This window comes from Callorhinchus milii, unplaced genomic scaffold (genome assembly GCF_018977255.1).
Source record: "Callorhinchus milii isolate IMCB2004 unplaced genomic scaffold, IMCB_Cmil_1.0 Scaffold96, whole genome shotgun sequence".
Taxonomy (NCBI): domain Eukaryota; kingdom Metazoa; phylum Chordata; class Chondrichthyes; order Chimaeriformes; family Callorhinchidae; genus Callorhinchus; species Callorhinchus milii.
Window position 1 is genome coordinate 33,937 of NW_024704837.1, and position 144,179 is coordinate 178,115.

At 40.2% G+C, this 144,179-nt stretch overlaps 4 protein-coding genes across 4 annotated transcripts; 1 reads left to right on the plus strand and 3 right to left on the minus strand.

The window, feature by feature from the left end:
- Positions 1–44,645: 44,645 nt before the first annotated feature.
- mcm9 (minichromosome maintenance 9 homologous recombination repair factor) lies at positions 44,646–69,703 on the minus strand. The gene is given in 15 exon segments (XM_007899657.2): positions 44,646–46,547; positions 46,549–47,706; positions 48,558–48,703; positions 49,911–49,993; positions 52,463–52,666; positions 52,865–53,067; positions 54,208–54,382; positions 58,079–58,198; positions 59,746–59,764; positions 59,766–59,872; positions 62,016–62,216; positions 64,053–64,134; positions 65,746–66,062; positions 68,155–68,469; positions 69,673–69,703. Coding segments are annotated over 14 exon segments (3,456 nt in total). The 5' UTR covers positions 68,465–68,469; positions 69,673–69,703; the 3' UTR covers positions 44,646–46,216.
- A 7,532-nt stretch (positions 69,704–77,235) lies between these two features.
- LOC103182616 (transmembrane protein 200A-like) lies at positions 77,236–82,816 on the minus strand. The gene is made up of 3 exons (XM_007899685.2): positions 82,776–82,816; positions 77,893–79,183; positions 77,236–77,243 (listed from the first exon to the last, which is right to left on the minus strand). The coding sequence occupies exons 2-3, from the start codon at positions 79,157–79,159 to the stop codon at positions 77,236–77,238; spliced, it is 1,275 nt and encodes a 424-aa protein (XP_007897876.2). The 5' UTR covers positions 79,160–79,183; positions 82,776–82,816.
- Positions 82,817–88,825: 6,009 nt separating this feature from the next.
- Positions 88,826–102,613, plus strand: LOC103182618 (G-protein coupled receptor family C group 6 member A-like). The gene is made up of 6 exons (XM_007899687.1): positions 88,826–89,365; positions 92,830–93,124; positions 93,967–94,698; positions 96,845–97,045; positions 99,520–99,637; positions 101,442–102,613. Exons 1-6 carry the CDS (start codon positions 89,175–89,177, stop codon positions 102,551–102,553), a joined length of 2,649 nt encoding a protein of 882 aa, XP_007897878.2. The 5' UTR covers positions 88,826–89,174; the 3' UTR covers positions 102,554–102,613.
- A 24,963-nt stretch (positions 102,614–127,576) lies between these two features.
- LOC121848080 (protein FAM184A-like) lies at positions 127,577–142,425 on the minus strand (the record flags this gene model as incomplete). Its single annotated transcript, XM_042345787.1, is given in 9 exon segments — positions 127,577–128,384; positions 135,425–135,630; positions 135,807–135,911; positions 136,203–136,320; positions 137,454–137,600; positions 138,234–138,418; positions 138,997–139,124; positions 140,599–140,752; positions 142,213–142,425. Coding segments are annotated over 9 exon segments (1,344 nt in total), but the record flags the coding sequence as incomplete, so codon positions are not given.
- Between the last annotated feature and the right edge of the window lie 1,754 nt (positions 142,426–144,179).

A 144,179-nucleotide genomic window follows, 5' to 3' on the forward strand; every position in this document is an offset into this window, starting at 1 on the left:
CTAAGAATCAAGGGCGTAACATCATTGATGATTGTATTGTGAACATCCTGTTTTTGTTTGGTGGCCTCCGTAGTTCAGTGACTGAATCAGGCATTTCCACAGTACTCCAGGATACTGTTGTTGACAAGACTAGCAACCTATTTTATTAACATGGACTTGAAGAGGGCAGGGATTCTTCCCACTCAGCCCCTGTTAACCCTCAAGCCAAATCCCTAGAGGGTTGGTGGTCCTAACTAGACAAGCAGTGGGAAATTTATCAATATTCATCTTGGTAAACTGCAGTTTTAGCTGAATAATCTCCATCAGTACACCAATGCACGCACTGGGTTCTCCAAACTTTGGCTCTTGCATAAACTCTTCAGGATTAGAGAAACAGGACGTGTCCCTCCAGAGAGTGCACACTCCAAACCAGACTAATGAAAAACATTCACATGTGGAACAATCAGTAACTTGGCTTGAAGAACCCAAACGTGGTGATGAGTTTCTGTCTGTGTTAGATACTTGATACCAAAAAAATGGTCAACCATGTTCTGAAACACGAAAACCCATCATCATGCTTAAGAGTGAATTCCACATCTGTAAGCCACCTACACATGGACATTCTCTGCATCTGGAATAGAGCATTTTCTTCCTGGAGGGAAGCACCCTGCTTAACTAATTCTGGAGAATATTAGGTGCTTATTGGTAAGAGCTAAAGCTTGGGAACCTCAGACTGTGCACGTGGTATTGCTGGAGTTTAAGCATATAGCTTCATCTACATAGCCTGCCATCGAGAGTATTGTCTGCAAAACTTCTTGCTGCTTGTCCAGCTACCCAGCTACAACCCACTACCTACTAATTCTTTGGCTTGCAGAGTTAACAGAAGTCAACTGGAAAGAATCCTTCCCCCCGATTGAGTCTGCCCCTCCAAGTCCTACTGATGAGCCAGGCTGGCTGGGTTGTCAGCATCAGTGTCCTGGAGTTCAGCAAACCTACTCAAGAACAAGACTACTGAGACCATCACAGAGGGTTGACTCGATTCAGACATTCTGCTGCCAAGCTTGTCACCTTGGAGTCAGCTCAGCTTCAAGGAGTTCCCGCTTACCTCCTTCCTTTCACACACACACCCTCCCCACCCCGAGGTTAAGAGGTTAATTTTCCTCTCTACAATAACTCAAGGAACAAGAAACTGTTGTGGTATCACAGAGAGTAACTCATCTCTTCATTTATTTACTGAGGTTGATGTCTATTCCTGATGCAGTAGCTGCTTGCCATACAAGAGCAATACCATTCCGTTCAGTAGTCAGGTTGTTATGTTCCACCACACAGTGAAGTGATTCACTTGCGATCACAACCCCGGCTTTCTGCCTCTTATTGAGTGTATGGAATCAAGCTTTCTGGCTATATAAATGAGGGAGAAGAGAATAGATGGGTATAATAATCCTTGCATTTTATATGGCGCCTTATCACGTCTTCTAAACGTCTCAAAGCGCTTCACAGAATATACTGTAAAGTGAATTGACTGTATATTTTTGTGGGTGAAACACAGCAGCCAATTGTGGAAGGCAGTGTCCTGCGAAAAGTCATGGATTGCGTGACTAAATTATTATTGTTTTTTTAAAAGGGATTATTACCCCCCCGGAAAAACGATCCACCAATCAACGAACAACCGGGTTCCTGCTTACTGCTAAGTAAACAGAGGCGTGTGGAGTAAGGAAACTTGCCCAACATTTCGCCCTGCTGGAAATCGAACCCAGGTCCTTTTGCTTGCGAAGCAAGTGCTCTAATCAATGAGCTACAGGACTCCACATTGGGTGAGAGGATTAGGAAGATTGGTGGTTCAAGTGGAACATAAACTTCGGCACGGACTAGTTGGTCTGAATGTTTCTGTGCTGTAACAGTCTATGCAATGTAATTCTATGACTCCGATCAGAAAGCAATCAGACATTCACAATCAAACCAGGCCTGAAACTGCAAGTGCACAAAGGTTGTGTCAAGAGACGCAGCAACTTTAAGGCTTAGCTCTACCATTGGGCCAAGCAGTTACACGTACCACAAAATAGAAAGAAAAAGTATTAAGAGTCAAAACAATAGCTTGCCTACCCTTGATAGGAAAAACCCTGACACATGCTTAAGATACACTTTAAGAAAAGCGAGTGGTCTGTCGTTTGTTAAGACGGCTTATTTTATATTGTAGGTTTCGTAGATTTATAAAGATTAGAGAATTAACATTTTCAATGAGAATAAATGTGCATAATTTTCTTAAGAACACATCTTTTGTGAATCACCACTGTCCGTGTTTGCACAGTAAAGTATATTAAAAGTTCAAAGACTGTCACAGACGACTGTCAAATCACTGTTTGAAACAAGAGACATGCAACTGAGTTACCGCAAACACACTGCGAAAATCATTGCCCTAAAAAAAGCGCAGTCCTGAAAAAAGATGCCTAATTTCCATTGAGATGAGGCACATCTGCACCTTCTGAAACAGAAGCATTATTCACTAATCCACATTTGCAACCAGTGCCCCAATGCCATCCCCCAATTGTGCACTGAGTGTAAATCTTCGCAATCCCTGCTATGAGGATTCAGATTAAGCACAGGGGTTTAGTTGTCTTGCCCTTGTTATAAACCCATTCCCCCCTCTCTGAAGGCTTTAGCACTCACTGTCCTACTGGCACACTTCACTGAATGCTGCAGCTTCCCTTGAACAATACTCTGCTCAGCCACGTTGGGAGAAACATCCTACTCCAGCTGTTCCTTTCTTACTTTAGAGAGAGAGAGAGAGAGAGAAAGGGGAAAAAAAATAAATCTGCTTTACTGAGAGAGGATCCCTATCAGTTTGCTGTTACCTGCTCGTCTGCTGCAGCTCATAAATCCACTCTTGTAGTCGGAAACCACTCTGCCCCACATTCTCAGCAAAATCCTGTGTGCAGTGAAACGCTCACAGAGACCAAAAAAGTAGCTCGAAAACGAGCGCAGGAGTGAGTTGATTGAATCCAAGGCTTTTAAACCTCCATTGAGAGAGTCCTACGTGAATCCCATCTTATTGGATTGTCTGTGGACCTGACTCCCCGGGGGGAGTGCAGTCAAAAGATTTTAGTGGAGACTGCAATTGCTGAGCTGGTCTGGTCTGGGCTGCCTGCTGCAGGGCTGGGCTGTGCTGCTGGGGGTCTGGGCTGCCTGCTGCAGGGCTGGGCTGTGCTGCTGGGGGTCTGGGCTGCCTGCTGCAGGGCTGGGCTGTGCTGCTGGGGGTCTGGACTGCCTGCTGCAGGGCTGGGCTGTGCTGCTGGGGGTCTGGGCTGCCTGCTGCAGGGCTGGCTGGGCTGCTGGGGGTCTGAGCTGCCTGCTGCAGGGCTGGCTGGGCTGCTGGGCTGCTGGGGGTCTGGGCTGCCTGCTGCAGGGCTGGGCTGTGCTGCTGGGGGTCTGGACTGCCTGCTGCAGGGCTGGCTGGGCTGCTGGGCTGCTGGGGGTCTGGGCTGCCTGCTGCAGGGCTGGGCTGTGCTGCTGGGGTGTGATCTCACTCAGAGCTGCCTCTGCTCACTGGCAAATCCAACAGAGGAGAATCTCCTCCCACTACCCTCCAAGCCTCCACTTAGCAGCTTACCGTGCAAACTGACTCTGGCTGCCAAGAGCAGAGAAAGCCTATCACTCTCCTGGCACGTTTCAGAAGTTTCTTTTCGCCCAGTTTTACAGATCGGGCCTCATTATTACCACCCCCAGCACTTACTGCAGTCAGTCGAATGCAGTGCAGTGCTGTGCTTCCTGCAGGGGTAGTTGCTTTGGCTTGCTGTGCTGTAAGGTCCACCTCCAGGCAGTTCGTTCATGTTGTCATGCATCTGCTGCATAATGCATCATGTTAATTTCCCCTCAGCCTCAGCCTCAGCCTGCTGATATCACCCCGAGGTCCAGTGGAAAATGCACACATTAACTGGAGGCTTCCTTTTAACTATTATGAGTTGCCATATGGCTTCTGCTGATGTGGATTACTCAGATGAGTGCCCCCTCCCCGCTCCTCTGCTGCAGTACCGACCAAACGGTTCGGAAGAGACAGCACATTGTAGAGTGAATTAGCATTACATAACAGTGCAGTGAGGCTTATTTTTTAACGTCTACATTTTGAAACTTAATACACAAAATATTTGTGTTAATGCCGACCCTATGCATAGAATGTTTTTTTTATTAAATACACAGTTCATAATAATAATAATAATAATAATAATCCTTGCATTTGATACAGGGTCTTATCACGTCATTGAACGTCTCAAAGCGCTTCACAGGATATATTGTAAAGTGGATTGACTATATTTTGTGGGCAAAACTCGGCAGCCAATTGGCACAGAAATGTCCCACAAACAGCCATGGAGTCACCCTGACCATTTCCCCCCTCCTCGCTCCCTCCCTTCCCTCCCCTCACCCTGACCATTTCCCCCTGCTCGGGTCCTGACCCAACTGTGCAGCGCCTTGGGACGTCCTCCTGACGTGAAAGGCGCTTTATAAATGGAATCTTGTTGTTGTTGAGTCAGTGACCAATTTTATTTGGAGCATTGTTGGCCAGTACACCTGGAGAAGCTGCCTTCTCTTTTGGAATAGTGTATGGGATCTTTAACGCCAGGCTGACACACAGTTGGGCTGAAATTTCAATTAACATTTCCATGTAGCACTTTTACCCATGTGCGAATACAATGGGGAAATCCCATTAGGGGTTGACAGCACCAAAGGTGTTATGCATAAGGCTGCCTGGAATTTCAATCCAAGTGGGTTCACATTAAGCAAGGTTTAGATTAATAATAATAATCCTCGCATTTGATATAGTGCCTTATCACATCTACTAGACATCTCAAAGCGCTTCACAGAATATACTGTAAAATGAATTGACTGTATATTTTGTGGGCGAAACGCGGCAGCCAATTGCGCACAGCAGTGTCCCACAAACAGTCGTGGATGAGTGACCAATTTAGGATTATTACAACAACAACAACAACTTGCATTTATATAGCGTCCTCCACGCAAGGCGGTGTCTCAGAGCGCTTAACAATGGTGGAGCCCAAGGCCGAGCCAATGGGAGAGGGAAGGTGACAGTAGGCGCGGTCGAAAAGGAAGATCTTCAGGCGCGACCTGAAGATGGGGAAGGAGGGGGCGAGGAGACGGGGTTGAGGGAGAGAATTTCAAAGTTTTGGGGTATAGTGGCTGAAGGTACGGCTGCCGACGGTGAAGGTGAGGATTCGAGGGACATGGAGGAGGCCGGACCCAGTAGAGGGGAGGCAGAGTGTATTGCTGTGGGGAGAGAGGTTAGAGAGCTAGAGGGGTGCCAAGAAATGAAGAGATTTAAACACCAGAGTAAGGATCTTGAAGTTGATCAGCTCTGTGACAGGGAGCCAGTGGAGTTTGGCAAAGACTGGAGCAATCGGGATACAAAGTTTGGTGCGGGTGAGAATGCGGGCGGCGGAGTTTTGAATGAGCTGGATTTTGTGGGTAATGGAGGAGGGGAGACCGGCGAGGAGGGCATTAGAATAGTCCAGCCAAAAGGTGACAAAGGCATGCACAATGGTTTCTGAAGCTTTTGTGGTGAGGTATTGTCAGAGACGGGCAATATGGCGGCGGTGGAAGAGAGTGAGGATTTTGAATAATAATTATTATTTTTTGAAGGAATTATTACCCCCGGAAAGATGATCCACCTATCAACTAAAAAGCGAGGTCCTACTTACTGCTGATAAACAGAGGCGTGTGTATGATCATACTCCTGATCCCAATCAACCGACCTGTCCCCACTTCCCCCATGGCTATACACATAGAAAACATCCCTTGAGTGAGTTGCTGGAGGGCACTAGTGAAGCCATGTCTCATGCCAAGAAAAAAAGTGGTCAAACATCTTCAGGAATGAAGGGGAGAAAATGAGAAAGAAAAGCAAACAATAAACTCACCAGTCACACAGTTCAAACAGCCCTGCCTTCCTACGTATCTATCTACGTAAGGGATATGGAGAAAAGGTGAGCAAATAGAGTTGAGGTACAGATCACCCTTGATCTAGTAGAATGGTGGAACAACAACAACAACAAATTACATTTGTAAAGATTGAATGTAACACAGTGCTCCATCAATATTGCCCATCAATGTGCTTGAATAGTATCCTCCGCTGCCATGGCATGACAATTCTTATAGTACTGCACTGGTACCTGGTATTCCTGAATCATTAAATACATTAGTGTTCAGTTCAGCTGTGTCAGTTCCTTTCTGTTGTCACAATTGCAAGGTGTCTAATGGATGGGAGCATCCAACTCCCTCGTCCTTGATGCCTGCTGTGTAATCTGCCACTGCACACTTTCATTGAACATTCTGTTCTCTACTCTATACTTATAATTGACACTCAAGTATCAGTGACCACCATTCATGGCACTAACATAACCTGTCATCAACTCTCCACAGCTCAGGCTGATACTCCAGTATCTTGCAACACCAATCCCTAAGACGTCTAAAAATATACGACCATGCAGAATTATGGAAAATTCTTAAATTTAGTCATAATTTGGAAGTCAGGCTTTATCAAAAATTGACTTCCAAATTAAAATTAAGTTTTTAAGCCAAATGGTTTAGAGGTAGAATTTCAGGTCTCTTGCATTTGCCTGTTTGTAGTGAGGGAGAGGATTAGTCGGAGGATCTCTGGGATGAAATTCCAGAGTAGCAGACAGGCTGAAAGCCCAACCACCAGTGTTGTGGTGGGTGTGAAGCAGGTTGATGCCTGGTAAGTGGAGGGAGAATGCAGGTACGGTTTGGGAAGATCGCAGAGGTAGGGTGGGGTAAGACCATGGAAGGATTTGAAGGAAAGGATACAATATATTCGGTGAAGCTTTCTGAGATGTCTCAATGATGTGGTAAGGCGCTATATCAAATGTAAGGATTATTATTATTACTTCTGTGATGTGGAGGTATTGGCTATCAATGGTTTTAAAGTTATTACTGAATTGCTCCCCAACTCCTCCCTCCACAGGCTGTAGATCATCTAGAACTCTGCAGCCCTTGTCATCTCCCACATTAGGCTCCGCAACCCTATTACCCCCATCCTTGCCCAACTCCACTGGCTTCCCATCACACAGAGAATACAGTTCAAGATCCTGGTCCTCACCTTCAAAGTCCTCCATGGTCTTGCTCCCCCCTACCTCTGCGACCTCCTAACCCCCTACCATTTTGTTCACTCCCTCCGCTCAGCGGGCTCCGGCCTGCTTCATGTCCCCTGCCTTGCTCGCTCCACTATTGGCGGGGGGGCCTTCCGCCACTCCGCTCCCACTCTTTGGAACTCCATTTCGCAGTCCCTCCCCCTACACCCTCCCTCACCACCTTCAAGATACATCTCAAGACCCTCCTCTTCAACCGTGCTTTCGATTTCCCTGCTTCACCCTCCTGCCCTCCACTCTCCCCCACCCCGACCCCCAGCTCGGGTCCGTAACTCTGTCTGTCCAGTGCCTTGGGACGTCCTCCTGATGTGAAAGGCGCTGTACAAATGTAATTTTGTTGTTGTTGCTGCTAGTAATCACTGTCCTACAAACCTTGCTGCAAGATGTGCAGGTATGGACTTGGGTGAGGAGAGCATTTGGTTTGCCTGGGTTGACTCGTTTGTTGACCTAGCTTATCAACGCTCACTGCTAACACTAATATGTAAATAATGGCCATTTAGATGAGGTGCCAAAGGTGACGGACGGGTGTCTGTGTCTGGGATAAAGGGAGAAATAAGTCAAAATGCCTTCACAAGAGGAAAGAGGAAAACAAGGGGAGCAGGAGAGGCAAGGAAATTTGAGAAGATATACAGTAAATGACAAAAATACTTACACATTTTTAAATAAAAATTCTGTAACTATTATTATAATAATAATCCTTACATTTGATATAGTGTCATTTATGTTGGGAATACATCCCAAAGAGCTTCACAGGATATACTGAAAGTGCAGTGACTGTATTTGTGGAGGAACACAACAGCTAACTTGTGCACCACAATGTCCCACAAACAGCCATGGAGTAAATGATCACTTTTATTCGGGGATTGTTGGCCAGGACACCAGGAGAAACTCTCTTCTCTTTACATTGAATCAATGCAATCTCTTTCAATCCTTTCCTCCTGCCATACCCTCTATCCATCTGCTTCTGATCTGTTGCTCCCTCCTCAGTCCTTTCATCTCATCATCAATGGCTGAGCCTTCAGACAATGTTCTCCTGGCCTCTCTTCCAAAGTCTGTTTGCTCTATTTCCTCTCTCCCTGCCTTCAAATCCACCATAGATATACATGTTTTGACCATACTTTTGGTGAACATCTTTAATTCATTTTTCTCAGCTGCATGCTCCCTACGGTATCTGTTCTTTGGGACACGTATAGCCTCTGTGAAACATACTACTGTATATAAGATGTTGTTGTGTTGAATCTTTGGGCAGAATAGTTTTAAAGGTATGGCCTAATACAAAGTCATACTTATTATCTCTCAGGATTTATTGTTTTTAATTATTTGTATCCCATGTCAATCCATGTGGGGTAAGACTAAATTATCAGTACATATCCTGAGTGTTCATTGGCTGAACAGAAATTGTAGGATGCCCACATTTGTTGTGCTTTCTCCAATGTACAATAAACCTCACATAAGTCTGATCTGTATTAAATCATATCATCTCCTAAATCGCGTTCAAGAGGTTATATCCTATGCAAGTTTGACATAACTCATACTTTGCATAAGTCATATTAAATGTTAGTCAATTGGTGGATCGCTTTTCCGGAATAATGCCTCAAATAAATAATAATAATTTGGTCACTCACTCCATGACTGTTTGTGGGACACTGCTGTGTGCAATTGGCTGCCATGTTTCCCCCCCTCAAAATTTACAGTCAATTCACTTTACAGTATGCTGTGAAGGGCTTTGATACGTCTCAATGATGTGATAAGGCGCTATATCAAATGCAAGAATTATTATTATTATTACTAAGTACCAAAGTAGATGAGAATGAATAATTTCACATTATTTACACTTGAAAATTTACTGTGAAAAATGCTGTAATACTATAAGTGTGAAGTTACATTGGTGTGCAAAGTAGGGTACAGGTTATCTGATAGTTTATAATGCAACAAAACAACATGAATGTTTTTTTTAATTAATTTTAAAAAATTCACTCCTGGGACCAGCCAAATGAAGCCAATTGACCACTGCTGTCCTCACAGACTGTCTATCGGACATCAAGTCCTGAATGAGAGCTAACTTCCTGCAGTTGAATGTCAACAAGACCAAAACTCTCCTGCTTGGCTTCTGTCAGTGAACCCATACAAATGAAGCCCGATTGCATTTTCTGATCTTTTCAATGCTGTGTTCCCACAAGTGTTATGAATGCATTACTGCCTTGTTCATATCGCCGGAATGTGATTTGTTTGCAATTCAAACCATAGATTGTTTCAGAACAGGCAACTAGAATTTATATTCCCTGCTCTAAATTGCTCTCCCAACGGTGGAAGAGAGCTCTGCGCATGCATAAACAAATTTGTGAGTAGCACTGCACTAACCAACAACAAACAACAACAAATTACATTTGTATAGCGCCTTTCACGTCGGGAGGATGTCCCAAGGCGATGGACAGTCAGGGATTTGCACCCGAACTGGGGGATCAGGTGGGGTGGAGGGCAGCGGTAGGAGAGTGACCAAAAGCACGGTCGAAGAGGAAGGTCTTGAGATGTGCCTTGAAGGAGACAAGGGAGGGAGTGAGGTGAAGGGAAGTTGGTATGGAGTTTCAAAGGATGGGGGCAGAGAGGCTGAAGGCCCAACTGCCGATGTTTTAATGCTATTAAAGAACCAGAGTGTGATTATTACTACCACACCCCTTACATTTTTGGTACATCCCAGCGTGCTGACCAACATCTTTTAAAGGTTTATTTCTGAGTGGAGGTGAATCAATTCACATGGCCTGCTTCCTTACACCAGTTGTAAACTGATGGGTGTTTTGCTGGAACCACCCCCGCAGACTGTTTTTCCAGAGCCAGGATCCAAAACAAATTTGTTTCACCTCCAAACTGATTTACACTGTGATTTTTGTGTCATATCGTGAACGCCATAAAACCAGATATACAGGGTCCGATATTCAGAAGCCATGTTGTAATTGAAGTGCAAAAAATGGCCAACTTCTGGGTCGCCAGATTGCTGTTGACATCGCATCCTATGCATTGTGTACATATGAGCAAGAAGTGCTGTTGATGTCATTTCCTGAGTGCTGTCCATGCACAAGAAGTGTTGCTGATGTCACCACCTTCACAGAGTCAGTCAATTATGCTTTCTGTCTATATTGTGCCCAACAACAACAACAAAATTACATTTGCACAGCCCATTTCACGTCGGGAGGATATCCCAAGGCCCTAACTAGACAGTCAGTGTTTCAAACCCGAGCTGGGGGTCAGGATTGGGGAAGGTGGGGGGCAGGGGCTGTGGGGATGGAGCATGACCAAAGGCACGGTTGAAGAGGAGGGTCTTGAGACGCGTCTTGAAAGTGGCAAGGGAGGGGGTGAGGTGGAGGAACTGTGGGATGGAGTTCCAGAGGGTGGGCGATGAGTGGCAGAAGGCCTGCCCGCCAATGGTGGGACGGACGAGGAGGAGGACATGAAGCAGGCCAGAGCCTGTTGAGCGGAGGGAGCAGGTAGGTTGGTAGGAGGTTAGGAGGTCACAGAGGTTGGTGGGAGCAAGCCCATGGAGGGCTTTGAGGGTGAGGACCAGGATCTTGAACTGTATTCTCTGTGTAATGGGAAGCCAGTGGAGCTGGGTGAGGATGGGAGTGATAGGCGTATTTGTAGGACTAGAGTTTGCCTATAAACTATCTCGGAAATCTGAGTAAATCCTCTTCAGAGTAATTAATCTGAAGCACTTTGAGACATCTTCCCAACATGAAAGGTGTCATATCAAATGCGAGAATTGTTATTATCAACCGCTTTTAATACTGAAAATTGAATTGCAGCTAATGTGCTCTTTCCAAACATTTTGGTTTCTCTAACATTTGAACTGATAAACTGATTTGTGCATTGCAAAATAGAGAATGAACAAAATCCACACAAGCAGCAGAAGAGTTCTCAGTTCAGTTGAAGCTGTGTGTTCATTATGATTGGGTAATGACGTTTTATCCCTTAAATCATTGACTCACAAAATACAAACAAACGTATGGAAGCATTCATTCACAAAACTACTGTCCAAATAGCCTCTGACAGACCACTGCTCACTTCTCAGTATCTCACAATATAAAATTACAGCAGCATGTTCTTTAACACCATTGTGCAAATTACAAAAAAAAATTCAGCTGTTCCCTTCCTTCAAAATGAGCTATTGCTCAAATTGTTACACTTTGCTTATGACCTTATATATGGCGACTTCAGTGTAAACAGATGCTTACTAGAACATGCTTAGTACAGAACAGCTGCCTTCTTTTAATATTGGTTGCTTAAAGGTTATTTTGCCAAAAGCACAATCACTCGTTCTTATGAGTGAAAAGCAAAGCAAAATCAAGAGAAGCAGTTCCTGCTTTTTGTTACTGGGTTCATATAAAATAGAAGATACATTATATCTTCAAGGGGGAAAGCAATACTAGGACAGAAATCAATCAGTGTAGAGCTAAAATGAAAGTTTTTGAAGTTGGAAGAATCTCCCTGCAAGGTTCCTAGTTAGCAGCATAGCTCAGCATGAAATCCATGAGAGAATTACCACCATCCTCCTGTTCTCAATCCAGACACACATCTCTACCCATTGAACGGTGGTTCCACAAGTTGGAGGTGCAAAGCTTGAGCAGTAGCTACTTACTTCTCTGCAAACAACGAGGGTGGATTCAAAGTTCTGGATATATGAATATGTGCTCATGAATTTGGACTCCAGGTAATACCTTCCAGGATTTGTCATCATCCCCTCAGAGTTTTTTCATGAGCTATTCGATTGACATCTGTCTTTTTGAGGCAAACGTAAGTCCACCTGGGGTTTGTGGCAGCACCTCTTCAGGATAATTTGTGATGTGTCAGCCTCCATGATGTTCTAGAGGTCTAAGTCTAATGCTCTATACCAGGCTTACTCAGCATCAACTGCTTATTTTAAGTCTTCATGGTAGGAGCTTTGGCGAATAGACATGCCCGTTGTGAAGAGTGCTCAGCATGAGATCAGCATAGGCCAGAGTGCTCCCTCTCTCCCTCATTTTACCACAAAATCCACCTCAATGTATATCTTGCAAGTGAGTCAGAGAAAGCCTTTCCACTAATCCTCAGGAACTCAGAAACAAGAAGGAGAACCATTTGGACCATACATCTTATAAACCACAAACTTAACTATCATTGAAGAAAGTTGAGAATGACCTGAGTGTACTTTGTCCCTTCTCAATGCAACCCGAAGGACAGTGACCAAGCAGACGTAATGGTCGTCACAAACCCCAGGTGGACTTACGTTTGCCTCAAAAAGACACAGTCAGTACACTTTACAATAAATGCTATGAAGAGTTTAGAGGCATTGACTTAACATGAAAGGCACTATATCAAATGTAAGGATTATTATTATGCTGTGCCCAATTGGCTGCTGCGTTTTGTCCACAAAATAAACAGTCACTACACTTTACAGTATATTCTGTGAAGCGCTTTGAGACGTCTCAAAGATGTAATAAGGCGCTATATCAAATCCAAGGATTATTATTATGGCACTACTATGTGTTTTGAACACACTCTGGTATAGCATAACCTTTTGCAAAATGGATTTTAGAATTTTTATTAATTTCTCCCTTCCTCAATTTTTTCTCCACTAAAGATGTTGACTAATCCTGGGAGAATTAAATGAATTCTACTCTCCAATACCTCACCCAAGTGGTCATTTACCTATTTGAGCCTAGACAGTGATTGTTGATAGGTATTCAACCATGGGGTAATTGGGGGAGGAGGGGGTCATCATGGCAAATCTTGATGTTGTCCTCACAAATGCCCTCACGAACACATTTTCCAGGAGGGATCATTGACTGTTATTGTCTCGCTACACCAGTGATGTTCAGGGTTGTAGAACTCCATCCCCATTAGAAGGATAAAGGAGTTTGGAGGAGAGGAGAGAACAACAGCAACAACAACAACAACAAATTACATTTTGTCCCCAGGGGTCGGTATTGGGACCATTGCTGTTTTTGATCTATATAAATGACCTGGACTTGGGTATAGGGGTACAATTTTCAAGTTTGCAGATGATAGTAAGCTAGGAAAAGTAGTAAACAGTGAGGAAGTTAGTAACAGACTGCAAATAGACATAGACAGACTGGTAAAATGGGCAGACAAGTGGCAGATGAAGTTTAATGTGGAGAAATACGAAGTGATGCATTTTGGGAGGAAGAATGAGGAGAGGCCATATAGGCTGATGGTACAATCAATCAAAGGGGATGAAGGAACAGAGGGGTTCATATAAGGAAATCTTTGAAGGTGGCAGGACAGGTAGATAAAGCTGTTAAAAAAGCACACGGGATACCAGGCTTTATAAATAGGGGCATAGAATACAAAAGTCAGGAAGTTATGATGAACCTTTATAAAACACTGGTTAGGGCTCAGCTACAGACTGTGTTCGGTTCTGTGTACCACACTTTAGGAAGGATGTCAAGGCATTGGAGAGGGCGCAAAGGAGATTTACCAGATAGTACCAGGAATGAAGGACTTCAGTTATCAGGAGAGGAGAGAGAAGCTGGGATTGTTCACCTTGGAGCAGAGAAGGTTAAGAGGCGACGTAATAGAAGTTTTCAAAATTATGAGGGGATTCGATAGGGTGAACAAGGAGAAACTATTTCCACTGGCGAGTTGGTCGGTAACTTGAGGACACCGATTTAAAATGGTTGTTAAAAGAAACAGAGGGGAGGTGAGGAAAAATGTTTTCACACAGGGAGTTGTTTGGATCTGGAATGCGTTGCTTGAAAAGGTGGTGGAAGTCGATTTGATAACAACTTTTAAGAGTGAAGTAGATAATTATTTGGGGAGGGCAAGTTTGCAGGGCTATGGGGAGAGCGCGGGGGAGTCGTAACAGTGTAACAGGTAACAGCGATTGTTTTGTACAGGTAACAGTGGCAGTGTGGATTCGCCAAGGTGAGAAACAGAGCAGCTCTATTAACCATGTGAAATATGAGCTTGTCATTCTAGGGCATTGCTAATTGCTGTGAAGTGAAACTAACAAGCTCTTTTTTAGTTCTGTTTTCCAGTTGTATTCAATTGATGCCATCCTTTAAGTGAGGCACACTTGCAGATGGAGCCTGACCTCTTCTGACCTGTAGCATTAGTAACTTCCTTTGCTCAAGCCCTTTTCCTGTGATTGACTGAACGGAGCTTCCTGAGTTCTTGAAGCAACACTTCTGCTTTGTGTGGCTTAAAGAGAAAATATGTTACAATATAACAACAAATTCCATTTTCTTGGCCTGATTTGATCTTGCACTCCCAATAATAATAATATTAATGCTTCTTGCATTTGATAAAGCACCTTATCACTTCAGGAAAGCATCACAAAACTCTTCACAGGATTTACTGTAAAGTGTACGGACTGCGTATTTTGAGGGTGAACCTGGCAGCCAATTTGGACACAGAAATATCCCACAAGCCATGAAACATTTAAAAATTTAACCTGGGGGATTTTTGGCCAGAACATCGGGTGATATTCCCTTCTCTTTGTGAATAGTGCCATGGGATCTTTTCACCTGTACAGGCAGACAGGACTCGGTTTAATATCTCATCCAAAGGGCAGCACCTCCAACAATGTAGCGTACCTCAGAACTGAGTGCAGTGTCAGCCTAGACTATATAAAATTCAAAGTCCCGATGTGGGACTTGAACTCAAATATTTCTGACTTATAGACAAGCGTGCTACCATCTGAGCCAGGCTGAAACAGTGAATGTTTAGACTTGTAACAATATGAGAAATCAGTCACATTCTCCAGCCAGTAACTGTATTGATGATTAGGTGAATCATCCTCAGAGACTGCTGGAAGTACTCACACGTGGAAGGGAGATTGTTTGTGGTATAAAGTTATTGATTAAATCTTTGTATTCTTCTGCAGTGGAATTCGAGCTTTGTTCATATGTCAGTAGAAGTCACACACAGGACTCTTAAGTGATGGGTTTCAGCACCAAACACTGTGCTCATGATAACAATGACAGCTACTAGCAACTTCAGACTTGCTTCAAGGCCAAGTTATTATGCATAATCAGGAGCTCAAGGGTAGTGTGGGGGAGAGAGTCATATGTACTGTCCTTCTGGGGAAATGTTAAACCAAGGTCCTGTCTATTTGTTCAGGTTGACAATTAAAACTATGGTAGCATGTTGTCCAAAATGAAAAATAATTATTTTCCGGTATCCTGGCCAACCATCCCCCAGAAATAAATATCCATTCCATTCATGGCTGTTTGTGGGACATGGTTGTGTACAAATTAACTCCTTGCAAATGCATAGTCACTGTATTTTATAGAAAAGGCTTGTGAAGTGCTCTGAGACAATTCAGTGTGACATAGCGCTATATTATATCCAAGGATTATTCATTTTAAAATATTCTAAAAGTGTACTAACTCATGGTAATCTCAATGCAAAATATATTCAATCGACCTTTTCACCTAGCACAAAATAGAGTCCAGCTCCTACTACCTTCAGTCCAGCTCCTCCAAACTTAATCCCATGGCACTACTCGAAAATTGAACAGAAATTCTCTGGGTGTCCTGGCCAAAAATCCCCCTGATAAAACTGGTCACTCACTTCCTGATGGTGGCTTATGGGACATTGTTATATGCAAATTGGCTGCTCATTTTCAAAAATACAGTCACTACACTGTTTTTAAAAATCTATGGTGCTGTGGTGAAACATTCTCCTTTATCAAAGCTCCTATACAAAGTTATTTATTTACTTATTGTCACAGGACAATTCAACTGTCTGGTTATGTTCGTCCTGTAGGGTGACTGATCAATTATGATTTTTCTATAGGGGTGACTGATAGATTTTACTATTTCTTGGCTCCTATTTCCGTGACCAGCTTAATTTTTGGAGTCTGTGGTTTTCATTGGCTATAAAAACAGCCCGTGGTGCCAGTCAACAGCCTACTAAAAACGGTTTTCCAACCAAATGCACAGTAAAAAAAATAAAGAAAGATTGTAAAAATTTAGCTGAAGAAAATAATAAAACTTGAAATAAAAAAGAGACAGCATCTGAACACTGACAAGGACTACTTGTACTGAATGACTTGTCTGTGCTGTATCATTCTGTGTAATTCTATGGAATTCTATGGAGTGTCAGCCTGGACTGTGAGTTCAAAGACCTTATGTGAGTTTTGAACCCACTCGCTTCTGATTCAGAACCAAAAGTGCTGTCACCTGAGCCAAGCTGACACTTGCAATTTAATAATAATCCTTGCATTGGATATAGCACCTTTGACATCCGGAGAATGTATCAAAGCAGCATTTACCGTAAAGTGCAGTGTGTTTTCTAGGTGGAATTAGAAACATTACTTAGCTTATTTATTTCTAGAAGAGAAGTGGCAAAGTTTATTTACATTGTTTGGTTTTGGCCTCACCAGCCTTTGCAATTTTTTAAAAGTTCCCTTTCTAATCATACATCTGTTATTCATTACATTCCAGTGCCATGGATATTCCTCATTGAATCACATCTCCTTTACATCTCAGGCGTGGAAATCAAACTTTAGGGGTCAGTTCGTAAAAGTATTAGAGCATCCATTAGCTTCCACATTACACCAACGGGATACCACATTTTAAACAATCCCTAATTGAACACTACCTGCTTTAATCAAGCTATTTTATCTTAAACTCAGTAGAATTGCAAGAAACTCCTCGATCCCTTAATGAACCTACCCAACTTTCTAACTTGTCAGCTCCTTTCAAATACCTCAATAATCTGTAAAATCCAGGTAGATTACTCTGACCACTATGTAAATATCTTCAAGAGAAGTGTTCAATCAAGCTTTCAAGTCACTACTTCATTAGGATCAACATTACTTTACACTTACAATTAAGCGCTTCCCTCTGGAATTTACTATAATCTCACACCATCTATATTTTTTATGCTGTTATGTAGTTTAAATTCACCTCATTGCTTTTATACTCTTAGGATCTCATTAACTGCAAGTAATGGCTCATAAGCAAAACAAATCAAGTTATGTCATATTATTCATGGTATTGAGCCTGCTGCTATCACTCAGCATACAGTGAGGGTGATAATCATCTGTGCAAGCTTTCTTAGACTCCTGTGAATTCTTAATACCATAACTAATGATAGAGTTTTGAATCCTGAGCGTTTGCAGTCAATATCCAGTGATTACAACCAATAAATTGTGCTAGGTCCTGAGCTTGCTGTGAGTTCTGGATGCTGAAGCACAGAACTGATTCACTCTGGGGACCATTGCATAGCAATTGCTAAAAATAGTGACCTTCTTCTCATGTAAATATGTAATGAAAATTGCTATTTTTAAGTCTGATAGACTCTTTCATGTAATGTGAGATATATATCCCTACTCTGGGGATCCGCATTGTCTTTGTGAAGCACCTTCAGCTGTTCATTCTATGTGAAAGGTGCTATATAAATGCAAGTTGCTGTACAACTCAGGAAGATCCGTTTAGAAGGTAATTATGACCGAGAATCTGAAATAAATTCGGGGCGCTCCACAAAGTTGAGATGTTATAATTGTTAAACAAACAGTGTGCTTCAGTGAGCACTGCAGAAACAGCAGATATTAGAGTCACAGACAGGAAGTCTGATGCACCACTGTATGTTAAGGGCATTCATTGCTTGATCTAGAAACACGTGGTTATTTCACTTAGAAACACATGGTCTCAGCGATCAGATGAACCAAGTAATTGTCTTAATCCCCTTGCTAGAACCAATGCATTTATTTTGGATCTTTATTGACACAAATAAAGGATATGAAACAGTTATTTTTAAAATGTCAAAGCAGTCTCAGCAATATTAATTCTCAAATATTGTTCCTAAATTCACAATTTTTAAAAAAATAAATGAGTTAAGTTGAGGATTGGAGTTTTCCGAGTAAAAAGACTTGCTTCTAAATTTGGTACATTTCTTAGCGGGTAAATGGGTTAGGAATTATAAGAGGTTCTAATAGGTTAGGAATCCCATTGGAATTTCTGGCAAGTGAGATTTGTGCTCCAGAAATAGATGGAATCTGAGTGGAGATCCCCGGGTCAGTGTGATATACCTTTGGTTACAATAAGGAGCTCCCCCCCACCTCCCCCCCAAATCTCAATTGTATAGTACAACAACTACCTCTGGTCTGTTAAATCCCATGCTGCTGAAAACATATGGCTGAATTGTGGCCTCATGGTGCATTGCCAGATCTGGCTGAACCATATCAAAGACTACTTTTTCCTTTCCCCTTCGCCACTTTCTTCACCTCTCTCCCTCCCTCCCCCCTGGCTCGAGTGCCAACCAACAGTACGCTGAAATATCCCCCTGATGTGGAGTCCTGTAGCTTAGTGGTTAGAGCACTCGCCTTGCAAGCTGGAGGACGTGGATTCGATTTCAAGGCAGGGGAAACATTGGGCAAGTTTCCTCACTCCATATGTCTCAGCTGCAGTGGTGTTGGGAGGGAGGGTGGGGTGGGGTTAGGCAGGCGATGCTGTGACAAAAAATAAACCCGATATAATAAACGAAACATGGAATTGTATGCCATAATATCCATATCAGTGCCAAGTGGAAAAATCCCAAAGAGTAGCTTTGCACTTGGCACTGAGGAAAGGCTAACAAAACTATTTCCAGTGTACTTTGAGTAGATCTGGTCATCTAGAACAATAGATGTCATGATCCTGTACGTTATTATTCATTAATCATTGTGGAACGACTGAGTGCTAACAGGAGCTGCATAGCAACCCAAACATCCCGTGAACATATTTCATAACATCAGGTCAAGCAGCAGAACATATAAGATGTTGCTAGCATTGTCCGGAATTGTATCAGCTGCTTCTTACCTGCTGTTCAAGATAAAGGAACAACGTTTTGATTTACAAATTTCAGTCTGATATCACTTTGATTATAACATTGTTTACACCAATATGAAAATAATAACTGCTGCATGAAGGATAATTTACTGACTAACATAGTCCATTAAGCTCAATTTAAAACAATCATTATAGGTGCAATCGCCTACAGAATACATTCATTACATTTTACAGTATATTCTGTGAAGATTCCTCCCGATGTGGAAAGTACTGTTTAAAAGGTGAGGATACTTATTATTACTTAAAGCTGTTTGTTGATTTCCTCCAGTTAAGTGATATACATCACAACATATTCTGTAACGTCAGAAGATAAAACAAGCAAAATGTCAATTCAACCCATTTGTGTTCCTGTAACTTGATCATTCGCAAAATGGAGTAGTTTAAGGTTTTCATATGTCACTGGGAGGAACTTGCATCGAACAAGCTTTTGTGGTACACTGGTACCACAAAACACTAGAACAGTGTGAAACTAGATCATTATTGTGATCCGACAGAGGGAAAAATAAGTTCAGCTCTTTCAAAAGAAGATAGGTATATCTTATAAGATAGCATGAGGGAAGGTGGTGGCGGAAAATGTATCGATGAGCTAAGTTTAATTTGGTGCTGTTCTGGGCTCTGTGCTCAAAATAACAAGAAAGCCGACAAGATACACAGTCACTACACGTTACAGTAAATCCTGTGAAGCTTTTTGAGACGTCTTCCTGGTGTGAATCAAATACAACGATTATGACTATTTACTTAAATCTCTGGAGATTTCACAGAAATGGTATATACAAAACTAAATTAACTGTTAGAGCAGAGAACAAAATAGAGTCCGTGAAACAAACATCAGGGTTCGTCTGATGTTAATAAATCACCGTTGTGGATTACAATGTTATCTGAACCTGATGGTTATGCTAAAGACTTGTAACTTGCTCAAGATAAATGAAACTTATATAAACGTTTAACCAACACAGCGGTAAATCATTAACAGCAAGAAAAAACAATAGATATCTTTCACAAAGTGGACATGTCCCTGTACCTTCTATTACTTGTCCACCTGCCTGTGAAAAATGTAGAGCATGTGCGGCATAGTTACAGCATAAAAATCAGTTTCCAGCATCTGTTACTTGCTTCGCATCTGAGAGTACAATTATTTTTCACCCCTCCCCCATTTCCTCTTGTTAAAGGAGGCCATGATCTTTACAGAACCATCAAACCGCATGTGGGTCCTTTTTACCATGTAAATTTATAGGATCAGTAAACGTATACTTTGCACACCCTTATTTATTACTGCCTGTATTTCAGATTTGAAATTTAACTTTAGAAAAATCCAGTGAAGTGTTGACTTACTTGCTTTTCTCATTGCCTCCTCACAGTTACACCATCAGTGTATCAGGAAGTTGTGGTGCTTCAGCTTAGTTGCAAAACTCTCAGACAGGAACTTCAAATTTGAACCAACTCAAAACACCCACTGCAACAAGTACGTTATACAGGCACAAACCATGCTATTTCTGTTATCTAGGATGAGTTCCGAGAAAATGCATTGCCTCCTTGTTGCACGCTCTGGTATTTAAGAATCAGATTGTTAACAATGTAAACATGGCAATGTGGCCAGGTGAGACAACACTTTGCTGTGGGGTGCTGCAGTGATCTTCTTTACATGTCTCTCTTTTGTGTAACACAATTACAATGAATATGGCAACAGCATTATAAGCTTTCAGCCACTAGATCCCAAAGCTTTGGAACTCTCTCCCTCAATCCCTCCACCCTGCCCCCTCTTTCCCCTCTTCATAGAATCATAGAATCATAGAATTAAACAGCACAGAAGGAAGCCATTCAACCCATAATGTCTATGCCAGCTCTGTGAAAAGAGCTATCCAATTCAGTCCCACTCCCCCGCTCTCTCCCCATAGCCCTGCAAATTTGTCCTCCCCAAATAATTATCTACTTCTCTTAAAAGTTGTTATCGAATCGGCTTCCACCACCCTTTCAGGCAATATATTCCATATCTGAACATCTCGCTGTCTAATTACAACAGCCTAATAATACTGTGACAAGCTGTCAAGCTCTTTTAGATCATAACTGAAGACCTTCCTCTTTGACTGTGCTTAGGGTCACCTCCTCCCTCCCCATGAGTCAAGATCCACAACGGGAGTTGGAACTCATATAGTCCAGGCTGACACTCCATTGTAGACTGGGGAAGTGCTGTATTGTTGGGGTTTACGTCCTTTAGAATAAAACGTTAACCAAGGTCCTGTCTGCCTGTTTAGGTGACCATGAAAGATCTTTTGCACTACTTGAAACATGAAGGGAATTTTTCCTGGTCTCCAAGCCAATGATTTCAAATTGCATTGGCAATTCACTTCATGCCTGTTTGTGGGACATTGCTGTGTATAAATTAACCATTACATTTATCTATAAAATAAACTATACATTACAGTAAAATTCTGTGAAATACTTTGAGTAGTTCCCCGGACATGAAAGGTGCTATATTAAATATAAGGATTATTTATTTTTATTATTCATCTGTACGTACCTGAAATTCTTCTGCTTGCTAAAACTGTACAATATCCCGTTAATAATGTAATGTGTCGGCCTGGCTTAGTTGGTAATTTTCAGGGTTCACGTATTAGGTATAATTCAGCATCTTTCATTTTCCTCAGTAACTCCATGGTCTGACCTAAATACTTACTTCTTTATTTCCCTTCTCAATTGCAGAATTTTGCCTAAGTTTCTGATTAATAGCCTTCAGCAAGGCCTTGACAAGCTCAAATTGCTTTTTTCTTTTTATTGCAAATGAATGTTACATCAATTCTCAAGTAGGAATTTTAGTCCCTTTAGTGCTGAACAGCCTAATAATATTGGGTCAAACTGTAGTGTCTCAATCTCCTGACACTCCAGCCTCATTCAGACATGGCTCTATTTTTGCTATCATTAACACTCAGAGTAACCTTGGACCTAAATTCTTGATATACAAAGTCCTTATCACATTGACAAACCCAAATATATATTACTTTGAGATTTTTTATTTGGTCTGCCAGTTGTTTGACACATGCAAAAACCCCTCACCACACTGAGAGTTCCACATATGTATGCTATCTACACATGGAAATTTCCCTGTGTCTGGAATGGAATGTGCACTCTCTCCCAGGAGGGATGCAGCCTGCTTACCTAATTCTGGAGAGAATTATGTGCAGATTAGCAAGAGCTGAGGTTTGGGACCCAAGAGCGTGTGTTGAGGTACTGCTGGAGTCTAACCAGCTAAACCTGCATGGCTTGTCATTGAGAGCACTACCTGACAAGATTTCCCGCTACTTGTCCAGCTAGGACCACCGTCCCCTTAGGGCTTTGGGTTGGAGAGTTCTGGTCTGTCGTCACCAGTCACCTGGAGTTCTACGGATCCGACTGGCTCAGAAGCTGGGCTACTGAGACCACCACAGAGAACATAGGAACATAAGAACATAATAAATGCTAGGTGAAAAAAGACCAAGTCCATCTAGTTCGCCTTCCACCTTCCTGCCGGTTGCATGCACATAAGTCCCAAACTACCTATGTACTATATCCCATAGCAGAGGGTTGACTTGATTATAATATTCTGTCACCAAGCACAACACTTTGGAGACAGCTCACCTCCAAGGGTAGCCCACTTACCACCCTCCAAGGAGGATATCCAACAAGTGTAGATTTAAACCCTCACTATGTGGGAGTATTGCCACCAACTTCCCACCACAGCTTGGACACACATCCCTCCCCAATAAGCAAAGGTTCTCCCAGTTGGAGGTGTGGAGTTTGAGCAGCTGCTGCTTACCTCTCTGCAAACCAAAAGAATAGGGTTCCTCAGCGATGGATATATGAACACGTGTTCACAGACTCAGACTCAAGATAATGCCTTTCCTGCAGTTGTAGTGCCAAGACTCAGCATTTTCTTATCAGATGTTCATTGCTTGTTACATGCCAGCCACATAATTATCACATCATAAACTGTATTCCCCCCTTGTTAGAAAAGGTTTCAAACAGCACAGAGTAAGCAATTGGCTGATCTGCAATGGCTCCCAATCTCCAACGGATTGAGTTCAAGATCCTGTTTCTCATTTTTAAATCCCTCCACACGCTCGCACCTCTCGATCTCTGCAATCTCCTTCAACCATCCTGATCTCAGTGAGCAATGCCCTGCTTCATATCCCCCGGAGTATCCACCCATCATCGGAGGACAGGCTTTCAGCCATTCTATTCCCATTCTCTAGAACTCTATCCTGAGTCCTTCTGATTCCCTCCCTCCTTCCCTCCCATCACATATTTCTTTGATCAGGCTTTCAGTCATTTTTCCCTTACCCATCCCCCTTAGCTCTCATCCCAACTCGGGTGCCTAGCCAGCAATGTCAAGCAATTTGGAACGTCCTCCTGACATGAAAGGCTCTATATAAATGTAAATTTCTATCTGCTTAATTACACACTATGTAGTAGCTGGGGTTGACATGAAGCACCTGATAATATGCACCTGTTTTCTACATATGAATTTTCCATATGAAATTCCAACTTAGGAGACCCACAAACAAGGGGAAATTATTTTTTTTTTAAAAACCAAAGACTATATTAAACTCACCAGTCATTCTAGGATAAAGTAAAAAACTAAAAAAGAAATAAATTACAATGGTGGCTATCTGATCCTAAGAGTCCTGTTGCTGGGAGAGGTACTCTGCTATCTAGTGGTAATGTTCTAAACTTGGAAAACTTTATCCTTTAATGTAAATGTAATCTCCACCATCAGTGGCTGTGCCTTTATTTGTTGTGAAAATATAGAATAATAATAATAATTATTATAAATGTGAAATGCTCTGCCCCAGAACACCATGAAAATGCATCTCCAGGAGAAGTGGGGAGAAAGTAGCGAGGCAGGTACTGTGATATGGTGGGGTACGGGGTAATACAGAATCTCAGTTCACTCATCCATTGAACAGACATTTGAAATAATTTAAAACAATTCGGTAAAGTATGAGGCAAAAAAAATACAAACATGTCTAATCCAATTATGCTAATAAATTCAAATCAGGCTTTTCCTCTTGAACTCTTCTGCTCATCTGTAGGAGGCTAAATTGTAAATGCTGGGATAAAATCAAAATCAAAGAGTCTCAGTTTCCAACTGGATTGAACTGAAGTTAGAAAGATGCAGCACAAAGCTGTGTTCCATTTGAATGCAAGCTGGGAATTAACATTTGCGCACTCAGTGTTTCATTATTTTAGCACCTGAACTTCATGGGCAATTCTATCTTTCCTTCAAGTGTTTTGTGCCAAACTGTCATCAACAGGAGAGAAATAAAGTGCATGATGTCAATCGGTTAAATGAGGTTAAGGGTTGGTTGCATAAATGGAAATGTTAGCTGAATTCCCTTTGCTGTCAGTGTTTATTTCAAACAGTAGCACAATCCTGATTTATCCCAACTCCAGCACTCAGATATGGATGGATTGGCCAAGAGATCTAAATATTTACATGCACTGTATTAACTCTCGTCCCCTCTTCCACTTGGAAATTTTAGGAATTTCCATCATTTTTTTCCCACAACGTCATAGCCATTTTAACTGTTTGACAAAAGATTTTTAGGAAGTTAATTCATGAGAAACAGCCCTGATGTCAATAACTGCGATGATTAAAGTCCAATTCTTCTAGAGTCCAACCAGGGCTTTAATGTTATAATATTAATCGAAGCAAGCAGTTCAATGTGATCTTAACTCGTTTAGTAAGGAACCACAATCATTCATGACCAGGAAGCACTTTTCATGAACAAAGATATCTCCAAAGCAGTTTAAAATCCTTATTGATGAAAATATTGAATATCAACCAGTCTCTGTGTGAAATCATTATTTTCATTACATTGCACACTTGTCTCTTTGATTAATTCCTGTGAATGTTTATTGGCTGCTTCATATGCCTCCGATCAGATGTCGCAGTAGACCCTTATTTTGACTGGCATTGCATTATTGTAAGCAATGGTGTCCAAAATAATAATATTTCCAAACCAGAAATTGCTGTGGTATTACCATCTAAGTAGCAGGATTTATGAATTTAGTTACTTTTGACATCAAATCCCAAAGGGTACTTTGCAGCCAGTATTTTGCCTCTTGATCTTTGGTTGGGGTTTTTGAACATTTTCTCAAAAAAATGAATTGAAATCAATAATAATCCTTAGATTTGGTATTGTGCCTTTCACATCAGGAGGCACTTCGTAGGATCCACTGTGAAGCGGACTGACTATATTTGTAAGTTACACAGCTGCCCAGCTGCGCATTGTAATGTCCCACAATTAATAATAATAATAATAATCCTTGCATTTGATATAGCGCTTTTCACGTCGGGAGGATGTCCCAAAGCGCTTTACAGAACACACTGTAAAGTGAATTGACTGTATATTTGTGGGCGAACGCGGCAGCCAATTGCGCACAGCAATGTCCCACAAACAGTCGTAGATTGAAAATGACCAATTTATTATTGTTTTTGGTTTTGGAGGGATTATTATTAGGTGTGTGGAGTAAGGAAACTTGCCCAAGGTTTCGCCCTGCCTGGAATTGAACCCAGGTCTCTCACTTGCAAAGCAAGTGCTCTAACCACTGAGCTACAGGACTCCAATTAGACATGAACAAAATCCAAGTCGATCAGATTGAAAACCAGATTCCCTGGATTGTGATTAGAAACAGGTAAACTGACTGATTTATTTTCCTAAATAGTCATTGGTACATAGGCCAAAAATTTGTAGCGTCTCTATCACCCAACTAAAATCAGCTTCCCTTTTCAGCACAGACTAGGCACTTCAGACCTTGAAACATCTAAGCTTTTATCACTCAGTTTCATATTAGGCAGTAAGTTTTGTAAACTGAATCTTTGGGGAACTCCATGGTAATTAAATGAAGAGAATAAGTTAATGTCACAAAATGAATAAGTTCACTTCTGAGGTTTCACTTTCCTTTAAAGAATAGCACTCTGGAGAAGTAACAGGAAGCAGGAAACCAATCTGGTTATTGTTTCCTTCTGCAATAAGCACATTTCTTCAATATTAAAAAAGCCAAACTGCCAACAAATGTGAGGCCAGTGATACATTCACACCAACAGCTTGGACTAACTAACCTGTAAGCCAACGATTGCACTAATAAATCCTCTAAAGCCACTAAACGAAAATGTTTGATTTCATTATGATAATTCACATCAGTGCGCATTTGACTCAATCTGTCCTTTTTGGATTGAGTTGAATGGTTTGATTTCAACTGTGAATTACGATTTTGAAAAACATTCATGAAATAATTGTAGCAGATGGTCATTACAGTATTTAATATTATGTAAAAAAGATACAGTTCAAGTAAGCGTGTGTCTGTCTGTCTGTTGGTCTATCTGGGCCTGTTCATTAAAGTGCAGGATATCAGAGGAAAGTGTAGAAGTTTTTCTTGAAGTAAAATAAGTTTCCCTTTTTCAGAGTTCGTGGAGTCCTGTAGCTCAGTGGTTAGAGCACTTGCTTTGCCAGTGAGAGACCTGAGTTCAATTCCAGGCAGGGCGAAACCTTGGGCAAGTTTCCTTACTCCACACGCCTAATAATAATCCCTCCAAAACCCAAAACAATAATAAATTGGTCATTTTCAATCTACGACTGTTTGTGGGACATTGCTGTGCGCAATTGGCTGCCGCGTTCGCCCACAAATATACAGTCAATTCACTTTACAGTGTGTTCTGTGAAGCGCTTTGGGACGTCCTCCCGACGTGAAAAGCGCTATATCAAATGCAAGGATTATTATTATTATTATTAAAGATAAAGAAAGCCCTTCAGTCCATTTGATTTCATCTTTCCAGAATACTCAAGTCTACTGTCTTCCCATAGAGCCATAAACATTTACAACACATAAGAAGCCTATTCAGTCCATTGTGCCTGTGCTAGCTCTCTGTCAGAGCCCATTCTGTCTCATTCTCCTGCCTTTTCCTCATACTGTATTATATTTCTCCTCTTCAAATATTCAGCTAATTCTCTCTTAAACAAAAAATATGGATTCTTGCTTAGTCACCTTTGATATTCTGTACCTTAATAAAAGCGCACACACAAACACACTCACTTTAACCACATTTTCTAACCCTTTGTGTAAAAAAAATGTCCTGCCCTCTCCTTTTGTTCTTTTGGTAATTACAGATATAGCAGAAAACTATTTTTTTTAAAGAATCCAGAACCCTGATCTCATCCACTCTAATCGACATAGATCACTTCTGTGTAAAAAATATTTTCTGTTGTTTGTCTCCGTCCGGCATGAAGGACGCAACATAAATGCAAGTTGTTGTTGTTGATGTTTGTCCCAAAATTGCCCTTCAGTAGCCTGAACCTGTGAATTCATGTATTGCTATCTCAGCATATCTGTAAGTATTGCTCTGGTTTTAATTTCCCTCTATTGTTTCACATCTGATCTCTTTACATGTTTTCTGACCCACAAAACTACAGTGAATTCACTTTACAGTATATTTTGTGAAGTGCTTTGATATGTCTCAACGACATGATAAAGCGCTATATCAAATGCAAGGATGAAAAAAACGTGCACATTCTTAGATTGCTGATTTCCACGTTTAACCAACTCCAATTTTTACAGTGCCTGGAGTGAAACTGCTACCTTAATCGTGAATTACAGGCAGTTTATGTTAGAAGTCTTTTATTACACTATAACTAGGAGTATGGCTGAAATCATTTAATTATGGAATGCCTACAGACAACTGAAAGAGAGGCCTTTCATCCCATCAGTTAATGTTGAATGGAGCATGTTCTAACGCAGTGGTTCATATTCTGCCTTTCTGGTATCAGCCATCTGATTATTTTTAGTCACCATTGACTATAAATGGTCTGGAAATATAGTGAATTATCCTTATTTCTAGTGAAACAACACTTTTAATTGTCTTAATACGTTTTTCTTCAGCAAGCCAAGTAAAGGGAATGAGCCCTAAACCACATCCTGGACCAGAACTGTCATTTGGGGTTTATTTGAAATAACAGATTTGTTCACTCCAATTCATTCAAGGCTAAGATCCCCAATCAATGGATAGAACATCCCTTTGTATGTTACATTTGCTAATAAATGCTGTAAAATGTTACTGAGGGATGTTTGGTAACATGCATTTGGCTATTTTCCATATCCTACTGTGAACTGTCGACATTATGTCAGATGGTTTGAACAGCTGTTCTGTGTTTCTGCAACCATGACAACACTACAACAATGAATATCTATTTTTTGTTTAGATTTGTTGAGGATTTTATTACTTAACAATGTTCTCCAGCCAAACGCCAGTGCATGTAATCTGCCTGTGTGCCTCTGCGTAACCATATTCCAGGATTTTTACAAGAAAGATCCTAGGGTGCCTTCCCTGATATGTTCTCATCCTCTATGTGCAGATGAACCTGTGTACCTCCACTCAATGTACTCAAATAAGATGCTACTCCAAGGTCCTGTCTGCCTGTTTAGGTGGATGTTAAAGACGTCATGACACTATTTGAAAACTAAGGGAGTTCTCCTGGTGTCCTGCTGAACAATATTCCAGATAACATTGGTCATTCTTTTCATGACATGGAGTCCTGTAGCTCAGTGGTTAGAGCATTCGCCTCACAAGCGAGAGACCTGCGTTCGATTCCCGGCAGAGCAAAATCTTGGGCATGTTTCCTCTCTCCACATACCTGATAATAATCCCTCAAGAAAAAAAACAATAATAATTTGGTCACTTTAATCCACGACTGTTTGTGGGATACTGCTGCGCGTAATTAGCTGCCGCGTTTCACCCATAACAATGCAGTCCATTCACTTTACAGTATACTCTGTGAAGCCCTTTGAGACGTCTAGAAGACGTGAAAAGCGCTATATCAAATTCAAGGATTATTATTATTATTACGACATGCAGTTTATCTAACAATTTCATTCTTAACAAAGTGCTCTCAATTCTCTGTGTACCTAGATTAAATATTCTATTAAACTGCAAAGCACATACTACCTGTCAGTGGAACAAAGGATACCAGAAACTAACCGATGCCCTGTTTAAATCTACATTTGAGTGCAATATTTTGGCACAACACAAGGCAATACAAGTTTGCATTTATTTAGTGCCTTTCACATTGTGAGGACCTCCCTAGGTGCTTTACAGTTCAGGGTTTGCACATGAGTTTGGGATGGAGAGTAGGGGATAGCGTGAAGGGGGAAAGATGATTGAAAGCACGGTCAAAGAAGAAGGTCTTGAGGTGGATCAGGGAAGCGGTGAGTTAAAAGGACTCCAGGATGGAGTTCCATAGAATAGGGGCATAAATGCTGAAAGCCTGACCACCGATGGTGGGACAGGTAGGGCTGGTTGGCTGATGCAGCCTGATGTCTGCTGAGCAAAAGGGATGGACGGATTGTTAGGGATTGAGGAAGTCACAGAGGTAGGGTTTGATAAGACCATGGATGGATTTAAAGGTGAGGATGAGGATCTTGAACTCAATCTGCTGGGGGATGGGGAGCGAATGGAGCCGGGCGAGAATGGGGAGCATAGGCTTGTGGAGCCTAGTGCAGGAAAGGACATGAGCTGCAGAGTTCTGGATAGTCTGCAGCTTGCGAAGGGCGAGCAGAGTGTTGGCATAACCTAACCTGGACATGATGAATGCGGAGATTAGGGCCTTGATAGCCCAAGTAGAGAGGTAGAGATGGAGGCAGGCAATGTTGTGGAGATTTGCCCGGGTTAGTATGGTGATAAAATGCTTTGTTGCGCTGAAATGTGCCACAAAGTCATGGGATCACAGTTTCTTATGTGACAAGTTGCTGATATTGAATATTTGCATTTGAATCAGCACCTAAACATCAAAACATTTCCAAGCCCTTCACAGAGATTTTATGTAAATTGCCGGGAATCAAACCCAGATCTCTCGCTTGCAGGCCACTGAGCTACAGGACTCATGATTGTAGGATTGTAGGATCCTGTTGTAGGATTCTATTGCTGTATGCCTACTATCCTTGTCATCTCTATTGAATTCCCCACTGTCTCCCATCTACTGTAACTCTTTTACTGTCTCTTAAATGGTTCCCCAATTTGTTGACTGAACCAAATTATGCATCAGAGAATAGTCTAGGTCAGGTAACTCCTGAACTCATTCCCCCTCTTGCCTCACATGTACCACGGTTCTGAGGTTTACCAGACCTCATAAGCTTTTATCTTCATCTTTGCAGTTATCAGAGAGGCCAGTCTGACAAAAGCAGTTCAGATCTGATGGCAAAACAAGCATTACTGACCCAAACTGTTACTTCCATGAATGAGATTTATTTTATTCAAAATTCCAGCTGTCAATTAGTTTTAGCTACTGATGTGAACTACAGTACATGTAGCTATCAATTAGGAAGGAAGCTTGCCATGTAATTTTTGAGGATCATTTTAGATCAGTTTGAATCCAGAATTGAGTGAATAGTTAGATAAATGCCCGAAGAAGAGAAATATTTAAGGGAATGGGGAAAGAGTAGAGAGTGGAATTAGGTTTACGCATGCAGGAAAACACATTGCGAATTTAAGGAGTTGAACAGCCTGCTTCTGTGTTGAAACTATTCTGTGAATTTTAGGAGTTTCACTTTGGTGATCAATTTGAATGGCTGTGAAAACCAGGGTCAGTTCTGTGTATTAACAGGCCCACATTGTGAAAGCAAATTTCTCTGCACCCTGTGTTAATGTTGACAGTCAATGGAAACTTTCAGCTGGGCTGGAACAATTGTGTTTTTGTATTCTGATTTACAATCCATACATTGCTGTGAACTTAAATCAGAGATCTGATCCAAGCTGTGCATTCATGTGGAAGTATGAATGCAGACATGGTTTCTCCAGGGCACTGAGCATGGAAATAAGGTCAAGATCATATGACCAGATCAGAAATCTGAAATTTTGATTAAGAAAGCATAATTTGACTATGCTTTGAGGAAGTTATGAAATACTGGGTACAACCCCACAGGTAAGGACGACTAAGTGATTCCATTTGCAGCTCAGTTTAAATCAGTCCACAAAGATCTGGGGCTGACACAAAGAAACCAGTCATATCCAAACCATCATCAAGGCAGTTTTAAAAAACGGTGAGAGGGGAGAAAGGAGGGGGAAGAAAGAGTGGAGGAGAGGGAAAATTGAAGGATAAGAATTTTCAGACTGTCAGCAATTTTAGTACCTTCTTACCAGCTAGTAGAAAATAATAGCGTAGGTGGTAAGGAGGCATTTTAAGGTGTCTTTTTGATGTGTAACATCCATTTCCTATTTTTCGATATAGATTAAGTACAGCAGTGATCACGTGTGACTCATGAATCAAAAATACCAATTGGTTGAATAGTTAGGAGTGTGTCATGTTAACCTCAGTCTCATATTTTCTGATAATTTAAAACTGGAGTCAAGATTCACATTCTAGTCAGATTTTATTATGATCTAAAGATCAAGAGAGAAAAAAGTATTATGACAACATAAAATGAGTGTTCAGTGTTTTTATAGTTGTGTATTGTGAGTCAGCATGAAGAAACCAAAATATACTGGGATGCAAATTGTTATGTTCATCAGATGCAATGTGATCATATAGTAGTTAACACATCAAATCTGTTCTGAAATGTCCCACGTTTACTCCCAGAATAGCATGTTCTGAGCAGAACAATGGCAAAGTTTGCTGTTATAACAGTATTGAATCCCACTTCCACTTGAATGAATCCCACTTGTCAGTCTGACACCTCCATTCATCATATTTATAGTGAAATGCTCAAGTTTGCTCTCACCTCACAAACCAAAACTCTTATACAATTAATAATGGTGTCGCTTTAACAACATTCAAAAAATCTGGTTGCAGCCATTTCACCACAAGTCTGATTTTAAAAAATCAACATTTGAGCTCTTCAATGGCTAAGTTGAATCACTGTCTAAGAATTATCACAGTCTGTGTAGCCACACAGTGTAACACTGGTGAAATGATGATCTGGCACAGAATTACATAAAATATTTCAGCACTGTACAGGTCATTCAGCCCAATTAGTCCATGCCAGTGTTTATAATCCACATGACCCCCATCCTTCATAATCCTCTCTCCCATTCCTTTCTAGTCCCTTCTCCCTTATGTAGCATCATGGTTCATCTTAAATATGTTGATTTTTATTTAAGCCACAGCTTTCATTCTTGGCAGCCTGTGTATAAATAGGTTCCTCCTAAACTATCTTCTGGATATGCTACCGGCTATCTTATAGTTAAATCTGACAAGTCTTCTGCTCTTCAGCCCCCAAAGAATGTGTCTGACAGATCAATGAACATTACTGCTTCCAGTTATAAAGCACTTAATCTGTCTGTGCAGAATGTCTCACTTGATTAAATTTTTTAAACAATTATTTTGGATTTAACTGGAGGAACAGTCAATCTCTGGATGTCTATCCTTTTTGTAAAATTGACAGACTTTGCGGATCAGGGAACGCAGCAGAGCTGCATAACAATACCGTACAATGAGGCGAGGTCAGGAACATCACTTTGAGATGGAGTTTCATTATCAGCAACTTTTGTTGCTTTCTTCATTTCATTGACCTGTCATTTCATTTAAAACTTTATTTTATTTCTACTGAGTTGTAGTGTTAAAAAAAATCTGTCAGATGCTGTCTTGAGTTTGGAGCCAAGTTTTTCTTGAAACTTGTAATTTTTTTTAATGACCTGGTAGCCTGCAGGGACATCTAATCCTTGTCAGTCTAGTTATGCCTGTGTCGCTTTCTCTACTGATTGAGCACATGGGTATTTAGAGATCTGCTAATACAACACCAGACTCTTTTCCTAAAGATTTTAGTAATTTAATCAATCCTTAAAATATCTGACTCTATTCAGGTTGATCATGGACACACTAAAGGTGAAATTAATCAGTACTGTGTTGTTGCAGAATGATTTACTTTAGGAACAGAGAGAACTGAGCTTTCACTCCACAAATCCCAAAATTTAACTGCACTACAGTTAACAACCAAAACAGCTCCAAATGATTACCACGAGCTGCTGGCAAACAGACTGGATGAAAATGGTTAATACTGTACTTGTTTTTCTTTAAATACATAGATAAAGAGTTTGCTTTATGGTTTCTAGAAACATTTCTTTCACTGCGCATTCTCTCCAAATATTTTTTCTACAATCATATGGATACAGTCAGAATCATTTGGACTTTTTTGTCTCACTTTCCAGGGTCAACTGAAGCTCTCTTAAAAGCTGCACTGTAAGAAAATCCAAATGCAAGCTACAAATTCAGAGCACTTAATTGAAGGATACAATGAATTATTTGCTAAATTTACTCTTGCTATTATTTTAGCAGCTATCAGCTGGTAATGAGGGAGAATACAGTAAACCCTACAGGGATTCACTAGCAACTCAGAGATGCAAATGTAGACATCCTCGGGTTTACTGGATATGTATGACAAGCCAACTGGATATATATATATATATATATATATATATATCACATCAGAGCTACTCTTCAGCTATATTGTATCAGAGCAGAGTTCCTGCAGGTTGGTGTGATGCACTTGTATTTGTTATTTTGCAAATCCAGGTACTGAATAGTCATATTTTCAACTCCAACCTGATAAGGGGTGCTCATTCATTCATTCATTCAGACTGTCCTGTTAATTAAAAACTAGGATAAATCATTTGCCGCATTATATCTTTTACAACCTTATCATGTTACAATCAGATGGCATTACAAAGCAATTCCTAAAATGTGTACACGAGCAGGCAAAGGTTATGATTATAATTAGATTTGAAAATTTGGAATGATTTCTAACATGCACATGACTGCCAATTCACTGTAACAGGCAAACTAGGTCACAGCATTGTAACTTCAATAAGGTCAATGGGCCTGAGGCTAGGCAAAAGACCAATGTCTCTAACTGCAATGGATGTGAAATCTGACGGTTTCACTGGCACATAAAAATTATCTCTTGAATTGCACTCAGATGAAGCAGAATTAATTTGCAAATTGTTAATATAGCACAATAATGTGGGAGGTTTGTGCACAAAGCTTATAGGCATACTATAATTCGATGGAAATCAGTTTAGACAATTATATTACAGCAAGTCTAAGTTATTTTAGACTTTAGGTTCAAACTACAAGTTTTCTTCTAGGAATAAGACTGCAATTGAAGGGGCTAAATGACTTTCCCATAGTTCAAGAAATGAATGTATAAAAAAAGCAGAAAATTGCAAAGGGGAGGAAGAAACAGTTGGAGTTAAAGTGGTTAAAATCAAACATACAATATTTAAGAAACTTACTTAGAAGTAATGAGGGAGAATTGGAAAATATTAGAAATTTTGAAAATAATGAAAGACATTTACTGTACAGAATGCAATGTGTCTGCATTCAGGTTTATGCCAAGGAGAGGGGGATGCAAATTAGAGTAAGCCCAGAGTATATCTGCACCAAATACAAACAGACCGAAGAGCTGAAACTAATGCTCAAAAACACATAAATGAAAAAACAAACGCTTGAACACACATGAGTTAATGAGTGGGGAGGGAGTAAATCCAGTTGTTTTACATGTGATGACAAATTATATCATGGATAGAAGATCTGAAGAGATAAAGCAATTTCATCAGATTGAAATTTTAAATTCAGTCTTAACTTGGAAGCCAGTTCTGTTTAAGAATTGCTTAAAACTGGCCTCCAAATTAAGACAATTCAGTGGTTTCTTAAATTTTAAGACAAAATGACCTTACAGGCTATGAGTCCTGTTGCGTATTGCTTAGAGCACTCACCTCGCAAGTGAAAAGACCTGGGTTTGATTCCCAGGCTGGACGAAATGTTAATCAAGTTTCCTTACTCCACACTCCTCTGTTTACCTGGCAGTAAGTATTTTATTTTTAAAATAAAATAAAAATAATAATAATAATTTGGTCACTCAATCCTCGATTGTTTGTGGGACACTACTGTGCGAAATTGGCTGCTGCATTTCGCCCACAAATATACAATCAATTGACTTTACTTGTATATTCTGTAAACCACTTTAAGACATCTCAAAAACACGATAAGGCTCAATATCAAATCTTAAATCTTGCATATTTTCTCATTTGGGTTTTATATCACTAGCATACATGAACACCCCATTGTACCAGTTGAAAGTTACTTTCTGAATGCAAAGAGGATGTTATGTTTAGAGGATGTGAGATGCACAAAACTTTCTGTCAATAATGAAGATGTGATCATTTATGAATGAAGCCATCAAGAATTTCTTCCATCAATGAGCTGTGGTATTCCACATTACTCTACTGGATATAGTGTTATAATGAGCCACAGATGTGTCATTCATTTATTTCAGTGAAAAACATTGACATTTATTATTACAGCAGTAATACAAACATGGTGAATAATTTTGCACAGTATTCCTAAATATTCTTCTGAGAGTGTTCCATATCTTGGCAGTTCCCATAGGGTAAGAGAATAATTAAAATAAGATGCTGCTGCTAATAAAATACCAGGTTTCAAATAAGTGCAATGTCTAAGCTTCTGGTTTAAAGCTTTTTTGGTGGGGTTTAGATGTAGCCATGCCCTGTAGCCATGAGTTCTGTGACTCAGTTCTGCTACACAGTCTATTTTGGGCTGTGAGGTTAGTGTGAATTTGTTTCTTATCTCCCTTCGGGGAGTCTACAGTGTCAGCTAAAAAGCTACACGTGTAGGGAGCTACATCACATGATATTGCCCACAAAATATACAATCAATTCACTTACAGTATATCCTGTGAAGCGCTTTGAGACATCTTGAAGATGTGATAAGGCGCTATATCAAATGCAAGGATTATCATTATTATTATTATCGCACATACATAATGTGGTAGATACTTTTTAAATCTAACTCAGCAAAACTTGATTCCATTGTCTTTGCACATACTCATAATGCAAATTCATTGAAAAGTATGTGATGTGTCAGGTATCTTGCCACATATGTTTTTTCGAGGTGTCTGTACATCACGTCCTGTTTATATATTTATATACTAGGTTGTTCCTAATGCACAGTAGTGTTAAGCTCTACCTCTGAAAATTATGAGTGGGATGTTAATGATGGGTATGATTAATTGTATTTAAAACAAGTGTTATTTATTATTCCAGATCATCCCTTTGTCTAATGAGTCATTAAATTGAGGTCCCGTCTGTCCTGTGATTCTCATGACATTAACGGACCACTGACTGCCAAGTTTCTCCTAGTTGTCCTATTGCTTCCTGATCCAAATTCACCTCACAAAAATTTTAATTGATCAGCAACTCATCTCATCGGTGTCATTAGGACATTGCAAGTTGCAGAAATCTGCATAAATTTGCTCAATCACATTTTGCTTTGTGATATTTAGCACTGAAGTTTTATATTATTATTCCTAAAAAAGATTTTGGAAAAATATTCCAACATAAAATACATGGGAGTACTCCCAAATTCATATCTAGTAGTACCCCAACCCCTTTAATTTATTTTGAAACAGTTTATTCCAGTTTTAAGAGAAGTTAGAGTGAACAAGAACTTGCAGTTTACCCACACTCATTGCCTAAAATACAGTGGCCAACATACAGTAACACAGTACTCATCAAAATAACTTCCAGGGGAGGTAACCACTTAGAGAGACTGAGTTGTTTTATTCGTTACCGCCTGGATAATTTAATTAGTTCCAACAAAATGTGCCTTGCAAAAGTTTAATCAGCAGAATTATAACAGTAAATGTGTTCCCTCGTGGCTAATTATAGTTTAAGAAGTATGAGCGCTCATTACAGCAAAGGGCTTCAATAATTTTAAACGCAGTTTTTATGTTTTGTCGGTCTATAGCTTACTTGTTGTCTTTTTAAAAGCCGTGATAATTCTGGCATTCTTTCGAATATTCCTGTAGAAAGGTGTAGATTGCATGTCCTTTATTGAATGAATCGTACCACTGTTCAAAATTAATGAGGTGACACTAAATTACTTTGCGATAAGCACAAAGCTTGACATCATTGCTAATTATTGACTATTAAACAAGCTAAACCCATTTAATCTTCATTTAGCATTACCCAGCTGAAGCTTGGGAAACAAAATGTTAAATGAGCCATACTCTTGCATTTGTCCATTAAGCTACGTAAAATGGTTCTGAAATTTTCAGAGCACTGTGATCCCGCTGATGTTGTAAGCCACATCACTTCTTTTGTTCTCAAGCCTCACAGGCCTTTTATAATAAGAATACAATAATAATCCATGCATTTGATATAACACCTTATTATGTCATGGAGACATCTCAACGTGCATCACAGAATATATTGTAAAGTGGATTGACTATGTATTTTGTGGGTGAAATTTCCAGGAGTATCACAATCAGAATTACAAATGGATTTCATCCATAAAAAAAGTCACTACACTTTACAGTATATTCTGTGAAGAGCTTTGAGATATCTCAAAGATGTGATAAGGCACTATATCAAATGCAATGATTATTATTATTATTATCTTGAACATTCGAGGAAAGAAGTAGGCTACATACTCTTAGGTGGGGTATATTGAATTCTTGAAATGACGTTATCCTTTTTGGCCAACCAACTGAGGAAATGACTTGTCCTTTCAGACAGTTGTTTCCCTGGAATAATTTGTTGTCCTCTTCACGGGCTCCATATAACAGTGCAGGTTTTCTCTTCTTTCTTCTTGTCTGGGGCTCAAAATTCAAACTAATCTTAGGCTATAACACATTGTTGTTTTAAAAATTAAGGTTTCGCAGAATTTGGAGAATTCTTAATCATTATTTTTAACTGGTTTCCAGTCAGAGAAGATAGTACGCAAGCTATTGTTTGTCTGCTTTTTGTTAAACCTTATTAACAATATTTCATAATCTGTACAATGTGATATTTAATGCAAAATTTATGATATAATATTTATCTCTTTCAACATTTATCATACGTGTCACATTGAATGTGTTTAGGATATCAGGAAAGGTAGACTAGTCTTGGTAATACAAAATTCAATGTAGGTTATCAAGAAAGGCAGACTGCTCCGCTTCAGAATTTCTCAACCTTTGAAGTTATTCTTCAAATAATGTGGCCTGGGGAGAATTGCGACTACTAATTTCACCCCAATTCTTATATAAGCTAAAATGTTAACAGTCAGATTGATAGGATTCTAAGACAGTAGTATTGCACAGCTGAAATGAGAAAACAAAGGCATAAATTCTTTCCAGACCACAATCCAGAGAGAATCAGGAATGCAAAGGCCAAGATTTGAAGAACAACCTCCAAAGAAATTCAGTCTGCCTTTCTTGATATCCATCATTGAATTTTGATAAGTTTTTCTAGGTAGTACAGTTTAGGACTAAGGTACAAAATAGTGTGGAATATTCATAAATAAGTGGAATGATCAACACTCCCAATTCCACTGAAAACCTTTGGTCCAATCGAGCACGTTTGTCAAAAAAAGTCTTGTTGTTTCTGTGCTGTGCAATATATGTGCTGAGTGAGACCTGAACCAGAATAAATATAAGTTAATTTAAAAATTTCCTGCGTGATGTGTTCCTTTTCTTTTGGGGAGTCATTTCTTTGTGCATTTTGCAAGTTTAACTAATGCTGTTATTTCATGTGGTAATTTGGAGAGAGGGATATGGGAACAGAGATGGTCTGCTTCACTGTAGGGGTTACTTTGGTCATTTTATACATCAGGCATTTTCCCCACAATGTCAGCCTCACTTAACATTTATTTTCATTTATATTGGAGTCCTCTAGCTCAGTGAGTGGAGTCCTACAGCTCAGTAGTTAGAGCTCTCGCCTTGAAAGCGAGAGGGTTCGATTCCCAGCAGGGCAAAATGTCGGGCAAGTTTCCTTACTACACACGCCTCTGTTTACCTAGCAGTAAGTAGGAACCCGGTTGTTAGTCGATCACTTTCCAGCGGTAATATTTTCTTAAAAAGAATTGGTCACTTCAATCCATGACTGTTTGTGGGACAGTGCTGTGCACAATTGGCTGCTGCGTTATGCCCACAAAATATATATTCAATTCACTTTACAGTATATTCTGTGAAGCACTTTGAGACGTCTCGAAAACGTGATAATGCAGTATATCAACGAAAGAAAGCTCCACTGGTTTATTAACATATTTGCAATGTCAGACATAGGGAAAGAGGAATCTAAACAAACAGAAGATACCATCATGATTCATTAGATTGTACTTCTTAAGAAAATCGTGGAAGTATGGGGTCTAATTTGCAATATTTCTCAATGGAATTCTTCAATATTGAGAATTCCCTTCAGGCTGTGGGAACTTTGCATCAGAAGTAGATTGCATTGGAGCAGAGTTTCCATGGGCTGTGTGATTTACTTCTTTTTATGGAAAGTGTCCACATTTGCGCAGCTTAGATATTTTTTATTTAAAAATTCCACTAATAGCGCTTCCCTTCACAAGCTGCTGATCACCCAAAACTCTGCAGCTCGTGTACTCTCAAGCACCAGGCTCCGCGACCCCATCACTCCCACCCTCGCCCGACTCCACTGGCTTCCCATCCCACAGAGAATTGAGTTCAAGATCCTCATCCTCACTTTTAAGGCCAACCATGGCCTTGCCCCCCTCCTACCTCTCTGACCTGCTAACTCCCTACCAACCTGCCCACTGGTCCATGTCTCCTGCTTGACCCGCCCTACCATCGGTGGTCAGGCTTTCAACCTCTCTACCCCCACACTCTGGAACTCCATCCCACGGTCCCTTCGCCTCGCTTCCTCCCTCGCATCCTTCAAGGCTGGTCTCAAGGCCCTTCTCTTCGATCGTGCCTTTGATCTTCCTCCCACCTCTCTGCCTTCCCTCATCCCTACACCACCCCTCCCTCATGCTTGGGCCCCGACAGCTGACTGTTCAGCGCTTTGGGACGCCTTCCCATTATGAAAGACGCTCTATAAATGTAATTTTGTTGTTGTGGTGTGCCACCTAATATCAAAAGTTCCTTAAATAACATAAGCAATGTTCTAAAGCTACCAAAACCTTGTATTGCATATACTGTCATTTGCGCTCTGCCACAGTTTTCCTGCTGTTCTCTTGCATGGATAATTTTCTTTCATGGATTCTTCCCAACTCAATCGCCACAGAAGCCCACAAAGCTCAAGACAAAGATAGGCACAATTGCTTCAACGGTATTAAAGAAATATATGTATATAATGTCTGAACATGTCATAGTAAGAGTTGAATGATTGAAAACAGCCCCCCAAATAAAGGTAAATTGATTACCATCTGGCAGTTCATTCATCCACAAATATCAATACCACTGTGCTATTGAAATGAAAAGTTCAACTAAGTTCAAACTTGACTAATCCCATGCATGAAATTCCAATGTTGAAGTCTATTCAGGAATCTTGGCTGTTTACAATTACTTAAATCACATGATGATTTAACACATGATGGAAAGCAAGAATATGTTAACATGCTATCATCTTTCAAAGGGGCCATTATATGTTATGTTTTACTGCATAGTGCATATATAGTATTTCAACCTAAATAGGCAGATGCAACCTTGGTTTAATGTCTCATTATTCATAGATCCGCATCTCCAGCAAAGGAGATTTCCTCCAGCTCTGTATTTTGAACTTTTGAACAGACAGAGGCGGGCAATGTGATGGAGGCAGAAAAAAAGCAATCCTGGTCAGGGAACGGATGTGGGGTAGAAAGGAAAAGCTGGGGATTGAACCTAATACCTAAGTTGCGCACGGGTTCGGTGAGTCTGAGGGAGAGCCTGGAGAGGTTGAGGAGTTCAGACCTGCAGGAGAGAAGACGGTGAAGGGAGCCAAAGAATATGGCTTCCGTTTTGTCGACATTCAGCTGCAGGAAATTTGCACTCATGCAGGCCTTGATTTTGAGGGCGAGTGGGGTAGAGCCTGAGGAGATAGGCTGGTTGATTGTGTCAGCCAGCAGTTTGGAGAGGAGGGGGAGTTGAGTGACCAGAGGAGGGGCTGCCTCCTGTTCCTGTGTTACTAAATGTAATCATTTATTTATCTTAAATCTTGGCAACAAAATCTTATTTTATCTTGGCAACAGATTGTCGGAATCGAACAGAGAGTTTCTGGTATCTGCCATCAACCCAGTGAGGGCTCAAATCTGTGCTTGTTGGCTATTCTTCTTGGAGAGAGGTAAGCGAGTTGACCTGACTCCAAAGTGACATGCATGGTGATAAAATATTAGAATCAAATCAACTCTCTGTGGTGGTCTCCGTAGTCTGGTTCCAGGAGGGTCCACAGCACTCCAGGGCACTGCTGATGACAGACAAGCCAGTTGGGATCATTGGTCACTGTGAGCAGGGATTCTTCCCACTCAACTCTGCAAGCCACGGCCATAACCAATGGTTCTAGTTAGTTAAAATCTAGCAATACCGCAACCTGTGCCTAATGCTCTGGAATTAGGTAAGTAGGGTGTGTTACTCCAAGGAGAGAGTACTCATTCAATTCTTGACACAAGGACATTTCCATAGGTTGATGGCATACATATGTGGAACTCTCAGACTGGTTTGATGGGTGTCTGCACGTGAGACATCTCTCTGACCCCCCAAAATTCTTAAATTATCAACATTTATTTTCAATCTCTCCTGAAAACTGGCTCCAGGAATAATGTGCAACAAATATGCGGATGTACAGCATATTTGTTAAGCTGCAACACTGTATCAGCTTCCCGGATTGCTTTGGCCTGCCACACTGCAGTATAGTCAGTCTCTTGTGCCAGCTAGCGTGGCTATGAATCTACTTGAGGAAAATCAGTCACCCACCAGTCTATCGATGAATATTTGCTCTGCTGTTATGAGATTGGTTAACTAATAGTTTTAGATTGCCATGTTCAATCCTTACTGGTGTAAACTGCAAGAATCAGCTAAATGCTAAACAGGAGGAATGTAGCAGAGTTCTAATCTGTAGGTATTTAAGTATTGAATCAAATGAAGAAAAATACGGCATAGCAATGATCAAGATTACTATGGTGGTGTATGACTATTTTTGGGTGTCAAGGGATATATGTATTGTACAATGGAATTCAGGAGATGACCTGATAATTGCATTGATTTTTTACAATGGTTCAGGCCTTATTTGTGCAGATATTGAGCAGTCCCAACATAATTGCATGTTTCCTGTGAGTCATAAAGGAGCCCACATAAAATACTGAGGCAATAACGTTGGCAATGAGTAATAATCACGCATTATCAATGTCGCCACAGATAGCAGTCAGAGAAATTTTATTCCACTGTATATAAATCTAGTACACATTGCACTTAACTTCACAGCTATTCCCTCTTTCTAAAAATCTGAAAGTCAAAAGGCTATTGATTGTTTTTATCCAACAAAGCTTCACAGAGCCAAAAGTCAGCCATAAATGTATTAGTGTCTTTGTTCACCACAGGGTGGTTATTAACTCGGTTTTACAGCCAGCCTGAAGTAGGCATGAGAAATTATATGGACTTTTATTAACAAATGCTTGCATTTTATCATGCCTTATAGATCATAATGTCTTGAGGTACTTCAGAGTAATTATTGTCAATTTTAATTGCTTTTGTTGTAGCCAAACACAGACCCAATTTGTGCTAAGCAAGGTCCCACGTTAAATGAATGACTGATTTAGGTGGAGGATTGTCAGCCCAAAACTGCACTAGTCTCAACCTAGACTGTGAGCTCAAGTTTCAACCTATGACTTCAACACAACATTCTGAATCAGAAGTACCCACTGAGCCATTAGAAAACCTAAATATATGTATTTAATAATGCATCAAAAGTTTTTTCCTGGATTCTTTGCCTATAGGTAGTGACGAATTTGAGCTTTCAAGCCTATCCTTCCCATGGTAAAAAAACACTGGTTCTGGATTGATCACAAATTTCATTACATAGCACACAAAATCAAGATCATATTACTTTAGAAGGCATTTTGTGAAATGAAACGAAGATTGGTGTGCACCAACTGCAAGCAGCGACCATGTAATGGACTTCAGTGCCTGATCATGGTCATTAGTACCTTACACATGAAAGACTTATCTGTATTAATGAACTCTCGTGAGATCAGTTGTTCTATGGTCTTGGCAGCAGCTGTTTCCCTCTCTGCTCCGAACTAAAACGACAGAAAGCCTGACAAGAAATGTGTTAACCATAACTGTTCTAACCCCTCATCTATGCTATGCACCAGAACAAGTAAATCAAAAACAGATGACTGTTGAGAAGCAGTCTACTCAGAATTAGCTGGCTACATCAGTTCCTGCAGCAGGCTTGTTCTCATCCTGAAATATACCCAGAGTATGATATTCCTCCACTGAGTTCAATAAAATAAATCTCATTGGGAATACCTTGTTCTGTTTGCTAACTGCAGCAAAGTTTTTGTTATATTCCTATAACAGTTCAATAACCCCTCAGCTTAAGTCATTTGATTCAAGCCTGTTCGCCATGTGTTTGTCATTCTCCATTATGTTTCTTTTCAACAACTGATTGAAAGTTAGCTGCTTTATTTCCTGGCTTTAGTGAATTTGTCTAAGCACGCTGGGCAGTTTAATACTGTGCTGTCAGTTTAACAATTTGTTTCTGTGCAGTTTTTGAATACCTGTAATTAAATTATTTTAAAAAATCATTTATAAATTGCAGACACAAAACTCGCAAATGGAGAACAGGCCAGCTGACAATTAATTCACTATATTTATCAAAGTGGTTATATAATAATAATTTATCCTACAACATATTTTGATTATGAGCTGTTCAATTAAAGTTGATTTCTTTAGGTATTGTTAAATTGGTATATTATGAAATTAATAAAATAATCGCTGATGCTAGTATACCGGGCGATAAAATAACACAAAATTGGCTGTTGTGTTCACCTACAATAGTTAGTGGACTTACAGTACACAATAGTTACAGTATACTTGGACTTTACAGTGAATTCTGTGAAGTATCTTGAGACATCCTCATGGTGTGAATATATTAAATGCAAGGATTATTATAAAACACTCCTATATGTTTGAAAAACACAACAGAATCATTCAACTCATAATTAGCCTTAATAATTCCTTTGAATTAATATCCCCAATTATTTCTTAGCACGCGTTAAACAAATCTATTTTGAAAAACAAACAGAATTGGAAACAATCAGTTACATCTAATATATATATTTTTAAAAGAGATCCTGATATTTGATCTCTCTAAGACTTATCTGAAGTTTACATCAGTAACATCAGCTAATGTGTAAATGAACACATATTGTTTTGTAGCTGGTCGGTACTTAAATGTCTTGGTATTACTTCATTGACAAGTTTTGCCCATGTTCTATACCACTGGAGAAAGATGTCAGCATTGATTTCAACATTTATATTTAAATGTTGCAATAGCTCCTCCAACGGACAAATTGGTGCTGGTTTCGTGCAGCACTTGGCATGTAGCACAGAAGAATGTCAGTTCGAGTGTGCGTGTGTGCTAAATTAGTTAATCACAGCCAGGTTAACAATTATAAATGATGCCCGCAACTCAATTTAGGATGCGAGACATCAGTAAGAATTCCCACTCCTGATAACCATTAAAAGGCCCTACTGGAAACTACATGTTCGGACGTCAGGTGAGGACTAGATCAGGAAAAGGAGTCAAAACACCCAGGACAGGAGAAGAGATCAGAGAGCAAGAAATGGAACAAAATCCCAAACCATTAATTTTACAATAAAACAATTTAATAAGAAATTATTTTATTAAAAGACCATAATTGTGACTGATTGAAAAACAATGGGATCTACAGTAACTTATTGTAATGCCGATTAGCTCTTCCAAGGACAACTACATTCTGCAATAAATTCTTCTTGTAACATAAGATGAAAACTCCTCACATCAATATCATACATTGTGCGGCTAAAAAAAAATGTACTTATCACCCAGTATATTATTATTATATGCAAAACTAAATCCTTGTGGCAAGGTCATTCTTAATACAAGCCTATTTCTCATCAATTATGCTGATCATTTTACAGCAGTTTCTCTACGCACTTTGGATTTGCTTATTCAGCTACATGAATTGGCAATTTAACCCCTGTAAAGAAATCTAGGTAAACAATGTCACTGCAACCTTAGTTCCTTCAGGAAGCCTTTATTGGTTTGTATTGCACCTTTGCGGTGGTCATATGAAGAGGGGGCAGGAGCCCACAGTCTAATCTGCCTGGATTCACAGCAAGATCAAGTCATGCTATCCACTTACCCTTCTATTGCTTGACCCAAATAGTTATTAAGAAAGACACTAGTCAAGCCCAGGACACTGGACTCTACAAGGGAAGGTGCTTGAGGCCAAGACACTGGACTTATTTATATAAAAAAACAGTTTGATGCCATGATGGGATAACAGCAAGATAAATATTCTGGAATGAGACGAGATCTCTTCCTTCCATTCCTTCCTTTTCTGGAGACAAATGTTGGTGGCCTGGATCGAAAAATATCCTGTTATAATTGCATACTGTCAACAAGTGTCCCAAGGACCTTCTTCACTCGAACCGATCTTGTGAATTAAATTCAGTGTCATTGTACTACCCAACAAGAACAATAACGAAATTACATTTGTATAGCGCCTTCAACGTTGGGAGGACGTGAATCAGTAACAGGAGAAAATCATGTTTGGCTATTTAAGTAGATTGAAGAGGAACTTAATCAAAGGAGTTAATTCACTGCGAGATTTAAGTTTCCCTTTAGTGCATTTACCTTGGCTTCTGTGTTTTCACCAAACGTAAAAAAAAATGCTTTCAATTATCATGACTTCAAACACAGTTGAAGCAATAGACGAGTTGAAGTACATCGAATTTGATCGACATGTGAGATCAAGCAAAACCCACCCCCCCCCCAAAAAAACAGAACTTGGTCCCTCTTGACCTCAGCATCAGCCTGCAGTTTCCAGTCTAATTGATGGTGGTTGAAACCCACCTGTTATTCTCCTGGATGTGTGGAGAGTTGTACAGTTCCAACACATGGTCCTTCTTTTCTAAATACAAGTGTTTATGTCCTGGATTGAAAAATATCCTGTTATATTTACAACACGCAGGCAGCATGTTACCTCTTTAGCCTCAACTGTTAGGTACACAGCATTGGCTTCATACACAATAGTCTTTTCACAGGTCAAATATGATGCTTTATGGTTCAGACTATTTTCTTCTTTCCCCTATTCTCTTATTTGTATACTTTGTTTTCATTATTCTGATTCTTCAAAAATGTCATAAGATTGTAGGATCCAATGGATCAGTTACAATTAAATTCAAAACATTTTTTTTGAAGGATAACTATTCAAATGCACTATTCAAAATCTATTATGCTCTGGGTTTTTTCTTCGATTCTTCATTCCAGTCAAAATCCAGCATACCATCATCATCATCCAACTCATCAGTAGAAAAAAGATACTTCCTTGCAATGGTTGCTGCATTGTGAGTTGGGGCAAACCTAAAAGTCTTCCTTTTCTTAGCTGTTGATGCAGAATCTGCATTCACATTTTGCTCCAGTCTATTAAGCTTCCTAGCTATCACGTTCTTACTGTTGCGATTTTCCTCAATTACATTTTCCGTTCCCCTTTCAGGAGGTGGACTAAAGGAGAATTTGGCAAGTTTCGCTAATGTATTGGAGGATACTTCCCCGTGATTTGTATTAGTTGAATTTTGGTCTGTTTTGTTGATCTACATTTGGTTTTGTACAGACAGGATGTTTTGCTACATCCATTGCCACATGCCCCTGTACAATATCAGAACACTTTGGCACAGCAAGCAGAGATTTTAATGGCAACTCAGCTCCACCACAGACTTCAACATGTACACTTTTGCCTGTTGTCTTATGAGGGAACCTAGTTTCAGAGGGACATGCGAGTGTTCTCTGTTGCTTTTCTGAAGCATCACTGCTTTGCACATGTGGCTCCGAAGTCCAGGACAGTTCAGCATTCAGTACCCCAACTTCACCAGCTTTGATATGAGGTGTCAAAGAGCCAGAAACTGAATGACTAAGTTTTGGCTTTTGTTTGAATTCAAATGTTTTTAATTTAGCCAGTAGAGGATTAGAATTTGCATTGGTTTCAGGGACTGGGGGAGTCATGCAAGCCTCGTGCATTGTATTTCTTGGTCTGAACAAGGGTACAGACTGAGTGGCTGCAGCAGGTGTGCTATGCAAAGGACCTTGGTCTGAGCTGCCACTATTTGGTGTGCATGAGGAGTCATTCACATTAATTGCACTGGTTTCCTTACTTTCAGACATGTGACTTGCTTTCAAATTTTGGGTGTTTCCAAACAACTTTATACTTTCTACAACTCTTCTCGAGTGTAGCTTTTTTGATCCGTGGATTTTTATAACAGGCTTAAATGTGTTTGAAGAAGCACACGATTCATCAATTATCTGTCCTTCAGTGCAGACAGTTTGATCAATTCTCGTGATCTTGATGGCTGAACCAGCTGAGCTCATGTTATTTGGACCACAAAAGCTTTCAGGTTCTGAAGTCCTGTTGGAAGGGTCCAGGTTTGTTGCAGCAGCCTCTGTATTTGTTACAGTCTCTGGACAGATACTTGTTTCAGGCAATATGGGTAGATAAGAATCCTTTGGTGTAGGAGATCCAATCTGTGCAATATCACCTATTTTGGGTTCAAATTCACTTTGGGAGCCATCAAACCAGTTCAAACCATTGTCGCTCTGATCGATGTCCTGAAAATCACTGTTCCTCTCATTCTTTGAACAATCAGTGGAATTGTCAGGAAACAGGTAGGTCTGGTCATTCGACTTTTTCCTTCCAGAAGGTGACCCCTGTTCTTTTTCACCATGAATTCTGTAAAGAAAATATTACAATTGGTTTACAATGATAACTAAAACATTCATTTATGGAGTCCTGTAGCTCAGTGGTTAGAGCACTCGCTTTGCAAGTGAGAGACCTGAGTTCAATTCCAGGCAGAAGGCGAAACCTTGGGCAAGTTTCCTTACTCCACACAGAGCCTAATAATAATCCCTCCAAAACCAAAAACAATAATAAATTGGTCATTTTCAATCTACGACTGTTTGTGGGACATTGCTGTGCGCAATTGGCTGCCGCGTTTGCCCACAAATGTACAGTCATTTCACTTTACAGTGTGTTCTGTGAAGTGCTTTGGGACGTCCTTCCGACGTGAAAAGTGCTATATCAAATGCAAGGATTATTATTATTATTATGCATAGAACTAGAATCATTGAAATTTACAGCATTGAAGGAGGCCATTCGATCAATTCTGTTTGTGCTGGCTCTCCCAATTGGTTTGATCAGCTCTCCCAATTGGTCTGACACAAGTGGACCATGCATAAGAGCATCCAAATCAAATTGAGTTCCACATATGTATACTATTTACACTTAGGAATTTCTTGGCTCTCCAAAAGAGCTATCCATTTAGTTCCATTCTCCTACCTTAATGTGCAATTAAAACTAGCGCCTTGGGACGTCCTCCTGACGTGAAAGGCGCTTTATAAATGGAATCTTGTTGTTGTTGTTGTTGTTGTTGTACGAGGTCTACCCCTCTATTCCTCCCCCAACTAAACAATCCAATTTTTTTGTATCTCAGTGAAGGGTTAAAGCAATACAATAAAGGAAATAATATCGTTGACCTTCGTATTGTTTCCTCGGTTTGATCTGGAGCTGAGTATCCATTTTACCTGTCAAGCTTTTCCAGTTCTTTCTGGAGAAGATTGTGGAGCCCCAGTCTCTCCAGCAGAAGCTCACACTGCATTCTGTACTGCTCTGCTGGGTTTTCTGGAAATGATGTATGCAATGCATTCACACCACCAAGAAGAGCCCCTCCCTGGAAACAAAGCACATTGCAATCTGCAACTAGATTTATGGAAATAAGGTGCATTTTGGGGCGTTAAGTTTACAAAGGTTGTTAGGTTTAACCATAAGTAGTGAATAATTATTCTTGCTTTCCGAAGTTAGTAAATTTGCCAACAAGCAGAAAATCAGTAAAGTGGTACGAACATTTGGATAGAGCCTAATAATAATCCCTCCAAAAACCAAAAACAATAATAAATTGGTCATTTTCAATCTACGATTGTTTGTGGGACATTGCTGTGCGCAATTGGCTGCCGCGTTCACAAAAAGTCAATTCACTTTACAGTGTGTTCTGTCAAGCGCTTTGGGATGTCCTCCCGACGTGAAAAGCGCTATATCAAATGCAAGGATTATTATTATTATTATTATTATTATTCATTCTGTAAAGTAACATCTCAGAAGATTGCAGTGCATTCATTGCCTATTGCTACATATACATGCACAGAATCATAGAAAAGTTACACTAAATTGTCAAGTGCTTTGGGATAAACTCCTGACATGAAACATTATATACGTGTTGTATTGTACAGTATTGTACTGGATTGCACAGAAGATTCATCAAGTTTTTATTCTCGTGCCAGATTCTCCATTTTAATCCCAGTTCTTTGCTGCTTCTGAGTACACTTTATATTGTTCCTCTTCAAATTTTATTAAATTCTTGCTTTAAAGTCTTGCTATGGTCGTAGCTTCAATAGCTATTGATTGCAAAACATTCTATGTTCGAGCAACTAGGAGCATGAGAGAGTCCCTCAACCTTTCCATTAACATATGTCTTTAAACAAGCAACTTCTGCCTCCTCCATACTAAAAAAAAACGCTTAATCTGATGTCAGCAATCTTATATCCTAATGTGCGAATGACAAAAAAAGAGAAAAAAAATTGCTACAGACTTTGCTTTACCAAAATGAATAGTAAATTAAATCTGTGATTTTAAATCCTTCTTGTGGAGGAACATTCTTAGTCATAATACTAATAATAATCCTTGCATTTAATAAAATTTCATGCAAGGAGTATGTCTCACAGTGCGTTACAGGATTTTACTGTAAAATGTAGTGACCGTGTTATGTAGGCGAACTCAGGAGCCAATTTGTACTCAGTAATGTCCCAAAACAGGTGTGAAGTTAATGACCAATTTTATCTGGCAGCTTGTTGGCCATCTTAACTATTTATGAAAATGTGCACCTGCATGGAAGACTCCATTACAGAGACCACTGTGATGGCATCTTCAATGGTTACAGTATCTCGAAACATCAGTCTGGCGTGAGCTGCAAAAGAATATAAAGTATTAACATAACATTGATGACAATTTCGACAACAACTTGCATTTAGAGAATTAGAAAGGCACAAACAATATTTAAAAACACATAACTGATTAAGTAAAAGTCCAAGGTTGTAATTACTTTCCTGAATCTAGTTTAGTAACTCAAGACCCTTATTGAAGGGAAACATACATAATCAAATACTTTGCAAAAACATTATTGCCTTTGGCAGGCCTGTACTGCTAGTATTCCTTAAAACACTCTCAGAAATTAGCATACAAATATTGACAGCTCGAGAAAGTTTACCTTAGTAGGTCAAGAAATGCAGTAATGCCCTCAATCAAATTTTCTTTAAAAGTAATCCTCTTTATCCATTTTGTAGAAATAACCTATGCTTCAGTAGGTAACGTTCAAACTATCTTTTCAGAAGTAATGACTTGGAGCAATGGTATATTTCAGTTTCAAAGAAATATTAGGTGACAAGGTGAAAATTAATAGAGGGTATGGGGGCATTCAGAATTTTAATTCATTCCACTAGTGACTGACCATGGTTAACTCATACAAGTTTTCACCAAAAGTCTAATATGGTGGTATTTCTACTATTGTGGAGTCCTGTAGCTTAGTGGTTAGAGCACTCGCCTCGCAAGGGAGAGGACCTGGGTTTGATTCCTGTTAGGGCGAAACCTTAGTTTCCTTATTTCACATACCTCTGTCTACCTAGCAGTAAGTAGGAACCTGGTTGTTAGTCGATTGGCGGATCGCATTTCCGGGGGTTTTAATCCCTTCCATTCAAAAAAAATTTTTAAATCACTTAATCCATGACTGTTTGTGGGACAAAGCTGTGCACAATTGGCTACTGCAATCTGCCCACAAAATATACAGTCAATTCACTTTACAGTATATACTGTGAAGAGCTTTGAGACGTCTAGAAGACGCGATAAGGCACTATATCAAATGGAAAGATTATAATTATTATTATTGTTAACTGCATTGATTTATACAACCCAGGTCTGTACAAGCTACACTTAATAGTGCCAATATATGATGTGATTTGCAAGACTCTGCAGAGCTCAGTTTGAACCTTGCTTTTCTATAGTAAGAGTTGGTGTAGAACAGTATTGCTCAGATGTTACTATCTAAATCTGGTGTTTGCCTTTTATGGCTTGTACTGAGCTGCTGGGACTTGGTACTATCTTTAGCTGTTGTTGGTGCCAGTCCCATGTTGACATCTTCATTCTCCTGACGTCAAAAGAGCAGCAGAACATTGCTGTGGTCAGCCTCTGCATTCAAGTGTGAATCAGTTTTCCTTCACACCAGTCAAAGTAAAATGAGAACCAATGAGAAGCCTCTTCAGTAACCTTTTCTTTAAACCCTTTAACAGTACAGTAAACTCAAGAGTGTCCCCCACTCACCTACCCCAGTCAGTCTGTATTTCATCAACAGTATGGAAAATAAATAGCATTTCATTTGTATGTTTGAGCAACCATTCACGAAGGTCAGGCACTCTATGGAGGGAGGGATCTCATGCCAGAGTAGAGTTCCTGCCTGGCTCAATTGGTAGCACTCTCATCTATGGGTCAGAAAGTTTTGAAAGATTGTTGGCCAGGACACCAGAAGAAACTCCATGTAGTGATCTAGCCTGACACTGGTACAGTCGAGTGCTGGGGGAGCTCTGCATTGTCGAAGCTGCCATCCTTTATATAGACATTAAAACACGATTCTGTTTACCTGATCAAGTGACCATTAAAGACTCCATGGCTCTATACAAAAAGGGGAGTTTCTCCAGTGTCCTGGCCAACAATCTTTCAAAAATAAATTGTCCATTCCCTTCCTGGCTGTTAGTGGGACACTGCTGCCACATTTGCCTACAGATATACAATCACTTCACAGCAATTACCTGCAAAACACTTTTTTATGTTTTGATGTACTAGACACTAAATGAAATATAATTTCATTATTATAATAAGAAAATTTCAAAAAATTCTACAGAGGTTATAATCCCTCCAAAGTATTACCCAAGAAATGTGCTGAAAGGTGGATTCTTTTTACTTAGGAGGAAAGGAATATTCATGAATGTAAATCGGTAATTTTACCTCAAGAGCAGCTCGCAGCAACAACCTGGTCCCTCTATTTAATAATAATCCTTGCATTTGATATACCGACAGTACCTTATCACATCAAAGTGATTGTTTATTTGTAGGGAAACTTGGCAGCCAATTTGGACACAGCAAGAACCCACAAATAGCCATGAAATGAATGACCATTTTTTTGTCTGGGAGATTGTTAGCCAGCGCACCGGGAGAAACTCTCCTCTCTTTTCAAGTAGCACAAGCAGACGAGACCTTAATTTAGCGTCTCATCTGAAGGATGGCACCTGCCACAATGTCTATACTGAAACGGTAGTTTTCAGCCCATCCAGAAAGTGTCTTTAGATGCAGGGAGACTGATCGGATCATTAGACGTGAGGATTCTCACCTTCAGCCAAGCGGACCAGGCTCTCGAGCATGCGTATAGTGGTTCTCGCTGCATTCCTGAACCAGCTCTGACGCTGCAGTTGGTAATATTTTACTAGGATTGTATCTGCTTCACTAGATATTCTAGGTTGCAAAGTCTTGATGAGACAGAAGTAAGTTTTCATTTTCTCCATGCTCCACAATTTTTCACTTGTGGTTGGGCAGGCTGTAAATTTTCAGGGAAACAAATTATTTATAACTATTTAAATAATTTATATTTATAATTATTTATCACCATTCATTTGAAACAAAAACTCTTATACTTCATTTGTGAACAACTTGGAAAAAAATATAAAAATGTTATTTAAAGTACATAAAATGCAAATCCAAGAGAGGAAATAATGTTTTAATTCTTAGTGCAAACCTTTGTTTTCTAGGATAAAGGAAGCTATGACTTTGTCCCACTCTTCGTTTTTGGTATCCAAGAGTACTATCACAAGGTCAAATCTGCTCAGCAATGGACTGGCCAGGGCTGTGTTCACAGCAATAGATTCATGAATGTCATATTGGCCTTTTGGATTTGTAGCTGCTAGTACAGTGGTCCTTGTGTTCAACTTGCATACAAGGCTAAAAATACAGGGCAACATTTAAAGATGTGGGTTAACTGGTGATGCAATTTATATGTTCAATCTGTTATAATAATGACAGGAAAATAATATTCTTATAATATGCAGTTCTAAACAGCAGTTTGTCCAACTCTTATGTTCCTATATTAAAACCAATAATACCAAAATATTAAAATATGGTTCAGCCCCATTATAGCAACATTTCATACAATGTTGCTTTGTTTACAACACAAATGGAGTGTTATAGATGTACTACCATTTACTACACTTTGTGCCCAACCAGATGACACGTGTCTCGCAAACCAGCTGATTGCAGGGCTAAAAGAGGCCAACTTCCAGGTCATTAGATCACTGCTAATGTCACTTCCTGCACACTGTACCTGTACTCGAGCAGCACATAGGAAGTGACATCTGCAGCAACCTGATGACTTGGAAGTTGACCTTCTTGTTTAGTGCGGGAAACGTCCAGGGTGCAGGAAGCAACCGTGACAGCTGTGCACATGTACAGTTACACCAGCTATCAGACCTCATTATTAGGCAGGTTGGGATTTTATGGATTTCAACTGCCACCTTATAATGAGGTTCCATTCTGTCAAATAAGTCAGTGAATTTTAGTAAGTTCATATATAAATTTATCATATATAAATTTATATCCTAATTGCCTGGCGCTGTACTAAAATAGCCAACATGAAATTTTAAGGAATAATTATTTGATGTAATTGTATTCATTGTGTTAATGTAGGAACATGCACAATGTTTTGATCAAAAATTAATCATACAACTGGTATCAGACCAGTAGGAAGTATTTTGGACATCCTACAAGTGTTAACTTATTGTTAATAATTTTATTGGTATCAAAACAATTGTATTATTATCTATCACTATACATGATCACTATACATGATTTGTACCTAGGAACAGAAGAAACCATCAGCCCATCAAGAACTGTTTTACAACTTTATAGATCTTTGCATCTTGGGTTTTATTTAAAATTGTTTGAATGATTTTTCTGCAAGGAAACATTGTGACTGCCTGACAATCATGGAAAACTCATCTGACGCCAAACATAACAGTAGTTTCTCACTATACTTAACAGTCCTCACTATGAAACTAATGTCAAGAGCGTGTGAGAATGTCTTACCCTGCCTTTGCCACACTTATAGTCTGCTGCTCCATTGCCTCGTGGATGCTGGCTCTATCATGTTCTTTAATGCTGTTAAATTCATCAATGCAACATAAGCCTCCATCTGCCAGAACCAAGGCTCCTGCCTCCAGATTCCACTCACCAGAGTCCTTCACAGCAGTCACAGTCAAACCTGTGAGAAAAGTGCAGAAAATATTTCACGTCATTCGAATTCACTGTATTGTTCTAGTACTAGGGTCATTATCGATAGAGTTGAGACACTGGATGGGTTAATTTACTGAAATACATGTGAATGTAATGGATCATATGATATGGAATGGACCGCCTTTCTGCTCCCATTATCTGGAATGCTATCCTGGAGTCCCTCCGACTCACTCTCTCAAGGTCAAGGTCCATGTCAAAACCTACCACTTTGACCACGCTTTACCCAGCCTCCCATTTTGTTGGCAAAATGTACAGTCAATGATCTTAAGGCTAAGAACATGACAAATGTCAGGCCTTCATGAAGACATGAAGTGGAGCATTTAGGGGTGAATGAGTTAATATGGAAATGAAAGTAATAAGCAATCTCAGCCATCTGCTGGAATTGGGTGGAATTGTTGCTTATCCAAATTAGATGCACATAGGATGAGATAAGACAGCTCTCAAAATGAGCCTTAAACCTAATATTTCAAAAGTAGAAGTACAGTTATTTATAAAATTGCAGTACAGAATCTGGAATTAGATATTACATATCCAGTGCTGCCCTCGGGTGAGGGTCTTAAGCAAAAAAAGTTCAAAAAAATTGGTATCAAGTTCAAAGGAGCTTACCTATTGACACATTGGTTTTCATTTTATTTAACTTGTTATAAATGATTAGCTTTNAAAAAAACTTAAATAGATGAATGGATGAAATATTCCCCAGCCTGCAAAATAAGATTATGGAGGTCTTAACAGTACTATACCATTATCACTGCTCTGTGTCTGCCAACAAAAGGCAGTTTGATGTACACAGGCATTGTTCGAATATGCTCAAGGCAAAGCAATGTAACTTACAAGAGTTTCACCCATTACTATGGGAGGTGCTTTTGCTGGTGGTGACTCAGACAAAGCTCTTTTCTTTAAGATGGCAACGACTAAAAATTTTACTGTTCAGTTTGCTTTAAAAGCCTCAGTTCACAAGATCACTCAGTCGATCAACCTTGGTCCTTCCAACAAATGATCTCGACGCCATGGGTGATAATGATAATAATAATCCTCACATTTGATATAGTGCTAGATCACATCGTTGCAAAGTGGATTGTATATTTTCTGGATGAATCACGGCAGTCAATTGCACACAGCAACGTCCCATGAACTGTCATGGATTGTGTGACCAAATTTGTGATGCCCCTCAGTTTAGCAAGGCCAAGACAGCTGTGGCTAAACAAGGTCAAAACTAACCTCTAAACTAAAATAAAAATATGAAAAGACATATTGAAATAAAGTTGCAAGTACAGGGATTCATTCAAAAAAGTTGGGAATAACTAAAGCAAGTACTAGAAGAAATATTATAAATTATGGTCATCTTTTCCCGCCCCATCCTGTTTGGTTCACACCAACCAGCATGAGTGCCTCGCCAGCTCTTTGAGACGTCCACCCGATACGAAAGGTGCCATGTAAATGTAAAGTGTGTTGCATTGTAATAAAGTAATCTTCGCATTTATATTCGACCGATTTATCCACTGAATTCTTCACATTACTCTCTCCAAATGAAAAATGTGGACAAGTTTCAGATCGTCACTTCAGGAACGTATCACACACTCAAAGAGAACAGAAAACTATGCGAAGAATTGAGAAGGTGCTGCTCCAATTGTCAATAAATGCAGCAACTCATTGTCAAGTCCACGTCTGCTTTGCCATTAATCATTACATTTACTGGCCTTTCTCCCAGGTTTTCCCAAAGTCTCTCTGTCTCACCCACACACATTTCACGTCTCTCTTAACCTCTCTTTTTGCATGCATGTCTCTGTTATTTTGTAGTGTAACTGTATTAGATTTCTCACTAACTATCAATGCTGGTAAAAGTGCACTTCTCCCCCTGCTGGCTGAAAGTGTGCATGCGCATACTATATGCATTCAATCACAGGTTCTTGCTGAACTGACCTTTACTTTCTAAACTCAGTGTGTTACAGTTAAGTGGAAACATGGTTGTCCGGCATGCAAATGTGGGCCGCTGCTTCAAGTGGGTCCATTCGGAAAGATGGAACCGGGAAAGAATCTGTAGGAGTTATTGATTGTGCGGTAAAAGTCTCGAGTGAACCTGTTATCAACCAAAGTAAATGGAGCAATAAAGGATGCATCTTGAGAACATCTTCAGAGTATTCCATAGTTAAATTCTCACCATAAAGATCACATGGTTGGACCTGATATCCTTGAAATAACATTACTGTGTTGGGGAGAGTTCGACAGGATTTAAGGTTTGAATTTAATAATTATAATAATCCTTGTATTTGATATAGCGCCTCATCACATCTTCGAGTCATCTCAAAGCGTTTCACAGAATATATTGTAAAGTGAATTGACTGTATATTTTGTTGGAGAAAAACGGCAGCCATTTGTACACAACAGTGTTCCACAAACAATCGTGGATTGAGTGACCAAATATATATTTTTTGAAAGTATTATTACCCCCGGAAAGTGATCTACCAATCGACTAACAGCCTGGTTCCTATTTACTGCTAGGTAAACAGCGGCATGTGGAGTAAGAAACTTGCCTAAGATTTCTCCCTAGCCAAGGTTTATAAAAAGAAACCAAAGAACTGAACTTATTTGCAATGAAAGATGGACAAGATGCCGCACCTGTGCAAGTTATATGTTCCTTGTAGTATGAGCACAGAACTCAATGAGCTTTGGTTAAAACCTACCAATGACCAACAATCTATCACCAAACATTTTACTTTTATTTTTAGATAATTATACACCAATTTCAAGATGCTCACGCTCACGTACAAATTACTTCATGCCCTGACCTCTCTGACATGCTCACATCCCACTCCTCTACCCGCCTCCTTCGCTCAGCTGGCTACTGCCTCAACAACATCAACAAGATTCCATTTATAGAGCGCCTTTCACGTCAGGAGGACGACCCAAGGCGCTGTACAGTTGGGTCAGGACCCGAGCAGGGGGGAAATGGTCAGGGTGAGGGGAGGGAAGGGAGGGAGCGAGGAGGGGGTAGAGAGTCAAGAGGGGAGCCGAAGGCTTGGTCATGAGACCGGCCTTGAAGGAGTAAAGGGAGGAGGCAAGGCGAAGGCACTGGAGGATAGAGTTCCAAAGGCTGGGAGGCTGAAGGCCCGGCCACCGATGGTAGGGCGGTTGGGGCGGGGGATGTGGAGCAGACCGGAGCCAGAGGAACGGAGGGTACGAGCAGGTAGGTAGGGGGATAGTAGGTCAGACAGGTAGGAGGGAGCAAGGCCGTGAATGGCCTTGTAGGTGAGGATGAGGATCTTGAAATCGATCCTCTGGGGGATGGGGAGCCAGTGGAGGTGAGCGAGGATGGGAGGGATGTGGTCCCGAAGCCTGGTGCGGGACAGTACACGAGCTGCAGAGTTCTGAATGACCTGCAGCTTGTGGAGGAAGGTGGCGGGAAGGCCGGCGAGGAGAGAATTCCCATAGTCCAGCCTTGAGGTGATAAAGGCGTGGACCAGAGTTTCAGCAGCGTGAGGGGTGAGGTAGTGCCGTAGTCTGGCGATATTCCGGAGGTGATCCTCCTGCACATCCCTCATCTCCTCTGCTGCACCATCGACGGCCCATTACATTAATCCACTATATTTACAGGTTGATTTAATTTCTTGAGATTAACTAACTTCCCAAGTTACATTACATTAATTGCAATAAACCAATTGTGTACCTGCACTGGTGGATCCAATTCCAGCCGTCAATACTGAGCGAGGGACGATTTTTACAGCATATTTAAGAAATTGAGACTTCCCAGTGCCAGGATCTCCTACCAGTAATAGATGGGGTTCTCCTGCAGAACAAAGTAATACATTACTGCTACAGAAGACACACCAGTACTGTACCATCAAGGATGAAACTATTGGGACAAGCATAAATTCAAGTCACAACATAATACTCAAGTAAATCTTGAGCAAAAATATCTAGATATGTCAGAATACAAATTGTCAAAATGGTTCAGTTTAAGAAAGATCTTATTTTAAAAAAATATTGATAGGTCTCAAAACGTGTTGCAGGTAATTACAGGGCAATCTCAGCATAAAATCCCCACCCTCAACTCTACTTCCCCACGCCCACCATCACATTGTTAAAAGCTCTGGTGTTCTGTAGATCTGTGCTAACCAAAAGTTTGTTGTATCCGATTTCAGCACTGACTAGCTATCATCCTGCACTAAAAAATTGCTAATTTCTGCATTGCCAGGTCACTAGTGATGTCACATCCTGTGTGTTGAGAGGGTGAACATGATATGCAGGAAACATTGCTGTGGTCACTTCCTATGGCTAGGAAGTGCTGATAACATCAGTGGCTGAAAAAGTGAAGCAATCAATGTGACAACTCGAAAATTGGCAATTTTTTCATATTTGACACAGCCTCTGAAATATCATATCTAGATGCTATAGCTGAGTTATCTAGTACTGTAAAAGGTTTTATTCCCATTAATTTAAGGAATGCTGTATGAGATGTTCCTTGTATTATTATTCATAAGAACATAAGAATTTGCTGGTGAAAGAAGATCAAGATCCATATAGTTTGCCTTCCACCATCCTGGCAAGCACTTCACATGTCATGTCCCAAACTACATATATTCCTCAGGACTTAAGACCTCATAGTTTTGCCTGTCACTCCAATTCAATGCTTGGTGAGCACCGCATTACTGGAGGTGTCATCCTACAGATAAGAAACTGAGGTTCCATCCGCCTGTTAAAAGCACTATTTGAAAAAAAAGGGTTTCTCCCACTGTTCTGACCAACAATCCCCCAGATGAAATGTGTCATACATTTTACATTTGTTTGTGTGATACCTCCAAATATACAGTCACCCCAGTTACAATAAATCCTATGAAGCATTTTGAGATGTTTTGATGATATAAAAAGACAATATATTAAATTCTATAATTACAACAACAACAACTTGGATTTATATAGTGCCCTCCATGCCGGACGGCGTCTCAGAGCGCTTCACAGTAACGAATCCTGGGGCCGAGCCAGGGGAAGGCGGAGGAAGGTGACCAAAGGCGCGGTCGAAAAGGTCTTCAGCAGAGACCTGAAATAGGAAGAGAGGGGGCGAGGCGAAGGGAGTGAGGAAGGGAGTTCCAGAGCCTCGGGGCATAGTGGCTGAAGGGACGGCTGCCAAGGGTGAAGTGGAGGACTTGGGAGACAAGGAGGAAGCCAGACCTGGAGGAACGCAAGCAACGGGTACTGTTTTGAGGAGAAAGGAGGTCAGAGAGGTAGGGGGGTGCAGGGGAATGGAGGGAGTTGAAGACAAGGGTGAGGATCTTGGTTTTAATTATTATTAAAATAATTATATATAACATAACATTAGATTACTATACTACTTACCTCTAACTTTAGTTCCTGACTGCATCAATTTTCTGCACTCCTCCAGCTAACACCATAGCCACAGCCAGCTTCACTAGATACATGCCAAATACTTGAGGACAGATGCTGGCCAAAATTTCATTTCTCCCTTAAAAAATAAGAACATTAAAGATTTTTTGTGAGACAAGAAGCAGCACGTTATTAACTGACTATGAAGTTTAATAGATACATATGTAATTCACCAACAGTCGAACACAGTTAAAATGAGGTACATGAAGTCCCTAAAACTCCAATAAGCCTTATAAAGGGGACTGATTGCTTGGCAGCACTTCTGCACATTATGTCACCAATCACACAACCATCAACTTGATGACCCAGACACTTTTTTCCCATCTCGTGACTTTTTTTTAAGCATGCAAGAAGCCAGGATCCACATTATAAGTGAACGCAAATTATAATGGAGCTCTATTGTACAAAGCATGCTCTAATGATGCTTTGGAGTCCTGTAGCTCAGTGGTTAGAGCACTCGCTTTGCAAGTGAGAGACCTGAGTTCAATTCCAGGCAGGGCGAAACCTTGGGTAAGTTTCCTTACTCCACACGCCTAATAATAATCCCTCCAAAACCAAAAACAATAATAAATTGGTCATTTTCAATCTACGACTGTTTTATGGGACATTGCTGTGCGCAATTGGCTGCCGCGTTCGCCCACAAATATACAGTCAATTCACTTTACAGTGTGTTCTGTGAAGCGCTTTGGGACGTCCTCCCAACGTGTAAAGCGCTATATCAAATGCAAAGATTATTATTATATTATTGGTTGTACACTACCATAGCTCAGACTAAACATGACTCTTTACATAGTCAATATGCAAAATACTATATGAAGGCATGTTGTCTGGAGTGTATTTACTAGTATGATTCCACAGCACAGCCAAAAGCAACAACATGGATGATTGGAAATCAAAATTAAATTAAAATTAAAGGCTCGGACGGCTTAACATTTCAGATTTGACCGGTTAGCAGTTTTGATGAAATCACACCCACAACAACAACAACAAGATTCCATTTATAGAGCGCCTTTCACGTCTAGAGGACGTCCCAAGGCGCTGTACAGTTGGGTCAGGACCCGAGCAGGGGGGAAATGGTCAGGGTGAGGGGAGGGAAGGGAAGGGAGGGAGCGAGGAGGGGGTAGAGAGTCGAGAGGGGAGCTGAAGACACGGTCAAAGAGAAAGGTCTTGAGACCAGCCTTGAAGGAGGAAAGGGAGGAAGCAAGGCGAAGGCACTGGGGAATAGAGTTCCAGAGCCTAGGGGCTGAGAGGCTGAAGTCCCGGCCACCAATGGTAGGGCGGTTGGGGCGGGGGATGTGGAGCAGACCTGAACCAGAGAAACGGAGGGTACGGGCAGGTAAGTAGGGGGATAGTAGGTCGGAAAGGTAGGAGGGAGCAAGGCCGTGAATGGCCTTGTAGGTGAGGATCTTGAATTCGATCCTCTGGGGGATGGGGAGCCAGTGGAGGCGAGCGAGGGTGGGAGTGATGTGGTCCCGAAGCCTGGTGCGGGACAGCACACGAGCTGCAGAGTTCTGAATGACCTGCAGCTTGTGGAGGGAGGTGCCGGGAAGGCCGGCGAGGAGAGAGTTCCCATAGTCCAGCCTTGAGGTGATAATGGCGTGGACCAGAGTTTCAGCCGCGTGAGGGGTGAGGTAGTGCCGTAGTCTGGCGATATTCCGGAGGTGATGGAAGGCGGTGCCAGTTATGGAGCGGATATGAGGGAGAAAGGACAGCTCAGGGTCGAACAGAACACCAAGGTTCCTGACTGGCTTTGAGAGGTGGAGAGTGCAACAGGCTAACCCAAAATGTTAGCATAACCATAGCTTCCAATAATCTGACTGACTGTTTACTATTTTCATTGCCAACAGAATTCCACAGTTCAGATACAAAGTGCTGGCCTTCTAAGCATCGGAATGAAAATAATTTTTAAAGCTCTCAAATGGTTTTGGCTTCTCTAATTCAGTGAGTATTTCCTGTTGCAATTATTGATCTTATGACATTTTTCTAAGATTTATGTCACAATTATTTTTTCTTTAAAACATTGACTACTTTGTACATTTGTACCTTTAACAGAAAGTTCTGCTGTGATAAGCATCCATTTTCCTTTAGCAAAACTGAGTTAATCATATAATTGCTGACAAAAAATCTATTTAAAACAACATCTGTAATGCATGTAAATTGAAATTGTACCACTGCAGAATGAAAAGTTAGAAGGTTTACAGAGCAGGAACGTATTTCCACACCTGCTAAAGTATCATCTCTGTGCTTTGCCCAGAAATCTTCAAATTCCCTGCAGACATCTTCATCTATAATGACTCCAGTTGGCTGTTCATTATTGACCACTAGGTAATTGGCCTTCAGGACAAGTTCTAGGTCACAACGGACATCAGGAGAGAGAGGTTTCCATCTCTGCATCACCACACCATATACAGTAACATCATCGCCTGTTGTAAAACAAAGCCCTCAGATATTATTTTCAAGCATTTGGCTTCTGGTCATTAACCTGGGAACAATAAGAAACTTTGCACACAAACCTATTCAGGTATTCATAGTTCACAGGCCACAGTAAAATAGTGGGGAATAAAGCACAGCACAATGGACCAAATTGTCTTATTCTGTGCTGTAAACTCTTTCAGATTCGGCAAAAAGATTTCTGTACTGCATTAAAGCTATCAACTGCAAGGCCTGAAATGTGTGATACTAATATGGTGTGCACTTTAGTCTATGTTAAACCTGCAAATTTTTTTCTTGACAAGTGAATTTAATAATCTAAATTTGGGTCTCAGCAATTATATATCTCACAGTGCTTCATATAATTGCTGTAGTGTCACAAGGTTTCCACTTAAATATTAAGTACTTACCTTTAAGTATGGGTCTTCCTTTTAGATTGTTTGTGTTACATTCCCTAGCATTTTTGACATTAACAACATGAAATGTAACATTCTTAGAAACAGGGAAATTCAATATTAGCAAAAAAAGCAAAATATATTTATTAATTTTGTTGGAATATAACAATATAAGGAATTTATAATGGAATATTATTCAGGATTATGTTATGCGAATATGTATAAAATATGTGATTTTATGTTAAATGTTGACAGTCATGGGATTGGACACGTCTGGTTTTCTCTGTTTCTCAAGGAATAACAAGATAGCTTTGGAAAAAGGCAGGAGGTCACTACTTATCAGAAGATAACAACAAGCCCACAGAGGTAACGGTCCAAGGTACTGGTCGACACAGAATCTCAGCTTAGCAATAAGTCTCTAGATTCTGACAGGGCAAAACAACCGAAGGCAACCCTCAAGAATAGCGAACTAACGAACAAGTTATTTAAACTAAAGGACTTTGGTACCATCCCGGGACACTGATAAGAAATAAGCATTCACTTAAAAGAAATGTTCTACATAACAAAATAACGATCCCACAAAACAAAGTAATGAGCACCAGATACAGCCCTAAATCGATCAATTATTTTGGCTTAGACAGGACAAAGGGAAGACCTCGTGGAGACTCAAGTCAGGATGGCACCAAGCCAAATGATTGACTAACCTGAGTTGTGACAGTATCAGAAATGGGTAGAGCGGAAAAGAACACTTGGAAAAAGGCTATAACTAGCCCACCTCTAGGTGAGAACAGGTAGAAGAGCAGGACGACTCAAGAGGGAGATAGTCAGCCCGGGAGCAGAGATCAGAGGGTCACCATAAGTTTGTGAATATATCACTAAGCTGCTCAGGCTCAAGAGAGGAAAGAGGAAGAACTGCTACAGCTGACTCCTTTAAACTGGTAGCATGAGTATTTCTTAACTGTATGTAACCAATGTGTTTTTAATATAATATAATCAAGTATAATCATTCTACTTTGATATAATCATTGCATTCTAGTATTGCTTATTGGATCATTTACTTTTCTTTGTATTGTATGATTGATATTACCTGTTGGGTATTGAAATAAAACATTCAAAGGTGTGTCACGCCATATTTGGTATTTGTCGAGTCTTCTGATCGAACCCGGGATTCATTTTTCCCAACAATTTACACTCCAATGACTGATAATATATTGGGAGAAATTCCCCAAGTCTTGATTTACAGTATTTATGTAGCCTCTCAGAGTATCCAAAATTTAAAGATAAAAAATCCTGTGCATACTTTAGTCACGTTCTATAACACTATCTCTGGGAGATGTGTCTAAGGGGGCGATAGCAGAAAGTGATGTGGATTGTTTGTTAAAGTTATCTCGGGGCATGTTATAGATGTAAATGTAATAAGTTTTCATAAGTTACCAGACTTGCAGGTGTCCACAAGGTCATCTTCCAGTACAACTAATAAAGATCGAGGTATGCTTCCCACTGTCAGCCTTTGAACCTAGAGATTGAAACAGGAATAGTGCGTAAGCAATATTGCACATGGCCATTCTGTACAACAGCAAGAAAACAGTATGTTGTCTTTCTAAGCTCTGAGATGCTACTCTTGTGAAGGGCACTATGTAAATGCAAGTTCTTGTTGTTATATATAAATGCAAGTTCTCATTGTCCCTACCGTTGTTAAACATGGCAAGCATTTGGGAGGCTGGTTAGCACAATGAGTTGGAACTCTTTCCTCTCTAATACTTATCTAGACTGATTGGATGAAACAAAATTCTCCCCTTCCCCAACCCATCAATGTTTCAAAGATCATAGAATCATAAAACCATAGAAATTTACAGTACCCAAGGAAGCTATCTGGCCCATCAAGTCTGCACAGACCTCTCAGAGCAACATGTTCAGTCAATCCCACTGCCCTGCCTTATACGCATACTCCTTCAGCCTCCATTCTTCCACAATGAATGCTGCCTCTATCATCTTACTTGACAGGGCATTCCACATCTCTCAGAGTAAAAAAGTTTTGCCTAGGCATAAGCAAACACATTAGAGCACGCTAAACCCAGTTGCTAGTGAACTGAAATCTAACAGAACCAGTGAAGTTAGGAGCGAAGGCACACTTTCAAGACACTGCAGAGGGAGCTTTGCCCATAGTATACTCATAATACAAAAGTGCTTTGATGCCGATATTGAAAAAAATGTTGCATTATCCTGGGAACCAGAATATCTGGTGTGAAGTAAAATCTGGGTGTAAAAGATAACTTATTGTGAAGGGAAAGGAAGAAATTGTGCTCTTTATGAATAAAAAGCATATATATCCCTCCCCTGGTCATTCTATGACTGGCAGGCAATCTACTCTCGAAGTACTCACAGCACAGCTAGTATGGGCTGCCAGAGAGATGCAAGAGCCAGCAAGCTAATTCACCTCTGTAGAGAAACACCAGTTTTGCTCAGCACCTCCTCCTGAACATCTGGCTTAGAACTAGATATGGGGAACAGCTGTAAAGCCACACCCTATCATTCCATGGCACAATGCATTGAAGTACCTCTCAGCAGCCTCACTGTCATCGCTTTGTAACTCTGCTGAAACTCTTTAATACTTTAGATCTCTTTTGGTTCCTTGTTTAAAATGAGATTTCACTTTACGTCTTAATTCTAATCCAGAAATATTTGCTTCAAACTAAATGTAGAACCAGATTTGCTTTTAAAACTTCATCCTTGTATTTCCAATTGAGACCTTATCTCTCTAATAGCTCAATGTGTGGGTCGCAGAACAAAGCAGACCAAGAAAGCTTTCTGTCCACATTTATGTTAAGTGAACCAGAGTATAGTTCAAGCACTTTGAGAGGACCTCCTGATATGAAAGGTGCTATACAAATGTAAATTGTATTGTAATTACATTGTATAATTGGCCGCAGATTAGGGAAGAAAAGACATCTTGAATTCACCCCAGGAAGCAGGTAATGCCTTCAGAAGAGGAAGACATGAGAAGGTCAGTGAGAAACATTTACTGCACTTAAGTAAATATTTAGAATATTCAAATTTTGTTTTGGTTAATATTCAGGAGACATACAGTACGATAAAACTAAAACGCAATATCTTTATAATCAATCACCTGTTCCTGAATTTTTATTTCTTGGTAATCTTTACATCTTGAAGGGGCTGACGAAGATCCCGACAGACATGTGAATTTGGTCGAGTTGCAGTCGTCTTCATTGGGACAGGATGTAGGACGGCAGAAAGTATAAAACTGTTCAAAGTCTGCATATACCGGGAAGACGTGTCGGCACTTGTTGCACATGTATTCATGCTCAAATTCGAGTACCTTCACCATCCCAGTGCGTATAACCGTCCCCATGACTGAAAGGAAATGACCCACATCTCTCGTTTTCGGAATATGATCCCTTGTCAGTTCAGGACAAATCGGTAAACCTGAAGTATGAAGAGAAACAATTCAGGCTATTTCAATGATCTCTTGAATACCATTACCACCGAGAGGTAACAATAGCATTGAAATCAGTGCCGGGTGGACTGATGTTGTGATTGAAAACATTGTTGGAGGTGTTAGTGGGAGGGGAAAAGAGAGCATCTGTCTTTGGCACATTTCAGTAAGTCATGTTCCATACTTTCTAAATACAGACTGCAAGATAAACCCCAATGAATATTGTGCAGTGAAACAAAAATGCAGTATTTGTTTTTAAAAGCATTCATAAAACAAAGCAAAGGGATTTCTAAGTATGGAAAATATTTGCCGTCATATTTAACAACAATAAGGTTGTGCGAATTGCTCCTGATAATGGAATACATTGATGATGATAATAATAATATGAAAACTATTAGAAAAATAAATGTTTCCATTATTAAGGGAGCAATCAAGATCAATGTAGCTAAATACTATATATTCACTAGGCAATTTATAAACACTTTGATACTGAAGTAAAGATCAACTGATATGAGCATCAACCAGCAAAAGGGACATCAAAGATTAACATCACATTAATTTGTGACTCACAAGTACATACAGATAGAACAATATTCTGTAACAAACCAAATATTATCATAAATAGCCTAATATGGCCTGCTTCACATCCCCGCCTCGCTCGTCCCACTATTGGCGGGTGGGCTTTCTGCCCCTCTACCCCCACACTCTGGAACTCCATCCCACAGTCCCTCCACCTTCGCCCCCTCCCTCACCACCTTCAAGGCCCATCTTGAGACCCTCCTCTTCGACCGTGCTTTCGATCTCCCTGCTTCCCCCCCTGCCCTCCACCCTCCCCAATTCCAATCCCCAGCTCGGGTCTGAAACTCTGTCTGTCCAGTGCCTTGGGACTTCCTAATACAAATGTAATTTTGTTGTTGTTGTAAATTGTGTATGGAATATTATTGATGTGACTACCCAAGTCATTAAAATGTAAGAAATAAGGAACTAGAGAAGATCAGGAAATATATTGATTTACAAATTGAAATGCAGATATAGATGACAGTATAAAACAAACATAATTCCTATAATCATCGGTGCAACTGGGTCTGTTCAGAAATGGTTTGACAACATATCTGGTGAATAAAGTATCAACCTCCTGCAAAAAGTAGCTATTTTAAGAAGTTCAAACGTACTAAGAAAAGTAACATCCATTCATATGATAGTGACAGTGTTATTGGTCTGGGTGACTAATAATATAATAACAATCCTAGCATTTATTTTGGTATCTTTTGACTTGGGAGGAGAGGGGGGGAGAGACGTCTCAAAGAGCTTCACAGGATTTACTGAAAAGTGCAGGCTAAAAGTGATTACCTATCAGAAAAACAGACCAAAATAAAATTTAAAGTTATCCATCTCTTCAGATACTATTTTATAGAGCAGCTGCACGATCATTAAAATCCAGAAATTGCTTGCCATGAAATAGTCCAGGCTGACATTCCAATATAGTGCTGGGGGATTGTTGCGTTGTCAGAAGACGAATAATAAAATAGTTCAATGACTGGGTTAACCACCTTAACATAGCATAAAAATGAGAATCAACTTGCGAGAACTCAGCATGAATACAAAATAACCCTTGAGCTGAGCTCTTTCAGGTTGGTGCAACTCATATGAGGCTCTCTATGGGAGATTCAAAGTGCTTTCTCTGCTGTGAGGTACCATTAAAACTTCTGGTATCTCATTGAATACCTTTTAAAAACTACACTGTATTTTCTGTGTCCATCAGAATGGAGATTACTGACAACCTGGAATTTTTGCTGCACTTTTTACTAATTAGTTTGTGATTAGCTGCATAAAGTGCGAAAGTTTTATTAGGTCATCTGTGCAATGCTAATTCTCCACTGATAACAACTCTTCCCATTTCCTTCATTTAGGAAACGGAAGAATGGATTTGAGATTTTAGCACAAACTGAAGTGTTATTAATTCTGGACTTGCTCCCATGTAAAATTTGGAATGTACCAAACTAGGTCAACCTACACTTTTCATAACCGAAGTCAGAAAAGATTACAATCTTGATAAAAATGTGTAAGGTTTAACCCACTGACCTGAAATTCTGGCGTGAAGATTTTGTTTTGTGACCAAATTATTTGGCTCTGGATAAGCCTGCAAAATTGTCATTGATGCTCTTCTCAGTGCATTGTCAAATATAGGAAGGATTTCATTAGGAAATGCATTTAGGTATTCACCGATCTCCATATTGATTTCGAACAGGGTCATTGCATTCACCACAATGGGATAATGAGCTCCGCTGTCAGGTCCCTGCAGAATGTGGACAATGTCATGTTTGTGGTGTTCCTGGACATAAGACTCAAATACCTGCCCGATTAGGGCAACTTGTTCTGTATTCAAGAACATTCTTCCTGTGGGGAAAACAAAGAAGGTAAAGAGATTTTTGAGTGACATCTTAATCAACTGTCTACAGATAGCAAAGGCGCCTTGGGAAGTCCTTTGTGAAACCGCTATACAAATGTAATCTTGTTGTTGTTGTAGTAAAACGAGACACAAAATATAAAGTCAATTCACTTTACAGCATAACCAAAGGCAAAGTTCTGCAGATGCTGGAAATCTGTTATTAAAGCTGAAGCCGCTGAGAACGCACAGCAGATCAGGCAACAACAGCAACAACAAGATAGTGTCTTTCACGTCGGGAAGACGTCCTAAGGCGCTGGACAGTGTACAGCATTTCTGACCCGAGCTGGAGTGAGAGGGGGAGGAGGGAGGGGAGGGGAAGGGCGGGTGGCCGATGGCATGCTCCAACATCCATGGAGAGAGGAAATGAATTAACGTTTCAGGTCAATGACCTTTCGTCAGTACTCACTTTACAGCATGTTCTGTGAAGAGCCTCGAGACGTCTCAACAACATGATCAAATGCTATATCAAATGCAAGGATTGTTTTCACTATTACCCTATATTTTTCCTTTTTAGATGTTTACCAATTCCCTAAAAGCGCTAATATGGATTGTTCCTCACCCACGTATTCCAGATCCTAACAACCCTCTGTGTTCAAAAAACATTTTCCTAACCTCTTCTTTTTCAACAATTATTTTAAAATATTAAGCATCTAAGATGAAGAAGTTGCTGCCATCATTGGTACCTTCAGGTTAACCCCATTATAACACCATGTCTGTCTTCTGTTCGTAAAATGAGACACCATGTTTTAACCAGTTTGCAAAAAAAAATTGTTCTGCTCCCAATAATGTAATTGTTGACATTTCTTCTGGCTTTTCAGCACAGACTGGCTGGCATCCCGAGGATGCACATTGCATGCATAAAGCCAACAGGTCAGTTGGGTCTCTGACCAGCTGGCTTCCTGCATGTTGTACCCGATGTTATCACAATCATGCGTCTACAAGACACTCGTTAAAAGCAAACTTGCGACGTGTCCTACAACACGGTTACCCTGTATTCCTAATAAATAACTGTTTCGCACCATGAGCCCTACTCCGCTACAGTGATTGGAAGGTCCATAAAATCCAAACCCGCAATTATGAAGCAGCGTTGTCTTTTTTTATTACATGGCCTTTCCACCTGCGTTGGGCGCGTTCCCAGAGAGCCAACTCACTTTAAAACGGCGGCTGGATCTCGCATGCTGGAAAACGACTCGCTTCCAGGTGCGCGTGGTCACAACAGCGACTCCAGACAGTGCCACCACGGAAGGAGTCCTGTAGCTCAGTGGTTAGAGCACTCGCTTTGCAAGTGAGAGACCCGAGTTCAATTCCAGGCAGGGCGAAACCTTGGGCAAGTTTCCTTACTCCACACACCTAATAATAATCCCTCCAAAACCAAAAACAATAATAAATTGGTCATTTTCAATCCATGACTGTTTGTGGGACATTGCTGTGCGCAATTGGCTGCCGCGTTCGCCCACAAATATACAGTCAATTCACTTTACAGTGTGTTCTGTGAAGCGCTTTGGGACGTCCTCCAAGGATTATTATTATTATTATTATTATTAAGGTGGGGGCGGGAGGGAGGGCGGGAGGGGGGGAGGGCGGGGCTGGGCCTCACAGTCTCTCGGTGACGTCACGGCCAGTGCGGGCAGTCCCTCGGTGACGTCACGGGCAGTGCGGGCAGTCCCTCGGTGACGTCACGGCCAGTGCGGGCAGTCCCTCGGTGACGTCACGGCCAGTGCGGGCAGTCCCTCGGTGACGTCACGGCCAGTGCAGTGAGCTCGGGATGGCGGCCGCGGTGGTGGGAGCGGCTGCCAACGGGAAGGAGCGTAACCCGCCCGCGGCTGTGAGGAGAGGAGAGGAGCGGCGGCGGCGGCGGCGCCCGCGGGGGGGCGGGTCTGAGGTCGGTGTCTGACAGGTTTGTGTCCCCGGTGTTGTTGAGGGGAGAGAGAGAGAGAGAGAGAGGAGGGGCTGTGCAGACCATGTGCTGGACTTACCCGCACCCTGAGCTCCTCTCAGGAAGCCTCACCCCGGGGGGGAGGGAGGGGAGGGGTGGGGGGGCTTTCACTTCATCCTCTGCCCTTTCCCTTCCGCCATCAGGAAATCCCGCCGCGGTAACGCTCGGTCAGTGCACAAACTCAGAGAGAGAGAGAGAGTGTGTGTGTGTGTGTGTGTGGTTCCGGCTCAGCAGCGACACTGAGCAGCGCGGCCGGAGATGACACTACAACAACAACAACAAGATTCCATTTATAAAGCGCCTTTCACGTCAGGAGGACGTCCCAAGGCGCTGCACAGTTGGGTCAGGACCCGAGCAGGGGGGAAATGGTCAGGGTGAGGGGAGGGAAGGGAGGGAGCGAGGAGGGGGGAAATGGTCAGGGTGAGGGGAGGGAAGGGAGGGAGAGAGGAGGGGGGAAATGGTCAGGGTGAGGGGAGGGAAGGGAGGGAGCAAGGAGGGGGGAAATGGTCAGGGTGAGGGGAGGGAAGGGAGGGAGCGAGGAGGGGGAAGAGAGTCGAGAGGGGAGCTGAAGGCTCGGTCAAAGAGAAAGCTTTTGAGACCGACCTTGAAGGAGGAAAGGGAGGAGGCGGCGAAGGCACTGGGGGATGGAGTTCCAGAGCCTCGGGGCTGAGAGGCTGAAGGCCCAACCACCGATAGTAGGCCGGTTGGGGCGGGGGACGTGGAGCAGACCGGAGCCAGAGGAACGGGCTACAATGTTAGCCCAAATAATAATAATAATAATAATCCTTGCATTTGATATAGCGCTTTTCACGTCGGGAGGACGTCCCAAAGCGCTTCACAGAATACACTGTAAAGTGAATTGACTTTGTATATTTGTGGGCGAACGCGGAAGCCCAACATTAGCCCCAATGTACCAACACCTCCGCAATATTACAAGACTCCGTCGCTGCCTCACCCCTCAGGCTGCTGAAACCCTCACCCACGCATTTGTCACCTCAAGGCGCGATTATGGAAACTCCCTCCTCATCGGCCTTCCCAACTCTTCCCTTCACAAGCTGCAGATCATCCAAAACTCTGCAGCTCGTGTCCTCTCACACACCAGGCTCCGCAACCCCATCACTCCCACCCTCACCCGACCACTGCTCCCCATCCCCACAGAGGATCGAGTTCAAGATCCTCAACCTCACTTTCAAGGCCATTCATGGCCTTACCCCCTCCTACCTCTCTGACCTGCTGACTCCATACCAACCTGCCCACTCCCTCCGTTCAGCGGGCTCCAGTCTGCTCCATGTCTCCCGCCCAACCTGCCCTACCATCGGTGGCCGGGGTTTCAGGCTCTCTTCCCCCACACTCTGGAACTCCATCCCACGGTCCCTTCGCCTCACTTCCTCCTTTGCATCCTTCAAGGCCGGTCTCAAGACCCTTCTCTTCGATCGTGCCTTTGGTCTCCCTCCCACCTCTCCGCCTTCCCTCACCCCTACACCACCCCTCCCCCATGCTCGGGCCCCGACACCTGACTGTTCACCGCTTTGGGACATCCTCCCGACGTGAAAGGCGCTCTATAAATGTAATTTTGTTGTTGTTGTTAACTAGTGCTGTGGGGAAAGGTTTAAACTAATTTCAAGGGAGGAAGAGAATCAGGATGTAGCATCAGAGAGGACAAACAAGTTATACAGAGGGCTGGGAGAGACGAATAGCAATGTAATCAGGAGTAATCCAGAAAAAGGAGGGATTAGATGGGGGAGAATTGCAGAATAGACTAAATCGGACTTGGAGTGCATGTCCGTAATTGCATGGAGTGTGACAAATAAGATTGGTGAGCTGCAGGCCCAAGTTGCCACATGGGGTTATGATGTAGTGGCAATAACGGAGACCTGGCTCAAACAAGGGCAGCAATGGGAACTAAATATTCCTGGCTACAATGTATTCAGGAGGGATAGTGAAGGAAAAAAAGGATGGGCGGGGAGTGGCAATATTGATTAAAGACACGGTTATGGCCCTGGAAAGAGACAATGTGCTAGAGGGTCCAAAAACAGAATCTATTTGGTTAGAGTTAAGGAGCAGGAAAGGAGCTATTACTCTGTTAGGTGTATACTATTGACCACCAAATAGTAGGAAGGAGATAGATGAGCAAATCTGCAAGCAGATTTCAGAAAGATGCAAAACCAATAGAGTAGTGATAATGGGAGACTTCAATTATTCGAACATAGACTGGCAAAATAGCAGTGTAAAGGGCAAGGAGGGGGAAGGATTTCTGAAATGTGTGCGGAAGGAAGCAGTGGATCTACTTCTGGCGAATGAAGTGGGGTAAGTGGAGCAGGTTTCAGTAGGAGAGCACCTGGAAACAGTGATCACCACATCACTAGGTTTAGAGTACTAATGGAAAAGGACAAGGAGCAATCAAACAACATCAAGAACAACAAAATTACATTTATAAGCTCTTTCACGTCGGGAAGATGTCCCAAGGAGCTGGACAGTCAGGGGTCAGGACCCGAGCATGGGGGAGGGGTGGGGTACGGGTGAGAGAAAGCAGAGAGGTGGGAGGGCGACCGAAGGCACGATCAAAGAGGAGGGTCTTGAGACCAGCCTTGAAGGAGAAAAGGGAGGAAGCAAGGCGAAGGGACTATAACATAACATGTAGGAGCAGGATTTGGCCATTCGGCCCTTCGAGCCTGCCCCGCCATTCAATCATGGCTGATCTTCTAATCTAACTCCAGCTAATAACCTGACCTGCCTTATCCCCATATCCTTTAATCCCTTTTGCAATAAGAAATCTATCTCAGTCTTGAATATGTTCAAGGGCTGAGCGTCAACAGCCCTTTGGGGTAGTGAGTTCCATACATTCACCACCCTTTGAGTGAAGAAGTTCTTTCTCAACTCAGTGTGAAAGGGCTGGCCTCTGGTTTTAGTTTCTCCAACCAGGGGAAACAATCTCCCACTATCTACTCTATCGTGGAGTCCTGTAGCTCAGTGATTAGAGCACTCGCTTTGCCAGTGAGAGACCTGAGTTCAATTCCAGGCAGGGCAAAGCCTTGGGCAAGTTTTCTTACTCCACACACCTAATAATAATCCCTCCAAAAACCAAAACAATAATAAATTGGTCATTTTCAATCTACGACTGTTTGTGGGACATTGCTGTGCGCAATTGGCTGCCGCGTTCGCCTCAATTCTGTGAAGCGCTTTGGGACATCCTCCCGATGTGAAAAGCGCTATATCAAATACAAGGATTATTATTATTTTTATCATGCCCTTTGATGATATAGCTTTCTATAAGATCCCCTCTAATTCGTCTATATTCTAGAGAATATAGTCCCAAATTGGTCAGCCTATCCTCGTAACATGGGATGAAGTTCTAAAGTGTGGGGCAGAGAGGCTGAAAGCCCGGCCACTGATGGTAGGGCGAGTCAGGCAGGAGACATGGAGCAGGCCGGAGCCTGCTGAACGTTGGGAGCGGGCAGGTTGGTAGGGAGTCAACAGGTCAAAGGTGAAGATAGTAAACTGGAAAAGGGCTAATTTCAGTGAGTTAAAAAGGGACCTTGCCAAGGTGGACTGGAAAAGATTAGCAGGTAAAATAGCTAATGAGCAATGGGAAGCCTTCAAGGAGGAGATAGTTTGGGGACAGAATCAGTACATTTCCACAAAAAGGAAAGGTCGAGCATCCAAAACCCCCTGGATGAATAAGGAAATTGGGATTAAAATAGAACAGAAAAAGGAGGCTTATGATAAATGTCAGGTCCAAAATGCAGAAGACAATTAAATAGAATATAGAAAGTGCAGAGGAGAACGGAAAAAGGAAATAAGAGGGGCAAAGAGATTGTATGAGAAAAGATTAGCGGGTAACATAAAAGGAAACCCTAAAGTATTTTATAAGCGTATAAAGAATAAAAGGTTAGTAAAAGGTAGGGTGGGTCCATTTAGGGACCAAAGAGGAAATGTTCTTGTGGAGGCAGAGGGCATGGCCTGATGTACTGAATGAGTACTTTGCATCTGTCTTCACAAAAGAAGAGGATTGCCGCCAATGCCACAGTGTTGGAGGAGAGGATAGAGAAATTGGATAAGATAAGAATAAACCGAGAGACGTTACTAAAACGTTTGTTGGTGCTCAGGGTAGATAAGTCACCCAGTCCGGATAGAATGCATCCTAGGGTACTGAGGGAAGTAAGGGTGGAAATAACGGAGGCTCTGGCCACAGTCTTTCAATCCTCCTTGGACACTGGGGTGGTGCCAGAGGACTGGAGGGTTGCAAATATTACTCCCCTGTAGAAAAAGAGGCAGAAGGATAAACCTGGGAACTACAGGCCAGTCAGCCTAAAGTCAGTAGTGGGTAAACTTCTAAAGACTATACTCCAGGACAAAATAAATTTTCACTTAGAAACATATGGGTTGATAAAGGACAGCCAACATGGATTTGTTAAAGGTAAATCATGTCTAACAAACTTGATAGAGTTTTTTGATGAAGTAACGGACAGGGTGGATGAAGATAGTGCAGTTGATCTAATTGATGGATTTTCAAAAAGCGTTTGATAAAGTGCCACACAAGAGACTTGTAAGCAAAATGGAAGCCCTCAGTATTACAGGGACAGTGGCAGCATGGATACAGAACTGGCTGGGAGACAGAAAGCAGAGAGTGGTGGCGAATGGTTGTTTTTCTGACCGGAGGGAAGTGTGCAGTGGTGTCCCCCAGAGGTTGGTATTAGGACCACTGCTGGTTTTGATCCATATAAATGACCTGAACTTGGGTTTAGGGAGTACAATTTCCAAGTTTGCAGATGATACTGCTCGGAAAAGTAGTAAACAGTGAGGAGGATAGTAGCAGACTGCAAGAGGACATACACAAACTGGTAAAATAGTCAGACAAGTGGCAGATGACGTTTAATGTGGAGAAATGTGAGGTGACGCATTTTGGAAGGAAAAATGAGGAGAGGCAATATAAGCTGATGGTACAATTTTAAAGGGGGTGGAGGAACAATGGGACCTTGGGGTTCATATAATTAAATCAAAAGAGATTTACCTGGATGGTACCAGGAATGAGGGACTTCAGTTATAAGGAAAGGTTAGAGAAGATGGGATTATTCTCCTTGGAGCAGAGAAGGTTAAGAGGAGACTTAATAGAAGTTTTCAAAATCGTGATGGGATTCGATAGGGCGAACAAGGAGAAACTATTTCCACTGGCGGGTGGGTTGGTAACTCGAGGACATTGATTTAAAATAGTTGTTGAAAGAAACAGGGGAGGTGAGAAGAATGTTTTCACACAGTGAGTTGTTTGGATCTGGAACTGGCTCCAAGGTGACATGCCTGGGGCAGTCTCGGTAGTCCGGTTCCTGAACCAGGCGGGTACACAGTATTCCAGGCACTGCTGATGATGGCACAGCAAACCAAGCTTATCAGTAGGACCTGGAAAGGTAGACCAGTCGCTGGGGGCAGGGAGTCATCCCACTCGGCTCTTGTTAACCAGGCAAGCCAAAGCTCAAACGGGTAGGGGTCCTAGATGGACAAGCAATGGAAAGCTTGCCAGACAGTGATACCAATGGCAAGTTATGTAGTTTTAGCTGGTTGGAATCCAGCAGTTCCCCAACGCACATTCTGGGGTCCCCAAGACTTGGCTCTTGCCAACCTGCAGCTAATACTTTCTGGAATTATGTAAACAGGATGTCTACCTCCAGGGAGAGAGTGCGTATTCCATTCCAACAATCTATCTCTAAGATTTCCGTATGAAGGTGGGATGCATGAAAATCTCAGTTTGATTTGGATACTCTTAAGTAGGGTGATGGGTTTCCACATGTGTCAGGTACCTGGCTGACTTAAAAAAAATCTGACTTGAGTAAGTACAGCAGCAACAAAATTACATTTGTAAAGTGCCTTTCACATCGGAGGACGTCCCAAGGCGCTGGACAGATAGAGTTACGGACCCGAGCTTGGGATTGGGATCGGGGAGGGTGGAGGGCAGGGGGGGACGCAGGGAGATCGAAAGCACAGTCGAAGAGGAGGGTCTTGAGATGGGTCTTGCAGGTGGCGAGGGAAGGGGACAAGGTGGAGGGACTGCGGGATGGAGTTCCAGAGGGTGGGGGCAGAGTGGCGGAAGGCTCACCCGCCAATAGTGGAGTGAGCGAGGCGAGGGATGTGAAGCAGGGCAGAGTCCGCTGCGCAGAGGGAGCGAGCAGGATGGGGGGGGGTTAGGAGGTCGCAGAGGTAGGGGGGAGCAAGACTGTGGAGGGTTTTGAAGGTGAGGACCAGGATCTTGAACTATATCCTCTGTGTGATGGGAAGCCAATGGAGTTGGGCGAGGATGGGGGTGATAGGGTTGCGGAGCCTAGTGCAGGAGAGGACACGGGCTGCGGGGTTCTGAATGATCTGCAGCCTATGGAGGGAGGAGTTGGGGAGGCCGACAAGCAATGAATTTGCATAGTCGAGCCGCGATGTAATGAAAGTGTGTATGAGGGTTTCGGCAGCCTGCGGTGTGAGACAGTGGTGGAGCCGGGCAACGTGGGGGAAGGCAGAGCAGGTCATGGCGCAGATGTGGGGTAGAAAGGATAGTTGAGGTAGAACAGGTAGGACTTTTGAAGTAGAACTGAGATACCCAAATGAAGGATGTCTATTTGAAGGTTATAAAGAGTGAACGATATAAAAATGGAAAAAAACGACATTATCCAAATAAGTCAAAACAATGCTTTTAAAGAGATTACAGACACATGGTGCAGGATTACAGAATTGCAGAGAATTGAAGCATAGGTTAAGTGGATTTTCTCAACACAACAATTCTAGAATGCAAATAGCAGCTTTAGGCTCCTAAAACAGAACAATTATGCATATTTTAGCATTACTTGTTTGGGCATTTGGCAGGAATGTCCTTTCCATCCCTTGCTTCATCAGGATATGATTTAAAAATGTTTATTGTGAATAGTTGCTGATTTTTCATCTTTTAACTATAGGGATAATAGAAAGGTCAATCATCTCAATATGAACTAATTGATTGTATTCAAAATCACAATCATTCTTTTGAAGTTGAAATGAGCAACATCACAATAGAACTGCTCACATTTAATAGACATCAGAAGAATAATAAATGATCCATGAGGCTTTTGAGCATGACTGGCTTCAGTAATTACAAGAAAATGAGGCAGGCTTTGCAATCGATTTGTTATAACTTGCAATACGCTGTATTCTAATATGGATGCTATTTTGTGACTGAAATATGCTTGATTACATCCTTGCTGATAATTCTGAAATTTATTTATATCCATCCTTTGGCTTCTGTGTGATCTGGAAATCATTAACAATTTTTCTGGGTTCTGCATGCTCTCTCCATACATGTCACTGAGGTCTAACCACTTTTGTGCATTCCTGATTGATGGCTTTTTCAGACGTCGCAAGATTTGCTTGCAAGTTCTGGAGATACAGTATAGTCCAAAGAGTCGTTCCCAACATTTGAGCTTACGTAATTTTTTACTGTTGGTTTGATCTGAACATGAAAAATATGGAAGTCTTCTCTCATTGTGCATCTCCGTGTAGGAAGAGTAGCCACCAAGGTTAATTAGAGATTTAGAGTGAGCTAATAGAATATGGAGAGACATGCTAGAGTCCAATGGAATATTAGCAATAGCCTCTTCATGATACTTGTGCTGAGAAAGTCTTTGGGAACTTTTACAGGTTACCATTTGTTCATCGTTTAACCATGAAACATTTGGAGTCACTGTTTCAATGTACCTATTATTCACAAAGTGATCAACAGGGACATCATTCTCTAGAATGCATCCAAACATACTTTTATGATCGTAGATATTATGGTCCAAATCCTGTATTGTTTCTTCATAATACCTCAACATTTGTGTTTCTTCATTATATGTGCTGTGTCTGATATTATCATCATCAAGGATACAGTGGTCCATTTTTATAACTGGTTCATTAATGGAAGTAGTATTGAATTTGGTGTCCCATATTTTAGGAATTTTCTCTCTTTCATTAACGGTAGTTCCATTTCTGGAAATGTTAAACTTGGACTCTCTTAACAGCTTGTCCTTCTGGTCAAGTGTCTGCTGGTTTGAAAAATATGTTTTGGTTCTTCCCAGTTTTTCCACTGGATCAATGTGATTCATGTTGCCATCAGTAGTTGGCTGCCAAGACTTTTTAGCTGACATTGTTGTGCCGTAAGAATCGGGAGCCTTGAGGTCAATCTCACTCTTAGATCGCATATAGCTCATAAACCCATTCGAAGGGCCGTATTCCTTCTTTGTTAAATTGTGTGTATCTATCACTGTGGAGTAGATGTCGTGCAGATTAATAATCTTGGATTTCTTGTCTCTGGCTTCATGAAGGACAGCATTGGCACAGATAAAGAGAAATAACCCAATCCCCATCATAAGCGGTCCCAAAACCTTTAATTTGTCGGAATGCAAGTAGCTTGCTAAAACATCAGAAATAATCTGTAGAATTGAAGTTTCATTGTGAGAAATGTTGGTGGTGGTGTTATTTGGTGCTTCAAAAATCTCATTGGATGTAGGCCAATAGCCCATTATTACCATTGTAATCCCTAACAACAGTACCAGAATTCCAAAGGAGGAAACCAACCCTGAAAAGGAACATAGCTTCAATTTGGCTTTCACCATCACAACATCATTCTTGCATTTGTTTCGACTCTTCCTGGTATTATAATTGCTCGAGCTGCCGGCTGAAATGTGAAGAAGACTTCCTCCCGTTGCTATCATGATAGATTCACTGGTCGGCTACTTCTGAAACAAAGCAAGATAAAATGCGAATTAACAGATTATGAATGTGTGCAGGCTGGAAAAGGCAACTCAGAAACACATGACCGAAGGGACCTGAGGGCCATTGTAATCTATGTCTGTTCTCACAATAATTCCTGTTACCATGCAACTAAAATGTGATTCACTTGTGACTCCTCATGTTCGTAGATAAAGATATCCAGTGAGGACTAATTTACTTTGGGTTATGAGGCCCGAAGGATTTAAGTTTTCCCTGTATCTGTGTTATCCGTAACTTGTTTTTTAGATAACTTGAAATATGTTACCATAACATTAAATGGATTGTGTATATTTTTAATACACTGTATCCATCTTGCCTACCTTACACAGATTTTTATTAGTAAATATCTAGTGGGGTCCAAAACATTGCAGAAAGAAAATTAGGATTTAACTGTCACTGAAATTATTATGACCCAAGCTTAATTTAGTATTCCTCATTTCATTCTTCTGGAACATCTACCCTACTGTCCTCCCTTCACAGCATCAAGCCGCTTTTTAAACAAGTCCAGTGAACTGGCTTCAACTACCCTTCTTAGCAACCTATTCCAGTCATGTGTAACCTCTGAGTATCTGCTCTGAAATTTCGCTTTGCATCCCTAAACCTGTGTCTTCTTGTTCTACAACCTTATAATAAATAATCCTTGCTTTTGATATAGTGCCTCATAACGTCATAGATATGCTGTAAAGTGCTATGACTGTGTATTTTTTGTGTGACCAAGTGCAGTAGCGGTTGATGCGCACAATTTGTGCGCATCAATATTCCAGAAACATGAATTACCTTGGTTAATCCTAAAGTATCGATCTGGATTTATTTTCTCAATCCCATTTAAAATATGATATAGCTCTCTGAGGACCCCTCTGAGTTGCCTTCTCTGAAGACGAGCCTTAGCTTGTTTAATCGTTGCTCATAGCTGATTCATCTAACATGGGAATCATCCTCATAGCTCTCTTCTGCACTGCCTCTGGTCTAGGTAGCTTCCTTAGGTCGTGGTGAACAGAACTATATGCAGTTCTCTAGGTGTGGCCTAACCAGAATACTGTACAGCCTGAGTAGCACATCTGGGGTTCTATGGATTTTTTTTATCATATCCACTTAATATAATTAGCATTAACTCTAAGATATAAACCATAGAAGTTTACATAACAGAAGAAGGCCATTCAGCCCATCATGTCAGTGGTGGCTCTTTTGAGAACAATCCATTTCTCCGTTGTCGTATATGAATGCAGCCAAGCACTTATTATGAATTATAATGTCAATTTGGGTTGGACTGAACACTTAGCTGTTTTCTTGTGGTGCCGTTTAGGTTTTGATGCAATGCTGTTCAGAGCTTTAAGGTGCATTCACAGTTTCTAAAGTCGGTTCAATTTGATGATGTTGCTCATATATGTTTAAAATATATATGCACAAATATAATGTATTCTGAAGGACAGCAGATTCAGCACATTTATGATATATATAATATAATACAGTGTGTACATAGAGTCCTGTAGCTCAGGGTTAGAGCGCTCGCTTCGCAAGCGAGAGACCTGGGTTTGATTCCCGGCAGGGCGAAATGTTGAGCAAGTTTCCCTACTCCACACGCCTCTGTTCACATTGCAGAAAGTAGGAACCCAGTTATTAGGCAATTGGCGGATCACTTTTCCAGGGATAATAATCCCCCCAAAAAATAAATAAATAAATGATTTGGTCACTCAATCCACGACTGTTTGTGGGACACTGCTGTGCGCAATTGGCTGCCGCGTTTCGCCCACAAATATACAGTCAGTTCACTTTACAGGAAATTTCTGTGAAGCACTTTGAGACTTCTAGAAGACGTGAAATCTGCTATATCAAATGCGAGGACTATTATTATCCTTTCAATCCCATTCACCTGCCCTTTCCCAATACCTCTGCATTTTCCTTATGCATTGTGCATCTCCTTTTCCCCATTCCACTGAGCCAGGCCGACACAAATTAGCGGGTTACCTCCACTTGCTTAACATTTTTTAAAAAGGGATCTTGAAAAATAATTCCCTGAATCTAGCAGAAATGATCTCAAAGCACTGTGCATAATGAGGTTATTAAGGACGGTTCACTAACTGTCCTGAGTTTTATATTCTGTGTTTACAGTGAATATCATTCTACAAGTGTGGACTGCAAATTCAGCGCAGTAAACAATCAGCACATGATGCTACTTTTCAGGACACTGTTGCTATGTAGAGAAAGGCAACAACTCATCTGTGCCAGAAACCTCCCATAAACAGCAATGAGGTGAACGGCATATTAATCTGAGGTTTAGTGAATTTGGAATTTGAGGGAGGAATGTTGGCTAAACTATTGCCGGCAAAATAGGTCATCATTCATCAATAATCATCTCAGACTTTTACCCATATTATGGAATGTAAATACGTTATAAGAGCTACAATGCATTTTTGGGGAGTAGAATTTGTAAACAACAGTGTTCTTTTTAGTTATAAAAATACTACATTTGATTTCATTGTTTTTCTATGACAGATAAATAATAGTGGCCTTGTGTTTTTTATAAATGCACATGGCTGTATCTATGTTTTGACAATATTTAGCAAATCAGCTTTAGTGATCACATATAATCTAAATTAAATACTACTGTATATTTTTATGTTTAGAACAGTTTGAGTGAATTTATTTGTAATTATCTGTGCAGAAGGCAAATATTTCTATTGGAATTAAAGTAAACATGCAATGTTATAATGAATAAGACCACTCTTGAACACTCTACGGGTTTCGTTTATTCTTTGTAGTCCACTTTATGGGTCACTCACTGTGATTCTCTATGACTCATACATTCAAATTCAATCTCACATCCTTAGTCATAATTCTGAACTGTTTGTTTTACACACATGCTAGTCCCTAATACAGATGCATTCACACAGACGCTTTCGTATTTACTTGAGCGTGATATTCCATTAACTGCTCCCACTAATAACCTGGCAAGTATTGAAGTTAAAGACATATTAATTTTATATATGTTGAAAATGAAGAACTGCTCAAATAAACATGCAAAGTTATTGATATATTTGGTTTTCTAGACAATATTGCATTTAATAAACAATATGCTGGAGAGTATTACTGGGAGACCTCTTCACTTGTAAAATGCAATCATCACAAAATGTTATGACCCCGTTAACACGTATTAAAACAGCAGAATGCATTAAACTACGTACATTATTTACAAACTAAAGTACAGTACTTCGGAGTCCCAAATATTGTTATAATTTTCTTGAAATACACAGTTTATATTTCTACATAACAAAACCATTGCTGATTCTCAACCAATGCATTGTTATACAAGCACAGATTTAATTCAATTCTGGTACAACGAATTTGCCCTACCTGAAAAACAAAACAAAGGGGTTGATTGGAGTAGATGTTGTCAAATAAGACCACTGTCCAAAATGGCAGCATTTGCAAATGAAATAGAATCATTCTCACTTACCTAGAAAGTCCAGGTGAATTTCGGCCTCCAAGACCGATAGTCACATTAGCCAAACTGAGAGTTAGAAGAAAAATACCTGCACAAGCAATGCGTGATCCTCTTACCATTTACGTATTTGTCAATATTTCTTCACAGACCCATTGGAGCTCAGGCAGAGTTTGACTGAATCGAGCAGGTCTCCAGCCTTGGGCAAAAGCAGAAAACGAAATAATTCAAAAGTACGACAGCTGGTGATCAAACATTATTTCCCAAGTTTGGGGCCGCCTTGGAGAAAAGGACAGATCTTGTTACTTTGAGATGTTGTGTTCTGTGTTTATTGACATTGTAAGGATGCTGCATGCTGATGGCAGTGTGCTGTTGCTGTGGTTCGCCTGTTGCTATGACACCAGCCAGTGACATGCTGAATTGCTGCAGGATGCAGATAATTCGCTTCCTAACTCTCCCTTTCAGTAACGGGTCCCTCTCTCTCTCTCTCTCTCTCCCTCTCTCTCTCTCTCACACACGCACTTTCATATAATTTTTTATGTAACACGATTTTTTTTTTTGGGGGGGGGTGAAATTAACCGTTTAGACATAAGGAATCATTCGCCCCCTTCTTTGATACAGCAATTTCAGGAACAAAATATAGCACCAAGTAGATCCAGTCCTAAAAATACTTTTTTTTCATAGCAAAACAAAATAGTAAATCGAGGCACTATATAGCATCAGTGCCGTACAGCCTCAGTATTGTACACCACAATATAGCTGAGTTGATACTTTTTAAGACCAAGAGGGATGTAGTGATTGCATTATTTTAGGGAATGTTCACAACAACCCCTTTGATGAATTAAACCATTTTTAGGAAATATATTACGAAAACATCAACAACAGCTTGCATTTATTTTGCACCTCTCATGTAGGTGACATTTTAAAGCACTTTATTTATGGAGGTGGACTGGACACTGAATAGGAAGAGGGTGGTGGGGGTTGGGGGGAGTGACCAAAACCATGGTTGAAGAGTTACATTTTTAGGATTTTTTTAAAGATAGATAAAGGACAAAATGAATGGGTTTAATGAGGGAGTTCCAGAGGATAGAGGTACAGTGGCTGCAGGCTCAGCCTCCAACGATGGTGCAAAACACACAAGAGGGCTGAGTTTGCCAAGCAGAGGAGGTGAGCAAAATGAGACTAGAGGTACAGAGGGAAAAATCATAATAATTATATTAAGTTTAGCGCTTCTGGAGGACATCTAATCACTTCACAGGGTTTACAGTAAATTTGCAAATTGGCTGCCAGTGAGCCTACAAATATTTCAGACATTACAATTCACAGTAGAAAACCTGTGAAGCACTTTGAGACATCTCAATGCATGATAAGGCACCATTTCAAATACAAGGATTATTATTATTATAAGTGAACTCATGCTTCAGCGAGGGGCTAACCAACAGGATAACCTATTGCCTTTAGGTTATTGCCATAATCAGTGAACAAAAGTAACACCCAAATGCCTCAAACTGACCTTTAATCTCACTAATACTGTCACCAGACAAGATGTACTTTTCATAGCCTAATGAACATTATTACAAATGGAGGCAATTCCTTAATTTTGCATTGAACAGACTTGTTTGTTTGATGAATATCTATTGAGGAGTCCTGTAGCTTAGTAGTTAGAGAACTTGCCTTGCAAGCGAGAGGACCTGGTGATCCTGTTAACTCTCCAAACACTTTAATATTCCTGCAGTTTAAGCAGTTGACCACTCAGAGTCATAAGCAAAAGCAACTAAATCTGATGCACTTAATGTAATAATAATCCTTGCATTTGAAAGAGCGTCTTATCACATATTTGTGACGTCTCAAAGCTCTTCACAAAATACAGTGTAGAGTGAATTGACTGTATTTTTTGTGCCCAAAATGTAACATTGTAGGAAACCTTACTACCGGATCGAAAAATATAAAAGTTAATAATAATAATCCCTGCGTTTGATATAGTGCTTTTCACGTCTTCTAGACGTCTCAAAGCGCTTCACAGAATATGCTGTAAAGTGAATTGACTGTATACTTGTGGACGAAACGCGGCAGCCAATTGTGCACAACAGTGTCCCACAAACAGTCGCGAATTGAAAATGACCTATTTATTATTGTTTGGGTTTTTGGAGGGATTATTACTAGCCGTCTACATTATTAAAAGGCAGCACTAATCTTTAAAAGCAATGCACAAAACTACAAATAAGGCACTACCAGGTAATTACTGATCAAGCTTTTTACTAAAATGTGAATTAGCTGTTAACTCTCACAAGGTCTGAATGTAAATTTATTAAGGGAAAAGTAATTATTTCTGAATCCAACATTGGTACAGTACTGGCTTGCATACCATTCATCTCCTTCTGGACTCGAAGTTTCTCAATTTGCAAAATATTCATCTATTTCCCAGAAGCAGATGTTCAATCACACTTTATTTCAAAGCAATCAAAGTTCCAGGTTGCTAATGCTTCCTTTTAGATTTTTGCGAAGATTGCTACTGTAATGCTCGACAGCTTTAATGAATAACAGATTCACAGGCGTGCAGCCTTAAAGAGAATATGATCAGGGATGATACACACTTAGAAGTTTAGTGAATGATTACCAATGAGTGGTAAAATTGCCACAGAAGCAGCTGTCAAGCTCCCTTACAGGCAGTGCAACGCCTCTAAAACAGAATTTAATATTTTTCATGTAACCTGAAGGTTTCTGAAGCAGAAATTAAGAATAATAATCCTTGCATTTGGTGTAGTGCCTTATCATGTCTTCGAGACATCTTAAAGCGTTTCACAGAATATACTGTAAAATATTGACTGTATATTTTGCAGCCAAAACGCGGAAGCCAATTGCGCACAGCAGCGTCCCACAAACAGTTGTAGATTCAGTGACCAAATCATTATTTTTTTTATAGGGATTATTATCCCTGGAAAAGCAATCCGCCAATCGCCTAACAACCGGGTTCCCACATACCTGCTAGGTAAACAGAGGCGTGTGGAGTAAGGAAACTTGCCCAAGCTTTCGCCCTGACGGGAATAGAATCCAGGTCTCTCGTTTGTGAGGCGAATGCTCTAACCACTGAGCTACAGGACTCCTGTTAAATTCGATCATCTTTGCCCCCACTCTCCTCAGTTCCTCTCTCACTCTCTACCCCCACTCTCCTCCCCCGCCACTCTCCTCCCGCCCCCTCCTCCCCCTCACTCTCCTCCACCCCCACTCGCCTCCACCCCACTCTCCTCCCCCCCACTCTCCTCCCCCCCACTCTCCTCCCCCCAATCTCCCTCCCACTTTCCTCTGCCCACTCCCCCCCCATTCTTCTTGCCCACTCTCCGCCCCTCTCTCCTCCCACCCCACTATCCTCCCCCCCTCACTCTCCTCCCACCCACTCTCCTCCCCCACTCTCCTCCCCACCCACTCTCCTTCATCCCCCCACTCGCCTCACCCCCCCACTCGCCTCAACCCCTCACACTCGCCTCACCCCCCCCACCCACGCTCGCCTCACCCCCCACCCCCCCACATTCGCCTCACCCCCCCACCAACACTCACCTCACCCTATATACGCTATATACTTAAATGTAAATTCTTGTGTTTTCTTTATCTAGTTCTGTTATGTAGTGATTCTATGATTGCTCTGACATTACTGCATTGGCTCCTCTGTTATTCCCCTTTGCATCTCTCTTCACAAATAGGAAGGTTTTGTCAATAAATTCTTTTAAAAGGGAATTATATAAGATCTTGAGAAAGATAAATATTAACATGCACGAGGAGTGAGCAGAATAGTGGGATTAGATTCATGGCTCTTCCAGAGAAAAAAAATATCAGTGCTGAATTGATGAACAAAATTGCTTTTTAGTCCAGGTTGGAACAAACTCTCTTGCCTATGAATGAAAAAATGATGATCTGACCCCTTCGAGGAGAAGTAGCTCACTAAAGAAATATTTATTCCCTTAATCCATGAAGATGAGACCCTAGGAATCCCACAGGGTAGAAGAAGTGGGCATGTCTCAGGCTGATGCAAGTAAAAATAGTTAATTCACCAGTCGACACAAAAGTTGAGCATATGCATTGTGCAAGGTTTTATCGCATGCCGTGACATTGTCACCATAACTAAGGGCAACTACATCAAGAATTGCACTAACCTCCTGTTTTTTTCTTTAGCAATTTCTTTTCAGCCACCACCGAGCCCAGTTACCAGTATCTCCAGCAGCAGTGAGGGGGAGAGGGAACGAAGTGGACCTGTTGGCAAATGAAAAGGAGACATCCACGTCCCAACAACATTCCCTACCAAACCAAGAACAACATGGGAGAAGCCGGCAGAGGGAAAGGCTGCCCTCCAGCCCATCTGCCACCTCATGAAATCAGTGTTAGATGAGGAGAAATGTTATTGTGCTCTCCTCCAACCTCATTCTCTCTCAAAACCTAGCCCTTGCGGCACCACATACCCAAGTGCTGCGGAGCAATGAACAGAAAAGTACTCGGGACAAGTGATTAGTCGGGGGAGAGTACCTGGTGTTTTGGTCAACATCTTCACATTTCCCCCTTCTTTGTTTCCTTGTCAATATGCCCGCTACAGCCTTTGTGAAATGCCTCAAGATTTTCACTTCAACATTCACATACGAACAATGTTATACAAGTGCATACAATTGTTACAATGTTCACCCTCAGTTCTGTCATTAACCAGAGTAAATAACACCACATCGTAAGTACAAAAACAACGCTTCTCCCTATTGAAAAAGTGGGTGCAGCTTAAAAAAAAAGTGAAGGCTAGTTTGGACATTTTCAGCGGTGTAGGTAGGTACACCACCACAAGGAATCATTTTGGGATTGTGCAACTATATTATCCCATTTGCACCACTAGAGGACCTCAGTTGTCTACTTTGTTAAATTTACTCAAATGTCATGGAAGCATATCTCTGAAAATATTTTGCAGGTTGTAACTGCACAGCTTTGGAGTTCAAAAGAGTGAAGCATTAACAAGCAAATACTTAAGACTGCCAATGCAAATGGAGGTAAACAACAATGCAATTTCCACAAGCTTTCTGCACATTAGACAAATTTAGCAAAAAATAAATAGGTTATTTTTACAATATTAGAACATCTCTTAAAAACACCTTTTTCGGTCAGACACGTGTCTGACCACATGCAGAAACCCATCACCATGCTTAAAAGTATGGAAACAGTTCTTATTAGCTAGGTCAAAAGATCTTTCTTCATATTTCAGTGTATAATGGCCAACAACTTACTCTTCCATGGGGGAGATATTTGTGTGGTCAGCCCAGTGTCTGACGTGTGGAAACCATGATTAAGAGAAAACAAATCAGACTTAAGAGTTCTATATATGTCACCTAACCGAGAAATTCCAATGTCAGGAATGGAATGCACACCCTTTACTTGGACGCACAATGTTCATCTAGTTCTGGAGAATATTAGACACGGCTTGGGGACCCAGAGTAGAGTGTGTATTGGGGTACTATTGGAGGTTAACCAGCTAAAATCACATAGCTTGCCATTAAAACATTCTGGCAAGCTTCCCACTGCTTGTCCTGCTAGGACCACCCTACCCAATAGGTTTACAGGGTTAACAGGAACTGAGTTGAACAATCCCTGCCCCAGTGACTCATCTGCCCTCCAACCTTAAACGTGAAAAGTGTCAAAAAGTATGTTATTAAATACTTTAGAAGGGAATATATATTCTAAACTCCTCGATGTGATCTTCCCTTACCAGCAAACAATTTCTGTGTGATAGCTACATTTGAACTCCAACAGGAAAAATAAGATAATACAAACATGGCAGCATTTCAGTAATCAATAATGTGCTTAAGTACTGCACATACTGTCTGATGTAAATAATAGCCATTGTATGAAATTGCATTAAATTAATATCTAGTTACTTATGGCAATGCTACGTATTTAATGTCACTGTCCAAATATTTAATAACTGTAGGTATCTTCTCATTAATAAATCTTTATAAATTGATTTTTTGAAAAGGAATCTTTTGTTTTACCTTAAGCAGGTTTATGTATACTGAAATACATAAATCTCTTTATATAGAAAGTACTGTGTGGTCAACAGAGCTACATTCAATTGATGCTTTTGTGAAACACTTTGAGATGTCTAGAAGACGTGAAAAGCGCTATATCAAAATGCAAGGATTATTTTTTTTGAAAAAAATTCAAAGAAGAAAAAACTCATTCAGTTATTTCTTAGACAATGATTTTTAAATGGGTCATCCTAGATGTTGAAAAATACTTGACTGATATTATCTCGTCTGTTATCTATTAAAACGTATCACCTTTAAAATGTGTAATTGTCTTCTCTGCACCAATTGGCAGTGAGAGCAGAGGCCAGGAATTACACCCATTGCATTAATACAACACCCTATTGAATGACAGAAAAGGTGTGGTGAGCGTTCTCTTGTATTATGCTTCACCCCGTCTCCACATTTATCACCTGTCCCGTGCCTCAACTAAGCTGTCATTCACGTCGCTGTGTTATTGACTTGTTGAACATGTTTCCCATGCATCTCATCCTCGCTGTTTCATGCTGGGTTTTATGTTTCAACTCAGCAAGACTTTGCGATACTCCTGATATTCTAATTGCCAATTCTTCCGGAGACATCATCATCGGTGGTCTCTTCCCAATACATCGAGTTGGGCCAGATACAAACCGTACTCAGCCAGGACCAATAACTTGCTCAGAGTAAGTGTTAATTCATCTACATTTTTTAATTGCTTTTTGTGGACATAAATTAGAATTTTTATTACCTTTTAAACTAAGCACTGTTAAACATTTTAACTGTAAGAATAAATAGAATTCACTTTGAGGTAAAGAGTCTGTGTTGCGTGTAATAGTCATTTTTCTGTCATCTGCTGACATTAGAGACTGAACATTACCGAATATAAATGGATAGTTAACTAGAACAAATAATTTGCATATGTCTGAGGGATCTTCAAGGTAGAGAAGTCATGATTGTTTTTGCTGAAAGGGCTTAAGTCAAACCTACTTTTGTAGATCAATTATTTCAATCTGATTACAATGATATAATAATATAAAATGTTGCTTAAAAGGTAAGGAAGTAGGCTGTCTGTAATAAACACTGTGCCTATGCTAATCGCAGCATGAAGTATTGTATGTATCTCTTTTCTGGGGGTAATAATTCCTTCAAAATAAATAAAAAGAGTTTGGTCAATCAATCCACGACTGTTTGTGGGACACTGCTGTGCGCTAATGGCTGCCAAGTTTTGCCCACAAAATATACAGTAAATTCACTTACAGTATATTCTGTGAAGCGCTTTGAGACATCGCAAAGATATGATAAGGCACGATATCAAATGCAAGGATTATTATGTTGCACAGGTACAGGAACACACAAGGTTTTCGGTCCTAGCTTGTTCATGTAACTGCAACATAGAGATATGTTGTACATAGATCACTCTTTGTTTATTTAATTTTGTGAATAACACAATATCTCATGATATTGCACATTAAATAAGATGCAGTTTGGAAATGACACCTTATAATTTACATTATAAATGTGTGCAACAAACTAAACCTATAAAGTAAAATAGAGAAGATTGTAGAAATACTTTACTTGAATTTTTTTTAAAGCAGCAACAGAAAAAGATTCTTTGAGAAGGATGTAAAAGGAGGAATTTTATGCTTATTTATATCCATTGAGAAAAAATACCTCTCTTAAATGATATTGTGAAATGTAATTGTTAACAAACCGTGGTTTACAAGTTCTAGTGAATGAGTGTTTCTGCAGAAAATCAAATCCACATTGGCAGAAATGCAAAACAATATTATTTAAACGTGTAAAGCAGTTACAAGGGAAGGTTTTAAGTAAAGTTCAAATTTATACAGAAAATTCAGAAAAAATGCGAAAAGCTATGTGCGGCATAGAACTTTGAAGTTAAAATAAACTTTCTGGGCTAAATTGAACTGAATATCAAGGGATAGAGATGGATATGGATTGGTAACTGGCAAAAGGGAATGAAACAGGGGAGTGATTTGGGCAACTTGACAAAATAAAATTAGTTATTGTGTGGGTTGCCTGTATCAGTGTGTGCTGAAACCCTTCCTGTTCCATGTATGTATTAATAACCTGAATTTTCAGATTTATTGCAAGATAGGCAAATTTACAGACAACAGAATGTTAGGGAAACTGTTGAATCAGAGGAAGCAGTCAAGATCATATAAAGAGAGCTACATATCTGAGCTGATCATTGATAAATGATGTGCAAAACAGAGAAATGAAACGTACTGCATGTAGGAAGTAAAATAGGACATGTATTCATTCCATAGCCAGAATGTAACTTGCCAAAGAGGTGTGAGTCTCTTGGGTGGGGGAGTGCATGGCCTCTGAATCAATTGGTTAAAAAAAAAGTTGTTTTTTTCTGGGGAAAGCTTGCATATTATCCCTAGAGAATAAAATATTTACCAAAAAGATTAACCTTAGTTAACCTCCGAACTCTACATTTTTTTAAAAGACTGTTTCAATTGAAATTACAAAAAAAAAGGATATCATTGATAAAAAAAAACTAAGGTGTATTTAAGATGGAAGGAAGTTGTCAGAAATGTTCCCCTGTGATTTAAAATTTTAAATCGCACAGAATTGTAGAAAATTCTTAAATTCAGTATTAAGTTGGAAGTAGGCTCTTTTTGAGAAATGCAGAAAAATGGCTTGCAAATTATGATTAAATTTAAGAATATGTCACAATTCTGTGCAATCAAACAAAATAGTCCTGTAGGCTAAGATTGGGTGAACATTCCAACAAATTTGCAAGTGATATTCGTTCCTTATGAGTGCATTGAGCAGCCTTCTCCAGCTATCACTCCAACTGAGGGTGTGGAGTTTGCAAATTGACTCCAACGCTAAATACTATGAACGTTATAGCAATACCCTGTTCCATATGTTCTTGCTTAATTAACTAGGCTTCCTTTTATTTTAGTTAGTTAGGTGCATTATTTTTCAATCTAATCTGTTCTTAATATTACACATGGTTACGTACAGAGATCAAGGAGCTGATTAAGCTGTGATTACTCAGAGTCTTTAATGACTGGTTGGCTTATCTTCTTACGTTGGGATGTTAGAATAAGGCAAGATTGATTTAAAACCTCAGTCAGCTTGGCTCAGTTGGTAGAACTCTTGCCTAGGTCAGAAGGTTGTGGGTTCAATCACCACATTTGGACTTTTGAGTTCCTAGACTAGGCTGGGTTGGGGAATGCTGAATTGTCAGATGTGCTATCCTTCCGACGAGACATTATAATAATAATAATAATAATATAATCATTGCATTTGATATAGCACCTTATCACGTCATCAACATATCTCAAAGCACTTTGCAGGAATTTCTATAAAGTGCAGTTACTGTGTATTTTGTAGGCAAATGTGGCACACAAACAGCCACTAAGTGAATGATTTATTTTATCTGGGAGAGTGTTGGCCAGGAACACCAGGAGAAACAGAGGGAGAAGTATCTTTGCAATCCACCTGAATAGACAGACAGGATCTCAGAAATTGTCTCTGACAATACAGCACTCCCCCAGCTTAGTCCCAACGTGAGGCTTGAACCCACGTGATTTTTACACAGAGGGCAATGAATGACTGGAACAGGTTATCACGAAAGGCAGTAGGCGCCAGGACACTGGACTCGTTTAAAAAGCAGCCTGATGCAGTGATAAGGGGATGGGGTTGGTGGTGGTGTGAGGGGTGGCAGTAGAGTAGGTGTTCTGGAGGGATGGGATCAGATGTTCTGAAGGAGTTTCTACATCCAGACCAATGTTGTGACTTTTTCCATTTTGAGGCACAGGTGTTACCAGTCACATCTGCTGGTTAAGACAGACACTAAAGATCCTATAGCACTATTTAAAAAGAGAAGGGAGTTGTTCACAATGGCCTGGCCACCAAATCCTTCAGGTAAAATTGAACGTTTACTTCCTGGATCTTTGTATATCATTGGCTGTGTGCATCTGCCTAAAATACAGTCACTACACTTTACAGAACATTTTGAAGCACTTTGAGACATTCTCGACATGATAGACACTATTTAAAAAACAAGGGTTATTCTTATTACCCAACATTCAGCAAGTATTTCTCACAAGCTTAATATATTTGCAGTAAATGTTTAAAATGTGTTTTTTCTGTGTCTTCTATTTTCCAGCTTCAATCCTAATTCATTTATTACAGCCAACGCTATGATATATTCCATTGATCAGATAAACAATTCTACTTTGCTACCAGGCATCAAGCTGGGATATGAAATTTATGACACTTGTTCGGATGTCATTGCTGCCGTTGAAGCAACCACACGGTTTCTTTCCACCTCTGAGAATTGTGTGGAAGTACGTTGCAATTACACAGACTATAGACCTAATATAAAAGTCGTCGTAGGATCTACCTTCTCAGAAGTATCAATTGCAGTTGCAAGGATATTGAACCGGTACCTCATGCCACAGGTATGTATGTGTATTGTTCACCTTCACGTACCAACAATTAACACTGTTTTAATCTTACCTGTAAAGCATGGTATACATTTAAGAGGGAATTTTACCATTGGGACTTCTATTTCAAATTAATTATATTGATTAACCGCTTCAATAAAACAGGCTAAACTTGCAGTATTCTTTATTTAATGCTGGCATAAACCATCAAGTGGCACCTACACCTCTGGATAAGGAGTTTTTTTTATTTTCAAAAGATTCTAGTGACTGTCTTTCATTTGATATAGCACCTTTCATATTGGGAGGAAGTACCAAAGTGTGTCCAAAAAAAATACTGTTAGGTGCAATGATTGTGTGTTTCAGTGGGCAGAAGTGTCAACCAATTTGCACACAGCAATGCCCCATAAACTGAGTTCCTACAGAAAAGAACAGAAAGATAAGCTCCCTTCGCCATTTTACCGTAAATAGAAAATAAAGTGCAAGTTCTACCCTTGAAAATTTGTGACCCAAATGAATGAATAATCACTGAATATATTGTTCATTTGCAAACCCGTTTATTTTGTGATAAAGGATGACAATCCTACTCATATTTGGAAATTCCAAAGATCCACTGAAGACTTTGGTTTTGTTGTGCACTTTGATGATACTGAACTTCCTGGGTCAGCCACTACTGGTCAGCCACAAAGCTAGCATAGAGTTTATCTGATCAAAACTTGCCTCAAAGCATTGCTGTTTGGTTGAAGATAATTAATTGAGTTATTTTGTGGTAAAAATAAAAGCTCTAATTCTACAAAAAAGACTATGCCTTTATACATTTACAAGCAATTTCATTTCATTTCCCTTTGGACTTTTGACAGGTTGCTTATGCAGCATCTGCTAAGCTACTCAGTAACAAAAACAGATTTGCATCATTTTTACGGACTGTTCCAAGTGACATCCATCAGACTCAAGCCTTGGCTGAACTTGTCAAAAAATTTAACTGGAACTGGATTGCAGTAATTGCTACTAACGATGACTATGGACGGAGTGCAATGAACGACTTTATCGTAAAATCTCAGAATCTCAATATATGCTTTGAATTTTCTGAACTAATTCCAATTTATGAAGGAGAGGCACAAAATGCAAGAATTGAAGAAATAGCTAAGAAAATTAAGAACTCAACCTCAAATGTTATAGTAGTATTTGTAAGAGGACAATTTGTCAAACTCCTTTTCAAAAAAATAAAGATGTTAAAGGTGAAGAAAACCTGGATTGCTAGTGATGCCTGGTCCAATTCTAGAAACGTTGCTGACTTGGATGATACTGCGGATGTTGGAAAGATCATGGGCATTGTATTCAAAAATGGCGATATTCGAAACTTTCCTGATTACATGCAAACATTGAATCGGTCTTCCACAAATATCAAGTTCATTAATAATTATTACAAGACAAATTGTGTAGCTTCGGAAGATAACTTAACGGACTGTATTAGAATCAGCTATGCTTATAGAGTGAATTTGGCCATTAGAGCCATAGCTCATGCTCTTCAGAAGAAACTCAGTTGTGATTCAGAAAATTGCAGTCGTGATTTTAACTTTGCTCCTTGGCAGGTAAATAATTCAAAACCTTTTTCCTGTTTTTTTCAGATGTAGATAATATAAATACACCTGTTTATTGACAACCTAATTCAAGGTTACTGTGTTCGGTTCTGAGAACCACACTTCAGGAAGGATGTCAAGGCATTGGAGAAGCTGCAAAGGAGATTTACCAGGATGGTACCAGGAATGAGGGACTTCAATTATGAAGAGAGGCTAGAGAAGCTAGGATTATTCTCCTCGGAGCAGAGAAGGTTAAGAGGAGATGTAAAGGAAGTTTTCAAAATTATAATTTTAAGGCCCATATTACAATATTACATATTTTAAACTAGTAAAGTAATAGTAGAGAAAGCAAAAGAATGGAAAGTGCTGCTATTAACAGGTAATTAAGAGGTAAGAGCTTGCTATTTCAGTCTCTGATAAGGTCCACAACTACAATTTGCACTTACATAGCGCCCTCCTGGGTAGCGTCTCAGAGCGCTTTACAGTGGCGCAGCCTGACTCCAAGCCGTAAGCACAGACGGAGAGGAAGGTTTTCAGGTGGGACTTGAAAAGGGGGAGCGAGGGGGCAAGACAGAGGGATTGAGGGAGAGTGTTCCAGAGTTTTGGGGCATAGTAGCTGGAAGCGCGACCTCCGATGGTGGGGCGGAGGGTGCGAGGGATGAGCAAGAGGTGACGGCTGGTGGATTGGGGAGTGAGGAGGTCGGAGAGGTAGGGAGGTGCCAGAGAGTGAAGGGATTGAACACGAGTGTGAGGATCTTGAAGTCGATCCGTTCGGTTATAGGGCGCCAGTGGAGCCTGGCCAGAACTGGTGAGAGGTGGGTACAGAGTTTGGTCCGGGTCAGAATGTGGATAGCAGAGTTTTGAATGAGCTGGATCTTTTGAATGGTGGAGATGGGGAGACTGGCGAGGAGTTCGTTTTGAGTAATCCAAGCGGGAGGTGACAAACACATGCATGATTTGGTCATCAATCAACTAAATTAATTCTTAGATTGCTATTATTTGGTCAATTCTTTTGGTCACCCAGGTATCAAGTCAAAGCCCTAATGCTTTGGCTTGCATTAGGTGTTCATAGTTGAACAAGCAGCAGGAAAGCTTGCCATACAGTGTAAGGTATGCAGTTTTAGCTGATCCAAGCAATATCCCAATGCACACTGTGGGGTCCCTAAGCCTTAGCTCTTGCCAACCTGTGCCTAATACTCTCCGGAATTAGATAAACAGGATGTGTTCATCCAGGGAGAGAGCGAGCATTCCATTCCAGACACAGGGATATTTCCATGTATAGGTGGGAGCCATACGTCTGGTCTGATTAAGCATAATGATGGGTTTGTGCATGTGTCAGATACCCGGCTGACAAAAAAAATACATACAGAAACCCATCACCAGAGTGAGAAAAGAATCTGAGAATTCCATACATCCCACCTACACATGGAAATTTCTGTGTATTGGAATGGAATGTGCACTCTCTCCCTGGAGGAATGTGATTTTAGCACTTATTCATTCATTGAAATTGATCAAAAGCAGCTCGAAGAACATAAATTCCACAGAACAGCAAACTATTGAAATGCTCTGGTCAATCTATTGTACTTAATGCAGTGCACTCACTTATGTCAAACTCGTTTATATCAACATCCCGCACAGGTCAACAAAAATCTGATGACGTCGATATGAATTTCGGCATGCTTATATCGACAAACTTCTCAAGTCCTTAACAGAATTATGTACATTGTGTTATTACTGCTTATGTCAACAGCCATTTGTTTTAACCCTTGCCTCTCTGTGCTAAGCCTGGTTCTCCAATGTCCATAGATCAGAACGAGTCATTGAAATGCTCCACCTGAGATTTGGGGCTTGAGGCTCATGCATAGCTCAGGGTATACATCAACTCCCGGCTGCCAGTGACCGACAGCACTTGTTCATTCGTTTATGTCGAAACCACTTATGTCGACAAAATCTACTCGGTCCCTGCGATGTTGACATAAACTCGTAGGACTGTACTGTTTTTATATTATGTTACCAATGGCAAACTATGAGCATAACAAAATTACAGTTCCACATAATAGCACTTTCTAAGCTTCTGAAATATTGTTTTAGCTTGCGTATGTTTTTGGATGATCATATCATCAGATCTCCCAATAACTGATGAATCCTTTATTTGCAGTTGTTGAATTTCTTAAAGAATGTTAGTTTTACACATGAAAATGGCAAGTTTGAATTTGACGATTCAGGAGATTTCACAGATGGATACGATTTCATCAGCTGGCAGTTGGTGAATGGCTCAGTGCAGTTTCAACCTATTGGTGGCTATGATTTGAAAACCAAAAAAGTAATTATTAATGATAGCTACTTCAACACTGTAAAGGTAATGTTCTTTTTAAAATATATAAACGTAATGTTGTTTTGCTTCATTTTCTTGCAGAAATTACTCTATATATCTAATACATTGAAACTATTTTGGTTGGATTTGTAGATCTCTGTCCTTCAGATGAGATGATAAAGCAAGGTCTTGTCTGTCTGTTTGTCTGTCTGCTCATGGCACTTGTCAAAAGAAGAAGGTAGCTTCTCCCGTTGTCCTGGCCAACAATTCCCCAAATAAAATTGATCACTCATTCCATAGCTATTTGTGGGTCATTGCTGTGTGCAAATTGGATGCTGCATTCAGCCACAAAATATACACAGTCACACTACTTTACAGTAAATCCTGTGAAGCTCTTTAGACATCTTGACGACATGATAAGGACATGATCTAGGTCAGTTAGCAGATTGCTTTCCAGGAGTAAGATTCTCCCTTAAAAATTGGTTACTCAATCCACGGCTGTTTGTAGGACATCGCTGTACACAGTTGGCTGCTGCATTTCACCCACAAATAAACAGTCACTACAATATTTTCTGTGAATTGCCTTTGAGACATCTCGACAACGTGATAAGGCACTATATCTAATGCAAGGATTATCATTATCAATTGTAAGGATTATTTAATTATTGTAAGGAGGGTGAATTGCTACTGGAGTCCTGTCTGATTTCCTCTTCAATCGGTCAGGACAATTTTTGGACAATTGTCAGCTTGTTTCATCAACAACAACAACAAAATGACATTTATTTCAGTTGGTAGCACTCTGACTTCTGAGTCTGAAGATTTTAGGATCAAGCTTTACATCAGGAGTTTGATATCATAGAATCTGACACTCATTTTCCATTAAAATTATGAAATTTATAAAATTATTAAATGAATTTTTTTTACATTGGGATTATTCTCTGCTTGTCACTTATTTACTTATTTTATAATACAGTTATTAGCCCACATAGCTAAGGTACATTCATTTAATGCAAAGCAGTCAGTAATATAACACTCTGTCCCAAAATTGATAAATGTATTGACAGCATAATACAGAATAAGCACACTGGCCTTATTAACCACTGCAATTTTTTTTCCATTGAATTATTTTGAGTATTTCTTTCATGTACAGTTTGCTGTTCTAAGATCTACCATTCTTTATTTTTTTGTCTCATTCTTTCCAGCTCCCTTGTTTCCCTCTGTGTTTTAGATTTTCAGAGTTGTTTTTAATTCGTATATTCTTTGAAATTGCTTCAACTAATACCGTATAAAAATAATGTTTGTGTTTGATAGAGTGCCTATAAAGTCGAAATGTGCTTCACTGGTTAATTTTTTTCCTGTGATGTGTAGTCACTGTATATGAATGCAGCAGCTTATTTGCATTCACCAATATCTACTTAGGGGTGAAATCATTCGGGGGATGATTGGCTCGCGCAGCCTTGTCAAACCCAATTTGTACATAAGTGTGGCTCATGAACAACAGTGTGAGCCTCGGCTGTACAAAAATGTTACCAGAGATGCATGTGTGAATCATTTCATGCAACGTGAATCAAAGACATACGTAGCAACAGCATAGTCTTAAAGGAATTACTACATCAAAGACATTGCATACGTGTGTGTATATGTACGTCGAAAACATTGGGTGATTTTAAATATTCCATATTCAATTCAAAGTTGCAGCAATTCTGCAATAATTTGTTAATTTTCAAACATAACTTTGTAAACATGCCATTGACACTTTTACAGTTGTACGTACAAGTTGCTAGTATTTAACTGACATGCATTTGTATACAAAGAGAGTAGAGACAACATGAGGAGCTAAGTTAATTTGAATACATGAAAAACAGTTCACTGGAGTTGTGCGTTTAATGTGCAAATCTACTTCAACACATTGTCACTCAAAAAACAATGTATTGTTTGAGTATACTCGTTTGGTTTGATTATTCAGATGAGTATTATTTTAGATGATTATTTCAATTGAATATTTGAAAAGCCGGACTAGAGGATTTTTTACTGCATATATATATTGTGTTTAAATAGCCATACACATGTCTTTGTAAGCCAATTGTCAGCAGGAATTATCTGAGACACATGCTTTCTGCTGAAGTCGAGGTGGCTGTGAGCTATACCGAGACCCTTCAAGAGTCACACGTGGCTCCATAGTTTGACAACGCTGGCTACAATATGAGGAAAAACGCACTTCTCTTTTCGATTAGTGCTATGGGATCCTTAACATCCACCTAAACAGAAGGGAGGACCTTGGTTTAACGTCTCATCCAAAGGACAGTACTGGCACTACATCAGTTGGAAAATATTAGATCCTGATTCTATTTAATTTACTGTACTTTCCATGGCATAAAAAACATGTTGCATATGAAAAATATTTAATAATATTTAATATTTAATAAAAAAATTATTTGGGGGCAGATTTTAGGATAACTTAAAGAAGGGCACTGTGTAGCATGTCTTCTGTTAACAATAACAATTTTAATGTTTTATAGATCAAATCTAGTTGCTCAGGAACCTGTCAACCTGGAGAAAGGAAGAATGTCTCTTCTACAAACTCCTGTTGCTATGGATGTATACCTTGCCCAGCAGGAAGATATTCTGAAAGAAATGGTAGTTATTAAAAGTGGTTAAAACACTTAACCATAATTTAAACATAACCCTCTTGCTGTGCTGTAAACTTTCCATGATTCTAATCAGGATCTCTGGAACTCTACCTTATTCCTTCCAATTTGCCTCATCCTTGTCCATCTCCAGATAATATCTGAAGATCTTCCTTTTTGCCCAGTTCAAGTTCCGCCACTGTTAAGCGCTCTGTGAAGTTGTCGTTATTATTATTGATTCCAATTCCAAACACAAAGGTCTGTGTAAACAAAATACTGCGATTGAACTTCATAAATTCATAAAGTAATACAGAGCTCCGCATTTGTCTAGATGCTATTTTTGGTGACTGTAGGCCCCAAATTCCACCATCTGGTATGGAGTTCTGTTGTGTATTAGTTAGAGCACTCACTTCACAAGCAAGAGGGACCCAGGTTCGATTTCCAAGCAGGGCAAAACTTTAGGCAAGCTTACTTATTCCATGCGCCTCTGTTTACCCCAGCAGTAAGTAGGAACCCAGTTGTTAGTTGATTGGCGGATCGCTTTCCAGGCGTAATATTTCCTTCAAAAAAAATTTTAAATAATAATTTGGTAACTCAATCCACGACTGTTTGTGGGACACTGCTGTGCGCAATTGGCTGCCACATTTCTCCCACAAAATATATAGTCAACTCACTTTACGGTATATTCTGTGAAACACTTTGAGACGTCTCAATGACGTGAAAAGGTTCTATAAGACCATCTGGTCTTAAAATTTAAAGTCACACAACCTTCTGATCCAGAGTGCTACCAACTGAGCCAGGCTGACACCTAAGGCAAATGTTGATGCAGATATCTGTAGAAAGCCCCAGAAAAAGGGTCCATTTTCAAAATAAAAGCAACAAAAGCAAATAAATAGTGTTCAAGATTTTTAGTAAAATTGGATACTGTGTGAAACAAAGAATTACCGTGCAGCTCTGAAAAAACATGATGGTTAAGATCAATAAAATTGCGTCCCGATTCATAATGAGGTGTGATAGATGGTTTCACTCCACAAAAAACACAGCTGCTGTTTCCTTCCCTGTGCCAACTTGACTTAAAAAAGCCAACTTGCCATCGGCATCATTTCCTGCATGCTGCTTATGTGCAAAGCTGGACATAATGTCGACAGGAAACTGATCACCTGGAGGTCAGACATTTTTAGTGTGCAGGTAGCTAAACTGATGGACTTCTCCTTTATCAGGTCTCCACCAACATCACTTCCTATACACTGTACATGTGCATAAGATGTCGGTGGCAACCTAATGACCTGGAAGTCAGTCATTTTAGTGTGAGAGCTGGCCAGCACACGTGCAGTGACTGGGGTCCAATATAAAGAAGCATCTTATAAAGAGGTGTGCTGTACTGTTTCTTCTGAAATATGGGTTCCCTAAAAGAACCAGATAAGTTTCAATTTAAAAAGATTCAGAGCTATTGGTTACCAGATGGATGTGTTCACCTACAAATACATAATCACTGCACTTTACAGTAAATCATGTGAAACACTTTAAGACACCCTCCCAATGTGAAAATAACTATACCAAATGTAAGGATTATTGTATTATTTTTATTATAATTATTATAAATATTGTTTTATTTTGTGAAGGAATTGTTTTGAGATGTTGGGTGAGTAGACTAAGCGCATCAATTGTATACTTGTGCTTAAATGTTACCATATGTAAAAATATGTACATTTAATATATCATATACCCAAATAATGATGCTGGACGTTCTACTGTGCCTTTTGTCTGTCATTTCATCAGTTAACCAAGAATCAAGGTCCTTTCTTCTTCTATAGATTCCAATGACTGTGACGTGTGCCCTGGGGACTGGTGGTCAGAGAAGGGAAGTTCAACATGCAAGCCCAGAACTTTTGAGTTCCTCAGATGGAATGACGTTGTTTCTATTGTGCTGATAACATTTACATGTCTGGGAATACTTGTAATATGTGTAATCGTTGTATTGTTCAGGAAGAACTGGGGCACACCAGCTGTGAACGCTGCTGGTGGTTGGTTGAGTTATTTAATGTTATTCTCCATATTGCTCAGCTTGGTCAGCATTTTTTTCTTTATTGGAAAACCAGATAATTTCAAGTGCCAGATCCGACAGCCCTTTTTTGGCATTAGTTTCACTTGTTGCATCTCCTGTATTTTAGTGAAATCTTTTAGGATCATTCTGGCTTTTACTTTTAATCCAATTCTTCGTAAAAAGTTGAAATATATCTACAAGCCAGTGCCTATTATAACAATTATCACAGGAATTCAAGTGATCATTTGTACAACTTGGTTACTCACAATGCACCCCTATGTCGATAAAAATGCAAGCAACTCTGGAATTATTTTCCTATCTTGTCAAGAAGGTTCCATTGTGGGGTTTGGATTTATGTTAAGTTATATATATCTTCTTGCATTTATTTGCTTTATCTTTGCTTTCAAAGGGAGGAAGGCTCCTGATAATTACAAAGAGGCTAAATTTATAACATTCAGCGTGCTCATTTACTTAATAGTTTGGATTTTGTTTATTCTAGTGTATATCAATGAGGAAGAGGGCCACAAAAATCTCCCAGCAATTGAAGTAGTTGCAATTTTAGCATCAATCTTTGGCATCTTATGTTGCCAATTCGGTCCAACCAGTTACATTGTTTGCTTCAAGAATGAAAGCAATGTTGAGTCAAATTATTTGGTGCAAGTGCGAGAGTATTTGAAAAGGAAAGGTCAGTTTGTAGTTCCAAATCCTAAAATAAGCTCTGAGACTTCTGTAACAGAATTACCATCTTCTTCTGTGCCATGCACATCTGAATCTGTAGTTTATCAGAACCCCAGCAACAAAGAACAGATCAATGTGCTGATAAATGAACAGACTCGCACATTTGCATCAAGCTCCCTCAGAAAAAGACGTGGAAGTTGGTAAATCCTCTTCACAATGAAGAATGAAGTGCAGAGAATCCAATCACCATTTTTTGACATTTGATTTTAGTACCAGTGTTGCATTACCTCAAACTATGGTTGCTTGTTAATAAGTAATATTAGTAGTTGTTGAGACAATATTTTTCCTAGCTGAACTGAGAAACTCACCAGCTTGGCAACTTAGCTAATACTTATATTTACTAAATAACAATGGAATGACTTCCAAAGAACCAAATGTTTTGAAGTCATTCAAGATTTTCATTTGAGCCAATGTAATTTTAATGGAAAATAGCTTGAGAAGTACCTGCAATCAATTGTATATTTTTATATAGATCCATGTTATATCATCCTTTGTTAATATTGTGGCACACCAGCCATCTTGATATTTTCAAGGTCCTATTTCTAGAGCATTTGGACTTTTAGAACATATAGGTGACATGTACGTTGCAAATTATCTCTTATAAATCATTCCAGCAGCCTAAAAAAATCCATCAAATAGATGATGAAAGTATTGGGAGGATTGAAATGACATCTGCTGGAATCAACGTTCTCGAACATACATATATTCAGTGTTTAGAGGATACTTTCATCAGGATGCAGAGGGATACAAAGCTACTGCTGAGCCTCCACACATCTAACTGGTGAAACCACTTCCAAATAGATCAAAGAACCTTCTTCATCTGAACCTCTCTTTTGACCTTGGGACTCCTCAGTGGGTAAAGGTGTGTGCCAAAGCTATGGGCAGGAGAATGGCAGTCCTACTCTCATGTATTTTATGTTGAATTGTGCTATTGTTTTGCTTAATGTGGAAGGCGCTACACAAATGTAATTTGTTGTTGTTGAATTCTTAAAAAATAAAATTATGTTATGATATGGGATAAAAATAGCAGTTTGCAACAGCCATAAGAGACTCAGATTTATTAATGTCACACATAAAAAGGAAAATCCTACAATCTGCTTTTATAACTTAATTTCCCGCAGATCGGATGTGATGGACTGGTGGTTACCAGCAGGATTGCCCATTACCTCTATCTGAGTCACTACTAGTGAATCGATTTGTGAACCAATCCCTATTAGCTTCCCTCCCCCCTTCCCTTGTGTCTGTCTTTCGTACTCACCAATACTGGAATGAAAATGGCTTAAATTAAACTTCAATAAACTGAAACTCCAAAATTTCATTTGTCCAATTCATTTTAATTGTATCTAAATAAACAAATGCCAAGAGCCATGCAATAATCATGTACTTAGACAATATAGGTAGATCAATGGGACACCAGTCTGACGTGTTTCATTTGCATATTGAATTGGTCTTTGATAGCATTAAACAGAAAACATCAAAAATTCAATCTATAAACATGTACACCACCAGATGTGGGTGCTATGTTTCTTTATGCTTCTATGTTCAATCCATTGTGGACCACGAAGTACAAATCCCTAACCCTATTGCATGGTTGTTTTCTAAAGCTTTACACATCATATCCAAGTCTGCTACCTGTTAAGGTGTTAGCATTTGGCCTGTGGGTTTGGTTCATCACAAAAGTTAAGGTTGCTGTCATCTTTCAGTTTGATTTTCACATTATGGAAGCACTTCTGTCAAATATTTTTAAAATAATCTGGTCAAAAAAAATTGGTCACTCAATCCACGACTGTTTGTGAGACGCTGCTGTGCACAATTTGCTGCCCCGTATCGCCTATAAAATATAGTCAATGCACTTTACAGTATATTCTGTGAAGAGTTTTGAGATATCTCAATGACCTAATAAGGCTCTATCTATATCAAATGCAAGGATTATTATTCTTATTTTAAAATTCAACACATTTTTTTTCAAGATCCAGACAAGCATCTTAACAACATACATGCTTCTCTTGAGCATGTCCTCCCAATGTGAAAGGCACTATACAAATGTAATTTTGTATTGTATGTACTTTGTTGATTTACCATCAGGATTTGGGATATAATCCAATGCCAGGCATTGTTCTCAGCATTCCCATGTTTCTAATAATACAGTATGTACATTCACAATCCTGTTGCTGTCATTTTCACAATACCTTTATATTTTCCTAATAGCAGGAAATCTTATTAAAAGTTTGGCTTCATATAATAATGCTTATTTACTTTAATATACCTTTTTTTCCAGAAAATATATCTATAAATTATCATCTCTGAAATAAATAGATTTCCTGTAATTTCATGGTGTGCTTATTCTAGTTGCAATTTTTGTTAGTATTAATATGTCTTGGGCAGGATTCTGTGAGTACAGGATTCACACATTGTTTGATCTGCACTTACAATAGAATTTCCCAATATAAGTTCAAATCAAAGGACTCAATATACCTCGAATAGGCAGCGTGATGTGTGGTGTTAAACTGTCATTAACTAATCTTTCAGTTATTTCATCAAGAAACTGTTAGATTTGTCTAAATGACTATTAATATTATTGCGTACTATGGTCTCTAAATGTTTGATCACTATGGATGTTAGGCCGACTGGTCTTTAGTCACTTCACTTATCACGTTCTCCGTTTTTGAACAGAGGTGTTAACATTGTAAACCCTCCAGTCTTCAAGCACAATTTTCATATCCAGGAGTGTTTGAAAGATTGTAGTCAGAGCATCTATTATTTCCACTGTAACTTCCCTTAGCATTCTCAGAGTATTTTTTTGGTCAGCAGGGTGTCTGACACATTCCCATGCTGAAGGGTATCCAAACCTGACATATGTCTGTCACCTACACATTGAAATTTCCCTGTGCCTAGAATGGAATGCTCACTCCCTCCATGGAGAGATGCACTCTGCTTACCAAATGGCCTTGACATTTCTGACCTGTCTTACACAGACAAGGCCATCTCGGACCACTTCCTCATTTCACTCTCCTCCCGCATTCCCCTTCCTTCTTCCAAGCCATCCATCATTTTTTTCCGCCTGGAAAATGCTTTCCCCTGAGTCCTTCACAAGTGCTCCCTCTTCCTCGGACATCCTCTCCCTCTGGCCCTCCACCCGCAGCCATCCTGATGCAGCTGTCAAGCTGCTGAATGACCATTTCTCCACAATGTTCAATTCCCTGACTCCCCTGAAATCCAGGGTTGTTTGCAAACCCACCTGCTCCCCTTGGTACAACAGTCATCTCCGCTCACTCAAAATAAAAATTTGGATGCTCAAGCATAGATGGCAGAAATCCAGCCTCACGATTCACTGCCAGCTGTGGCTCGAGCACCTCCGCGCCTACCTCCTCTCCCTTTCACAGCCCAAAATCGTCTTTTACTCCAATGTCATCCTGGAGGCAAACAACAATCCAAAGACGCTGTTTTCCACTGTCCATTAGCACCTCCATGCATCCCCTCAAGCCTCCTCTATCCTTACATCAGACACAAAGTGCGAAGAGGTCCTAGACTTCTTTGCCTCAAAGATTGAAAACATCCGTTTGACTGCATCTTCCTTAACCCCCACTTCATGTCCCCTTCCACCCAACCCAGATCATCCACACCCTTTCTCCCTCCACCAGGGCTCCTGCCACTCCCCCTCCTTACACTTCTTTGCCCCCATTTCTCCCTCCTTTCAACCAAAATCATCCAGATGAAGTTTACCACCTGCCGCCTCGACCCCCCTCCCCACCCAGCTGCTCGTCACTCAACTCCCCTTTTTCTACCCCCTGCTGGCTGACATGGTCAACCAATCTCTCAGGCTCTGTTCCACTCCCCCTGAAAACCACTGTCATCACACGCCTCCTCAAAGAACCGACCCTCGATCCCTCTAATCTCGCACACTACCGCCCCATTTCCAACCTACCCTTCCTTGCCAAAGTCCTGGAACGCATTGTTGCAGGTCAACTTCGGTCACACCTCTCCCTCCACTCCCTCTTTGAGCCCCTACAGTCTGGTTTACGCCCTGCCCACAACACAGAGACAGCGCTTGTCAAAGTCACAAACAACGTGCTCTTTATCTGTGACCAGGGCTCCCTCTGCCTCCTCGTCCTCCTGGTTCTCTCTGTCACGTTTGATGCAGTCGACCCCGCCGTCCTCCTCCACCACCTTTCCTCCCTCATCCACCTTAGTGGGACTACACTCGCATGGTTCAAGTCCTGCTTAACCAACTGCCTCCACTTCATCTCAGCAAATGGTTTCTCCTCCCGCCCTCATCCGGTCACCTGCAGGGTACCCCAGGGCTCCATCTTTGGCCCTCTTCTTTCCTTATCTAAATGCTCCCTCTGGGCGATATCATCAGCAGGCTTCCACATGTATGTGGATTGCACACAAATTTACTTTGCGTCCTCCATTACCAAATCCAGGTCTGCCTGGAGACAGTGTGGTGACAGTGGTTTTCAAAGCTGTTCTATCAGCTTGTTTAGCTGACATCAGGGCCTGGATGAGTGTAAACTTCTTGCAGCTGAATGTGGACAAGACGGTAGCCATACTCTCTGGCTCCCGTCAATGTCTACCCTCCTACGGATCTAAACTCCTCAACCTTCCTGGGCTCTCCCTCAAACTCAGTAGCAAGGGTCAGCATGAAATGCATGAGAACATTCCAACTACAAATCTATGTGGAGTCCTGTAGCTCAGTGGTTAGAGCACTCGCTTTGCAAGTGAGAGACCTGAGTTCAATTCCAGGCAGAGGGCGAAACCTTGGGCAAGTTTCCTTACTCCACACAGAGCCTAATAATAATCCCTCCAAAACCAAAAACAATAATAAGTTGGTCATTTTCAATCTACGACTGTTTGTGGGACATTGCTGTGCGCAATTGGCTGCCGCATTCGCCCACAAATATACAGTCAATTCACTTTACAGTGTGTTCTGTGCTTTGGGACGTCCTCCTGACGTGAAAAGCGCTATATCAAATGCAAGGATTATTATTATTATTATTATTATGCAAACAGAATAAAAACCACAAGCAAATAAACAAGGAAAAGTATGTTATATATTTACATTCATACGTGTCACGTTTGACCCAACATTTTGTCTTCAGGAACAAGGACCGCAGTCACTGCAGTTATGTATGGATTTACATATGGAATATGTATGGCATAATGAATTGTACAAATGCAATGCAAAGCGGTTACATATTATTTAATTAGTCAGTTGCGTGTCTGGCTCAGCCCCAATTGAGATTTTGTTTAAATGGAGATATTCAGAGCCAACAACACAAATCGCGAGATCGAGGTGCCAATTTGTTTAAAAAAAACAAAAGATAAATTAGTCCAATGCCCTGAAGCTGCGTGGGGGTGGAGGGGGGCAATGTTGTTTAGTTCTATGGCCATTGTTCGGAAAAAGCTGGAAATGTGTCATTTCAAAACGGTAACAACAATTTTCAGCTACATAGCGTCAGGAGGGCATCTCAAGACGAAACACCTCGCACAACTGAAGAGAGCGAGCAGGGAAAAAACGACTGAAAGCATGGTTAAAGTTAGGCTTTAAAGATGGGGAGTGAAGGGTGAGTTGAAGGAAATGGTTAAACCCCAATGGCCAATGAGGGTGTGGATCGAGCAGGGGACATGAAGCAGGTCAGTGTTCACTGTGTGGAGGGAGTGGCCAGGTCAGTAGGGTTGCAGGAGGTTAGAGAATTATGGTGGGACGAGTCTATGTAGAGATTTGAATGTAAGGATGAGAATCTACTTACCTCTTTAATTATATCTATGGTCACTCCCCCGGCCTCCTTTGCTTGTCATCTGACATTGTCCTTGTAAAGCCCTCACAGAGGTTGTCCTATGTGAAGGATGCTTCCAATGGTTCCCATGTTCTGCCCATCCTCTCCTCCAATTCCAAATGCGAGCAGACGATTGACTTCTTCAGATCCAAATTAGTGAGGATCCGCTCTGCTGCCTCTACCTCGGCTTGTGCCTATGCCTGTTCCTTGGTCTTCTTGACCTGCCTGCCATTCAACACTGTTGATCACACTATTCTTTTTCTCCACCTTCAAAGTTCTGTCCTTTCCTGGTTTCGTTCTTACCTATTGTGACATGTCCGCTTTGTCTCTTCCAACGTTTTTTCCTCCTGCCCCCTCACTTTCACGTGTGGTGTTCCTCAGGGCTTTATCCTCGGTTCTTTCCTTTTCAATATCTACAACACCCATTCAGCGATGTCATCTGCAGGTCTACACATGTATGTAGATGACACTTAACTCTATCTCTTCGCCTCAACCCTAGATTCTAGGACCATTCTGACTAATTGCCTGTTGGACATCGAGTCCTGGATGAGCTCTAACTTTCTCCATTAAATGCCGATAAGCCAGAGGCTCTGCTGCTTGGCTCCCATCAGTACCTTCTCACACTGACAGATTTATCTAGATGGCTGCATATTCCACCTCACAGAGCCGATGCAGAATCTCTGTGTTTTATTTAACTCCTAATGTCCTTTAACCCCCACATTCACGCTCTGACCTACTCATCTTTCTCCCATATCTATGATATTGCTCGGCTCCTTCATTACCTCTCTTCTCGGGCCACCAAGACCCTAATCCATACATTCATTCAGGCTTGACCGCTAACATTATACTCATTGGACTATCTGCCTCTTCCCTATGCAAGATACCGACTATCCAGAACTCTGCAGTCCACGTGCTTTTACGCATTAGTCTCTGTGAGCCATCACCCCAATCCTCACCTGGCTTAATTTGCTCCCAATCCTCCAGTGGATTCAGTTCAAGATCATCATCCTTATTTCCAATTCTTCCAAGGACTTGCCCCACCCGACCTCTCAGATCACCTCAAATCCTACCAAACTAGCAACAACCTTCACACAGCAGGCACTGGCCTCCTATTATTATAAATTATATCAATTAGATTTAAATTGTATTAATTTGATTTTGCATCATTCTCCTCTGGGAAGTGTAATCCCTCCCCTTCCCATCATCAAAACCAGCCTTAAGATCTATCCTTCTGATAGCCACATTTCTCCCTCTATCTCTTCCCTCCTCAGCTCCCAGTCAGCTATGTAAAGTGTTGTGACATCCTCCTGACGTGAAAGGTACTACATCAATGTAAATTGTTGCTGCTCCTGCTTGTTGATTCATCTCCCTTTCAGCCTTGATTGTGCAATGTATGACAAGTTTAATCCTCCATTTAGACTATAAATAATTAAACCTCTGTGGTATGTTGACAATTAAGAATATAAGAACATAAGAAATGCTAGACGAAGATAAAGACCAAGATCCATCTACTTCGCCTCCCACCTTCCTAGCGGGTGCATGCACAAATGTCCCGAACTACTTATGTACTATATCTAAGAATGTTATTTCCTAAAAGAAAACTGTCTAATCTGTGATTGAAGAAATCAACACTTCCTGCTTCAATTGTCTCCCTGTTCCAGAGGTTTCCTATTTGCTCACTGAAATACTATTTCTGTAGATTTGTTCCGAATTTACCCCTCTTCAATCATAGGCCGTGGTCTCTGATTTTACGATTCTGGACTAGTTGAAACATGATCTACATTGTCTATATAAATATTAAAGACAGCAATCATATTGCCTCTCAAACTTCTCTTTGCCGCTTTCATACAATCCTTTATGTATGAAACCAGATGAACCAATCCTCTTGTCACTCAATTTCTGTTATCTGGCACCAATCCCTGAAAAATGATTGGGAATAAGAACTAAGGTAGATTTTCCTCTCCATAGTTAATACACTGAATTATTGTAACATATTTAATGATGTTCTGGATAAGATCACTTAATTTAGCACAGATCAGCCATGAAACCCAGGTACTGCCGTTTCACATGGCTAAGTGTAGAATCGCACTGCACAGTGTATTTACCCACTAAGTCAACAAGAAAACATACTGAAACCTTGCAACTGCTGAAACAGCATCCACCGTATAACAGGTCAATTTATGGTATCTTGCCTCTGACTCCAGGAGATTTGGGGCCGGAGTTAGAGTCTTGAGTATTGACGCAAAGCAGAGTGATTCACCGCAGAACATACAGTTTACACCATGTGCATGTTGTCCTGATGTTTTAAGTAATTTTTCAACCTCATTGACAAACTTTGGAAATTGCTTTATTTTATACTAGTTTATTTTAAATTGCTTCATTTGACCCCCTAGCACCTCCCTACCTCTCCGACCTGCTCACTTCCCAACCCATTACACACTGCCTCCGCACAATTGGCTCCGGCCTCTTTCATGTCCCTCATGCCCTCCGTTCTACCATCGGTGTCAGCACTTTCAGCCACTACTCCCCAAAACTCTGGAGCAATCTTCTTCTATCCCTCCGCCTTGCCCCTTCCTTCCCCATCTTCAGATAGTGCTTGAAGACCTTTCTCTTCTACTGTGCCTAGTCACCTCTCCCCAGTTCGGCGTCGTGCTCCGCCACTGTCAGGCACTCTGCGACACTATCCTGCATGAGTGGCACTATATAAATTCAAGTTGTTGTTTTAATGGGAAGCCAGAGTCATTTTATTCACAAAACGTTGAAGCAGAAATCTTATGCAAGGCACAAGACAAGTGATTAACATGTTAAACAGTGTGAATAATAGTATCAAAGCACCACTCTCATCTTTACTGCACTCTTACAGGGAAGAACTAACAGGAACGCATAATTTTTATTATCTCTGACAATGTATCTTCAAATAAATATCAGCAGAATTTATTACATATCTGTAAAATCAATTAGTCTCTTTTCTATCAACCCATAGAGACTAATGGGTAGTGGGAGTGAAATACAAGACCGCAATTTAATCTTGTGTTTCAAATAATGTCATAATTCTTTATTTACTCTCATCTGGGATTTAAATTCCTTTTTTGCAATTTGTCTTTGTCGGTGACACTCAACACTGCAGAATATGTTGTTTGATTTATGATAACATTCAAAATTGCTATTATTGCCTTAGCACGTGGATAAAAGGGTAGTGATGATTTATGGTATCACTTGCACTTACATAGTCCTTTCACATGAAAGAACGTCTCAAAAGCACTTGACAAATGGATTGTTGCATATTGAACAGGTAAACAAGAAACTTAAAGATGTTAACCAGAGGCACGGTCAAAAGAATATGTTTTTATGAAGTTTATAAAGGCAGGGAGAGATAGCAAGGAAAAGTGGTTTTGGTATTTTATCCACATATTCTGAGCCATACTGTAGGTTCAGAGATAGAGGTATATAAGGTGAAATATTACATCATGGAGCATTATGCTCCTGGATTCTTGGCAATGAACACTGCGGAGGTGTTCCTCTTTGAACACTCCTTTTCCCCCTTGCTTCCCTCATCAATTTTAGTCAAATGTTTTTAAATAAATAATAACTAATCCTTGTATTTGATATAGTACCTTATAATATCCCTATCGTCAAAATATCTCAAGGCACTTCACAGGGTTTATTGTGAAGTGTAAAATTGCAGTGAATGCATTTGTTGTCATGCAATACCATGTATCATTTGTTAATCTTTTATCCATTTCACCCACAAAATGCAGTCAATTCACTTTACAGTATTTTCTGTAAAGCGCTTTGAGAAATCTCAACAACGTGATAAGGCGCTATAATAAAATTATTAATATTATTACTATCTTCTTATTGGGCCTAGCTTCTGATGAATAGGAAGGAAGAGGAGTGATGAGAGTAAAGAACACTTTGAACTCAAAAATATTTGTCATTATTTTGGAATTTTTATAGGACATCTGAGACCCGAAATTCTAAGACTATTTCATCCTACAATTTAAGAATGCGTGGAATTGTGGAAGATTCTTCAATTAATTTTTTTAGTTGGAGCTGGTTTTCCACTGTTCTCAAAAACAACTGTCTTCCAAATTAGGATTGAATTTCAGAATTTTCAACGATTCTGCACAATCCTTAATTGGAAAACCAAGACCGGGTGGAATTAAAACTAAAATTAGGTGGAGTTTCAGGTCTCGGGGTTATCTTCCAACAGGTGCATAAAGGATAGTGTTAAGGAGACTCATTTCCTGTTTGTTGAGATACTAAGCTGTGATTATCTTGTCTGATTTCTAATTAGACAGTAAGGTCCCATTGGGGAGGAGGGGACTTACATGATTATTAATTGGGAAGTGCTGATTTCCTTGATGAAGAGCATTTCAACCAAAAAAAAAGGACTGGTGTAAAGAGCCCTCATACCAATTACCAGTGAAACAACCTAATCAATATTTAATGATGTATTATACTGTGTAGAGTCCTGTAACTCAGTGGTTACAACAACAACAACAGCAACAACAACAACACTGGTCAGAGCACTCGCTTTGCAAGTGAGAGACCTGAGTTCAATTCCAGGCAGGGCGAAACCTTGGGCAAGTTTCCTTACTCCACATACCTAATAATAATCCCTCCAAAACCCAAAACAATAATAAATTGGTCATTTTCAATCTAAGACTGTTTGTGGGACACTGCTATGCGCAATTGGCTGCCTCATTCACCCACAAATATACAGTCAATTCACTTTACAGTATATTCTGTGAAGCGCTTTGGGACGTCTAGAAGACGTGAAAAGCGCTATATCAAATGCAAGGATTATTATTATTATTATTAATACTGTACAATTGATGATGATTCTCTACAATTTTGAGACTGATTCTCTGCGAAACGTGCAGTATAAAGGGGGGTTGACCATTGCCAGTGACTTTGTTTTCGTGTGGGAAGCTAAAATTGCTGACTTCAGAGGCATCAGATCATTGCTAATGTCACTTCCTTCTTAAGGACTTAATTAAACTAAGTCATCCATTTTAGCTCCAAGAAGTGTTCAGTGCACGGGAAGTGTGCATAGTGAATCGGGTCCACAGTCCCACCGCATTATAACTGAATCTGATCAGTCTTATAATACAAGACAAATTGCAATACAAATTTACATTTATTTAGCCTTTTCACATCAGGAGAATGTTCCAAAGTGCTTAACAGTACTGGCTGGGCACTCTCGAGCTGGGGGTGGGAGCCAAGTGAGGTGCGGAGGGGAAAGATGACCAAAAGAGCTAGGTCTTGAGATGAACTGTGAACGAGGTGAGAGAGGGAGAGTGTGAGTCAGAGGGACCCTGAAATGGAGTTCCAGAGAGTTGGAGCAGTAAGGTTGAAAATCCAACTGTTGAGGCGGGGGGAGGCAGATAGGGAGGGAGATGTAAAGCAGGCCGGTGCTTGCTGAGCGAAGGGAGCAACCAGGTTTGAGGAAGTCACAGACGTAAAGTGGGGCGAGACACTGGAGGGATTTAAAGGTGAAAATGAGGATCTTGAACTGATCCACCAGGGAACGGGGAGCCATGGAGCAGGGCAAGGATAGAGGCGGTGCCTGATGCAGGAACTCAGGGTATTGAATTCCCTGAAGAATACTTTTCCTATTTAAAGCTTTTTTTTCTTTTTATAATGAAAAAAGAACTCAGTGGGGAATAAGGATGACATAATCTGTCGTGTGAATGTAAAGTAGATGTATTGCCAATGTATAGCAATTGGTGCAGATTACGGTACTGACCGTTCAAGCAAGTGGGAAACAATTGATTCTCTATGTACCTTACTTACAGACACATTAACAAATACCCTTCCAATCAATTTGTAACAAAGGTCACATTTGCTTGTCAGGCTTGTTGCTGAGGACATAACCAAATTCAGTTTCATCCTCTCCTAGTTTCATACAATAAACCATACACTGATGGAATAATGCAAATCTGATAGCATCGTTAACATTTTACAGTTCACCAAGTTGTGTATTCAAATCCTCACCGTATCCTGGATGTTGAAATTAAGACTCACCACTATTCCCTATTGTCAATCATTGTTTTCAGCACCTCAAAACTCTGGAACTTCCTTCATTTTCGCCTTCTTAAAAGCTGTTTAAACTTCAACAACACTGTTGACCACTCTATTCTTCTCCACCGCCTCTCCTCTCAGCTCCACATTCATGATTCTGTCCTTGCCTGGTTTCGCTCTCACCTTTCCCATCATTTCTACTTTGTATCCACTAATGGCTTCTCCTCCAACCCTCGCACTGTCACATGCAGTGTTCTTCAGGGCTCTATCCTTGGTCTTCTCCTCTTTATATTTACATGCTCCTGCTTGGTGATATCAGGCATGGAGTTAACTTCCACATGTATGTGTATGACATCCAACTCTATCTCCCTGCCTCCACCCTTGACTCCAAGACCATTGTGGTTCTGATGGATTGTCTGTCAGACATCAAGTCCTGGATGAGAGCAAACTTTCTATAGTTGAACATCGACAAGATTGAGGGCCTCCTATTGGCTCCGATCAGTGTTTTCTCTCCTCAGGGGCTGATAGCATCACTCTTCATGGATGCATACTGCATCACACTGAGCCAGTACAGAATCTTGGTGTCTTGTTCAACCCTTAACTGTCTTCTAAACCTGACATCCATGCTGTGATCTGTACTGCCTTCCTCTGCAACATTATCCGCCTCCACCAATACCTCTCCCTTCAGGCTGCCAAGATCCTCATCCAGGCTCTCATTGTATCCAGGCTTGACTATACTAAGGCTTCCTAACCCTTCCTTCCCTTCACAAGATGCAGATTATTCAGAACTCTGCAGCTCGTGTCATCTCCTGCACCAGGCTCTGTGACCCTATCACCCCCATTCCTATCTGACTTCACTGGTTCCTGTTCAAGATCCTTCTCCTCCACGGTCTTGCTCCTCACTACGTCTGCGACCTACTAAAATGTTACCATCCTCCCACTCCCTGCACTCAGTAAGCACTGGCCTGGTCCATGGCCCCCACCCTGCCTACCCCACCATCCTGAAGGCCCAGTGGTTGGGCCTTCAGCCTTTCTGTCACCACCCTATGGAACTCCATCCTGGACCCCTCCATCTTTCCCCCTTCCCTGCCTCCTTCAAGGCCCGTCTCAAGACTTCCTCTTCAACCGTGTCTTTGGTCATCCTCCCCCACCCTTGCCCTCCACATTTCTTGGTTCCAACACCCAGCTCGGGTGCAAATCTCTGACTGTCCAGCACCTTGGGATGTCCTCCTGATATGAAAGGTGCTATACAAATGTAATTTTATATTGTATATAATGTCCTTCATGCAGGCAGCATCTTACAGCTTGATGCTGAACCAGGGAGAAGGGGGAAGTGACCGTAGGCATGGTCAAAGAGGAAGATCTTCAGATGAGATCTTCAGATGGACAAAAAGGGGGCCAGGTGGAGGAATTGAAACACACAGTTCCAGAGTTAGGGGTGTAGTTCTTAAAAGTATGGTGTTGATGGTGCAACAGAAGGGACAAGGGATGTATAGAAGGCTGGAGACAGCTAAGCGAAGGAGGCGCGTGGTGGAATGGGGTCTGGAGACGGGTATTGAAGGAGACAAGAGAGGGGACGAGGCAAAGGGACTGTGGGATGGTGTTCGAAAGTGGGGGGGGCCATAAATTATGGAGCTCTTGCCAACCTTTGGGATGTTAATCCCTCCGGGAAGAGATTGTTCTTTTAATTCAAATATGGGAATTTTCATTTGTAGATGGAATACCTGGAACTTGGGTTTGAATAAGCATGGTGATGGTATTCTGCACGTGTCAGCTGACTAAAAAAAAGTCAACCAAGTGCATGAGGTGAAGAAAGATTGTAATGCGCTTATTACATAGATTTATAGAACTTTACTCATTTAGCCTGTAAGAACTATCAGTTTAGTTCCTCTCCACTGTCTTTTCACATACTCAACAACAATAAAATTACATTTCTAAAGCGCCTTTCACTTGGGAGGACGTCCCAAGACGCTGAACACTCACGGATCAGGACCCAATTGTGGGAGGGGAGGGTGTCAGGATTGGGGTGAGCCAATCAGGTGGGCCTCAGTCTTGCTGACATTCAGCTGTAGAAAGTTTGCCCTCATCCAGGACTTGATGTCAGACAGACAGTCTGTCAGGATATCAGATGTCCTGGAATCAAGATTGGAGGCAGAGAGATAGAGTTGGGTATCATCCGCATACATGGGGAAGTTTACCCCATGTCTGCGATGATATCACCAAGGGGGAGCATATAGACATTACAGAGGAGGGGACTGAGGACAGAGCCCTAAGGAACATTGCACAAGACTGGAAGAGTGGAGTCCTGTAGCTCAGTGGTTAGAGCACTCGCTTTGTAAGTGAGAAACCTGAGTTCAATTCCAGGCAGGGCGAAACCTTGGGCAAGTTTCCTTACTCCACACGCCTAATAATAATCCCTCCAAAAAAAAACAATAATAAATTGGTCATTTTCAATCCATGACTGTTTGTGGGACACAGAATATACTGTAAAGTGAATTGACTGTATATTTATGGACGAAGCCCATCTCAAGTCCCTCAAGACTGTGCCTTTGATCACCCTCCTTACCCCCTGCCCTCCACCCTCCCTGATTCCGACCCCCAGCTCGGGTCCGAAACACTGACTGTCCAGTGCCTTGGGACGGCCTCCAGATGCGAAAGGTGCTATACAAATGTAATTTTGTTGTTGTTGCTGGTTTCAAAGGTGCTTTAATTACAGAAGGGTACTATTGTACCTGAACAAAACAATAGCACTAGGGTTAATATTCTGAGTAATTGGCTATAGGGTATTGTCAAAGCTATGTGAGAAAAAGGGAGAAGAATGGGACTAAATGGATAGCTCTTTCAAGATGACCACAGACACAATGGGCTAAATGGCCTCCCTATGTGCTGTAAATTTCCTTCCTTCCTTCTCTGCATTTGATACAGTACTTTTCACATCTTCTAGACATCTCAAAGCGCTTCACAGAATATATTGTAGAGTGAATTCACTGTATATTTGTGGACAAAATGCAGCAGCTAATTACGCACAGTGTCCCACAAATAGTCTTGGATTGAGTGACCAAATTATTATTGTTTTTTTTGAGGGATTATTATCCCCAGAAAAACGATCCATCAATCGACCAACACCAGGTTCCTACTAATTGCTAGGTAAACAGAGGCATGTGGAGTAAGGACTCCACAATTTTCAATGGTTCTATGGCACTATGAATAAATATCTTTAGTTAACGTTTTATTATGTTTACTCATAAGCTGTATCATCAAATTGTTTGTACTCCTGGAGGGAGGAAGATTATGCCTTGTACAAACCCCTGCTGCTATGACTACTCCCTGTCAAGCAGGATACTATTCTGCAGGAAATAATAGACATGAACAGTGCTGCATAGGTAGTGAGAAAAATGCAGTGCATCCCGCTGGTTAAAAAATATAGGGATTGTACAAACAGTAAACAGAAAATGTGGCTGCCGGTTCAGTTATTAACACTCTGTACAGGAGGATAATAATGAATAGCTTGCAACGATTACAAGGAGATTCGACATGATCAACCATTGGAATTCAGAGGTTTTGAATTACCATCTGACACCTTTATCAAACCACAAAATACAGAGGAAGCCACTAGTGGGATCAGTGGGGTCAAAAATAAATGTGATGTTTTACTATGGAATCAATATGATATCACATTTCAAATCTATGATAAGGTGATATAATAATGCAAGGATTATTATTATTACGCATTCTGCAGTCATAATCTCTTCAATTGAAAAATAACGCAAACTTCTTAGTTTAAAACTCGCTTTGCAAATTAATTAGAATTCTTAAGCATTCATCCTGTGATTCTAATTTTAAAAATAATAGTTTGGTTTGAACCCTGGGCAGACAAATGTTTCAAGGCTTGTGGGGAAGATTTAAGCACTGTGAAAGTACACACACGTAGGGAGAAAACACCCAAGGGACATGAGTTATTCAGACCTCACCAAGAAGGAAGTAACAACAACAGAAGTTGCCTCTTCCTGAAAATCTGAAATGTGCAGCTTGCAATACACCCCCCACCCCCCACAACTGAAAGGGCCCTGAGACCAAACATTGAAGCATTACACAACTTGCTACAGTAATACTAGTTTGGGTATTAGCCAAATACCATTGCATTTCGATTTGTGTCATATTTATCAGTTAACCAAGAATAAAGGTCTTTTCCTCTTCTGTAGATTCCAGTGACTGCGACATGTTCCCTGAGGACCAGTGGTCAGAGGAAGGAACAAAATGCGAATGCTGCAGATGTTGGAAAGCAATTTGCCGAACACCTATGTTCTGTCCACAAGCACAACCTTGAGATTCCGGTTTCTTGCCACTTCAACTCTCTCTCCCATTCACACTCTGACCTCTCCATCCACGGTCTCCTATGCTACTTCAATGAACCACAGTGCAAGCTCGAGGCACAGCAGCTCATCTATCTGCCAGGGACCTTACAGCCCTCTGGCCTCAATACTGATTTCAACAATTTCAGACCATAACAGCTCACCTTCCCCCTCCCCCTCTTTTGTGACCATTACATCATTTGGATCCCAGACACACCTTTTCTCTCTCTGGTCTGCCCATTTTGTTGCAATTCCCCCCCCCTTTATTTTACATCATTAACACCTCTTTAACTCATCATCCCATGTCCTCTATCCCATTTTCTCCTTTGTCTTCCTGCATGCCCCCCCCACCCCACCCCACCCCCACCTCTATGTTAGCCCATAAAAGCCTCTCCCTCCCAACATTCCCCAGTTCTGACGAAGGATTGTGGACCTAAAACTTTGACTCATTTTCCTTTCCCCATAGATGCTGCCTGATCTGCTAAGTGTTACCAGCAACTTCTGTTTTTGTTTCTGTTTCTAAATGAGTCCAGTGTCCTGGCTTCAACCAAACAAAATCCTAGTAAAGTATAATTATTGTGAGCTTAAAATTCATGGAAAAGCTCGGGAGCTCAATGGTTCCAATGCCAACAGAATGAACTTTCAGGAGCTAAGCAAGCTCTTTGTTGCCGCCTTCAATATTTTGTTTGCAAGCCTCTTCTCATAGAAAATAGCATGAGTTAAATTGTCTTTATGACCTTTAAGCATCTTTTGTACTTACTTTACTTATTAGATAACATCAGGGAAAACATTTGCATTGAATAAATACTGTATTCATCCTTTGCACAATAGGGTCTCTGATGCTAAAGTAGTGAGTTGTGGTATTTACAATGGCAGAATATCATGGTGGGAGAGAAAATTAGATGCAGTAGTGACAATAACATCGAACCAAAGCCACATCTGCCTGTTCAGGTGGAAGGTAAAGACCTCCTAATCGTATTCCAAAGAGAAAAAGTTTTCTCTTGGTGTCCTGGCCAACAATCTCCCAAATACGATAAGTCATTCACTTTATGACTGCTTGTGGGACATTGCTGTGTGCAAGTTAGCTACTGTAGTCATTTACGAAGTATACAGTAACTACACTTTTACAGTTAATCCTGGTGGGGGATGGTTAGTTGTTGTTTATTTATTTAATTTGATGTTCTGTTCTGACCGATCGTTTTGCTGGGGTCATATTTCCTCTTCTAGGTTTAACCGATAGAGCTTGCAGTAGAAGGGGGAAGACAGGGAAACCCACCTGTTAAACCTTATTTCCCCCACAAAACACAGTCACTACACTTTACAGTGTATCCTGTGAAGGCTTTGAGATGTCTTGAAGATGTGATAAGGTGCTATATCAAATGCAAGGATTATTTTAATTATTTTATTAAGGTGTTGAAAGAATGGGCATCACCTTTACATAAATGTTTTTTTTGTAGACCAACGGAAGGTGTTTTTTGTGTTTGTATGTGTGTGTGTGTAATAATAATAATAATAATAATAATCCTTGCATTTGATATAGCGCTTTTCACGTCGGAAGGACGTCCCAAAGCGCTTCACAGAACACACTGTAAAGTGAATTGACTGTATATTTGTGGGCGAACGCGGCAGCCAATTGCGCACAGCAATGTCCCGCAAACAGTCGTAGATTGAAAATGACCAATTTATTATTGTTTACTCCTTCAGAAGAGGAAGAAAATAATAAGCATTGTTGTGTTCATTCTCTATGAACAAAGAAAATAAATGTGTAATAGTTCCTGTTAGAAGACAGCAGACAAAGTTCAGCAGGAATCAGAGGAAACTAGCAACAATACGTGTTCTTTAGCAATACAAAAAATTTAAGAGCAATGGGTTCCAAGTTCATACAAATACAAGTTGAGATGTGATAAAGGAAAGTTTTAGGAAGTTGCTTGCAAGAGTAAGTAGGAACTTCGACTCGTGGAGTAACAGGTGCCAGTAAGAAGATAGTGACTGGTAACCTTCAAGTCGTGCTAGACTGGCTGATCTGTCATCGACAGTGCCCTAGAATACTATGGACCTGCCTGTCTCAGAACAAGACAACTGACAACAGCAGAGAACCCACTCAATTCTGATATTCAAAGCTTGTCACCTTGGAGGCAGCTCAACCCTAACTTTCCTTTCCTGCAAAAAGATAGTTGTACATTAGTCTACGTGGCCTTTATCTATCTATTTATCAGAAGCTTCCAGCAATACTTTTCCATTATTTATAATGTACTAAAAGATTATTTAAAATTTATGAGGAATTATGTTGCGCAATTGCTCCAGCACCTTGGGCGTCCTCCCAATGTAAAAGGCGCTATACAATTGTAATTTTGTTATTGTTGTTTGTTGCATTCAAGAATAACTAGATAAGCATTTTGTCTCGATCTCTAACATTTGACAAATCAGTTGTATGTTGTCAGCTAATAATCCCAATACCAGAGACATGCAGAATTTTTCTAGCCTCTTCCCAATGATGTTCATGAAACTGAAGCTAAGGTTGTACTTTAATTGGTACTCGACGAAACCAAATATCCATATTAATGACTATTTTCGGAAAATGCGGTTGAGATGTTAAACCTGCCTGATCAGATCCCATGACACTATTCTATAAGAGGAGAGAGCTGTCAGTGCAGGTTGCTAACAGCTTAACTGCTCCTCCTCTGCCCCCTGCTGGCAAATACACTCAGCTTGACCCTCACCCTCTCAAAACTGCTGTCATCAACCTCCTCCTCAAAAAATATATACCCTTGATATCTCCAATCTTGCAAACTACCTGCCCTTCATCTCTAAAGTCCTGGAATCTATTGTTGCCATCTGACTTTGCTCACACCTTTCCCTCCAAGAGCTCTTTCAAGGACCTTGGGTAGGAATGGGAGGTTTGAGATGGGCCGGTAGCTGGATAGCTGTGATGGGTCAAGGGAAAGTTTCTTCAAGGTGGGGGGTGATGAGAGCTCCTCAAAAACTACTGAACTATGCACACCCATGGTTTAGATTTAGATTATGAGCTAAATATCTGTGGGAATTTTGCAGCAACACTTAAAGGAAGGCTGAGAGCTTTGCTCATTGAAGCAGCATGCCCAGCTTTCATGACAAGAACCATTTATATACCAGTTTTTCACGGACTTCATGACTCATGACTTTCATGACTCAAAAGCATTCAATGGAAATTGAATGGGAGCCTGAACAAGGTGGGGCATCGGTTTTGAAAGGTGGCTAAATTATCTTTGAATGTAACTTTTGCTGAATGTTGTACAGAACTCTTCTAAATTTTGCAGCAGGACTTCAATGGAGACCGTGAGCTAATATCATTAGATTATTCATTTTGTTTGAAGGTTTGGTGTGCTAATATGTGCAATGTAAAGGTATAATAAATAAAACAAAACAATAATAAATTGGTCATTTTCAATTTACGACTTTGTGGGACACTGCTGTGCGCAATTGGCTGCTGCGTTCACCCACAAATATACAGACAATTCAATTACAGTATATTCTGTGAAGCGCTTTGAGACGTCTAGAAGACGTGAAAAAGCGCTATATCAAATGCAAGGATTATTATTATTATGGCTGTTTTTAGGGGGGAAGGAACAGTGCTAGATGACAGGGAGAGGTTGATGAGCTGGGCGAGTAGTGGGGCAAGGAGGTGGAGTTGGCATTTAAGGAGAGGGGTGGGGATGGGTTCCAAGGAGCAGGTGGTGGACCGCATGGACGATATGGTGGTGAAGACAGAAGGGGACTCGCCAAATCTGTGGGTAATTTAGGCTATCGGTTCATTCCACAATTGTTCTTCCTACCCCCTATCCGGAGCATGACAGGACCACTTTCTTCCACCTTTGCCGCATCGCCCTCCTCCCTGTGGGAGAGCAGATCAATTTCAAAATCCTCACACTCACCTACAGACCCGTTTGTGCTCTAGCACCTCCCTACCTCTCAAACCTGCTCACACTCCACTCCTTGACCCTCCGCTTCTGCATATCCCTCGTCCCGTGTTCCACCATTGGCAGCCATGTCTTCAGCCACTGTGTCCCAAATCTCTGGAACTCCCTGCCTCAATCCCTTCACCTTGCTCCCTCTTTACCTTTCTTCAAATCGCACCTGAACCCTTTCTTCTTCAACTATAGTCACTTTCTCTTTCTCCCTTGCTCGGGGTCAAACTCTGGCATTATTCAGCGCTCTGAGTTGCTACTCCAGGTGAAGGCCTCTGTATACATTCAAGTTGTTGTTGTAATTAAGAAAGCTGATAAAGTACTTAAGCAAAATACAAATGCCACATGGCCTCTTGCATGAGTGATATTACATACCAAAGCCAGTCTCAGTCAAATCTGAAAACAGAGTTTTGCTTGAACATGAACCTATTGGCGGTAGATTTGAGGTTGACTGAGCTAATCTCTTATATAATTAATAGCAGCCAGTAGAGAGTTTGGAATTTATTTTATCTGTCTGAGGGAAATCTGCCTGACTTTACTGATCTTACACATCGCAATTCAGACCTGCAAATCTGTAGTTTTGCTTTTGTAACTTCGATGTATCACTCTAAGAACTCAGTGTGACTGAAAACTATGTTTTTCTTGTAGTTGTTCAATGAGCTAAAGGATTTTTTTTTCCCACACGAACATAGCCAGTTTCAATTCGACCCGTTCAGGAGACTCCACAAATGGATACGGTTTAATCATCTGGAAGAGGGTGAAAGACTCATTGCAGTGTGTCCATTTATGATGTGCAAACAGCCAACTAGGGAATCACTTCACTGATAATATCTTTCTAAACATTACACAGATGATCCAGTTTTTGTTGCTTGAGTAACATGAGATTTTCTTGCAAAAGTTGGACTCTATTTTCCAAAAGTGCACACTTTAGAAATACTCTTTATGGTTCTCTCACTGAGCTTATTTGTTCAAGTAAAAGGACTATGTGTTGTTATCGATAAGTCACTGGAAAGTTTTTAGTAAATATAATAATAATTAGTAAATATCAACCAAGTTAAGCACAATATTAGAAGTGGCAGAGCAGATCAATTTCATGATCTGAAGAAAGACTTGTTTTCATCTTTCCAGAATACATTACAGCATCAAGCTGCTCCAACAATGTCCCGGTCTGAACAAACCTCCCTGGTTACCCACTCCAGCTGTCAATCAGCCTCTGTGTGAAGTTCTGTATATGTCAGGACTCCAATAAAACGAGACACAAGATATAAAGTCAATTCACTTTACAGCATAACAAAAGACAAAGTTCTGCAGATGCTGGAAATCTGGTATTAAAGCAGAAGCCGCTGAGAACACACAGCAGATCAGGTAACAACAGCAATACCAAGGTTACATTTGTATAGCGCCTTTCACGTCGGGAGGACGTCCCAAGGCGCTGGACAGTGTATAGCATTTCAGACCTGAGCTGGGGTCAGTGGGGGAGAAGGGAGGGGAGAAGGGGGGTGGCCGATGGCATGGTCGAAGAGGAGGGTCTTGAGGGAGGCTAAGGAGAGGGCAAGGCTGAGTGATTGGGGGATGGAATTCCAGAGGTTGGGGGCAGAGTGAATGAAGGCTCTCACGCCAATGGTGTGGCAGGTGGGCCGGGGGATGTGGAGCAGGCCAGAGCCAGCTGAGCGGAGGGAGTGGGCGGGTTGGTAGGGGCTTAGGAGGTTGCAGAGGTAGGGTGGGGCGACGCCATGGAGGGCTTTGTAGGTGAGGACCAGGATCTTGAACTGGATCCTCTGAAGGATAGGGAGCCAATGGAATTGGGCGAGAATGGGGGAGATGGGGTCACGGAGTTTGGTGCGGGAGAGGACACAGTCTGCAGAGTTCTGGATTATCTGCAGCCTGTGGAGGGAGGAGTTGGGAAGGCCGATAAGCAGGGAGTTTGCATAGTCGAGCCTGGAGGTGATGAAGGCGTGAAAAAGAGTTTCAGCGGCCTGAGGGGTGAGGTAGTGGCGGAGTCGGGCGATGTTATGGAGGTGAGGGAAGGCAGAGCGGGTCATGGCTTGGATGTGGGGAAGAAAAGACAGTTGAGTTTCGAACAAGACACCTAGGTTCCTGACTGACATGGTGAGTTGCAGTGAGCAACCATGGAGGTTGATGCTGCCAGAGCCTGAGGTGCTGAGGCACTGGCGCGCGCCAATCAGGAGGGCCTCAGTCTTGTTCACATTCAACTGTAGGAAATTTACCCTCATCCAAGAATTGATGTCCGATAGGCAGTCTGTCAGGACAGCAGTGGTCCTGGAGTTGAGGGTGGAGGCAGAAAGATAGAGTTGGGTGTCATCCGCATATATATGGAAGTTGACACCATGTCTGCGGATGATGTCACCAAGGAGGAGCATGTAGATATTAAAGAGGAGAGGGCCAAGGACAGAGCCCTGGGGGACGCCAGACGTGACAGTGCGGGGTCTGGAGGAGAAACCGTTAGAGGCAACAAAATGGAGACGGTGAGAGAGATTGGAATCGAACCAGGCAAGGGCAGTCCGCGAAGATTAAGTAAAGAGGAGAGGCGGTGTATGAGGATAGAGTGGGCGCTAGTGTCAAAGGCGGCAGAGAGGTCAAGGAGGACAAGGAGGCAGAGGGAGCCCTGATCACAGATGTTCAGAATGTCATTAGTGACTTTGACCAGGGCTGTTTCCGTACTATGGGCAGCGCGGAAGCCGGATTGGAGGGGTTCAAAGAATAGTTGGTAGTTGGGGTCAGAAAAATGTAATTATATAATGCCGTTCATACAGGATAGCATCTCAGAGTGCTTAATAATGGCAGAGCTTGATGCTAAGCTGGGAAGAGAGGGGAGGTGACCATACACCTGTAAAATACGCCTTACCACGTCTCGAAGGTGCAATATCAAATGCAAGGATTATTATTTATTGTTTATTATTATTTCTAACTGGACAAGCAGCGGGAAAGTTTGCCAGACAATACTTTCAATTGCAAGCTGGTTAGCACTCTAAATCACACCGTTGGGTCCCCAAGCCTTGGCTCTTGCCAACCTGCATCGAATACTCTCCTAAATTAAACGGATGGGTCTTTTCAGGGATTGGATGTTTATTCTATTCCAATACATATCTCTGGAATTTTCATGTAAAGGTGAGATGCATGGAACTCTTGTTTGCTTTGGATACTGTTAAAGATTGGTTTCTGTATGTGTCAGACATCCGGCTGACTAAAAAATATAAACCAGGTTCCTGTATTGATCTCCAAACATTATATTAATAATCGTTACATTTATTATAGCACCTTTTATGCTGGATGTCCCAAAAAACATTACAGGATATACTGTAAAACGCAGTAACTATATGTGTTTTGTGGATAAACATTAATTTATTTGTAAGAATTAAAGAAATCTAATATGGTAAATAACCCACAATCTAGGAAAGATTATTTGATGTTTTGTTTTAAGAGTCTGTGAGTGAGAGTTTCACTGTTTTTGTACAGCCAAATCTGGGCTATCATTTGCACCTACAGTAATCAGCACAAGCTATTCAGATTCGTGGAGTAGTTACTTTTGGGTGTTAATTAAAGTATGGGCAAGAATAAGTCAAAGCCAATTGTGTAATTGTGATAGATGCCATAGATGCATTGTCTCAGTCCTGTTTTTGCTATTACCCATTATTCACTCCTGTTTCACAAACAGGACTGCACTGACATGATTCCAGCCAGAAGAGGGGGGTAGTGATCTATAGCACACAGACTGCGGGCAGTTAGCAGATCAGCAAACATACTATGAAATATGATTTTCTCTAAACTGGATTGCTCCAACTTGCTATAAGTCTCAGCATCAATGACAGGCAGATTAGAGTGATCATCGGCCTATGACTAGAGATGAAGTAATAATAGCTCTGTGACTACAGAGATTACTTAGGGATCCTTTAACCACACTTAAAAAATAACTATTTGGATGAATGGTGACATCTGGAATATAAACCTAATTTTCTCTTCACATGTTGATAGTGCACTTGCTGTGCATTTTCTTCTTTATTTTTAATAAAAAAAATGAATCATTTCAACAATTTAATAGAGCAAGAACCATAGAATATCTTGCACAGAAATAGGCCATTCAGCCCATCAATGTTGTGCTAATGTTTCTTCACATGAATCCCACAATGGAATAATAATTATCCTTGTATTTGATATAGTTCCTTATCACGTCATTGAGACGTCTGAAAGCGCGCCACAGAATATATTGTAAAATGGATTGACTGTATTTTGTGGGATAGATTTTTTAAAATAAGAATTATGCAATTATAGTTTTTTTTATAAATTATGAATTATTTTCCAGCACGTTGAATAAGAGATTCCACATGGGTCCAGGTTTACTGTATTTATGTAACATGTTAAAGGATCAGAATTTAGCAAATTGCTAAATTTAATTTTAACTTTGAAGTAAGTTCCTGTAGTTCTTAACAGAATTTAGTGTTTCTCTCCATGAGTGTTCCAGAAATGTGATGATTAGTTATTACTTATGAAGAAATCTTTTAAGAAATACAACATTTCTCAGTATGTGAACTGCCGCCACATATACACGGGTTTCTATGTAAATGATAACCATAAAAGTAAATGAGGCATATACAATGGTTGCAATTGTATTTCTTTATACCCTTATTGAAGCATACATTTTATATTGTGTATTTTAAATAAATAGAAAGGATTCAACCTGCATAGATTGTCATAGTTCTTTATTCAGCCTGCATGAAACCTAGGTGGTCACCTTACAAGCTCTGACACAATTTGCAATTGCTATATTTTTTGAAAAAAATATTTCAATAATAGTACATTTGCATAACACTCAATTGTGAACAGTATATTACTCCACCTGCTCCAACTGGAGCTGAAATGAATAAACAGTATATGTGAGTTGGAAGCTAGGTGGCCAAAATTTCACCCAGTCTTAGCTTGTCTTAAGACTTAACATTACACTGAATTGTGGAAAATTCTTAAATTCAGTCTGAATTTGCAAGCCTGTTTTCTGCACTTCTTTTAAAAAAAAACTTCCAAATTAAAATTCAGTGCAAGAATTTTCCCCAATTCTGCTCATCTTGAATTTTAAAACAAAATGTTCCTACAAAGTACGACAGTGTGGAATTCTAATACCCACGTGGGAATTTTTTTTTAACAAATCTTGTGATTTTCAAATCTAAGGTTAATCATGTTTCTGAAAGAAATAAAAAAACACGTGCATTACAGTATTATTTTATTTAGCAATTGATGCAAACCATCAGACTATGAGGCATCCACAGTAAAGAACAAACTAAATACAAGTATTACTCAAACATTATATTCCCATCATATTGCATATTTGTACAGAATATTTTGTAATGGTAACATACTCTGGAGGTGCAAAGCCTTTTCTCATATAGGGAAGCCAAGAGCCTATCTTCCTTAAAGGGCAATGAGAGCATCAAATCTCCTCAGAATGCTCTATTGGCTAGTTACAGACGAGGAAGACCAGCTCAGCATCTTACTTAAAAATAGGGTAAGATACAAGGAGACATACATTAATTTAATATATGGCTGAAGGAAAAAAAATGATTTTATGTTCACAGAAACAGAAGATATTTTTATTCCTGGACATTTCTTCACCTGACTGAAGTGAATAAGAGGATTTCCCCGTGGCTAGCAGTACAAACACTGTAAGTTGCCCTTCACAACAATATATTCAAAATGTGCTCAGCGTAGATTCTTACAGAAACATGCTTGTATTGAATGACTAGATTATGTTGAAGGATCTAGCAGATGTGAGAACACTTAGAATGTAAAGTATCTTGCGAACCATTCCTGAGGCTGTGGATCAGACGGCGAGACCGGTTCTGGAGGGGTTTCCGTCTGGGGAGGACTATATTTGGAGAAAAATAGTTTAGGTAAGATTTCAACAATGGCCTATAAGCCTGAATACATCATCAGTGAAAGTTCAAGAGTCATTAGATACTATTAGATTGTATGCTGTAAGTACGCACTTCCTTATGCTTTGAAAGTTCAGCCTCCACATAGAAGTAGGTGCTGCTATCAACCAACAACTTGCACTAAAATAGTGTATTGCAGGAACATTTCACAGAGATGCACTTCACTTCACAGAGATAATTAGGAGCACCCAGCATAAGCAATAGAATTTAAAGGCATGGTTAGGGAGTTTTTTTTATATACAAGGAAGCAGTGAAGAAAAGAATTGCACTTTGCAAATTGCATTTCCCCTGTCGTTATATCCTTAATTCTGACTGGATAGAGTTATACTGAGATCTCAATCATAAAAGCAAAAATGTTTAACAGAAACACAAGCAGCACCAACCAGACAGAGAAGTGAGGCTGAGTGACTGTTGTATGCCAATAAGGAAGATCATACTGATTACAGTTAACCTAACATCCGTTTAGCCTTTACGTACAAATATTAGTATGTTCTGTACGTTCAAGCCATATCGGAGGAGAACTATCTTGGCACAATTACCTTTGTAACTGATTCCAGCTGAAAGGATTAAGAGAACCAGCACAGACATAATGGGACATAAATTGGTTTTTTGCCGTGTATCCTAAATTTCTCTTCACAATCCTGAATTTATGTCCTCTTGTTCTGTTCCTTTGATGTACTGGAAATTATTGTTGTGGATTTATTCTTGCCTATAGTATCATATCCACCTCCACAAATTCCTCTCTGAAATGTTTACTTTCAAGGTTTAATAATAATAATAATAATCCTTGCATTTGAAATAGTGCTTTTCACGTCGGGAGGACGTCCCAAAGCGCTTCACAGAATATACTGTAAAGTGAATTGACTGTATATTTGTGGGCGAACACGGCAGCCAATTGCACACAGCAATGTCCCACAAACAGTCATAGATTGAAAATGACCAATTTATTATCGTTTTGTTTTCCTGAGGGATTATTATTAGACGTCTGGAGTAAGGAAACTTGCCCAAGGTTTCGCCCTGTCTGGAATTGAACTCAGGTTTCTCACTTGCAAAGCGAGTGCTCTAACCACTGAGCTACAGGACTCTAAGAGCCTGATCCTATCCAGTTGTTCCCAAGAACTCAACCTTGAATACGGTGTACCAGTCTCATTTTGCTACATTTTGTCTCTAGACCTTGGTTGCAACTGAGGTCACAGCGACCAGAATTAATTATCCAAAATGGAAGCAGGAAGTGTCCACAAAATCAACAGGGAAATACTCAGCAGGTCAACTGAAGGACACTGATCTATGGATTTCCAGTATCTGCAGTATTTTGCGTTTTGTTCAACAGAGAAATAGATCTTTATCGAATAAATCAATCGTTGAGGATTAAAAAGAGCAATTTATCTTTTAAAAAATGTTTGGACTGCCCATTCATGTATAACTATTCCTGATGAGGCATAACAGGGAACTGTATAGCTTGAGGATCTAAATTCAACTGAGAGATAGGATAATAATAATGACATTATCAACACCTTAAGTGTTGATAATATAATTACTATTATATTATTTGGCAATAGAGTTGGCAATATAGCTCAGCCTCCTGTTTATATTACTTTTTACCACCTCAGTTTGAACATGCAATGCAATTGACATTCATAAAGGAGCTTTCACATCGGGAGCACATCTCAAAGCACTTTACACAGCTGGCTGGGTACCTGAGCTAGGAGGAGGGGAGAAAGGAGCTGCGGATGGTGGGAGAGAAAGCCTGGCCAAGTAGGCAATCCTTAAGGTGGGCTTCGAAAGTTAGTAGGAAGAGGGTAAGTTAGAGAGACTCCGGAATGGAGTCAAAGTAGATCTAGCAGGAGACATGAAACAAGGATGGGTTGGTAGCGCTGCAGGAGGTCACAGAGGTAGGGTGAGGTAAGGGCATGGAGGAATTTTAATGAGAGGACGAGTATCTTGAATTCATTTCACTGGGGGACAGGGTACTAATGGAGCTGAGCGAGGATAGAGGGTGATAGGCTCAGGGAGTATCTAGCAGGAGAGGATGGCGTTCTGATTGGTGAGCAGTCAACTTACACTCCCTAGATCTCTCCTGATAAATGCTATCCCATCCGTGGAGTAAATGCAGCTACTATTATTTCCTATACCCCAATACCTTGCATTGACCTGTATTGAACTTTATTTGCTAGTGATTAGCAAAGGTGTATACACAGTTATACTCTGTTCAACCCAGGTGGAATACCCCGTTCAACTCTCTTTCTAAGATCATGGCTGCCTCCTCTGAATACACAAATCCCCCCTAGCTTGGAGTCTCCTACGCTGTTAGATGAAGACAATTTCTGATGAAGGTATGCAAATTGCACCAACCTGCTGTAATAAAACTAGTTTCAAAAGGAATCCTATCTAAGTTATCATGGTAATTCTTGCATTTTATAAAGCGCTGTTCATGTCAGGAGTAATAAAGGGCTTCACAAAATTTACTGTAAACTGTACTGGCTGTGTTTGCAGCAGAACGTGAAAGACTCAAGAAGTGATCATTCTACACATACTGTCCTACCAGAAAGTAACAAAGAAATATATTTGGCTTCCCAATGCACTAACCTCCATCAGTGATGATCTTGTAGTTTTTGGTCTCTTAGTTAACAAAGCAATTGAAGCAACTGGTAGAATTTCTGATTTTAGTTATACAGAAAATGTGACATTAAATTGTCACATCTTTTCAATGGAGTGAGGTGGATGATTGGAAAAAGTCTCCTTTCTCTGCTGGCTGTGATTTCTTTAAATTAATACAGGTTCAATATTATAGATTTTGTTTTTGATCATAACCATGATTAAGATGCCATTGAAACTTTGGTTTTGCAAATAATCTTAGTAAGTTTCAGTACCTAAGTATCTTTATCTTGATTTTTTGTAGCATTAATTTACTGATGTGACAAACATAGATGTGCATGTAACAGAAAACTCGAATGATTTATTTCTAGTGATCACAGTTTGAAAAGTATTTTAAATGGCAAACGTCAAAGCCTTGTTCAAAAGTATTCGGAAAGGGACCCTTATTAGGTTCAATTCATTAAAATGCATTAATAAATTGCATTTATTGACTTAATGTTGAAACTGATGAGTGGAAAGACAAATACCATAATACTGGAAGGATTTGGGGAGGATGAAGAAAAGTAAAAACAGGAATATGAACGCTTTCTCCAGTAGGCTAGTACATTTGTGAATGCCAAAATTTGACCAATCAACTGAATCTTAACTTTAAAATAAAGAAAATATTTAAATGAAGGATAAAATACAACTCAAACACCCAAACAGTATTAACAAGCAAGTCAATTTGAATCTTGTTTTCAAAACACACAGGAGTACAATAAAAAAAACTTTGTTGACAAGCATTGGTTAACATACTATAGACAAAGGTAGTGAACCCAAACACCAGTAAGTTTGCAAAACATATTTATTAATATAAAAAATATAAATTAAAAGTGACATGCTTCACATCAAGTAATGTAATTACTAAACAAAGCAATATACAATGAAATACATGCAATATACAGATTTTAACATGCACAAAATAAATCCCAACATAACAATTCATTTAAAAAAAACTTAAACAAGAATTACATTCACAAAAATAAACCATGACAAAGAATATATATAAAATAACAAATTAAATATGAACTATTTGAAAGTATTCTCAGATGTTTTCAAATAATGAAGCTACAACCTTCCTTTTCATGCATTTTATTCATTTAGTATAAATGATAATTTAGAGGAAAATAATGATATCAGTGGCCTTTGTAACAAATATCACACAAACTAAATATTTCTTGAAATAATTAGTTAGAAAAATTCAAATTCTAATTTGGAGAGATTTAAAGAAATTGCTTGCTGATTTACAATTTCAAGTAACAAGTAGACTGTACAGAAAGGGAGAAACATTCTGTTTTATTTTGGTCAGCCAGGAGTCTGACACCCATCACCATGTTTAAGAGTATCCAAACCAAACAGAGTTCCATTCATCCCACCTATACATGGAAATCAAGTATGTATATCGTAAACACAAATCAATATGAGCAAATGTTCTGGAATTTAAAAACACAATGAAGAACATTAAATATCAATTTTTTTAAAAAACTAATAGTAAGGTCTGTGACATACATCCGATACTATTCATCCATCACTTTTAGAGGGAAAGAGAACGCTACAGGGAGTATATTCACTATGATGTCTTTGCCGACTTATGTGGTTGGTTTTAAAAAGATCCTAACATTTCAAATGTTATTTTCCTCTGAAGGACTATTCCATCAAAGAACCTAGATGACTGGTATTTAGTGAAAGTGATTACATTTACCAAGGAGTCAGGGAGAGAGCACTTAAGGACCATGCCCACATGGTATCAGAAAATGGTACTATCATCTGCAAACCCACAAGTGAAACAAGCAAGTTCTCTTTTAGTTCACTCACAACACCATCCCCTGAAAGGAGCCCTGTTCTCACATACCCCTCGATCATATTATATACCTAGGATGACTCACTAGGACATTGCCATTTCTTATGCTGGGAAAACATCTCGCATTCTCTTTGCACCCTCGTCCCATTCATTCAGTAATACCATGAATTAATCACGAGAAATCATAAAACCATGTTTTTACAATAGTCGGTAGTACAGTGTACCCACCAGGAGCTCTGCTTTTTGTTTCTAATGGGAGTCTGCCATCTTTGGTGTAATAAACCCGAAACATTAAATCTAACAGAGACTTGATTAATTTACTCATGTGCAGACTCTGGAGATCCCAATAACTGCAAGCAGCTGTTCCCCATGTAGATTCCCTGCTCAACATCAGTAGTCAGAATAGCCGTTTACCAGAATTTTGTTAGGCAGGGGAATCCAGGACATATCCCTAGTTCGTCTTCTCATCCTGCCCTAAATTGACAAATATACAATACCTTGTTGATTTTCGTCCCCCACCCCACCCCACCCGTGTGTGCGTGTAGGGGTGCATGTTTCTGCCTATTTAGGTAAGAGAACAGCCTTGCAGCAGATGAGTTATATTATCCTCTGTGCAATGACACTACTTTACACTTTGAGACAGCTTACATGCTAAAGCCAATGCTGAAATTCACCTAAGCAAATTTTTTTGATAAAGCTGTGAATAAGCAAAATGAATGCAAAGGTAGGAGAGCTATTTGGCTTAGATATGACAGCTTGGGGAAGACCTTCACAACGTAATTAACCAATTAACAACTATTTCTTAAAGAAACCTTTGTTCTTTGGAGATAAAAATTTGAATTTAATTGCAGGATTGTCATGCAATGTTTTCCTCTATCCAACCAAATGTTTTTCAACAAAAGTAGTTATTGTGCAGTTCTGTGAAAACTGTATACTGAAATACACAGACATTCATGGAATAAATCAATAACAAGAAATAACTTATTCTTAGTGTTTAAATATTGCATAAGGGTTCTGAGAGTGAAGGTAGATGAAATAATAAAATATTGATTTCATAAGCTTAAATTCTTTCTGGAATTTTCTGGATTGAACGTCGGTGCTCCTTTTACACTGCATGTTTGACAGTGAACCACTGCGAATTTACCAGCTATTCACCACTAGAAGTTCAGCTAAATGGAGAGTTAAACCCCATAAATTGGGCTGGAACTCCTGGCACTACCTAGATGAGGTGGTGGCATCAGGAGTGACGAAATCCATCCCCGTGAAGAATATACCGAGCAGGTACAAATTGAGCTTCTTCTTCAATTCTTTCAAAATTCTAGGTTCTCAATACATTTGTAACACTATTGAAGACAAAGCACCAAATGTTGGTGCTCTAGTCATTCTCCAAGCATGCATATACAGAATGCTAAAATTCAGTATCAGTATATTTTTTTCAGTATCAGCTTATAATACAGGAGTGTTATTGTAGGACTGATCAATAGATCACTGAAACTATCAGCACAGTGTTCAGTAGTGTGCAGTATGACATTCTTCCAGTTCCCAGAATGTCTACTGGCACAATTCAATCTCTTATTAGGAAACCATTAAAAAATAATATAATAATGATCTTTGCATTTGATACAGCATCTATAAAGTTGAAGAGTCTCAAACACTTCACAGCAAATTGCTATAAAATGAAGTGACTACAGGCAAAAGGAGCTAACAATTTATACCCAGCAACAGCCCACAAACAGCCATGAAGTGAATGACCAAATTAACATAACTGTTACCACAACAACAGGAGAAACTTCTCTTTTCAAACAGCATCATTGGATTTTTAACAAACAGACAGGACCGCAGTTTAATGTCTCATCTGATAATAATATAATAATCCTTGTATTTGATATAAGTCCTTTCCAGGTCTTCTAGATGTCTCAAAGCACTTCAAAGGATATACTGTTAAGTGAACTGACTGTATATTTGTGGGCAAAATGTGGCAGCCAATTGCGCACAGCAGTCCACAAACAGTAGTGGACTGAAGTGACCATTTTTTTTTTCTTGAGGGATTATTATTAGACGTGTGGAGTAAGGAAATTTGCCCAAGGTTTCGCCCTGCTGGGAATCAAACCAGGTCTCTCGCTTGAGAGGCGAGTGCTCTAACCACTGAGCTACAGCACTCCACAAATATTCTAAGGAATTCTAAAATAGGCACAAAAAAAAAATCTTTTCTCTATCCCAAAAGTCAATGGACGCCTCTGATAAGCACTCACTAGACATTTCCCTAGACTGTCAGTCTAGACTATTAATCTTAAGACCCAATATTGGGCTTTGAGCTCACAACCTTGTAACCCAGAAGTGAGGGAGGAGCAATTCCAACTGAGCCGCACTGACATCCTAAAATACTAGAAAATCAGAACTATTTAAACATTTCATTAGAGCGTAATCTTAACCAAAGCAGTTGTTTTCTTTAAAATAGGCAAAACACATTAAATGACTAAGTGCTGTGGAGTGTTGGATCAGTTTCACCTTAACAGTTCTGTTCAGGTGGATGCTCACCTCAGAAATCGTTTAGTCTCTTTTGGAGGTATTGGCTGCGGTAGAGGCTTAACGCTGTTGAACCCAACATCGTGAACAGGGGAATTGGGAATTGGTTCAAGGCGGTTGTTTTGCTGCTGTCCATTTCCTACACCCGCAGATTCTACAGCACTTAGATTTGGGGCACTAACAAACCGAGAGGCGATTTTATCATTCTTTTTCTTTTGCTGAAATATTTAACAGAAACAGGATACATTCATAATAAATTCACTGATGTTGCATTTTTTAAATTTAAAATGTTATATGAGGACTCGCAAATACTCATCTAAAAGAGAATAAGTACAGACCACAATAATTTAATGATTGTGAGCAGCTAAGAAACAAGGACTCTTATGAAACACACCTTTGCCAGGGGATTGATGACTCCTACATTGGGGTTAGCATTAAACACCTTGTTGAAATTTGTTTCTCTATTCACCAGTTCCAGCTGGTAAAACTTCTTATCATCCTGAGAAGACATTAAAAATTAAAATGTATCCTTATTGGATATAATTTAAATATATTTATTGAAACATTTCAGAAAAACATAATTTAAGAAAAATAAACACTTTAATTTCATACGGCTTATCATTTCTTGCAATCAGTTATTTTTGCAGCATTCTGACTTTATAAATGAAAATGTACTGATTGCACTATCAACATCTGTTGAGCCTCAGATCTATACACAGTCTAGAGTACAAGAAGCTACATAATATTAATTTATTAATCCTTTCTGCATATAAGCTGTATATAAACGCACCATTAGTTTTTTCATAAGCTGATCCCGTTCTGTAATCATTTCCTTCAACTCATTGATAAATTGTAGATCCTCCGGTCTTGCTTCTCTGTTCCTGTACTTCTCCTCAGCCTCTTCCAACCTAGAAAAGTCAACTACATTAAGAACATTTAAGTAGAGATAATCATTCTGATCTACATAGCACTAAAAGTGTCTATTGCCTCCCATCCAAAGCCATGGCATACTCAAGGCAACAATATATTGCATTATAGTGCCTGCCTTTCAAATCAGGAGGAAAAGAGGCAGTGACTGGAAAGGAAAGAGAGAAGCAACAACTCATTTCAGGACCTTGTAAAGGAAGGGATCGTTGGAAATGGGTTGATAGTTTTACAAGAGAGATGGTTGAAGGGAAGTTTTTTTGAGGATGGGGTGCTGACTGTTGTTTTTAAGAGGGTGTGATCAGTGCCAATGGACAGAAGTCCATAATGTTAATTAGTAGGGGGCAAGGAGGTGGAGCTGAGAGTTAAGTAGAGGGTATTGAAGGGGTTAATGGAGCAGGTGGTGGGCGTCATTTGGGAAATGATGGAAGTGGGGTGACGGGGTCAAAGTGTGGAGGGAGGGATAGATGGAAGCTAGGGTTGGAGAGGGAGGTGGCCATAGAAAGGGCAGAGGCAGCAGAGTGGATCCCTTTGATTTTGGACTTGAGCAAGTCCTTCACCTCCTCACATTTGGAGTTAAAGGAAGGTTAGGTGAGACATGGGAAGGAGCTGGTTTGGGATGGAGAAGAGGAGCCTGGTCCATAGGCTCCAAGATAATCTTGGAATACAAAGATAATTTAACTGAGGTGAGGGTGGAGAGATAGATTTTGACCTGCAGGAGTAGGAAGTGGTGTAGGAGGTGACATGGGCAAGGGTGTCAAGAGTAGCACAGAGGGAGTTGTGGTGGAGAGTGACTAAGGAACTAAGGTCGTTATGGGAGGAGTTCCAGAGGAGGTGTTCAGCGCTAAGGTGTTCTGGTGTGCTAAACTCGCATATTCTTTCCTGTAATAGCTTAAGCAGAATACCACTACAGATCTAATTGCATATTCTTTCTTTGGTGATTATTGTGAATTTTCTGTCAACTGCAGATCTTGTTTAAAAACATCCACTGCAATAATTTCTCTCTCTTTGTATCTCTTCTCAAATATTGCATCAGAAAAGTCAGTTATCTTTCTTGAATTGACACTAGAGCTATCCACGTAAAAAGCTGCAATTGTAAAACGATAGATACACATACATGTGTTCCGAAACAGAGATTTTTTCCTTCAAGAGTTCCTGAGCCTTGTCAAACTCTGTTAGCATACTCTGCATCTCTCGCATACGGGCTGCTTCCAAGTCTTTAAGCTCCTTCTCCTGCTTCTTATGTATATCCTGTTCATAAGCCCTGTTTATAAAAACAAACACCGTGAACAGAGTGAACGTAAACATTTCTCCAGCTCTCTCTCACTAGGTTAAGACAATTTTACAATAATACACTCCTAATTGGTTTCTTAACTTACATCAGCTATCTTTGGTAGTTCTTTGGTATTTGGCACTTTCGTTTGATATTTATTTTGCTATTCCCAAATCATTATAATATTAAAAATATAGCTGGCGTTTTAAAGAATAAGAAACACTATAGAGCTGGGGGGATAAATGTTTATTCCCCTATTACTGAGTTCCCAATTTCTGCTCAATTGCAGGGAGGCACCAAATAGTGGATAATTTTTTAATTAAATTAAAATTTAAAGTGCCAATTGCTCTAGAGGGAATGAGAAAGAAAAAAAATACAAAATACCTTGTCAATTGGTCTCTTATTTCATTCTATTTCATTTTTTAATTATTAGTTGTTTTGGGTTATGATGGAACTTACTTGATAAAGTGTCAAGAACATTAAAAAAAAATATTTGACTGACATTTATCATCCTAAAGTGGGAAACAGATACATTCTAACTTTATTCACAGATAAAAGGGTAAACGAACAGAAATAACTGAAAGAAAATCCTCACTTTATACAGAATTTTTCTCCCTCTTTTACCTAATTTGCTGGTTAGCTTCACTCCGTATTTTTAGAACTTCTTTCCCTTTCATCTCGAGTTCTTTGGTCAATGTATTTAGATTCTCATGCACAGACAGGTTCTCTTCATCTAGTTCCTTTATACGATGCTCACGGCGTTGCGCTTCTTCTTCTAGCTTAGATATTCTTTCCAGCAACTCCTCCTCCTATATTGTAACAAAATTGGTAAGTGCATACAGCAATACCTTGTCTACTTTACTCTAAGGCCATGCTTCTTTTGTATTTGTTTTGATCTATTGCTATTATTTACAATAGCAGTATACCACTAAAGATTACTTCTGGTGCAGCACTGTACATTTTCCCTAATGTTTTCCTGATTCATCCCTGTACTGGCACTTTTAGACACCTTAATTTTGATTTTTCTCATCTATCCTTCTCTGTTTAACCTTGGTACTTTGTACATGCTGTGCCCCTTCATTGAATTTCTCTATTTTAAGAAAATGCTTCCAGCGCCCTGGGACAGCCTCCCGACGTAAAGGGCACTATACAAATGTAATTTTGTTGTTGTTGAAGACAATGCCACAAGATAAATCCCACTCCTCTCTAAAAGAAATGTTGTAGCTGAGCTAAAGTTAATTTTCTCTGAATAATAACATAACTGGCAAACGTTTAGTAGGTTTATGCCTACAGTGCTGATGAGCAACAGATATGCAAGAATTATTTTTATAGCATGCAAACTGTGCTTAAAAAAAATATTCTAAAAACGCTTGACAGATAAAGGTACCTTTAGTCTGTGTAGATCAATGGTCCAATCCAACTCCTTTCTTGCACCTGCCAGTTCCTGTTGTTGGCCTTGACTCAGCTGGTCTATTGCTATAGCATGTTGATAATTGAGCTCTGAGCGCACAGATGCTGGAGAGACAGTACAACAACAAGATTCCATTTATAGAGCGCCTTTCATGTCGGGAGGACGTCCCAAGGCGCTGAATACAATAGCATCAGCAATGCTCTCATTTGTTTGGAGACCAATCCAGGAACCTAGTTTATATTTTTGGGGTCAGCCTGGTGTCTGTCAAATGTGAAAAACCATGACCATGCTTAAGAATATTCAAACCAAGCTGAGATTTCCATACATGCCATTGACACACGGAAATCCCAGAGAAAGATTGTTGGAATGGAATGCACGTTCTCCCTCTTGAGAGCACATCCTGTTTATTTAATTCCAGAGGTTGGCAAGAGCTAAGGCGTGGAGACCCCAGAGTATCAGATTGTGCGTTGGGGTAAGCCTGGAGTCTAACCAGCTAAAACCGCATAGTTTGCCATTGATATTTCTGCTTGGCAAGCTTTTCTGCTGATTGTCCAGCTAGGATCTCCCTATGTGTTAGGGCTTTGGCTTGCAGGGTTAACCGAGTTCATCAAAATAAGGTTTGAAAAGAAATTGGATAAACCTAACAAAAATAATATTAAAGGTTATGCTGAAGAGATTTGAAAGAGAATGGTTCAAGTAGATTGTTTCAGTGCGCCATTTAGCACTAGCAATGACCCAATGGCCTCTGTCTATGCAATAAACATTCTACAAATTTGATTATATGATCCATTTGATGATAAAATGATAGGTACATTTTCTTTATTGCTCAGGTATGTTTCTATTTGAAAAGAAAGGGATATAGGAAGAAAAAACTTTATTTAATTTGAATCTATTTAAAAAGAGAGATCAATAAAATAGCTCTTATTTTCTAGTTGAAACAAACTGGGAAAATAATCAAAGGATCAGGTAAAGTAAAACCAAAACAATTACCATTCTTCTAAGACCTCTCAGAAGTCTGAAAACCTCTGCTTAGATGTCCTGTTAACCTTCTCTGTTCTTGTGAAAACAGTTTGTTTATTTAGCATAACCCCATCCTTAGTATCATCTGTGTGAGACTAAGGTTATCATTTAACTGAATCTGATATCCTTTCTGCATTGATGTGCCCAGAAATACATGCAATACTCCTACTGCATCCTAATCATTTTGTGTAAATTTAACCAAATAATTTTCAATGTCTCATATATAAAACCAAATCACATTTTCTACTTGTCCTCTTACCTTTAAAAATCCATATATTCATGATGTTGGTTTTATACATTTCACAAGGATTACTTGATCTGACATCACTTAGAAGCGTATTATGCAAAGATCGTTTCTCATTCTGTACTATTCATTAATGTTCCATTAATTAAAATACTACCTTGCTTTATTGTTTATATGTATGGAAGGCGAGTACACAATAATTTAAAATATTTTAAAATTTGCATCATGTGGTATTGTGGTAGATACTCAAGAATGGATCTTTATACATTATAGTTAAACCTGAACTGTAAATTGAGAAGATTGACAATACATACCAAGTAGCGCTACCCCTTCTTCTTCCAACTCAGTCTTCAGATTCTGCAGCTGTTGCCTTGTTTCCTTTTGCAAAGTCTCTATATTCAGTCTGTGAGTCTCCTTCAATGACTGCAGCTCTTCCATATGTTGCTGGTATAAGCCTTCTTCCATTTCCTGAAAAACAAAGTTAAGAATAGTATGTATTTATTTCCCCATTATGGCTGGGGAATAGAAAGGAATGTAATAATATAATAATAATCCTTGCATCTGATATAGCGCCTTATCACTCTTTTGAGACGTCTCAAAATGCTTCACAGAATATACTGTAAAGTGAATTGACTGTATATTTTGTGGCCAAATAATAGATAAAAGGGCAATACTAGAAACAGACTATAGAGAGGGGCCGATTATTAATATTACATTTGAAAGCAGGGTTTAGGTGGCGGCTCATGTGGAGCATAAACACTGGAACATCAAGATCAACGTCAAGACTTTAAATTCATAACAGTAAAAATCGATCAAAACTTTAAGAAGTCAGTACAAATAACTGGTACAAAGTTGGTTAGGCAAGTGACAGATCATGGATATTCAGTACAAATTTTCAGGAAAAGAGTAGGGAATGGTATTATCACCAGAACAGCAAAATACTCAAATGGGTGGAGGATTGAATACACCTGGGAGTACAAATACACTAGAGGTTGATCAGCAGGTACAAAAAGCAATCAAGTAGATCAAGTTCTGGGATTTATAAATAGGAGTATTGAATTTAATAATAATCCTTACATTTGATATAATACCTTGCATGTCAGGACAACGTCTCAAAGCTCTTCACAGGATAAAGTGTAGTGACAGTGTATTTTGTAGGCAAATGTGGCAGCCAATTTGCATACCGCAATGACTAATTTATTTGGGGGATTGTTGGCCAGGACACCGGGATGAAATCTCCTTCCCTTTCGAACAGTGCCAGTGGGATCTATCTCCTCTGAAGGATAGCAAATCAAATAATGCAGCACACTCCTAGAACTCTACTTGAGTAGGTTATTAAACTATGAGCTCCATGTCATGGGGCTTGAACCCACAGCCTCATGATTCAGAGGGAGAATGGGAGAAACCGATCCAGGCTGCCACAATAACCATTTTGACCTCAGTGGTCAAACTTTACCCCACTACAGGATTCCCAATATTTCACGATAACTTGGATTAAGATGGCAGCATTATAGAAAATAAATGTCTCACATTGAGCCTGAGGAAGTAGTCAGAGAAATTTAGAGTCAGCCAAAGGCACAGTTGAGAAGACAGCTGATCAAGAGTTTTAAAAACGGGTTGGGGAGTAGAGTGGTAACGTGCCTGAAACGTAATTCCTGAAGACAGGAACCTATGGTGTCTTAAGGTTCAGCCTCTGATGGTAGAGCAGATGGAGAGGGGCGTGCGAACAGAGAGTGTGGTTAGAATGTATGGCTGGTCATGGACAAGTGTTTTTGTTTCACTCCCCAGGGAAAGGCTGGAGAAAACATATTTTACAAAGGGTAGAAACTGTTTTTAAATTACAGGAAAGTACATTTTTACTGCACAAATAAAAGATTGTAGCAAGAATTAATTATTCAATATTTAACAAGTACAGTATTACAACTTGCCGTAAGTTCCCTCTCTTTGGATTCCTCCAGTTTCCTAATTGCAATTTGATGGGCATCCTCCACAGACATTTGTCTCTGTTTATGTTCCTCTTGCATCTCTTGCAATTGCTGAGTGAGACGTTGCCTTTCATGGTTAAATTGGCATTGCAGTTTCTGCAAGGAAGCTTGAGACTCGGATAGCTGCATTTCCAAGTTTTGCTTCAATAAGGAGATCTGTAATAGACACCATAAAACTGAAGATGAGAAGATTTGTACATTTAGAAAAATCAATCAATAATTAAATTACACCAACTTTCATTTAATACAGGAAACAATAATATGTACATTTAAGTTTCAATAACTGCTAGCGAATACAACCAACTGAAAACACTTAAAAGCATTAATTTTAATTAATAATTGGCAGCAATAAAAGTCCTTGGTCTGATTTCCAATATTTTGTGTTTAAGTTTGTTCATTCAAAATATTTATGCCAATATATTTTTTTTTCCTCTGCTTGTAAAGCTAAAATAAAGTTGTCCAAGTCTGATATTTTTGTACAAAGTTATAGAGCATTAATATACAGTAGTCTAGAATAGTGGATGATTAGCAATATTTATGTCACAGATGCTCAGTTCCCAATTTCAGCTGCACCAATATGGGGAGAAATATGCAGTCCGCAGAAGCTTTGTCCCCATACTTATCCCTGTGATCACACCCTATTCTATTACACAAACACTAAGAGACCTAAAGCAGAGATGGAAAGAATTACACAAATAGATTTTAACAACTACCCCTCAAAATAGCCAGCATTAATGAAATGACAAACTAGAAAATTTTCCAGATAGATTACAATTTTTTTAATATTCAATTTAGGAACGTGCAGAAATGTAGTCCATTTTGTAAGTATACGTTAATATACAAATGATACGTTCATATAAAAAATGATCAAAATTACAGTAACAGGCATTTTCCATTATGGCTAAGCATACAAATTACAGTACTAGAGAACATCACTCAGCTTTCAATCAAATAGCAAAACACAAGAGAAAAGTTAAAGCAATGGTTGGATTTTCATGCAGATACATGTTACAAATCTACTAATTCATTTTCATGCATAGATAACTTATGAATATGCAGAGATAGCATTTGATAAGGAAATGTAATTTCCTTGTGTGAATTATCTTGATTTGAAAAAATATTATGTATTGATGTTATGAAACACATATTTTGACATATATGATATTGCATCACACTCAGTTTTGTTAAATTATGGGTTTCATTCTGCTTTTACATTTAAAATTAAGGAGATGATCCTCAGCACAAATCACTCTTGTACTCAATTATGTGTCCAATTTTTGTTCTGGGTTATAATCACCTTATGGTAGCATCAATAGGCCTTGTAGATAATTGATACACTGACTGGATCTTAAGCTTTCCTACACAATAGCAGAATCTATTTAATTAAAATGGGAAAATTAAGTCACTGCTCTTCAGAGTTTCTGAAAAATCATCTGCACCTGAACAGTTAAAAATCATTTTAATAATAATAATCCTTGCAATTATTCATTCTAAATAAATTATATACAAAATGGAATGTGTGTTATCATTCAATATCCCATAAGTCTTATGTGTTAGCAAGAGTTAGTAAAAGTGATAGATCTTCATTAACCTCTTAATTGGAGAAAGCAGTGAAGTGAATATTTTACATAGAACTACCCAGAAATGAACAGGATTCTTCATCCATTCATTCAATGGGAACAGAACCTAACATAGTCATCTTATGTCGGGGAGATAGAAAAATGTTTATTCCTAGGCTGTTTCCAACAAGAATTTTTAAATATTAATACACAGTAAGATATGACTTAGAAATACACCCCATTATATAAGTTGTCAAGATTGAATAGGTAAAGCTTTCCCTTTAAAATATGTTCCATTCTTTGTGCACTATTCAAAATTGCATTTCACAGTTCAGATACTATTTGATTACT

What these genes read in the sequence shown, in the direction of transcription:
- LOC103182618 (XM_007899687.1), top strand. Translation starts at nt 89,175, where the DNA reads ATGTTTCCCATGCATCTCATCCTCGCTGTTTCATGCTGGGTTTTATGT. An exon ending in GGACCAATAACTTGCTCAGA is followed by an intron (nt 89,366 to 92,829) that starts GTAAGTGTTAAT and finishes TCTATTTTCCAG; the next exon opens with CTTCAATCCTAATTCATTTA. An exon ending in TTAACTTTGCTCCTTGGCAG is followed by an intron (nt 94,699 to 96,844) that starts GTAAATAATTCA and finishes CTTTATTTGCAG; the next exon opens with TTGTTGAATTTCTTAAAGAA.
- LOC103182616 (XM_007899685.2), bottom strand. Translation starts at nt 79,159, where the DNA reads ATGATAGCAACGGGAGGAAGTCTTCTTCACATTTCAGCCGGCAGCTCG.